The sequence below is a fragment of the Carassius carassius genome, chromosome 15, assembly GCF_963082965.1.
Source record: "Carassius carassius chromosome 15, fCarCar2.1, whole genome shotgun sequence".
NCBI classification, from domain to species: domain Eukaryota; kingdom Metazoa; phylum Chordata; class Actinopteri; order Cypriniformes; family Cyprinidae; genus Carassius; species Carassius carassius.
In genome coordinates this window covers 11816893-11933961 of record NC_081769.1, presented here as the reverse complement: position 1 = coordinate 11933961, position 117069 = coordinate 11816893, and the positions used below count along the sequence as shown (strand labels likewise).

Here is a 117069-nt window from a genome sequence, read left to right as displayed (position 1 = left end):
CTCACATATACCATTTTTCTCTAAGAAGGAATATAATTGTGTGGATACCACCTTTTCTAGTATCTTGGACAGAAAAGGGAGATTCGAGATTGGTCTATAATTAACTAGTTCTTTGGGGTCAAGTTGTGGTTTTTTGATGAGAGGCTTAATAACAGCCAGTTTGAAGGTTTTGGGGACATGTCCTAATGACAATGAGGAATTAATAATAGTCAGAAGAGGATCTATGACTTCTGGAAGTACCTCTTTCAGGAGCTTAGATGGTATAGGGTCTAACATACATGTTGTTGGTTTAGATGATTTAACAAGTTTATACAATTCTTCCTCTCCTATGGTAGAGAATGAGTGGAACTGTTCCTCAGGGGGTCTATAGTGCACTGTCTGATGTGATACTGTAGCTGACGGCTGAATGGTTGCAATTTTATCTCTAATAGTATCGATTTTAGAAGTAAAGTCGTTCATAAAGTCATTACTGCTGTGGTGTTGGGAAATGTCAACACTTGTTGAGGCTTTATTTTTCGTTAATTTAGCCACTGTATTGAATAAATACCTGGGGTTATGTTTGTTTTCTTCTAAAAGAGAAGAAAAGTAATCGGATCTAGCAGTTTTTAATGCTTTTCTGTAGGATATGTTACTTTCCCGCCAAGCAATACGAAATACCTCTAGTTTTGTTTTCCTCCAGCTGCGCTCCATTTTTCGGGCTGCTCTCTTTAGGGTGCGAGTATGCTCATTATACCATGGTGTCAAACTGTTTTCCTTAACCTTCCTTAAGCGTAAAGGAGCAACTTTATTTAAAGTGCTAGAAAAGAGAGAGTCCATAGTTTCTGTTACATCATCAAGTTGTTCTGAGGTTTTGGATATGCTAAGGAATTTGGATACATCAGGAAGATAACTTAAAAAGCAGTCTTTTGTGTTAGAAGTGATGGTTCTTCCATACTTGTAACAAGAAGTAGAATTTACAATTTTGGCTATATGAATTTTGCAAAGAACTAAATAATGATCTGAGATATCATCACTTGGCCGAATAATTTCAACACCATCAACATCAATTCCATGTGACAGTATTAAATCTAGAGTATGATTTCGACAATGAGTAGGTCCTGAAACGTGTTGTCTAACACCAATAGAGTTCAGAATGTCTACAAATGCTGATCCCAATGCATCGTTTTCATTATCAACATGGATATTAAAATCACCAACTATTAAAACTTTATCTGCAGCCAGAACTAACTCGGATGTAAAATCACCAAACTCTTTAATAAAGTCTGTATGGTGCCCTGGTGGCCTGTATACAGTAGCCAGTACAAACATAACAGGGGATTTATCATTAACATTTGTTTCTTTGGATAATGTTATATGAAGTACCATTACTTCAAACGAGTTATACTTGTAGCCTGCCCTCTGAGAAATCCTGAAAACGTTGTTATAAATTGAAGCAACACCTCCACCTTTGCCTTTTAGACGTGACTCATGTTTATAACAGTAATCTTGGGGGGTGGACTCAATTAAAATAATGTAATCATCAGGTTTTAGCCAGGTTTCTGTCAAACAGAGTACATCTATATTATGATCAGTGATCATATTATTTACAAAAAGTGTTTTCGTAGAAAGGGATCTGATATTCAATAAGCCAAGCTTTATCATTTGTTTATCCATATTGCTTCTGTTTTTTATTTGTTGAACCTCAATTAAATTGTTAATCTTAACTTGGTTTGGACGTTTTTTGTATTTTCTAGTTCGGGGAACAGACACAGTCTCTATAGTGTGATATCTAGGTGAAAGAGTCTCTATGTGCTGAGAATTAACTGACCTCTGTGACGGGAGGCAGCTAGCAGACGGTCGGTTTAGCCAGTCTGTCTGCTTCCTGACCTGGGCCCCAGTTAGTCAAGTATAAACACTAAGACTATTTGCCATATTTCTAGAGAGAAGAGTGGCGCCACCCCAGGAGGGATGAAGACCATCTCTTTTAAACAGGTCAGGTCTGCCCCAAAAGCTCGTCCAATTGTCTATGAAACCTATGTTATTCTGTGGGCACCACTTAGACATCCAGCCATTGAGTGATGACAATCTGCTATGCATCTCATCACCACGGTAAGCAGGGAGGGGACCAGAGCATATTACAGTGTCTGACATCGTGCTTGCAAGTTCACACACCTCTTTAATGTTATTTTTAGTGATCTCCGACTGGCGAAGTCGAACATCATTAGCGCCGGCATGAATAACAATCTTACTGTATTTACGTTTAGCATTAGCCAGCACTTTTAAATTTGCCAAGATGTCAGGCGCTCTGGCTCCCGGTAAACATTTGACTATGGTGGCTGGTGTCTCTATATTCACGTTCCGTACAATAGAATCACCAATAACTAGAGCACTTTCATCAGGTTTCTCAGTGGGTGCATCACTGAGTGGGGAGAACCTGTTTAATGTTTTGATCGGAACAGAAGAGCGGTGTTTTGACCCACGACTACGCTGCCTCACCGTCACCCAGTTGCCCTGCTGCTGGGGCTCTGTTTCCGGAACCGAACAATGTACAGGAATCCCTGAGCTAGACGCATCCAAAGCCGTATCTAGAGCCCTAACATTTTTACTGTCCTCAATTAAAGTTTGGATGCGTGTCTCTAATTCTGAAATCTTCTCTGTCAGCCTAACTATTTCCCTGCATTTATCACATGTGAATCCCTCATCAGCGACAGAGATAGATAAACTGTACATGTGGCAAGAGGTGCAAGAAACAATGATAGGAGAAGCCATTACTCACCGTGCTTGATGAAAATTCTTACTGCGGTTGTTTGATGAACTTGTGAAAAACTGGAGCGAGGGAGAGGAGAAAAGAAAACAGCGATAGGTTCGAATGAAAACGCTAATGAGAAGCTGACACACACACATATATATATATATATATTAGTGCTGGGCAATGGTTAAAAAAAAATTGTCGCAAGTAATAACTAGAGTTTCTTCGATTAATTGTGATTAATCTCATTGTTATGCACACAATTAAATAATTAATTCTAAAGTAGTGTATTGTACTTTTTAACGTACTGCAATATGTACAAAAGTGTAAATACATATTGTTTGCAAACACTTTTTTTTTACCAAAGTATTCCTTTACATAGCCTAGCAGTTAATCTCAACTTAAACATTAATGTAATTAAATTAAATATAAAACCAAAGTTATTCGTCACTGCCAGGGCATTTTTATAGAAAATATTTTATAGTTTGTTATATAAAAACAAGCTATTCTCAGAGTCCATAGCCTCGATCATAACATTATAACAGGCACCTTTCGAGTAGAGACCTGCATTATCGCAGGACCCAACACAACAGAGTGCAGCACGGGACAACACTTGATGGGCGAGTGCGGGAGCGGGCAAGTAGAGACTCGTTTGTGAGTGATAAAGGCGTATTACACTAGGCAATCTTAACCGTGCCAGAGCGCGTTTGACCCCCAAATCCCTGTTTGTTTGAATAGTGTGATCACTCGTTTAACTGTCCCTCACTTGGTTGGAAGAGGTGGGCCAGAGCAACTGATCAACATCCCATCCCTCCTGTGACCCATGGTTTGTCCATGTGTATTCAGAGCCAGTGAACAACTGTCATGATCTGGTCTTTGAACTGCTGTTAATTCACCAGACAGACTTTCACACTACACTGTACATCCTGGACTATATTTCCCATGATCCATTGCACCAATCACAAGTTCACCTGATAACAATCACACCATGCACCTGAGAACAACACACACACACAGCACAATCATCAAACACGCTTTATAAGCAGTGGACTTCTCACACACTGCCGAGTATTGTTCTGCACATATCCCTCCCCTAGCGATAGCTGCGATACCAAGCCAATAGGTGTTTTTTTTCATAGTCTCGTTTCAGTTTATAGTTTTCATAGTCTTGTTTCAGTTTATAGTTTTCATAGTCTTGTTTCAGTTTATAGTTTTCATAGTCTTGTTCCAGTTTATAGTTTTCATAATCCTGTTCAAGTTTATAGTTTTCATAGTCTTGTTTCAGTTTATAGTTTTCATAGTTTAGTCTTTTTCTTGCTTTACCGTTACTCGTGTTTTGACCCTTTGCTCTGGATTCTGGATTACCCCTCTTGCTTAGCCCTCTGGATATTGTTCGTTCATCATAGACCCACGCTTGCCCTAGGATTATTCTTGTGCCTTGCCCTCTATATACCTGTTTGCCATTGTTTGACCCAGGCCTGTTATGACCACGTCTCCATCCAATAAAAGCTTGCACATGGATCCATACGTCTCATGTCTCGTCAGCCCCATTACAACAAAAGACTTTCAAAATAATAATAATAATAATAATAAAACACTGCGTTAATGTAGGATAAAATAATTGTCAGCATTAATGCGTTAATGCGATAATAACACGTTAACTTGCGCACCCCTAACATATATATATATATATACAACTCGAATTCCGGAAAAGTTGGGACGTTTTTTAAATTTTAATAAAATGAAAACTAAAAGAATTTCAAATCACATGAGCCAATATTTTATTCACAATAGAACATAGATAACGTAGCATGTTTAAACTGAGAAATTTTACACTTTTATCCACTTAATTAGCTCATTTAAAATTTAATGCCTGCTACAGGTCTCAAAAAAGTTGGCACGGAGGCAACAAATGGCTAGAAAAACAAACAGTTTTGAAAAGATTCAGCTGGGAGAACATCTAGTGATTAATTAAGTTAATTGATATCAGGTCTGTAACATGATTAGCTATAAAAGCTTTGTCTTAGAGAAGCAGAGTCTCTCAGAAGTAAGAGATTGGAGAGGCTCTCCAATCTGTGAAAGACTGTGGAAAAAAATTGTGGAAAACTTTAAAAACAATGTTCCTCAACGTCAAATTGCAAAGGCTTTGCAAATCTCATCATCTACAGTGCATAACATCATCAAAAGATTCAGAGAAACTGGAGAAATCTCTGTGCGTAAGGGACAAGGCCTGAGACCTTTATTGGATGCCCGTGGTCTTCGGGCTCTCAGACGACACTGCATCACTCATCGGCATGATTGTGTCAATGATATTACTAAATGGGCCCAGGAATACTTTCAGAAACCACTGTCGGTAAACACAATCCGCCGTGCCATCAGCAGATGCCAACTAAAGATCTATCATGCAAAAAGGAAGCCATATGTGAACATGGTCCAGAAACGCCGTCGTGTCCTGTGGGCCAAGGCTCATTTAAAATGGACTATTTCAAAGTGGAATAGTGTTTTATGGTCAGACGAGTCCAAATTTGACATTCTTGTTGGAAATCACGGACGCCGTGTCTTCCGGGCTAAAGAGGAGGGAGACCTTCCAGCATGTTATCAGCGTTCAGTTCAAAAGCCAGCATCTCTGATGGTATGGGGGTGCATAAGTTCATACGGTATGGGCAGCTTGCATGTTTTGGAAGGCTCTGTGAATGCTGAAAGGTATATAAAGGTTTTAGAGCAACATATGCTTCCCTCCAAACAACGTCTATTTCAGGGAAGGCCTTGTTTATTTCAGCAGGACAATGCAAAACCACATACTGCAGCTATAACAACAGCATGGCTTCGTCGTAGAAGAGTCCGGGTGCTAACCTGGCCTGCCTGCAGTCCAGATCTTTCACCTATAGAGAACATTTGGCGCATCATTAAACGAAAAATACGTCAAAGATGACCACGAACTCTTCAGCAGCTGGAAATCTATATAAGGCAAGAATGGGACCAAATTCCAACAGCAAAACTCCAGCAACTCATAGCCTCAATGCCCAGACGTCTTCAAACTGTTTTGAAAAGAAAAGGAGATGCTACACCATGGTAAACATGCCCCATCCCAACTATTTTGAGACCTGTAGCAGAAATCAAAATTGAAATGAGCTCATTTTGTGCATAAAATTGTAAACTTTCTCAGTTTAAACATTTGCTATGTTATCTATGTTCTATTGTGAATAAAATATTGGCTCATGTGATTTGAAAGTCTTTTAGTTTTCATTTTATTAAAATTTAAAAAACGTCCCAACTTTTCCGGAATTCGGGTTGTAGATGTGACGGGACAGATTATCCTCCTTCACGGCAGACATTTCTGCCAATGGACAATGAATCATTATACTCATGAATTAAAACATTTTATTGTACTCGGACATTTATCTTTACTTTGTAGGGACAGTTGTTATTTGAAACGCATGTATACACAATGTATTTCGTAATGCTCATGTAGTTATGCCTTTGTTTGATTGAGTGCACCGATTAAATAGAGTGAGCGGCATGGAGAACAAAATGTAAAAAACTATCTACGAATTACTTGTGCTAATCAGTAGAAGTGTAAAGTTTCATCTGTCCATATAACCACTCTTCAAACCTTTTTCTATTTTGTAAAGTTTCATTTATTTAATATGCATTTGTTAACATGATTATATCGTCTTACCATGATCTCTTCTTCGCGGTTGGCTGTTCTTGGGTCTCACTGCGGAAGCGCGCCCCTAGTGAGCTCCTATATACGCTGCCTGAAAAGAGTATTTGTGTTATGAATTCACTGATTGCTGTTGTTTGTTCTTTGCTTATATTATTTGCTTATTGAAAAGGGTAAAAAAGTCTTACTATGTGTGGTTTAAACCCTCAGATGGTGGTAATTTACTATCTTTAGTATTTTTTCAGATTTTATTAATTTGTATAACCCCCTGATGATGATGTAATGTTTTAGGCCAATTTGAGTGGCGGGAATTGATGCTATTTAAGCATTCTGTTCAGTATTAAATGGGGATGGTATGTAAACGGACGTCTGTAATTTTTCTTTGTCACCTGAGTGACTTGTACCGGCTAGAAAGAAGCCAACTTTGTATATCATATTTTTGAAAGATTTTTTTTGTTATTTTGATTTTATTTTATTTTTTGACTCACATGTTAGTTTGTTTTCGGTTTATCCAGTTTAGTCATTTATGATGTCTTATTACGGATTTTTGCCTTGCTTTTGGCCTTATTTGGGAAAATAAAGATCCCATCATCTTTGAATTTGAATTCTTCTCGTTCTTGAATGTGCTGAAACATCTACCTCTTGACTCCTAAATTCGACCATCCTACAACAGTAGACAAATCAGATGTTTCACATTTTCTTAAAATTGTTATTTCTATATTCTGCCTTGGTGTACCAAGAGGAAATATTAATTAATGATTTCCACACATTCCAGTAATAATCCAATGAGATTTTTGTATGAACACAAAGTCCTACAACAGATGATATAGCCTCCACAGAACTCTGATATCAACCTCATTCAGTCAGTGTGGGATAACGAGAATAGACAGAAGCAACTGAGATGGTCTAAATCCAAAGAACAACTGTAGCAAGATCTCCAATAACAACCTACCTACTCTTACTAGCTTAAAAACTGCAAAAGTGTTTCTAGGTGAACCTAACAAGCCTGCCACTCAACTCACACACAGACACACACACAGCACGCCCACTCAACTCTTTGCTAAAAGACATACAGTCACTGAGAAACACACTTTAACATGATCTTGTCATTTCCAACACTGAACTTAGCATGAACCTTCTGACAGAGAAAGATTTTTAACATTGATAAGAAAACATCAGGAAAAACAAACGTTTTCTCTTTAACTCCCTCCAACGAACCTAAACAAGCTCTGTTGTGCATTTAATATGCAAGCAGTTTCCTAGTTTCCCCACTTCAAAGGCTGACATGGAACAGTACACCCAAGTCCTTGTAATTACCAACTGAATTAACATGCCTATTAGCATATTAGTATAACAGATTCTCAGATGGGGTCTTAAGGGAGACTCCAATGTTCCTTACACTCATGCACTCAAGTGCACGACCTGCCATTCTGTTAAGAGGACAGGATGAGAGGATGTGGAGAAGAACCCAATCAATCCACAACCAACAAATCACGTCACACAAAAAAACACACACACTTTCATCGGTGGCTGCATAATCATGAACAGATGAGCTTTAATACAATTATGCACATCGTCTTCAGATAAAACCTCTCTTCAGACCTGACAGGGAAAAAAATAATGGTGACTATGAGCAGCTAAACAGTTTGAGGCAGTTTGAATAATGCGTGGGTAAGCAGAATGGGTATCATCTGCTAAAAGCGCATTCTGAATGTATGGATGTGCTGTGAGACAGGAAGCAAATGTTGCTTGAAACAGTTTGAAAGAAAAAAGCATGCTGAATATAAATCAAACTATGTTTTCTTCAGGTTTGTAATGTGCACAGGGTTTTTCCACCTCTGCCAAATGTTGTGCCGCCTGTGGTTGTCGACAAAACTCATGCAGTTAGTGCAAGCATCACTGAACAGCGTCCATTAGAGCTTTTAGTTCATATTTGGAAAAATTCAAGTTTACTTGATATCTCTTTACACATACTCATAATTTCTATAAATTGTCCACTGATTTACGTGATCTGATGAGCATTAATGCAAATTACAAGATTATCTTGTACACCTGTTATGTTTATGTTCACCTATACTACAAAAGGGCTTTTAGCTGGTATGTTGTATTTAATTTAATTTGTTTTTATAAAATGTAACTTTATCATTGTCTTTTTTTTCAATCATATAATTATTACAACACCTAAAATACATAAAAAGTGTTTGTTTCAGCCAGTTAAAGCATGGGTACATTATTTGCACATGATCAGGATGGTCTAATTTTGAGACAGGAAAAACCCTGGTGCAGGTTCAGAATTCCCTTAAAAATGTACGGCTGTAAAGCTACGATAATGTGTGCTTCACTATGCACTGCAATACTGAATGATTTCCATATTCATGCACCATATTACTTGCCCTACAAGGTAATCCAAGGTACTTCAATGAAAACTGTCTGTCATGGTACTTTTCGCGTATATTCTCTAGCTTTTCCCAATACACTTACATTTATTTATCTAGAAGAACATAAACTGAGAACAAGTGTCAAAGTACAAGTTTCAAAATTGCTCAGAAAAGCACAAGCCATAACAGAGTTGCATTTGCTACTGTGTTTTTCTACTGACTAAACATGGATTGGTTCAGCACAAAGAGTTCAACAATCTTGCACTTATTTTTCCAAACCTTTCCTTTCACAGCCTCTTTTTCTTTCTGACATCAGAAATTATTATGTGGACTACAGAGGAGAACAGTAGAATAAATCATGATGACTCAGAGGCTACATTAAATTACATAGTAAGTTGTTTATTTTCTTCAGTCAGACAACCCAGGTATACCCTCAACCCTCAGGTCTAACAACCCAGCAGGTGAGAGAGAGAGAGAGAGAGAGAGAGAGAGAGGGAGATAGATAGATAGATAGATAGATAGAGAGAGAGAGAGAGAGAGAAAGAGAGAGAGAGAGAGAGCACTCTTACAACACTTCAGAATCAGTCAGACACTGCATGTGCAATTATTGACTTGGATAAGTATTCACCACTTAGATAAGTATTAGCTGTCCTGAAAAAGTCAAACATTTAAAAATATCATTAGCAAAAATGGTATAGGAAGAGTTTTAGTGTTTTAATTACCATTAGTTGTAAAAGAGCATTAAATACTGTAGCATTGAGGTCTGTATCTCTGATTCTATTAGCTTCATGACATTTAATAAACTTGATGATATTTCTAGACCTGCTGATGTCTGAGACTGAATGCTGTGCTTGAACAGAATCACGGGGAATGGCAAAGCTTAATGTGATTTCAGTGTTAACCTGCATGTTTCAAGATCCTTATAGCGAAACCTTGTAGAAAATGGCAGAAATGCAAGTAAGAAGCTTTTAAGAAGCAAGTTGACCTCGCTTGAAATAATTTCATTTTCAGTCCTGAGCTAACATCTTTAAAACTAAACAGGTTTTGCTTGCTTGCAGAGATTACATTTTTAAATGTGAACGTGTTTGAATGGTCAATTTTGACTCGAAAACAAGTCACAAAGCTCTAATTTTGATGAGTTTTTGAACCTATTGCAATCTATTGGCCTTAACTCTTGTTCATTAATTTTCTCTAACATTACCCATTCATGTAATATGCTGATCACTCATAGTCTCTGCTGTTTCATAAACAGCATGCACTGCACTCTGGTCATTTAGAACATACTGTTCCCATTCTGAACCAATGTTTTTTGTGGCCTGGGCATGAAATGGAGCCCTCTTCCTCTTTAGCCTTTGTACTGTTCTTTGAAAACCCCTTCATCGTGTCCTGGATCTATTTCTGATATTATAGAGGCAATTAGTGAGGTCTTTGATGGCTTGATAAATTTTTTTACAGCACTGCAATTAATGAATACTAATTAAAAGGCCTTTGTTGATGGCCAGGGTGAGAGATGGATGAGTGAGCTTGATTTTTTTTGCTTTAATTGAAAGCCTTTGTCACTTGCCCACTCGCGTGTGAATAAGTGCTCTCTGTCACTCTCAAAATAAAGGAGAACAATGTAAATTAATTTGCATAATTTGCATAAATATAAAGCTTTTTTGCATAGGTGGTGAAAGCAGTCGGATTCATAAAACAACCAACTGTCACTCACAAGTTTGTCTGATTGAATAATCCATGCTTGTACTGGTCTACGTAAAACCGGCTTCAGTTCATCGCTCTTTCATCCTTTTGGATGTTCTGAAGTCAGGAGAGCGCCAACCTGTCTTGCTGTATGGTGCGGGAAGCGGAAGGAAAGAGTGATGATTAAAAGGATGTGTGTAGAATGTGTCATTCATTTGGAGTCTTGTACCTCTTAATGTAACTAGTGTGTTAGAGCCTTATAAATAAGAATGCTCAGAATCTAGGTCAATACATTATCAATTTGACAAATTCAAAGAGAAACTTTTTGTTGAGAATACTGTTTGTAAAGTTTTTAGTAGAGTATATAAGCTTCATTTACTCAATTTTACAGGTAGTCTCAGTCTTGATCAATCAGATGGCACATTCACACATCATCCACATTCCTTTCACTGACTGCCAAATGCACTTTGTACAAGATACCAAGGTGATATTATGAGCACTTTTGATGAATTTACCAAATTTTGATTTACCAAAGTTAGTGGAATCAATTCACTGGCATCAGATAAGTTTTGTTTTGAGAAGCTAAGTACTCATGCATTTGTCTTTCCAGTGTTCTTTCTGATACTTCTAACCCATAGTTTGCATACATTCAATGCAATATTTGACTTGTACTGTAATATTTTTACCACAACAAAACACTCTCAGTATGGAAAAGACAACCTCAAACTCCACAAAAAAAGACACACCTAAACTGGCACTGAGCAAAACCTTAGGCATTGAAAACTTTTTATGCAACTGTGCAGCATGCAGCGTGCCAAAACTCAAATCCCAATGCGTGAGCTGTTTCTGGAGCTGATAATTGTGTGAGATAATGCAGATCTATACTGATAATAGGAAGCTGGAGAGCATTGTTTTTTTCTTTTTTTGCTGCAGACACCATGCAGAGCAGATAGTACAGATGGGATAGAGGACAGATAAAAATGGATAGAGAGAGGGGGAGAGATAGAGAAAGAATACAGTTTGTCTTGGCTTTGCTGGTGTGGTCGAAATGGAACATGACATTGCCAATGCTCTACCCTACATTGCCAAAGTAGGACAAGGTCAGCAAAGAACAATAATACAATTGTTGTCATCCATGGTAACACATTATTATTATACTAGAGGAAGATCTGGGACTTCTCTGTAACAGCATTGGCATTATATTGATTTAGTAGGCACTTTTATCCAAAGTTTACCAGAATAGGACAAAGTTCAGTCATAAACTCTAGTCATGAATTTAATGTAGGTAGCTTGATGTCGATAGCCAGTGGTGTCTGACATGGACAGTCTTTGAATGACTGAAGACTTAACATGTTGCCATGATCTTTTGAGATTATCTGATTAGCTAACCATTGTTTTGTTCAGCCTAGGAGCTTTCAATTATATTCAGACAAGTCTGATTGCCCCTATATTGTAAACCACAGGCAAAAGTGATAGGAGAAACGGATTGATTGAATAATCTGGCTAAGTGAAGCAGTGCATTTCAAGAAAAGGAGGGGGCCCAACACTGAACCCTGAGGCACCCCGGTGGTTAGGTGATGTACCTTAGACACCCTTCACCTTCAGGAAACCTTGAATGATCTGCCTGTGGGCTAGGGCAGGTTTAACATAAACATGAAGAGCATAACAACCCCACTAGAAATATATAAAGCATAGCAGGAATTAACCAATAATTGCAAAGTAGAATTCTGTCAATCACATAAAAGACACTCCTCCTTCCTGTTCCCAACCTCATTGACGATTCAGCACACACCTTCATCTGTGACCAGTAATGTGGTACCTAGCCCTGATGGTTCATCCTTCGAAAACAAGTTTTGCCCATGGAGGAGTGTGCAAATGTGTGTTTGTGAGCACAGGCCGGTGGCCCGAGGCACCATACCTGGGTCAATACTCTTTCATGCTGCAGCTGGGCTGAGCTATGAGGCCATTGTTGCTACTGTCACGCTGTGAGGGGTTCCAGTCTGCAGGGGTGGCCACAGCAGAGCTAATGAGCATGCCTCTAAGTCCCAGGAGTGGGAGCTTGCAGTGCAAAAAGTGTGTGCATGTGTTTGTGTGTGAGCGAGCGTCTGCTAGCCCCACTGTCCTGCTCCTTCTTCTGCATTATTCATGCACTCAATACACACTGCCACATTCTGCTATCCTGAGAGCATTGTGTGATGTGTATCTCAGGGAATGTCTTACTACCTCCGTCCCTTCTCTGTCTCTTGCTGTCTCCTAGTTTGCCCCTTTCGTTGTCACCGACGACTCTGTGAACTGATTGAGAATGTAGAACAGCAGTCACACTTGTGTCCTTGTGGTCCAGGACTCGTCACAACGGGAAAGGCGAGAATCATAATGATGAGAATCATGTTTTTTTGGGGGCTTTTTGCCATTTTATATGGACAGGATAGTGGAGAGACGACACGAAACGGAATCTGCAAATGATGCAGATTCAAATGTGTGCTGGCCACAGGAGAACCATAGTCCAATATGATGGAGCATGCAACCTTACTGCAAGGTCACGGCTCAGGGGAGAATCCTTTTTAAAAGGGAACATATTTTTGGTCCATAAACCTGGCTCAGGGTACTTCTTCAGTGCAAGTCTATGGTATTTTTTCACTCATTTTATTGTCTTCCTGGAAATCTCTTCTCAACAACTGAGTTAACACTTATAGTAATAATGATGCTTCCCTTTCCATCCACTGCTAATCAGGACTTTGTGCTTAATGAAACTAATTGGCTATAATGCAGGAAGTCAGGGAAAGTCTAAATAAAAAGACTATAACTCCTACAGATTCACAAATAAGGCAGCAATATAAAAAAGCAGGAGGTTATGGAGGAACAAACAGTGTCGTTTGCCTGTGAGAAGGAAGCTAATTACTCATGCTCAATGTTGATCAGAGCAGAACAGTATTCTCTAGAGACTAAATCATTAGGTAGAATCAGACATGACAATAAAATACCACGGATAAAGCAACACATCACAGGGATGCCAGAAGAGAGTACATGTCTGTATGTGTGTGTGTGTGTGTGTGTGTACGTCTGCGTGTGCAAGTGTGTAAGAAACGCCCGACGGGTGATTTATCTCCAGTAGTCTCGGAAGGCTGACAGCGGATGAGGGCAGTAATGTGACCAGGTCATTTCATTCCATTAGCACTTCGGTTACAGAGCCCGTGTGTAATTAGGACAGGGACAGCAAGTCATGAATCAAAGAGGGCGATTAAAAACACGCAAACAACAGATATGCTTCAGTGCATAAAAACACACACACACGTAAATCCCCAGGATTGCAACCCTCCCCCCACCCACAGTGATGCATGTCTCATAAGTGTCTTTAGAAAATTTGTTACAAGCCTTTTAGTTGCCAATGGACTTGAGATAGACAAGCATCATTGCAAAGCCTTAGTTTGGATGGGGTTAGTTTTCCCTGAGGATATTAAATACATTTGTTTTTGGAAGTGTACATTTTTGATTTCACTCTTGATGAGTTACAAAAAAAAAAAACATTCCTGAATGTTTTCCAAAATCATGGTCCTCTGAGAAAACTAATCCCATATGAACAGAAATGGCTGATTACAACATTGTTTTTTTCTCTCTTAAATCTTCTCCGCACAGAGATTGACCTTTGTTGAACAATGTAACTAAAGTTAATTTCTTGTTGTGATGCCTGGTGTACTTTTATTACAGATACAGACCGTTATATTGCTTTCTGGGTAAAATCTAAATTTAAGTACAGTTTAAAGTACTGCTTTCTGATGCAAGAAAAATTATATAAATAAAGAGGGTCTAAGAATGTACCATCAGGTAGGAACTTTATATATACTGAAATTTCCTTTAGAAAAGTAAATAACCAGTTAATGCTATAACTAGAGATGGACATGAGTACTCTGAAGTGCAATCAAATGATTGATCATAGCAACCCAGTTATTGTGTGACTTTATTTCAATGTAATTTAAACTTCCCATTTTCAAAGAGCTTGATTGACAGGCAGTCTGACCAATCATTACTCCAAATCCGTCATTTTGCCCGACAAACATATCAGACAGTAGAGTAGATTAACTTGGCTGGACTTAAACTTGAAAAATTGTGTGCATTGAAGTTTTTTCGCTGTTGAAATAAAATTAGTTATGATGTTCATTCATGTTTATCTTGTGATTTAAGTAAATATGAAAATACTTTTGGTTCACGTGTGCCACTTGAACTGAGGCAATACAGTGATGTCATGACACATTAAAGAGAAACAAAACAGTATTCATTGCTTGAAATTATATATAACAAAGGCAAAATTTTAAAGCTGAGACCTTGTTTATATATACAGTGACTTTCAGTTTGGGACAGCAATGGACCTGTTTTTGCTATCAAAAAACAGCTAGATGAAGCACAACTGCTGTAATGGATTGCAACAGAATGTATCTTGAGATACAATTATATGTAGAATTTATATGTAGAACTATTTTTCCAGTTATAAATGTGACTCAGATGGTGAGTGAATAAACATGAAGATGCAATACGATAGTCAAAGATGTTCATACACTCTGTGTTCATACACAGTCCAGCAATAAGAAAATTGGTTTGGATATAACTTGCTCCATCAACCTTCATCTTCAATTCCACAAAATTAGCAACTTGAGTACTCAAGCAATCAAACTTACCAAAACACACATTCAAAGCTACGTGTTCTGTTAACAATGGGAATGATGAAGCAGTCAGCATAATTTCTGAGTGTACTCTATGATCAACAGAGAAGCACCAGTGAATCTCATGCTTTGTTAAACATATACAAGTTTATATATACATATAGGTGCTTACAAAAAAACAGTTCTCTTTACCACAAAAAAAAAAAAAAATCATTATTTACATCTCCCTCTAAATCCAGGATGAGAGATACAGAGGCAGGTGGAGACAGTAAGAAACAGACAGATAAAAAGAGAGACAGTGTTAAAACAACCAAAGTGTTGTGATCTGGCTCGATGACACTAATGAGGCCTATAATAGCTCTTGATGGAGGGAGAAGATCCTGGGGGGAAGAAATGGGGGTGGATGATCAACGAAGAGACAGAGAGAGGGAGAGAAAGTGAGGCTTCCACACAAGCATATAAAACGCTGAAACACACATTACACATTGCGGATGATGAAATAAGAAAAAAAAAAAGTTTGGTGATTACACAAAGAGAGAAAGTGAGAGAAAGATGGGAAAAAGTAGATGGGTGTGACAGATCAGTAGAACACTTAAGGTTGTTCAGAATAAAAAGTAATCTGTTCAGACAACCTTCTGGGAGATGGCAGCATCAAATTTACATAATGATAATGAAGTGGGAAAGCACTTTCTAGATGTAGTCTGATAATGCTAAATACATTTTCTGCTAAAGTTGTGATTGAAACCTGTTATTATTATTATTATTTGGTTGTCAAAAAGGTCTATTGTCTGTCGTCAATAGTATGACATGTATGAAACACAGCTCACAAGGAAGTCACTTGCAAATAATGCAGCTTTCTGTTGATCAGATGCAGTAAATTCATGTGACTAGTTTTAACCAGTTGTGCATCTGCATGGGGGAATCATTGACCCTCAAGCAATATTTCCAATAGTATCGACTCCCAATGAAACGAATGGATTCTAATTTTAAAAATGATGATGCACCTTTACACAGAAAAATACCTTTCGGGATGTCCAAGCTGCTCTTTTAAAGCGAATGGATAGGGGCATGGTGCTTCAAGACACTCAGGTTGACACTAAACGTCTCCTGACATAAAACTATTTTCAGGAGCTTTTTGTATTGTTTGGAGCTTGACAGCCGTTGATCCATTCTTTTTTTGTTGTATGGAAAAGATAAAGTTTTTGACATTTTATAAAACATTTTAAAAAAGTGCTTGATATACTCTGCATGCATAAATGTTGTTAAAAAGTTACTATAAAGCTCAACAGTGTTGAAATGTTTCTTGAGTACTTAGCATATTAGAATGTTTTCTGAAGGATCCTGAGTAGTTGCTGAAAATTCAGTTTTAACATCACATGAATAAGTTACATTTTAAAATATATTTAAATCTAAAACAGTTATTCTAAATTGTAATAATATAACAAAATTACTTTTACTGATTTTGCCGTGGTGACCATAAGAAACATAAGAGATGTTCCCTTTCTGTCGTTTCCTCCGACGTTGTGTCGAGTTCATGACACTAGACGTCCCTATACTAAATGCAACAAATGCCGAACTGCATTACGAGTCCACGGGGGCGCAGATGTTGACAATATAACATTTCACAACCAAATGCACCTCTCTTCTTTATAACCCAATGCCCAAGACTTAAGAACTCACTCTACCATATCCAGGAAAGTCGCCACAGAGGCAGAGATCCCCTTAGCCAGAGCCTTTTCCCATAGTAATACTCACCATAATATAACAGCTGAAAAGTCTTAGTAGTAGCAATGGTAGCAAGCTCTACACCCTGCCAGTCTCTTAAGTCAAAGAACTGTCGTTTAGAACTCTAGAAGAAACTCGTTCCAATTGTAGATTATAAAATCTAGCAAATGTATTAGTTGTAGCCCAACCTGCAGCTCTACAGATATCTGCTAGAGAGGTCCCGTTCACCAGGGCTGTTGATGCAGTGGACATTAGGATCGCATCCACAATCCAGCGTGAGATCTTTTGTCTGGAGACAGCATTGCCCTTCTACTGTGAGAAGCTGCGGTCCGCCATTACTGTTCTATTGCTATAGCTGCTGGAGATACAATGTCAGCGCCGAAGAGCCATCAAAAAAGTGTTTTGTGTTGGGATGCACCAACTAACATAGGAGTCTCCATAGACCACTGAGGAATTTTCAAATGAAATGTCCAGAAAAAAAAACAAAAAAACGGAAGAGTCCTTTGTGCTAACATTTTACAACAGACTCAACTATCTCACAAACGAGGGCCGGTTCATCGCTGGAGTTATGCAAAGATTGCTTCTGAAAGAGGGATCGATGCCAACGCTTCGTGCGCAAACGTCCAGACTCTAGACAAAGTAAGCATCACGTATCATATTTTGTTTTCCAAAAGAGTCTCTTGGCTCTCTGTAAGTCTATTGTTGCTAAAGCTATCATTACCTATTTTCTCTAATGCTGCCTTCATGTGCTACCAGAATGATCATGAATAGGAATGTGGTAGTTAAAAATTGCATTTGGAAGCAATGTGTGAGGTCAGTAACAGTCACATAACACCGTTATGCCTGCGAGCATGAGCTATTGAAGCTCCGCACTCTTCTAAGAAGGGAACAGGGTTGCCAGGTTTGCGCATAAAAACCCTCCCGCGGACATGAAAAGCAACCTGCGGCAACAGTGTTAAAGTAGCCAAATTCCACGGGAAAACCGCAGACCACTGGAAGGTAGGCAGGAGCAGCGGCTCATTTTCATTTAAAGGGGACATACACATAAACAGAGCATTTTGGCTCATATCCTAAAAGTGGCAATTTTAAGATTTCATCTGTGGGATATTTTGAGATAAAACTTCGCATTCACACTCTGGGGACCTCAGAGAAAAATTACAAATATTGTATCAATGTATTCTATGGCACCTTTAAGATCTATGTAATCGTCCTCATCCATAAACAAAAGTATACTGGAAGCAGATGGAATGCAAGCAGAAATCGGGTATTTTAATTGCTGTCATGGAGTTCATCCTCCTGTAGAACTGTGTAACTGTGTAAGAGCGAAATGCTGTGCTGATGTGTCTCTGACATTGTCATTCCAACAGAGACCAGTAACACGAGCTTAACTAAAGAACATTTCTCTCTCTGTCTAGACTGTATTGCACATCTGAAGCTCAGAGCAGCTTGAGGTTTGTTTGCATTCTGAGAAACACATCAAGTTCTTAGGACGGGTAAAAACTGATGCAATCAATGAAGGATGATACCAACATGACAGACGAATGTTTTACGTTTTTTTATGTTTGTCTTTTGTTTGCGATTACTGAATATAGATTTTATTAGAAATATAGAAAGCCTTTATGATGTTATTTTGGTTCCACTTTATATTAGGTGGCCTTAACTACTGTGTACTTACATAAAAAAAAAATGAGTACAATGTACTTATTGTGTTCATACTGTATTGCAAAACACTTCTGCTGCTATTGTGGTGGGATACGGGTAAGGTTAGGGACAGGTTTGGTGGTATGGATAGGTTTAAAGGTGTAAGGAATGGGTCAACAGTGTAATTATAAATGTAATTACAGAAATACAAGTACAATTTTTAAATACAAGTACAATGTAAAAACATGTATGTACACAATACATATATTGCATTAAATTATTAATTTAAATATAATTACATAGAAGTTAAAACCACTTAATATAAAATGGGACCTTTTTTTCCCTTTCCCTTTTTATTGATCCTTACTGATTACTGATTTTATTTACATAAAGAAATAGCTAGACTAATTTTATTCATTATTAAGTAGCATTGTTTTTAATGGAAACTTTTTTTTACCATTAGTTACATGAGGCAAAAGAAGTTAGAATGAAGGATAAACTGAAAATCACAGCATTTAAACAAGTTCTGCTCACATATTTGAAGGTTTCTACTGGATCATTTAGGGTAAACGTCATATTATGTGACTACGCATTACGAAGAGCTTACGAACCAGCTACTAGCTACATTCTGCCTTATGAACAACTGGTGCATCATAACATTTTATAGATTTAGTTACAAACTAGGGCTGTGCAAAAAATCGAATGCGATTTTCATGCACATATCATCAGTAAAGACGCTCCTGTAATTAGAAGTATATCTCCAGCACGTGCGTTCGGATCAGGGTTGTCAGGTTTTCACAACAAATCCTGCCCAGTTGCTTCTCAAAACTAGTCCAAAACTAGTCCAATTGCGCTTCCAGGAGGTTCCCCGATAGAAATTGCTTCCCAGGGTTACAATATAAGTTTTTTAGCAGGGTTGCCTTGGTAATATTCCCATTTTAGGTGCTAAATATCACGTTATTTGTATTGAGGTCGCTTCGACCAGCGGACATGAAAAACAACCACAGACATGGCAACACTGGTTGGCATTTACTACACCGAGCCGTAATTCACTGACAATCTACACAAAATCGATGTTAAAATCGCAGGCGATTCTTTGTCGATTTTGAAAACGATTTTGTGTTAGTTGTTGGTAGACTACGGCTGTGTGTAGTAACTGCCGCTCCACCTGAACAGTGTTGCCAAGTCTGCGATTGTTTTTCATGTCCGCGGTTTGAAGCAACCCCAATACAAATAATGTGATATTTAGCCCCTAAAATGCGAATTTTACCAAGGCAACCCTTCCAAAAAATGTATATTTTAACCCCGGGAAGCAATTTTTATCGGGGAACCTCCTTGGAAACGCGATTGGGCTAGTTTTGGACTAGTTTTAGGAAGCAACTGGGCAGGATTTGTTGTGAAATCCTGGCAACCCTGATCTGAACGCACGTGCTGGAGATATACTTCTAATCACAGGAGCATCTTTACTGATGAGATGCGCATGAAAATAGCATTCGATTTTTTGCACAGCCCTATTACAAACTAGCTAGTAGTTAATAAGCCTCTAGTGTGGACTTAACGTTTATATACCAAAAACGTACCTTTTCTAATTACTCCTAGACCATTGCTCTGATTTTCATGAAAATTAAATAGTAGATCTTCAGACCATGGTGACAAAAGTTTATGTAATTCAAGTTGAGTAGTCAAACTTGCGAATGAAGTAGATGAAGAACACGCCAAAATTCTTCACAACACTTTGGCTTATTCAAACCAAATTTGGTGCATGCTATGAAAACAATGACTTGAGGGTATATGAGTTTTGGCAGTGAGCCACCTATTGGTCAATGTACAGTATATGAAAAATTTACATTTTTGCTACATTTTGTCACCTACTGGTCAATAATTGATAAGCAATTATATCACATTAAAGAATTATTGTATTTGAAGGGTTTTTAACCATTTTGCCCAAAGACAAATGTCTTTAATTACTCATTTTTGCAGGTGGTCTGATGTTCCCTGCCATGCTGGCTTAGCTCCTCATTTTGCAGACAATTGCTGCTTGCAGCTTTATATATATTATTATAATGCTATTGTTTTTGTTGTTCGGTGCCATTTCTAAGAACTAATTAGAACCAGTAGAAGTAGCTGAAGTCGTTCTTTATAGATAATTCTGAAATAAATCAAACTCAGAAGGGAAAAGTCAATTGCATTCTTTTTATGGTGAAATTGAATTATGAATGAAGCTCAACAAGCAAATTCACACATAAATGAAACACTGCAATTAATAGAAATGTTCCTAGATACTCATAATAATGCTCCTTATAAAATAATAAATAAAAATAAGGGAGAGCCATTTTAACCACAGAAGCTCATAGGAATCTGTGTTTATTTTTCATATGAGTGCTTGAGTGTCCCTGAAGTGTCAGTTTGAGTTTGTGGTTGAGCAGTGTGTGAGTGATTTGCTTGGATGAGATCACTCTCTTCTCTCTGGAGTCTGTCAAAGCCAACAGCTCCTCTCCAAATACCTGCAGTATTTGAGCACAGATGAAGTCATCAGAACGGGTGGCACAGTGGCTCTCACAGCAAGAAGGTCCCCGGTTCAAGCCCTGGCAAGGACAGGACAGGAGACCTTTCTGTGAGTTTTCATGTTTCTCTGTTTCTGCGTGGGTTTACTCCGGGTGCTCCAGTTTCCTCCCACAAGAAAAGACTTGTGAATGGATCAACTTGTGTGCGGATTAACTGGTTGTCAGTATGAATATAGCCATAGATGTTGGATAGGGGTTAAGAAAGAAATAAACAAACAAAGTCATCAGAACACTGATGACTGAACCACAGGCTGGAGAAGGGGCACATATTATAAGCACACACATATTCCCAGTATGCAGGGGGTACCTATATATTTGCACACAATACCAAATCCACAAGTTTTATAACAACATATTTTTCAAACCTGCCCACAAACATGTTTATCCACAGAGTATGCCACAATAAGAAAGAAGAGCCTTTTGAGGACCTCGGAGAGTGACCGCAACACTCAATACTCATGCATGGTCATGATAAGAATGAATATAAATAAATCTGATATGAAATTATATTTTATAAACAATGTTAGGTCTGGGTTAAAAGTCTTTATTTTATCCACTTGGGAATTGGATATGACAAGAAATTGGGTGGAAAAATAAACTAATATCAGCCGAAATGGAAAGAAAAAGGCAGAGTAAATGAATAGATTTTTATGAGTTCATGTGCAAAGTTTTCTTTGGAATAACATGCACTGATGAATCATTCATGATAAAATCAGGAAAGTATAAAGACATCAGGAAGTATTTATAAAGAAAGTAAATAGAGACGATTTTGGTTTCATGTTGACTTTGTACAGTGCAAATGAAATAATCACATCTTGACATGATTATGGAAATCTCTGCCTTGCAAATTATAAAATAAATGTTATTCGTTAATAGATGCAAATTGCTGAAAACCCGGATAACGACAGGGATTAATCCTGATTGAGAAATCAGTCATTCTCATGGTCTCGCCCATCATAAATGAATTGAATGATCAATGACACGCTGACTTTCATACAGTCAGTGCTAGTGTGATGAATTTAAACATCCCTGCTGTGTTATTTTCATCCAGACTGATGATTTATTTTTTGTCCTTGATGATGTTGGACAGTCCCTCTAATCAACAAACACATGCAGATGAGAGGATCAGGACAGGGTTAGTACTGAATTAAACAGCCTGTTTTTGCTACATTATCTTTAAGGAGTCATAATGTATATGACCTTAGTAATAATTAGATATATCTAATATTAATATCTAATATCGCATAAAAATTAAAAGAGAGAGGAAATCAACAGTCATGAGGGTCTAGATGCTGTCCTCCTTATTCCACATTGCTGTAGCCAACCATTCATGACCCAGAAGGCCACAATGCACAGGAAACACATTTCATGCCCTCCTACCACACCGACTATCCAATATTAAAGAGAGGGTTCGACTTGCCACACACAGGCACATCACATATTGAGCAGACACTCTGGCTCTGACAGCACCAGAATTTAAAATAAATAAATAAAATAATAAAAAAATCCCAACCTGTTCTTCCTACAGAGTCACACACAAAATGTTCAGCTAAGAAATAGTTTCCTTTCATATATGCTATCCTATTACTCTTTGATATTATTCCTTTTGCTCTTTTTAGCTGAATCGGTACACTAATAAAAAATAATAAATAATAATGATATAATTAAAATGAATTACAAAAAATAGATATGGTTCATTAATAAATAATAACATTAATGAATAAAATCATAATAAAAATAAAACACTAAATAGGGCATTTAATAATTAATTAACTTTTATTTTGTGTTAGTAATTTAAAGGGTTAATTATCTGTTTACGTTCAGTGGATACTCTCCAAAAGGGCGTCAGGGTGATACAGAGACGAATTGTTGTATAAAGCCGTTATTTTTTTTCTTTTGCACACAAAAATTATTCTCGTAGCTTTGTAAAATTACAGTTGAATCCCTGATGTCACCACCCTTTAAATTTTACGGATCTCCTTTGTTTCTGGACCTTGATTGTATAAGGATCCTTGCTGTCTATGGGAGGATCAGAGAGCTCATGGGATGCATTAAAAATATCTTAATTAGAGTTCTGAAGATGAACGGAGGTCTTATGGGTTTGGAACAATATGAGGGTGAATATTTAATGACAGAATTTATATTTTGAACTAGCCACTTAAATAACTTTGTACTTTGTATAGTGCAAACATATAACTACTTAAAATATGATTAGAAATGATTAAGCAATTTATAATCAAATTTAAAATCAGATCAGATCAGAAACAGCAAGAATCTTCTTTTACTGCAGTGTATTATGAATAGTTCATACTGTATCCATAATACAGAGTTCAGTGCTGATCAGTATTTGTATGCACTTACCAAGCGCTTTAGCACACAGAGCAGTTTCTGCTGCCTGGGTTCAGTTTGCGTCTGCAGTGCGTGTGCCAGGCTGAGCAGCTCCTCCGGCTGCAGGCAGTCCGCACCCTCTCCTCCGTACAGCTGAGCCAGCAGAGACACACAGTGACTGGCCTCCTCATACACCTCACTGTTATTACACGCCAGCTGCGGCAGAACAACACAGAGATCTGAATATTTACCCAGCAACACCTAAAATAAATCAATAACCATATTACATACAAAGTATACAAAACAAATAATTATTCACAGTGGATTTAGTAAGAAAATCTTTGTCAATCTTAGTAAAATTGTCAATAATCCTGCATCTATATAATAGTCTGAATGAACAGGCTGAATTATTAAAAAGCTGAGCAGCAGCCAAACTCTCCCTTCATAGGACTTTTATATTGCTCTTCTATTGCTTTTGGGAAATATGAAACTACATCCTTCATAAGTCTCAGCACTACAAATCTGTCTATATACTGTCAATAGCAGTGGTCTGGAGAATCGATATTATATGTTTATTTTAAAACTATTCATTAAGTGCCATATATTTTACTCAGACTTGAGATAAGGTGTTATTTTGTCAAAATCAGATTGTAAGGGGTTTTAAGGAGAACACATCAGGGATTTATCTAGCTTTTTGGAGCATTTACATTTGCATTTGTCAGAGACTTTTATGCAAAGTCACATATTATCAGTTTATCAGCTTTCCCTGGGAATCAAACTCAAGAACCAAGAGTTTGATGTACTATGTAGAGGCAAGATTCAAAGATACAAAGTCATCTTAGAACATGTAAAGGACAACTCAGCTGTAAAGCTGTTCTGATATCATCATGGCTTTGACATTTGGATCAACAACTTGGTTCAGGTTAGTTGCATACGGAGGTCCTGAAGGTACAGCATTAAAGTGAATCCTAAATTCCAAAATCAAGAAATCTGTCTGTCCACACTGAAAATGGTGTGTGATGCCACAAATATAAACATTTTTAAAACTTAAAGGGATAGTTCACCCAAAAATATATTTTAGGCAGAACTTTATGAATTCACAGTCTCAGTCATTATTTTCTTTTACTGCATACTGTTTTCTATACAGTGACAGTTAATGCTGACATTCTGCCTAACATCTCCTTTTTTTGTCCCAGAGAAGAAAGGAATTCATACAGTTTTGGATCAACTTCTGATAGGTAGAAGACGAATAATGACAGAATTTTCATTCTTTGAACATTGAACTACCCCTTTGTAAACCTGAATTGTATACATTTCCAAGTGGTGAGAGTCCACTTTTTAAACACAAAAACTGAAGCCTTCTGCTTGCTGTCCATGATAATTGTGGCTGGTTAAGACTAGTGGTTGTCTAATGTGGATTTTTTTTGATGCACAATGCTGATACCTTAGAGAGCAAAGGGGCCAATATAAAGCTGATCTAGGCCTATATGATATCACACTAAATAACACACGCATAACAACTGACCCTTTGCAAAGACCATGTAGGTATTAAAAAGTCTCTGCTTAAGCTAAATACCATTTTGTGGCTCTTTAATGAATTGTGACAGATAATTGCAGTGCCTTAATTCAATTGTCACATGAACCAATCATCTCTTTCTCTTTACTAGTTATAGCATGAAGTAAAAATGAATGAAAATCAGAAGGTATCTTGTTTCAACTGCAGAAAGATGTCAGTACAAAAAATAAATTTCAGGTTCAAGTCTACCAACATTAATCTCCTGTCTGGTATGTTTGTCAGACAACAATGGCAGACTCAACATTACGATTGGTCAGATCGCCTGTCAATCAAATTCCCTGAGATTACATTTATATTTATTTAACATAATATTTAAATACAATTTAAACAAGACAGTAAACTAAAGAAGGTGGGAGGGGGGCTAAGGCACTGGGTTTGCACATTAAACCTCTGCCTGACATATCAAACAAACAGAGAATCCTTTCAGCCAATAATGGAAAAGTGCAAAATATGAGCTGATAATTTCAGCCATTAAGATAAATATGGCTTACCACTAGTTAGGACATGTAAGAGTGAGGTGGAGGGTGGGAAATGTTCATCTAAATTCTGACTAATATTATGTGGGGTTCTACAAGCACAAATATGCTCCTTAAAGAAAAGAGTGCAGTGGTTCTCAGCCTTTCTGATTCAAAGCCCACCCCCCAATAAATATATATATATATATATATATATATATATATATATAGGGCTGGGCAAGTTAATGCATTATTATCGCATTAATGCATTAATTGATTAATGCCGACAATTACTTTATCGCGTGTTAACGCAGTTTTTATTATTAAGTCTGTTGGTCACTGGCTCTGAATACACATACAGACAAATCATGGGTCACAGAAGGGGATGCTCCCCATCAAATTATTTAGGATAAGCATCAACATTCATAAACCACTGTCCACTGTTATTTTTAAAAGAAAACAACGCAACAAGCTCGTAATCATGACTTTATAAGCTGGAAATAGGAAGTTTCTGATAGCACGCGAAGACAGCAGAGAAGCGCTCTCGTTCAACGCAGCGAAGTGAATCGTTTTGTTAACTTTGTGGTTTATTATTTTGAGTCGTATGGGACGTGGTAATACATGTCCCTCTCACAATATATTGCTTTACAGATCTATCGCTTTTGCCGCTCAGAAATATTCACGCAATCATGCAGTACGTATCAGAAGATCTGTGCTCCAGTGCGGATGGCGCTCACACTCACTGATCTACATATAACTGAACCGCGCTCTTGCCCACCTCTTCCAAACGAGCCAGGGACTGCTAAATGGAACAATCAAACGAACCAGGCTTTGGGGGTCAAATGTGTTCCAGCATGGTTAAGATAGTGTGAGCACACCCTAATTATTCTCCCGCATCTCTACTCGCACATCAAGTGTTGTCCCGCGCCGCACTCTTCTGCGATGGGTCCCGTGTTAGCTTGGTTTATATTTTAATTACATTAATGTTATAAGTTGAGAATTAGGCTACAATAAATATTTTAACTGCTAATAAAGGAAAAGTGCTGTAAAAAGCACCTCATTTGTTTAAATTTTCACACGATTTCCATATTCTACTGGAAGTTACGGTGACCTCTCAGGCTAAATGTGGACATGATCAAGCATAGAGTCCATCAGAGTCATAATTGATGATCAATGATCTTTACTGTTCTCATCCATAACCAAACCCAAATTAGCTGAAATTGCGATAAACTGAATCCTGCACAGGAAATTCTAATATAGGCAATGATATAATCGTAAAGGAGAGCTGAAAAGTTAAAACAGGAACAGTTATGTTTTCATAACTGCAGTTACAGGCTTAACATGTCCATCAGGGGAGCAGCATGGAGTGCGAGTCCTCAACCCAAACTGCAACAATCCCCGCTCAGCTTAAACTGAGATAAAGACAAAAAGTGACACACAAGGGGCGAGGGGATTTTCTCTGCCACTCATTTCGGCCCTCAAAGCCCTGTGTGGCCAGCTCAGGGATTCCAGCTTCTTTTCGGCACTGATCTGTTTCTGCCCTCTGCCATAAAGGCATAATCCCAAGAGACTGGGGCAAGGGCCAGCCGCCCCTAATCCCGCCCCTCTTTGTGATGTTGCCGGCCACTCCAGAATGGAGTACGGGGCTTTAGGAGGCCACACAATACCACCAAAGAGCGCCGCCCCTTCCCTGACCCAAAGAGAGGCTGACCGGAGGGAGATCCCCGGCGCTGAAAGGCCTTTGGTGTGCGTCCGTAGCTTCGGTATTGTTCACATGCCAACGTGGAGTCAGAGCAGAACAGAAGAGTTAACACCTGCTTAGACGGCCTCCCAAATCCACCCTGTTTACTTAGCAGGACTTGTAGATGCAACAGGGAAATCAGACTGAGGAGTCTAATGGGACTGTGGGCTGAAAAGCACACGGGAATCAGGGAGATTAGGGAGTGTTAATGCCACTGTGGGCTGTGAAAGGATGATTGGAAGAGAGAAAGAAAGAATGAGAAGAGGAGGAGAAACGAAGCCTATGGGGACGTGTAACGCGTAGGCCTCTCATGACCTCCAAATGTTCTCGGGCACAAAACTGGGCTTGTGTATTAGAGGCAATCAATATTTCCCACTGCCTCATGTGCCACTGCCTTTAGAACAAACAACACTGCAAATTACATTTTTCAAACCATGTGTTGCTTCAAACTGTGAACTCAGTCGCCATGTAAACAGACTGCAGGGAAGATCATGTGTGATAGTTTGCGGGGAAACTCTCAATGCTTATCACCAAAAATTAAAAGTGTGTAAAGTAAACGCATGAAAAGGCTTTTATATTGAGCGGAGACTTTGAGGTGACATATTTCCCTTTCGGATGAACTATTGAAAATGCAGTGTGTCCCTAGCACACATAGACAATCTGTTCTCCTGATCCTTGGGCAGCATTCGCCCTTGACAACATAATCGCATTCTGTCCCATCCTGGTGACCTGCTTCCACATATATGCATATGCACGCACACACACACACACACAAGTCAACCAATGCTGTGTGTCCCACTTCTATGACTGTGGTTTTTGGCATTAAATAAGTATAAAGTTTTATTTTAAATAGCAGTGGCCTATCTTGGATTAAAGACCCAAGGTCAATGGGAGATTGAAGCCATTTATTTGGTAACCTTTGGGAGTAAATTTAACCAAACACTATATCAAGTCAAGTCAAATCTGCTTTATTGTCAACATGTACAGTGCATACGTACAGATAATTGAAATTGCGTTACTCTTCTAGGTGCATACAGATAACTCTAACAGTAGAATATTAAATACAGATCAAATATAAAGTACAACTATACAAACAGGTCATGTAAAAAGAAAGATAAGTAAAGCAGCACAAGGCACATTGCAGATAGAGTGCAAACCAGTGAAGTAAACAAACAGTGCAGATATAATGATTGTAGTGCAATATATGTATCACTTGTGCAGTGGTTTAAATATTTTGCCTAAATGAGATATATTGGTAGGATGTCCTGTTTAAACTGCTTGCTTTGATGATACAACTTCATTATGACATATACAAGAAGCATATATAGGAGCACTATTCATCAATTCAAATGATGAATTGCCAAACTGCAAGAACTGATGGCTTTTTAGTTTTAGATTACAGGTGAGGTATTCTGTGACAGAACTAGTATTTCTGTTCAGTCTGCCATGTTGAATGTGTATGGAAAAAAAAAACCCAGCAAAATTTGTCAGAATGCATTTAAATATTGTGAAATGTGTTTTTAGGAATAAGAAATCTCATTGAAAGCATTGTTAATTTAGCATAAATATTTAATAGACTAAATGCATAGGCCAGTGGATATGCACCATGGTGAATAACGTTCTGCTGAATGATGAAATTCTGTGGAAGTCTTTCTGCACAATTCTGCAGGCGAGTAATTAAACTTTTAAGCAGTGACAGCAGTGTCCTGCAAAGTGACATTTACTTCACTTGAAACTATTAAAAATAACTTTTATTCTTTAAATAATAGTAATGGTAAATAAATATAATTAGTCACAATGCAGCATTACTTGAACTGTATAAAAGCTAAAATCTATTACTCCGTATCTAATACAGCACCTTACATTTATATTTTATATATGCATATGAATTTTCTTCTAAAATCCTGATCTGCAAAACAGTGGGACACTGATGATTCAATTGTCTGCGACACAGTTATATCGTTGTTCATTAAAAACGCAGCTGGCATTTATTAACCAAAGCTGTTGTATGATAAGATGACTGAAATTCTGCTGGCATCGTCTGTTTTGTTTATCATGCTTTATCATTATGAGGGATCATAATGAAAAATGTACTCAGTTGCTTCTGACGACTTGATAGAGAAGAATTGATGAGATGTCCAGTAAGTAATATAGTGAGCAGCCAATGTGTGCTGTTTTGTACTGTCCACTATGTAATTTATAGGGTGTGAGGCACAGTTTGGAAAATGTCTGACTAGGGAGCAGATGGAAACACTACCATGGTTTTTTGGCTATTCCAAAAGTATAAGACACTGTAACGTGTTTATTTTTACATATTTTCCCAAAAATGTTCACCATAGACCACTGGTCAAACAACACAGCACTTGTTGAGCTAATGTTGGTTTTGGGCTCAAACAAAGCTTTCATAATGTCACAGAGCAACAGGCCACATTTATTCACAAAACATTATGTGTTCCGTATCCAAATATTATGCAGATTTCTTTAGACTAACTGCACTGACTTCCTTTCAGTTCGTTTCTAGTGTGATTAAACAGAGATCACACCACACTTACCTATGTAAAATGTCAATAGCCACTTATTACAAGAGGTTGCATTAACTGAAACATTTCTGTCATTCCACTAATATTCCATAATAATCCAGAATTTCGACCATTTCAGGAGTTTCCTGTCAGTGTAAAATGACAATAGGGATTGAAACATAAGAAAAAGGTAGAACAAGTCTTAAAGTGCTCTCTTTGGACAATTGAGTGATAGAAAAAAGATTTTTAGTGACATTTTTAATTTATTTTAGATATTGTTGATTAAATCAGGAGAGCAAATTGCAAAAGTGGATTTTTTACTACTTAATTGTAAGAAAATATTGTATGAATACTACCATTACATATTTATTACATAATTACAGTTTGTTAAGTGGAACCTGAACAATGAAAACGCATTTGCATTTGTATCTTCAATAAATTCATTTTAGACCATATTGAGATCATCTTGGGTGAATTTACTTTTTAATGTGGCTTTTTAATGTGGCCAGTTGTGATCTCAAGACACAAAACACATTAAGAAGTGTGTCATGACTGATTTGTAAGAGAATAATAAAATCTAACATTTTAGATAATGCATAAACATCAAGGTTTAAAACCTTTTTCACAGCAAAATTGTATGCTAGTTTTAGTGTGTCACAATACGTCTGTCAGTTTATCCTGGCACAGTGGGCAGAATCAGCTTGGATTCTGCCTTAAGGGTCATGTGGGCACAGCTTGCCACTCAAACACCCAAACACACACACAGAGAGAGAGAGAGAGAGAGAGAGAGAGAGAGAGAGAGAGAGAGAGAGAGAGAGAGAGAGAGAGAGAGAGAGAGAGAGAGAGCAAGAGAACCTGGATGCATGTCTGAGGGTTACTGAGTTGAGTGGAGTGTGTGGGGAGCTGGTCTCTGGTCTTTCTGCCATCTGTGAGAATTTTATGCCACAGTGCATCACTATGCCAACCACTTTCATTTTGCTCGCATTCGCTATCTTCAGTAGAAGGATTGTCAGTGTAGTCTCATCTAGACGTGTCAGCTGAAAGCCTCTATCAGACATGAGAATCATATACAGTGTGCAATATATGAAACTACATCAATTGAATATAAAATACAACAAAGCCTTCCCCACAACCTAATACTGAACTGCATTTCTGTTTATTGCATCTCCCACAAACACCCAGATCCTCTTATTAAAGGCAGTACAGAGTCTTCATCTATGGCTGGCTGTCCTAATATGCTTTCATGAGTGAAATATATAAAACCTTGGCAAACACACAACATTCAATGGCGATGAAATTCAATCTATCTCTTTGTCAATTTGCGGCTTGCATGAAATGAATGAGAGGTAAATCTCTCTTTTCAGTTATGAATGTCTCACTCATCTGAATTGATTATTTTTGAAATGGATGCTCCATTATTCATTATGGGGATCGGTTAAAAACACGTAAATATGCGATGGAGAGCAGAGGGTAAAAACGGTCCTTATGCACTTACTATAGTCTAATAATGGATTTCACATCACATATTCTTTATTATATATCATGAAATTACTGTTGGACACAATGGAATCAATCTAATGCAAATTACATTATTACTTGTAGGATGGACATCACTGATTACATTTGTGCCATCAGGTATGATTTGATATCTTTGTATTTCTTTACTATAGAGGACTGTACTGTCCGCAAATTATCTGCACTCTAAAAATAAAAGTTCCAATTAAAGCCAAGAATGGTTTTTCAGTCTGACATTGTGTCAAACCTGGAACCTTTGAGACTACACATGGAGCAGTCTGCTGTAAGTGTAAGACTAGAGCTCATCAACAGTGAAATGGGAGAATAATGTATCCCACTTACAAATGATGTATATCTGAAATGTACAGTATGTACAGTACACACTATAGCTAAATTTGGTTGTCAGATCTCTTGCAGTGCTTAATGCTGTTATGTACACACACCGTTCAGTAACTTACAGGAGTAACCAACTCCTAAGTCTCTACAGTCCTACTTTTTCACTACAGATAGTGAAAAACGAATTTGCTGAAATTCTAAACAGCATTTTTATGAAACAACTAGTTGTTAATGTTGTATTTAAAAACACGCATTAGAGTTGTAATGCAAGAAATTACACGAAAGGAGGTATGGCTTGACTCAATGTTGCCAGACCATGCCTTAACAAAAACAGCAAATCAGAGCAAACATGTAATAAACTTAAATCCAAAAACATTATTTTGGAAATAAGCCACATTTAAAAATTTTGCCACCTACAATCGGTCTTCTTTATTATTTCCATAAAATGGATTGCTTTATGCAAGCCCAAAAATAAGCCTAGACGCTTGATAAGCATTGTTTATAGTAAGTGGACATAGGAACACTTAAAACATGATGGCTCTGTCAATGGTGATTTAATTAATCCTCTGGTACTCCTGATTTCAGAGTCACACTTGTGATCTTCACAGTCAAAAGTTAGCGGTCACCTAAAATGTGACTTATTTTCCCCCCAGTAAAATCAATGTAATACATTTTTGCTCTATAATATTTTTTTTTTCTTTTGTATTTTGAGATAATTTCATGGTACTAATTGATATTTATGCAACAATTATGATACATATGATATATATTTTATATTACTTTTCAATTAATGCCGTATTTCATGTTAGAGTCAATGCCTTTAAAATCCAATTTGTAAAGCTTGATGACTGCTAACTAGTGGAAGTTATAAATACTTATTTTTATTATGTTGTGGGTCTATAGAGAGAGAGAGAGAGAGAGGGAGAGAGAGATTCTCAAAGACAGCTCTTTGTAAAGGTTTAGATTTTTTTTATTTTGATTAAAAGTGTCAGTTTTTAATTATTACTACAGTTAAAGCCGAATACAAAAAAAGCATTTTGTAACACAAAACTTTAAAATTCTATAAAAATGTTACAAAATTGAACAGGAATGTTTTATTAGAGCTTAATACTTCTGGGTCTGATTTGATTTCAGTTTTCTGACTTGTTTTGGCTATATGGTTATGACCATACCAATTAATTTGAGTGTGTGAAATTGTGTATGTGTGTGTGTGTCTGTGAGTGTGTGCATTTGTGTGCGTGAATATGTCTCTTGATGTTGACTCTTGATGTTTTAAAGTGTAACCCCTTGCAGTCCACTTCTTTACTGCACTGTAGTTTAATTATTGCTTTTATTTTACATATTTGCTATGTTACAGTCACACCAGTTCATATATGTGTGTGTGTTTGTATAAGTGTGTGTAGGCATGTTTTTTTTTTTTTTTTTGATTTCCCATTCATTTCCTATGGTTGGTAATTTTTGACCAAAGACCATAAGTGTGACCATTTTTTTTATGACCTCTTAGCTTGCTTGAATCATGCCCTCAATTTGTTTGTGTATTCACATTCCAAAAGCCATAAAAGTCACCAGGTTTTGTACCATTCCAATGAGGCTATGATTTTCAAAAATTCAAAACAGATCAAAAGTGACCGAAGAGCAACAGAATCACTGAACATACGTTTTTAGTTGCTGTAATATTACTTTGGTCAAAAATAGGGGATACCAAATGTGCAAGATGGTAAAATGGTCTGTTCCGTATACACAAAATACTGTAATGATGGGGATTTACTCCTGTGGCATGCACAAAAAAAACTGTTAACCCTTGTTATACAGCTTAAGAGTGAATCAGCATAGTGGAGACTTAAAAGACAGGTTAGGCAGGTGTGACTTCCACTGGTACAATGTAGCAAAGTTTAAGTCAATTGTTCTGGTCTGCCTCAATGTGGTTTCCTAAATTTATTGGAAATGTTGTGTTTTTTACATTTTTGTTAAGACTGTGCCTTAAGAACTAGTTTGATTAACTAGCAGTTGCCAAGGGGTAATCGGTTTTACTTTTCCAATACAAATAAGACCAATGTACTTTTTCATAACTGAATTAAAAAAGGTATGACCATCTTAAAGAAAAAAAAAAATTAGATGACTTACTTTTTAGTCTAATCAGTTTATGCAACCGGCCCCTGGATCACAAAACATTTTAGACTCCAGGCATCTTGGGCCTATGGGTTCTTTACAAGAGAAAATTAATGCTGAAGACAAAGTCTAATTTTTAAAAGTGAATATGTTCTGGTGATGGATGGATGATGATGAATCCAATCAATATTTCAATGTAGCACCTCCAGATTGCTCTGTGAACTGTAGGTGAAGGTAGATTGTAGGTCAGATAATGGAGAAAAGAAATATAGTCCCTAAGTTTCATAAATGTTTAACGCTATAGACTTATTATGTTCCATAGTGGAGGACAAGAACATTGAGAACCAGATTTATTTGACAGATTTAAGTTAGGGATTTGAAAAACAACATATTTTCAAAACAGAATTGGTAGACTGTCTGAATGAGAAGTCAGACTAGTCTGGGTTTGAATTTGGTCTGACTCATGCCCCTGATGTGTTACCCCTTTGTCTCCCAATACTTTCCTTCCAGTTCTAGTGTCCAATTTAATAATTTAAGATTTAATTTAATTGATAAGTAGCTTCTGATGTGTTTCTGAGCAACATCTGTATGTTATTCAAAGTCCTTCAATAGTGATATTCAAATTAATTTACTGCACAAATAAATATTATAGACCAGTGTATTATGCATTATAATGGGAAAAAAACATCACAGTTAGCATTCTAAAACATTTCCTGAGAACTACATTTAATCCCTTAACTTTTTTGGTACTCTGTTCCCACAAGGGACCATATAATTTTGCTTCATGTTATGTAGTTATTTATTAATATTAGTTTTCATGGTGATGAATATATATACAGTACAGACCAAAAGTTTGGAAACATTACTATTTTTAATGTTTTTGAAAGAAGTTTCTTCTGCTCATCAAGCCTGCATTTATTTGATCAAAAATACAGAAAAAACGGTAATATTGTGAAATATTATTACAACTTAAAATAATAGTTTTCTATTTGAATATACTTTAAAAAATAATTTATTCCTGTGATGCAAAGCTGAATTTTCAGCATAATTTCTCCAGCCTTCAGTGTCACATCCAGTCTATCACATGATCATTTAGAAATCATTCTAATATTCTGATTTATTATGAGTGTTGGAAACAGTTCTGCTGTCTAATATATTTGATGAATAAAAGGTTAAAAAGAACTGCATTTATTCCAAATAAAAATAAAAATTCTAATAATATATATTCTAATATATTTTCTTTTAATATATTTCTCTATCACTTTTTATCAATTTAACACATCCTTGCTGAATAAAAGTATTGATTTTATAAAAAAAAAGAAAAAAGAAAATACTGACCCCAAATTACTGACCAGTAGTGTATATTGTTATTGCAAATTATTTATATTTTAAAAACATAGCTTCTTTTTTTCTTTTTTTTTTCTTTTTATTCATCAAAGTATTCTAAAAAAGTGTCACATGTTCTGAAAAAATATTAAGCAGCAGAACTGTTTCCAACTTTGATAATGAATCATAATATAAGAATAATTTCTAAAGGATCATGTGATAATGATCCTAAAAATTCAGCTTTGCATAACATAAATAAATGATAATTTAAAGTATAATAAATTTAAAAACAATTATTTTAAATTGTAATAATATATCACAATATTAAATTTTTTTCAGTATTTTTGATCAAATAAATGCAGGCTTAATGAGCAGAAGAAACTTATTTCAAAAACATTAAAAATAGTAATGTTTCCAAACTTTCGGTCTGTACTGTATATATATATATTTATTTTCTATCCATTCAGAAGACCAAGAACAGTGCATACTTAAGTTATTTTAAGTTATTTTAACTGTAGGTGGGTGTCCATGTATGTACTATCCATATGTAAATTAACTGCTTGAATGGAACTTGTGAGGATGAGCTTGTTTTTTAAGAACAATATTAAAAGACAAATGATAATGATTTACTCAATTTGAGCTTCCAAGAATTTAATTCCAAATGGATAAATACATGACCCTGGACCACAAAACCAGGCATAAGGGTAAGGGCATTTTTTTTTAAAGTTGTAGTTTTGCATTTATGCACGGTTAGGATAGGACAATATTTGGACAACTTTTCACTCCACAACTTTTTCCATCCCACTCACAACTTATTTGGACAGCAGTTGTGAATGGGTTGGCCAACACTAGCCCCACCCCTGCATTAAAAAATGTAGCATGTTAAACTGAAAAAAATTAATCGCCTGCATTAACGCACTTTAACTTTTTTTTGAAAGTTGAATAAATACGTTTTGCATTAATACATGGTTAGGATAGGACAATATTTGGCTGAGATTTGAAAACTGAATCTGGAATCCGTCAAAATAAACAAAATATTGAGAAAATATTAAATGAATTAAAATAAAAAAAAAGTTGTCAGAATGAAGTTCTTAGCAATCCATATTACTAATCAAGAATAAGTTTTGATATATTTACATTAGAAAATCTACAAAATATATTCATGGAGCATAATATTTACTTAACCCTCTGAAGTCTAAGGGTATTTTTGGGGCCTGGAGAAGTTTTGTCATTCCCTGACATATGTGCTTTTTTCAGTTTCTTATACACATCTAAATGGCTAAAGTCTAATCTCACTGTAATCAGCACAAACTGGGCTATAATAATATGTGAGCAGCATGTATGTACATGATTGTTTTTGAGAAAAAAAATGTTATGCGTGGTTAGTGAAAAACTAAAAATGTTAAATCACTTGAACAAGGCCATAAAACACATAAAGAACATTGGTTTCCGGGACTTTTGAGAACTGGAGCTTGTAGCCTAGAATTTTTCTTTCTAAATTATGTGAAAATCATCTTGTTTACTCACTTACAGAAAACGATATATTGATTTTATAAGACACTTTTAGTTGGTAAAAGTCATATGTGAGTAGGCGTCAACTATCATGAATATCATTGTGATTTACACCTGAGAAGACAAAGACCCGCATAATGAGCTGCATAATGAGCCTCTCAGTCAGCTGTGTCACTGAGAGGGAGGAGTTACAAGAAAGAATGTGAGGACAAAATAAATGTGTGTAGTTTATTTAGAATATATTTAATAATCCCACAACATAATTAAATATGCACTTACGAGTGCAGTTAAACAGTTTATTAGGAACAATCAAAACTGACTTTCAAACTGAATTTTTTGCATCATTACTCCAGTCACACAATCCTTCAGAAATCTTATGCTAACATCATGTGCAATCAATTTTTTACCTTTTTTATCCAATTACATATTATCCATTTATAGCTACTATTATCCTAAAATTCCATTAAATATATACTTTTAATGTGCAACAACTATTTCAGCAAAATCCATACTTTTAGGCTAAAATAAATTGCTGCCCTTTCTGCTGAGCTCTGCTAGGGATGAGCGATACCACATATTTTGTTTTCGATACCATACCGATACTTTTATTGGCCAGTATCGTCGATATCGATACTTCTAAACTGGACTTTTAGATTATGAAATTTATTTAATTATTATGAGTACAATGGGTAATAATACCTACTTAACTTTATATTTGAAATCCATTTTAACATTCAATACATCATAATTGCAATATAGGTTTACACATGGTTAAAATATGTTTACTGTGGTGGTAACCAAGGAAATCTACAAATACTATATTTAAACTATGTTCACTTTACCATGGTTCACTGCCATAAGGGACTGCCAGTAATAGGCTGTTGCATGCATAAAATGCAACCTTTTCATTCGGAGAGTGTATGATTTATATTAACAATACATAATAGCACATGAGCAATATGAACTTTTAACATTCAAATTTAAATAAATGTACTGCACAAACTAGGGTACAATTTCAATAGGTTTATTGTAAAATAACTCAAACATATAGCCTATGTTTTTTCTGCATTGTTCTGGGCTGCCTTTTCCAAAAACATAAATGCTTTCTTATTATAAGCTACTCTTGGGAAACGCAGCTCTATTTAAATGCACTGTCAGAAGTGAGTGAACGCTCTCTGTAACTGATTGATTCTGCCTTGCAACATTTGTGTGTGTTCAGATGAGCAGGAAAATCCCTTCCACACAATTATTTGCTAACATAGGTTATTCGTCCAATTTAAGGCATATTGTAGGCATTGTTTTTTGTTTAATAAACAAAATCACCGTTAAATAAAAACAACTTAGTATCGATATTTTTTATTTGAGTATCGATACTTTCGATACTCACCTCAGTATCAATATATTCGCCCCTCCCTAAGCTCTGCCAGTTTAATAAAAAATTTGTTGTTAATCATTTCAATTATTTTGGGATTATTTTGTCCAGCCCTCAAGAAAAAAAATAAAATAAAAATAAATCACAAGCTGACCTCTAAAGTATCTGACTGGTCAGTAGCTGGATGACTAGTAAACCATCCTGGCCCACCTGTAATTTGTGTAAAAGGATTGGCTAAACACACACACACACACACACACACACACACACACACACACACACACACACACACACACACACACACACACACACACACACACACACACACATCAGACTGACTGACCAGCTGAATGAGGAGGTTGTTTAGGTTTGTCAGTGGCTTATTGATAAGCAGTAGTTCCTCTGCAGCCTCAGTGTCTTCATTACTGTCTGATCTCTACAAAAAAGAGAAAGAGAGAGAGAGCATTGTTAGCTAGAGACGAAAAAACAAGAGGGAGAAAGCAGGGGAAAAAAATGGAAAAAAATTAGGACAGTCAGTCATTGGGGGGATGCTTAGTGAAGAGAACTCAAGACCCAACGCAGCAGAGGATTGAGTGTCTGAGAGATTCCTGTTCATGTAATCATCACAGGAAGTACAGTAGCTTGAAGCTGGTGCTATTTTTAACAGAGAAACTCCTCAGAGGTGTGCTGGGGTCTCTGCACACTGCCCAGTCCTGCTGCTGGAATGGAACAATGTGTACAGCTCGCTGTCTACCAACAGCCACAACATCTTACTCCTTAGTAACAGCTGTCAGAGAGAGACAGACAAAAAAATAGACAACAACAGCAAAAATGCATACGAAATGCAAACTTTGTTACCCATCAGCCATCAGCGAGAGCAGCTGTGCAGAGAGTCTGGTTCAAAAGTTCACGCCTCTGTCTCCAGTTGTCTTATTCTGGCTAATATTTCTGTGAATGTGAGTGTCTGGGATCCTCGCGCAGATTGACAGACCGGGGCAATGAGATTACAGCAAGCCTTCGTTAATAGGACTGCAGCTTTTCACAATTAAACTCCCTTCACTCATTTCAAATATTAATGATGGAGCTCGGGCTGACATCATGAGAGAAACCGTGAACGCGAGAGGGAAGGACAGTCAGCACAGTGGGAAAAGTGCTCGGGAACGTCTCGCTCATCATTATCACCCAAATGAATTTGGGTTGCACGGACACTTTTTAATAAGCTTTGCATTTCTCTCTTTCTGTCGATGTCTTTTTTTTTTTCTCTCTGAGAACTGAATTCCATTACAAGCTCTTTTTCAGCAATGTCCGTGCATAAATATGTATGGAAGGACACTGAGTGAAAGACAAAGGCCTTGGGTGGATAATGAGGGTTGAGGAGGAACTGACAGGGGAATTACTTCCTGTGAGTCCTGTGTGCCACATATCTGACTTTAAAGCGCTGTTTACTACGGGTCTGCTGAAGCACAACGGTAAAAATAGCACTGGGAACTATTAGACGTCAAAGTGCTGGAAATTGAACACGAACGCTTGCACGCACGAGTGCGCTCGGTAACTCTGACAAGGATGTCCACAGTGAGTAATTATGGGTAAAAGGTGTGGTGGATCCACTCGGAGTGAGTGGCTGGATGTATGCTGCTGGTATCTGCATAGCAGTTGTCATTGCATAACAATCTAATCATCAGTGAGGAGAGGATCCAGACATGAACCCCCTAAAAGCATGCCTACGGCGACAGTAGCAGGCAAGCACTCCCTGAGGCCGGGGGGACTGGGGGTGTAGGGAAAGAACGAAAGAGAGAGAGAAACGAGGAGAACAGCTCAAGAAATGATGGCGACAGAGTGAGAAATGTTGACAAACAAGAGGAAAGGACGGCGAGGGTGAGAGAGGGGAAATTAAATATGAATGTATAACTACCGGAACGAGAAAAATAGGATGAGAGGATTAAGCTGACTCTGACATGACAACCGAGAAAGACCAAGAAAAATTAAGATAGGACATCCGGATAAAAAAATAAATAAATAAAAATATTTTTAACTTTTTATTTTTATTAGTATTTTTATTTTATTGATTTTTTGAAATGACTGAAATATATTTTCTGAAAACTTTGTATCACACTCCAACACTGGACAAAATGGGGATATAAATGGGGATGTGATTAGTTTTTGGGGTTTTTTTTTTTTACTGAAGATGTAAAGATTTTTTGAAAAACGTGAAAATGTGATATGTGCAACAAACATCTTCCCAAATTCATAATGAGAATCATTTGTAAATCTGCTGTTTTTCTTCAACAAAAACAAGCACTGAGATCTTCCTGTGGGTTTCTGCCAAAATAAAAGCTAAGAAAAAGCAACAACTCCATCATTTAACAACTTCCAACATTAATACAGTGCCTTGCGAAATTATTCATACCCCTTCATTTGTTAGGTTGCTGACTTATGCTAAACTGCTTTAAGTATATTTTTTCCCACATCAATCTACACTCCATACACCACAATGATAAAGCAAAAAACTAGTTTTAACATCTTTGCAAATTTATATATGTATATATAAAAAACAAAAACAAACCTCTGCATAAGTATTGTCTGGAACAGTTGAAATATAGCTCCGGAGCATTCAATTCAATTGAATGGGCATGCTTGGGAAAGGCACACGTCTTAATAAAAGGTCTAACAGCTGATAATCCATATCAGAGCAAAAATCAAGCACTGAGGTCAAAATAACTGATTGTATAGCTCAGAAACAGGTTTGTGTCAAGCCACAAATCGGGGATAGTGTTCATAAAACTGAGCCAAACTGAGCAACTGATGGAGAAGGGCTTTGGTTAGTGTGGTGATCAAGAACCTGATGGTCACTCTAGTTGAACTCCATTATCATATGTGGAGATAGGAGAAATCTACAGAAGGACAAATATCAATGCAGCACTCCACCGAACTGAGCTTCATGGCAGTGTGGCAAGACTCAGTCCTCTCTTCAGTTAAGACACATGAAAACACACTTGGTATTTAAAATAAAAAGCACCTAAAGGACCCTCAGACTCTGAGAAACAAGATTCTCTAAACTGATGAACCTCAATTCTAAGCATCATGTTTGAAGGAAACCAGCTCTGCTCATCACCTGCATATTTCCATCCCAAAAGTAAAGTGTGCTGGTAGCAGCCTCATGCTGTGGGGCTATCTTTCAGCGGCAGGGACTGAGGGACTCGTTAGAGTAGAAGGAACGCTCAGTTCAGCAAAATATTAAGGGGGTCATATGATGCGATTTCAGTTTTCCTTCCTCTTTGAAGTGTCACAAGCTCTTGGCGCATAAAGAAGATCTATAAAGTTTCAAAGACTAAAGTCTCAAATCCAAAGAGATATTCTTTATAAAAGTTAGGACTCGTACACACCCACCTAAAACAGCTCATTCTAACTCGCCCCCACCTCTCTACGTCACTATTTGGGAATATTTGCATAACGCCATCCAGATGTTCATGCAAAGAAAGCAAGCATACTTTTTTTTTCTCGTTGTAGTATTATTGTTGTTGCTGCCACTGCCATGTCGTATAGGCGCTGTGTGTTTGGTTGTGAAAGCGAAACTACTTTGTTTGGCTTTCCAAAAGAGGATGATATCTGCTTCGTCATGCCTGGAGCTGATCCATGCTGGTCGCTGAGAAAATACATCAACTTTGCCCTGTGGATCGCTGGATCGGCTTTCACCGTGGACGAAGTGGAGTCCAGCCCGGGGTTGCCACATGTGGTTGCCACAAGCTCCTTCATAGAATGCGTCGGCTCACTGTGAGTGATGCCGTTTTGTTGATAAAGCGAAACTACTTAGTTTGGCCTTCCAAAAGAGGACACGACTAGAAATCATGTTTATATCACATTTATAATAGGGTTTAATGCCTCGTCACTCCGGACGGACAAGGCATCACAATATGTTAAGGGGTGTAACATTTCCGTCACACGCTTGAGGTATTCGGCCAATCACAACGCACTGGATAGTTGGCTAATCACAGCACACCTCGCTTTTTTAGACCAACGAGCCTTGTAAAAATGTACGTTTTTCAGAAGGCGGGGCATAGTGGTGAAACAATAATGTACAGTATGTGGAAAATAATGTGTTTTTGAACTTTAAACCACATAAACACATTTCATTACATAAAATACAAAAAAATAATAAAATAAATAATAATAATAATCTTTTTAGAAGCATCATTTTTAATGAAAACCTAGTCCAGAGCAGTCAAATGCTCAGATTGGGCAGAAGGTTTACCTTCCAACAGGACAATAAACCTAAACACACAGCAAGTTTAGCTTATAGACAACTCTGTAAATGTACTTGAGTGGCCCAGCCAGAACCTGGGATTGAACCCTGTCAAATATTTCTGGAGAAACCTGAAAATGTGTGTCTGACCCAATCCAACCTGACAGAGCTTGAGAGGTGAAGAGGCGAGGAGAAGAATGAAAGATAATTGCCAAATGCTGATGTGCAAAGCTTGTCGCATCATACCCAAGAAGACTTGAGGCATAAGGTTCTTCAGCTCCATATTTAGTTAAGGCTATGAATACTTATGCAATGTACTTATTTTATTTTTAATAAGTTAACAATTTATTTGTGACAATTCTGTTATTGCTTTGTCATTTTTGGTGAATGGAGTGTAGACTGATGTGGAAAAAGTAATTAAAAGCAGTTAAACATAAGGCTGCTTCATAACAAAATGTTAAAAAAAAGAAAAAAAAAGGGGGTATGAATACTTTCGCAAGGCACTGTAAATGTTAGTATTGTAATTTTACTGTTGTTCTGTTAATAAAAAAGACCAAAACAGTAATGATGATAACCCTACAACAGTAAAAAAAAATACTTCAGTAAAAAAACTTATTCCTTTTAAGTTAAATTGTGCTTTGCTGGTATAATGTCTGATAGAATAGAAATAAATATTTTTTTAAATAATTTTTAATTGCTGTTTTGCAATTATTATATATATATTTTTTAATTATTATCATTATTTGAAAAGCAGGACAAAACAGTAAAAAGCACAATGTGGCTATTTATTTAATGCAATGGTGAAACAAATGACAAAATAGGCCTACATGTTTCATTTTGTTTGGCTTAGGCCAAGAATCCCTACATTCAACATTTCTCAAGATATTTACTAGAGTATTTAGTGGATTTTTATTATTTTTTATTATTATTATGTTTTTCTTTTTTTTTTCTTTTTTTTTTTTTACATTTTTTTCTTTTCTTTTTGACATTTTTTTTATTATTGCAAAAAGCTAAATCCTTTGACAATTTTCTATAGTATAGACTTGTCATATGTTGATACCTCAAAAAATCTACAAATCTACTTTTCAAGAAGATAGATAGATAGATAGATAGATAGATAGATAGATAGATAGATAGATAGATAGATAGATAGATAGATAGATAGATAGATAGATCCTGACCCATCTATTTAAAGGAATAATCTGAATTTAAAACTAGTTGAGTATATTATTACTCTATATTATTTTCCCTGTGGTACAAAGTTAAAAGGGTAATTCACCTTCCGTTGGTCCCCGTTGACTTCCATTGTATGGGGGGAAAAACACTATGCAAGCCAATGTGGACCAGCTGGAGGTGAGCTATACCTTTAACTATAACAGACAAAAACAGTCTATGAAAAAAAAAAAAAAGAAAAAACTAAAACCTCCTGACTTTGCAACGGTCCCAGTTCAGTTCCTGTAAGGCTTACATTTGTTACATCACTTATATCAGTAGTTACATTTGTAGAACATATGGGGCCAGACAGTAATCACTGAGAAATATTAAATATATTAATACAGTCATAAAGGTTTTTGGAAGGTGACCATATAATGACAGCATCAACAGAATCACTGACCATGCAAAGTTATATCCAATCTTACAACTTATTTGTCTCCATGACATAATGGCAGTAGACCTAGTAACTTTTGCACAATATGCACAATGCTATTAGAAAGCTACATGAGGCTAGAACTGTTTAGCTATATATGAATACGCATTGCATTATCAACATCATTCCTGTTGGTGGAGTGATATGTAATAACTAGGTTTTACTGAATAATTCATACATAAAAAAATACATACTCCATAATTTTAACCTAGTATACCCTCAATTTACGTCCTTTGTAAGTGCTGCAGTAAGGAGTGACAGCCCCATATTCATTTCTGTGACTGCACAGTTTATCAGACTTTTAAATATCAGCATGAAGTTATTGAGCTTAAATATACAGTAGCTTCCCAGGGTTCTCATTGTTAAACAACAGTTAAGCTGTACTTTTGAAATAACTACATTAAAAATATTTTAGGGGACATTATTTTGGTAACACTTTAGTGTAGGGATCAATTTTCACTATTAACTAGTTCAGGGATCAGCAACCTTTTCGGCATGACGTGCCATTTTTTATTTTTATGGTTAACCACTGTGCCAACACAGCCCCCCCCCCCCACACACACACCCCGATATAATTCTGTATTTAAACGGTACATACACAATTTTTTATTATACGATAAAAAAAAACTTTTTTTTAACGTTTAATCAACGTTAATGCACTGCTTTAATTGATGAACGTGCACACACAGACACACACACACACACACAACACACACCACTCGCACACAGAGATCTGAGATCGTGCTGTGCAAAAAGTAGCATTCAGAGTGTTGTCACGCTACTTTTATTAATCGATACTGAATCGCTACATTATATTTCTCAACAACAAAGGGGCAAAATCGCTTCATTGTCTGCAGAGAGAGACAATTTACCCCCCCCCCACTTTCTTTCTCTCAAAATGGCCATATTTCAGAAAATTTTTCATCACTGGATATAGCTTTAGGTCATTTAACATTTCTATGGTGAAACGTATTATTAAAAGTTGACTAATGTTAATTGATTTGCAGCTTCATCTTACCTCACTCTCTTTAACGTTAAACTGACGCTTCGCGCTCTGCTTCTGTGAACAGTAAACCCCGCCTACTTTGATCTGATTGGCCATCTCAGTCATTTTGACATTGACGAGTGCTGTTAGACCGAGGCTTTGATCTGAAGCACCTAGTATGTGCAGTGTTTGCACGTGCATCCATGCAAGTTAATTCTCACACTTTAATAGTATTTGTAGCTCCTAACAGGCTGTGTGACTATGAGAAGTTATTACATCAAACTGTACGTCATTATACAGTTTTCCTTATTGCTTGCGTGCCAGCGATTATCCCTCTGTGTGCCACTGTTGGCACGCGTGCCGTAGGTTGCCAACCCCTGAACTAGTTGCTTATTTGCATGTGTATTAATAAAATATTGGCTTTTTTAAGTACTTATAAAGAGCATATTCCGCATGACCATATTCTACATCCGTAAACCTATCCAATACGTAAACTTAACAGTCAAATCAGGAGTTTGAGACAAAAGTCATTGTGAATGGTTTGTTAATAGCGAGAAATGGACCTTAAAATAAAGTGTGACCATTATCTGTAACATATACACAACTATTATATATATATATATATATATATATATATATATATATATATATATATATATATATATATATATATTCTAACTATATATTAAATTTAAGGTCGGTAAAATATTTTTTAATTATTTGAAAGCAGTGTTGGGGTAGTTACTCAAAAAATGCAATTAGTTACTACATACTAGTTACTTCTGTAAATTGAAATGAGATAACTTTACTAATTACTGCATTTGAAAAGTAACTTCACTACTTATTACTTTACTTTTTAAAAAAAAATTTAGGGAATTTTTTCCAAATTCCGTTTTCCATTTAAATTTTTCTGTATTCCATTTTCCAACTCGTTTTTAATGGTTACATTTAATTGTATTAATCAAAAAGCATGTCTAATTAATTTAAATTAAATTAAATTAAATTACTTTTTTTAAAGTTTTTTAAAAATTGTTTAGGGCCCTATGAAATGTTTGATGTTTTCTTCACCATTTGTTTGATTTTTTTTTTAGCATGTGTAATTATTTAAATGCATAAAAACAACTTCATTTATTCAATTATTCTTAAAATAGCCTAATGAAATGTTTTTTTTTTCCCCTCAGAAATTCTGTTGTGTATTTAAATTTTTCTGGTTATCAAATGAAGGCATAAAACATTCATTTAGATTTTTTTTTTAAATATTGAAAATTAAGCAAACTTAATTTTTTGGTAAACAAAGGGGATTTACTATTAAAAATAAAACATGGAAGAAATGTTAAGCAGGAGATGCTTTAAAGCGTGAGAAACTGAGGTTTCCCCAATAACAGCTGGAAACAAACGCTGCTTTATCAGGCATATAAAATGCAAGTCTTCCTTCAGAAATACAGTGATATAAAACACCTGTGTCTCGTTTTGATATTTAAACATATAAATTTAAGGAATTATTATTATTATTAAACATGCAGTACGTGCTCATGTTTATTCAACAAAGCCTTTTTGGAAAATTGTTTAGTTTTAAAATCGTGGCGAGTCTCCAAAAATAAATAAATATATATATTCCCACATCTCACATCACAACCACCTGAGCCCAACTTCAGTTTACTCATCACCTTAACTTTAACTGTGTTTGTAGAAGGCACCGCAGCCAGACCAATATACACAACACAGACCGGAAGTTAACTTAGGGCCAGGAGTGTGCGCCCAAAGAAACTGTCTAGAAGATGACATTTCAGCACTTGACAAGGAACCTAGGTGTGCTATTTGATCGCAATCTTTCCTTAGAAAGCCACGTTTCTAGCATTTGTAAAACTGCATTTTTCCATCTCAAAAATATATCTAAATTACGGCCTATGCTCTCAATGTCAAATGATGAAATGTTAATCCATGCATTTATGACCTCAAGGTTAGATTATTGTAATGCTTTATTGGGTGGTTGTTCTGCACGCTTAGTAAACAAACTACAGCTAGTCCAAAATGCAGCAGCAAGAGTTCTTACTAGAACCAGGAAGTATGACCATATTAGCCCGGTCCTGTCAACACTGCACTGGTATTGTCAACAATATATCGCGGAACAGAGAGGGCACTGACAACATGCTGACAGACAGGACATTAACATTACCAGCTTACTTTTAATATGAAACAAAGTCTCATTTGGTTATTTCACCTTTCAAATGTGGTCATTTTTTAAAGAAATGTAAACAATAAATACCGTTTTGTGGCTCTTGAATGTGTCGAACAGATCGCTGTAAGTTAGATAATCAGTTAAAACTAACTGATCGTCTCTTGCTTCTAGTTAATTTATAGCATCAAAATCAAATAAACCACATAAATGAACATAACAAAGAATGTTGTTTGACTACAAAAAGATGTCTGTACACTCCGTTTTTCAAGTTCAAATCCTCCATGTTAATCTACTATGAGATCGCCTGTCAAACTCCCGCGAAGGCTTTTTGTGTGTGTGTGTGCGTTTTGCGTGTCTATGGCAACAACAGACTTTAAACGGGAATAAAGAATCACTGTCGTAAAAGTACCGGTACACACATTTAAAATCAGCGCGCGTGTGTGTGTAAAACTGCCACTGGAGAAAAAAAATAAATAAATTAAAAAAATAAATAAATCCCTACCGACCAATGACCTCAACTGACAACCAACCGGAACCAAACTTTTTTTTTTTTTAGGCCTCATTAGAAGAATGGCATCTACGCTAATATTTGTCTGTCTCTCTCTTGTTCCGAGGTCACCGTAGCCACCAGATCCAGTCTGTGTCCAGATCAGAGGGTCACTGCAGTCACCCGGATCCAGTACGTATCCAGACCAGATGCTGGATCAGCACCTAGAAAGGACCTCTACATCCCTGAAAGACAGCGGAGACCAGGACAACTAGAGCCCCAGATACAGATCCCCTGTAAAGACCTTGTCTCAGAGGAGCACCAGGACAAGACCACAGGAAACAGATGATTCTTCTGCACAATCTGACTTTGCTGCAGCCTGGAATTGAACTACTGGTTTCGTCTGGTCAGAGGAGAACTGGCCCCCCAACTGAGCCTGGTTTCTCCCAAGGTTTTTTTCTCCATTCTGTCACCGATGGAGCTTCGGTTCCTTGCCGCTGTCGCCTCTGGCTTGCTTAGTTGGGGTCACTTCATCTACAGCGATATCTTTGACTTGATTGCAAATTAATGCACAGACACTATTTAACTGAACAGAGATGACATCACTGAATTCAATGATGAACTGCCTTTAACTATCATTTTTGCATTATTGACACTGTTTTCCTAATGAATGTTGTTCAGTTGCTTTGACACAATGTATTTTGTTTAAAGCGCTATATAAATAAAGGTGACTTTGACTTTGACAAACGAAGAGCGACTCCTACGTGGCACTTGAAGCACAGCTGTGCGATTGCTTTACATGCAATGTTGGGAAACGCACGTCAAACAATAATGAACGATCGTAAAATTACTCGTAGAAAACACTCTTAAGCGCTAAGATCAATCGTTATCGGGAAACCCGGCCCAGAACTTTACACACAGGCAAACACGGCATGTGTAATGCGGGAAAGCACGTTCCTATAGTCTAGTAAAGTAGTGTAGTTACCAATATTATTAGAGTAATGCGTTACTTTACTTCATTACCCAAATAAGTAATATAGTTACTGTAATCCGTTACTTTGCAACTCGTTACCCCCAACACAGTTTGAAAGTATTCTCAGTAACTTTACAACAAGGTTGCATTTGTTACAGCATGTATTAATATTTGTTAACGTTAGATAATAAAAATACATCTGTTCATTGTTCCTCTTCTTCCCCATTAAAGAACACTGATAGATAAAACCTTTGATTTTAGTTATGTATTGAATGTTGGAATCAACATATAATAAGATTAATAAATTCTTTAGGATTACTGGTTACAATTTATTGATCTTGTTAAGAGTAATAATACATTTACATACTGAGCAATATTAATTAACTATATTTGTACTTACTATATGGTTAGGGTTAGGATGAGGGTTGGGTTTAGGGTTACTTGCATATAATTATGCATAATTTATTGTTATTATAATAGTAAGTATATGTAATGTGTAACAAGGACACCTTAAAATAAAGTGTTAAAAATATTTTTTCATAGTTAGTTCATGTGGTTAACTAATATTAACAAACAGGACCTTATCGTAAAGTGTTACTTTAATACAGTTTAAATAAATTGTTTTCTATTTTAATATATGTCACCCAGACCACAAAACCAGTCTTAATTCACTGGGGTATATTTTTAGCATTAGCCAAAAAAACTTTGTATGGGTCAAAATTATCGATTTTTCTTTTATACCAGAAATCATTAGGGTATTGAGTAAAGATCATGTTCCATCAAGATGTTTGGAAATTTCCTACCGTAAATTTATCAAAACTTAATTTTTGATTAGTAACATGCATTGCAAAGGCGATTTTCTCAGTATTACATTTTTTTTTGCACCCTCAGATTCCAGATTTTCAAATAGTTGTATCTCTGCCAAATATTGCCAGAACCTAATAAACCATACATCAATTGACAGATTATTTATTCAGCTTTCAGATGATGTATAAATCTCAATTTCCTCACTTTAGACTGGTTTTGTGGTCCAACAATATTTATTGATGTGATAGCAAAACTGAATATTCACCAATCATTAATAATCCTAATATGCTAAATTGGTGCTCAAGAAATATTACTATCATTAGTGTTAAAAACAGTTGTGCTGTTTAATACTTTGTGGAAACAGTTTATTTTATAGGATTCTTCAGTGAAAAAAAAATCTAAAATTTGGAACACTATGAATTAAATGAATACAGGCATATGAATTAAAATCTTTACAATTTCATTAAAATGTATTTTTCTTCCAAATGCCATATGATATAGTGAACAGTTTAGGAGAGTATGTCTGGTTTTTGCTCATTAGAGAGGCTAAATAACAGCAACACCAATGTAGACTTTTGTCATGCTATAGGCCTATTGCTATATTTTGGGAAAAAAAGAGTTGGTAACTGGTAAAAGCTACAGTGCTTTCTACCAAACAAAAGTCTATTTTTCTTCTCTCTTAAAATACATTTCACAGATTCAATAACACAAACCCTGTGATCTTTGCCAAGTGTCTTTTTTGTGTGTGTGTGTGTGTGTGTGTGTGTGTGTGTGTGTGTGTGTGTGTGTGTGTGCAATATGCATCAGATAGGCAGTAAAAGTCCATGGATGGCACATCAGAGGCTTAGTCTACAGTTTGATAGCCTTTTTCACAAACAGCCTTATTCATAAATTTAAACACAATTGAAATTGGAGACAGAACTACAGAGTAAGAAGGACAGAGGCCAATAAAGAATATGACAGAGAAAGTCTGTCCTCCCAATTAAAGATAATTAATTTTAAACAAAATATATGCTAAGGCAGACAAAAATTCTACATTACACTGACACAATAAAAATCTGGCTAAAACTCCATAAAGAACTTTTCCTGTCACAACAAGACACCTTCCTATGTAGCATATACTGTATATTGCACCATCAGAGCCCCCCACTACAGTGAAGACATGTTTTATGCACTTTAAAAAGAGACATGCCATTTCCAGGCTCAGGGAAATGTGCTTGTTTTTGGGGATCTTAATGCAAGAATGGGATTATGGCTTAACTTCACAGACACACGGGGAAGAAAATATATGAATAAATTAGATGTCCTTTATAAATGACAACATTTCGCCTTTCCAAAGAAATAAGCATGACTACACCGTCAATAAGAATGAGGAAAGTCTGTGTCTGTACTTGTCAGCTGTCATATGGGACACCTTCAGGTGAATAATGCAGTATTTATAACAAAGATTCCACATTTTTCAGAGCATTTACTATGTTTTAGAAAAAAATAAACAATACTGTATAGATCAAAAGGAGAAACTAACATTAGCAAACAGTTCAGTAAATTGTACCAGACACTACCAACAGAAACCAATAAATTAATCAATAACAGCAAAGATGCATAATTCTCTGGATACCTATACTTACATTCAAGGGGCCCTATTTTAACGATCTAAATGCAAAGTGTAAAGCACACGGCACAGGAGCACTCAGGCAAATCCACTTTTGCGATTTTAACGATGGAAAAACGGTCCGTGCACCGGGGCACATTTTTGCAATGGGTTGTCCTTATTCTCTTAATGAGTAATGGGCGTAACGTTCAATACACCAACCAGAGTGTCATCTCCCTTTCCCTTTAAGAGCGAGATGCGCTCGCACCATGGTGGATCGCTATTTACATGGCAGAATTTGTTGGCGGAAAAGCTGAACGATTCTCAAGCGAAGAAACTGATCTGCTCATGTGCGAAGTTAAAGCGTGCGAGCAGATCATCTACGGGACAAGCAGGAATTCACCAAAGCTTCAAAGCTGAAGTAGGCATGGGATGATGTAGAATTATAAGTAGTATTCATTATTATAAGTAGTAATAGGCTGAACTGCAAATAGGTAGCCTAATTCTAATACATGCAATGACTATCCATCATTACATTTATGTAGCCTGAACAATAATATTCTTTTACACTGTAATCCTTTTGTTTTTAATATTTGGCATGTTTGTGTGATGCGCATCCCTTTGTGTAATAAAGAAATACAAGGCGCGCTGTGGACCCGCCCAGAGGCGGATTTTCTAACAGCGCGCTCTTTAAATAACAAAAAAATATTGCTCCATTGACTTTAGACTTTAGATCAGGTTTGAGGTGGTCAAACCAGATAGCAATGCCATCTGGTAAAATAGCAATGCGCCAGAACAGACCTCTTTTTTAGACCAGCACGCCCATGGGCACACAAATGGGCGCAAATGCATTTGCTAATTAAATGACGTGGTGCCGGACGGGAAAATGCGAACGGCGCTGGGCTGAAACTAGCAAACACACTTGAGCTGCGCCTTGAGTCACCTTGCGGCGCATTGCGTCGGGTGTATGATTGGGTCCAGGTGTTAATCTGTGAAAAATATTAAGTATTTGAAGGAACTTAAAAAGTCAGAAAACAACCAAATAAACATTGAAATAGAAATGGATTTATCTGGCACCAAGAACTCTTCTCCAAAATTATTGAAAGTGATGGTGTGAAGGGGGAAAACCACTGCCTTATTAAATCAATCCACACTGAAAGTGAACGTGGAATAAATAAATAGCAACAAAAGAACAAAACACTTTTCTCAGGATAGTGGAATGATTGTTACAGCTGAAGCCCAACATTATTCAATATGTACATCAACATGAACAAGGTGGAACCACTATGGAGCAACCTGCAGCCCATGCACTCACTTCACACAACACGAAATCAAACAGATGTTCTGTACAGATACATCTGCTGTCTTACACTGAACAGGATTTACAGTAGAGCACCACCAGTCAACTTCAATAAAACCACAACCATGACCTTCTAGAAAAGATCCACATCCAAGAAAACTCTACACATATTCACATTAGGAACTTAACTCACTCATCACACTACTATAATCTAGTACTATAAATCAATTCCAAAGAAAAAATGTAACTCTATAAATAAAACTCCTGTTCGAATTTGGCGAGAAATATTAGAATCAGCAGTCTCGCCCACTGCCCTTTTTGCCAGTGGGATGAGGAGTCCAGTAACTGAAAAATCAGAAAAATGAGACAAATGTCTAATTGTAAGGCAAATTCTATAAAATATCCAATGAAAACACCAACACTGACCTTAACTAATTGACATGGAAAGCTGTGATTTTTTTAATATTTTAATAATATAAATATTTATTCATTTGATATTCCATCCAATCCATTCCATGAAAAAATAAAAAAAATAAAAATAAAATATCCTTCATCATAGGATAGGCAAACTAACTCAATAATGCATAAATGGGCTCAAACTGACCCATATTCATTTCCTAAGGAGTTTGGACTTACTATAGAATCTATTTATATGATTTATTTTTTTTGCTCTGAGCCAAGAATTTGCTTTAGACACTGAATTCACAATATTCTTAAAACAGTCGACAAAACACATACCTGGATGATCTACTATTTTTGCTACTAGTTCAAATCCAATGGACACTTGACGATGCGCCTAGAGCTGTGAATAGTGATGAAATGACACAACTCACTCTATATCTATAGACAATGTACATTCAAATTGCATTCATACTACACATGCTTGATAATAATTTATTCATGCAAAGGAATACTTCTTTAACAGTCACAATGTTCTTCATCCACTGCAGAAGCTACTCAGACAGTGAGCGATTTCAGATGGCAGCAGAGAAAATCCACAGGAAAGTACAGCTGAGGCTCCAGAAAAAGAAAGAGGTGCAAACTCTGCCCAAAAGTTATTCTTAGAAAAGTGCAAATTGCATGTGAAATGTTTTGTATCTGTCTGCAAAGATCATTTTCACATGATCTAAGGGAAATGTGGGGAGTAAAGATTCAGAGTAGAATGTACTTTACAGTAGATTTGTGTAGAAAATATATCAGTGTACTAATGAAATACATTTTAAAATTATACATTCTGTAGAATTTATAGTATAAATTGCATATATAGATCACACTATGGTAATGCAAATTTGTGAAAATGATGACATTATGCATTACGTATGTATACTGGTGTATAGTATATATATATATTTTTTTTTACAAACGGACATTGCCAACTGCCAGGGCAAGCATTGTAGATCCATGTGAACAGGGATTTTTGTCTTTTCTTTTCACTATAATTAGACCAAAATGAGACTGAGCAGCCCTTTAACATAATACACAGACATCAGGCATTCTTATACAAAATTATTAAGCTTGGCTTATTGAATATCAGATCCCTTTCTACGAAAACCCTTTTTGTAAATAATTTGATCACTGATCATAATATATATGTACTCTGTTTGACAGAAACCTGGCTAAAACCTGATGATTACATTATTTTAAATGAGTCCACCCCCCAAGATTACTGTTATAAACATGAGCCGCGTCTAAAAGGCAAAGGGGGAGGTGTTGCTTCAATTTATAACAACGTTTTCAGGATTTCTCAGAGGGCAGGCTTCAAGTATAACTCGTTTGAAGTAATGGTGCTTCATATAACATTATCCAGAGAAACAAATGTTAATGATAAATCCCCTGTTATGTTTGTACTGGCTACTGTATACAGGCCACCAGGGCACCATACAGACTTTATTAAAGAGTTTGGTGATTTTACGTCCGAGTTAGTTCTGGCTGCAGACAAAGTTTTAATAGTTGGTGATTTTAATATCCATGTTGAAAATGAAAAAGATGCATTTGGATCAGCATTTATAGACATTCTGAACTCTATTGGGGTTAGACAACACGTTTCAGGACCTACTCATTGTCGAAATCATACTCTAGATTTAATACTGTCACATGGAATTGATGTTGATAGTGTTGAAATTATTCAGCCAAGTGATGATATCTCAGATCATTATTTAGTTCTGTGCAAACTTCATATAGCCAAAATTGTAAATTCTACTTCTTGTTACAAGTATGGAAGAACCATCACTTCTACCACAAAAGACTGCTTTTTAAGTTATCTTCCTGATGTATCTAAATTCCTTAGCATATCAGAACAGAACAGAAACTATGGACTCTCTCTATTCTAGCACTTTAAATACAGTTGCTCCTTTACGCTTAAGGAAGGTTAAGGAAAACAGTTTGACACCATGGTATAATGAGCATACTCGCACCCTAAAGAGAGCAGCCCGAAAAATGGAGCGCAGCTGGAGGAAAACAAAACTAGAGGTATTTCGTATTGCTAGGTATTGTATTATCTAGTAAAGTAATCTATCCTACAGAAAAGCATTAAAAACTGCTAGATCTGATTACTTTTCTTCTCTTTTAGAAGAAAATAAACATAACCCCAGGTATTTATTCAATACAGTGGCTAAATTAACGAAAAATAAAGCCTCAACAAGTGTTGACATTTCCCAACACCACAGCAGTAATGACTTTATGAACAACTTTACTTCTAAAATCGATACTATTATAGATAAAATTGCAACCATTCAGCCGTCAGCTACAGTATCGCATCAGACAGTGCACTATAGACCCCCTGAGGAACAGTTCCACTCATTCTCTACTATAGGAGAGGAAGAATTGTATAAACTTGTTAAATCATCTAAACCAACAACATGTATGTTAGACCCTATACCATCTAAGTTCCTAAAATAGGTGCTTCCAGAAGTCATAGATCCTCTTCTGACTATTATTAATTCCTCATTGTCATTAGGATATGTCCCCAAAACCTTCAAACTGGCTGTTATTAAGCCTCTCATCAAAAAACCACAACTTGACCCCAAAGAACTAGTTAATTATAGACCAATATCGAATCTACCTTTTCTGTCCAAGATACTAGAAAAGGTGGTATCCTCACAATTATATTCCTTCTTAGAGAAAAATGGTATATGTGAGGATTTCTAGTCAGGATTTAGACCGTATCATAGTACTGAGACTGCTCTCCTTAGAGTTATAAATGATCTGCTCTTATTATCTGATCATGGGTGTATCTGTCTATTAGTTTTATTGGATCTTAGTGTTGCGTTTGACACAATTGACCACAACATTCTTTTGCATAGACTTGAACACTTTGTTGGCATCAATGGAAGTGGAATTAATCAATCAATTCCATCAATGGAATGGTTTAAATCGTACTTATATGACCGCCATCAGTTCGTAGCAGTGGATGAAGATGTATCATATCGATCACAAGTGCAGTATGGAGTACCTCAAGGCTCCGTTCTAGGGCCGCTACTCTTCACGCTTTATATGTTACCCTTGGGAGATATCATCAGGAAACATGGTGTTAGCTTTCACTGTTATGCTGATGATACTCAGCTCTATATTTCTTTGCGGCCCGGTGAAACACACCAATTTGTAAAACTAATGGAATGCATAGTCGATATAAAAAACTGGATGACGAGTAATTTCTTGCTGCTAAATTCTGAAAAAACAGAGGTGTTAATTATAGGACCTAAAAACTCTGCTTGTAATAACCTAGAACACTGTCTAAGACTTGATGGTTGCTCTGTCAATTCTTCGTCATCAGTTAGGAATCTAGGTGTGCTATTTGATCGCAATCTTTCCTTAGAAAGCCACGTTTCTAGCATTTGTAAAACTGCATTTTTCCATCTCAAAAATATATCTAAATTACGGCCTATGCTCTCAGTGTCAAATGCAGAAAGGTTAATCCATGCATTTATGACCTCAAGGTTAGATTATTGTAATGCTTTATTTGGTGGTTGTTCTGCATGCTTAGTAAACAAACTACAGCTAGTCCAAAATGCAGCAGCAAGAGTTCTTACTAGAACCAGGAAGTGTGACCATATTAGCCCCGGTCCTGTCAACACTGCACTGGCTCCCTATCAAACATCGTATAGATTTTAAAATATTGCTTATTACTTATAAAGCCCTGAATGGTTTTGCAACTCAGTATTTGAATGATCTCCTTTTACATTATAATCCTCTATGTCCGCTACGTTCTCAGAACTCAGGCAATTTGATAATACCTAGAATATCCAAATCAACTGCGGGCGGCAGATCCTTTTCCTATTTGGCGCCTAAACTCTGGAATAAACTACCTAACATTGTTCGGGAGGCAGAAACATTCTTGCAGTTTAAATCTGGATTAAAGACCCATCTCTTTAACCTGGCTTATACATAACATACTAATATGCTTTTAATATCCACATCCGTTAAAGGATTTTTAGGCTGCATTAATTAGGTAAACCGGAACTGGAAACACTTCCCATAACACCCTATGTACTTGCTACATCATTAGAAGAATGGCATCTATGCTAATATTTGTCTGTTTCTCTCTTATTCCGAGGTCACCGTAGCCACCAGATCCAGTCTGTATCCAGATCAGAGGGTCACTGCAGTCACCCGGATCCAGTACGTATCCAGACCAGATGGTGGATCAGCACCTAGAAAGGACCTCTACTGCCCTGAAAGACAGCCAAGACCAGGACAACTAGAGCCCCAGATACAGATCCCCTGTAAAGACCTTGTCTCAGAGGACCACCAGGACTAGACCACAGGAAACAGATGATTCTTCTGCACAATCTGACTTTGCTGCAGCCTGGAATTGAACTACTGGTTTCGTCTGATCAGAGGAGAACTGGCCCCCCAACTGAGCCTGGTTTCTCCCAAGGTTTTTTTCTCCATTCTGTCACCGATGGAGTTTCGGTTCCTTGCCGCTGTCACCTCTGGCTTGCTTAGTTGGGGTCACTTCATCTACAGTACAGCGATATCGTTGACTTGATTGCAAATAAATGCACAGACACTATTAACTGAACAGAGATGACATCACTGAATTCATTTTGCATTATTGACACTGTTTTCCTATTGAATGTTGTTCAGTTGCTTTGACGCAATGTATTTTGTTTAAAGCGCTATATAAATAAAGGTGACTTGACTTTGTAGTAAATGCTGCTCCACGTGAAATCACACACATGTAGAGTATTACCGCTGATTACAGAACAGGCTTTACTGACAAGACGTGCATTAAATATCAGCCGATATTTATCGTTCATCCCTAATTGTAACAAATCACACATGATTCTGCCAATCAGAGGCATTCAGATTAGTCATCACTGAAACCCCAGAGATTTGTTCAGACTGAAACTCACGAATTCCCTCATTATAAAAAACTAAGTGCAGATGTGCGTATGATGTAAGTTAGAGATTAATTTATAATACACTGCTTTATTGCTTATAAGAGGAGTTATGAGTGCTTCAATACTAGCTAGACTGACTGTTTTCATTTAGAATGTGTTCATTCACTGCATGACTCAGTATAATAAAATGCATTTAGAATGCTCCCAAAATTCAAGATATGGGGGCAGTAAATATATTTATATTATTTTATATAGTTGATAAATATCACACGAAGAGTGCCATTTTTCAAATGTGATTTTGATTTTATACAACAGTTCAATAAACAAGAAGTTAATATTAAAGACTTACGGACCCTTTGACACATTTCGAACACTGCCTAAGAGAAATACTGAAGTATTCTCATTTAAACCCTTAACCATTATTTAACTTCAAGGATGCAGAAAAAGGGAATGAGAAATCATTTTATTTTTTACACTTAACTCCACTGTACTTACTAGGTAATATTTGTTTTTATTAATTCAGGGGAGCAGAATGAATGGCAGACCTTGGGTTTCTACATTAAGTACACTATACAATAAAAATAACCACAAATCTGTACTTGTTCCTATATAGTAATTTCTGAGCATTCTTTTACAATATAAGTCTGAGATACAAAACATGAAAAGTCCTTAAAAAAAGACACATGAAATAGATGATTTTCCACAAAAGATGAAAGCACCCTTACCTTCACCTTATCATGGCCTTCTTTCTCAGTATTGTTGAAATATTAAGATTAAATATGCTCATCTCTCCATTCTTTACAATGTGTCTATGTGGCATGATCTGTCACCTACATCACTAGAAGCATGCAGTTATAGACTGCAATGGTGGGTGCACACAGTTTTTAATATTAGTATTTTTCTATTAAAAAATAGCATTGCTACTACAGGTGGAGCTAAGTTCAGCATTTTCCTGTTATTAAGATAAACTATGCATTCAAAGTGAGCTGAATTGCAGTTTTAGAGGAATGCAGAATGAAGATGTAACTGAAAGGCCTCATAAATTAACACAATCAGAACAGTTTCCCTTAATGTCTCGGTGCATTTCCTATTGAAAACAGGAAGTAGGGTGAAAAGGTCTGTGCCATTTTTTTTTTAACATAACTAATATAGTTTACATCCAGGGGCGGACTGGGACCAAAAAGCGGCCCTGGACTTTCTGGCCCACAGCAGCCCACCACATAACGCATTGGCTCATTAATGTGCAGAATAATTTTTAACACCACTTATAGCATAAAAATATAACAAAATACAAGAAATGAGAAATTACCAGAAATGCTATTTAAACATTTATTTTAATTAACGCAGGTAATATTTGTAAAACAAAGGGAAACAAACAAAAGAACATACAAGACATACAACATCATTAATATAAAACTATTAAGACAATATATCAGCTAGTCATCAAGATTCAGGGCACCTTCTGGGAGCAGGTCAGCAGTTTTATGAGGAGGAGGAGATGGCTTGTGTATGTGCACATTTGAAAGAGAGATTTGAGGATTCCTGTGAAGGAGACAAAACAGATTAGGGATTATTCAGCATTATCTGTTATAAATATTTGTTAGTGTAACGTAAAGTGTAAAGCAAGTAGCCAAGACAACATAGAAATATGGTTAAACAGGGCTTATTGTACACACATCTGAAAATGACTACCTTCTTTTCCTTTTAATTAGGTGAGCAATTTCCGTAGTTGCTCACTTCTCTCAGCAATGCCATCTATGATCTGATCACTATCCAAGGCCATTAAAACATCTCTTTCTGAAGCCATGAGCATGAAAGCTTCTAGATGCTGTTGTGTGAGAGAGCTCCTGAGCCTACTCTTTATGAATTTTAGAGTGGAGAAGCTTCGTTCGCAAGCTACCTGGGTGACTGACAGTGCAAGTAAGAACTTGTAAGCAATTCCCAAAATGGGGTATGCATTGGTCAATAGGTTGAATTGACTAAGAATACGGTAACAACACACTGGACAGCTCTTGCAAGATGAACAGCTCTTGTTCACAATCTCCACCCCATCGTCTCCTTCAGGTACATCCTCTGTTGTCCTGATTGTGTATTCATCAAATGTTGATCTTTTCAATCTAGGCCACTGTTCAGCCAGACTTGAGAGCTCACTTTGTAAATTGGTCACTGTTGCTGTACTGTCAAACTTAAGCAAGCATTTGCTTAGTTCTTGAAGTGCGGTCTGCGGAAGATCGCTGGTGCTGCCCAAAATCTGGTCAAAGTTCTTAGGGTCCAGAAGAGCTCATAAAACCTGCCCAGAAAGCAACACGGACAAAAAGGTGCAAAATACTTGTGTTTACTTGTGTTCATCAAAAATTTTACAATTTAATCAACTTATTTTAGCTACATTTTAATAGACAAATTCAGCTGACTAATAAAAAAATAATAATAAGATAAAAAAAAAATAATAATAATAAACTAAGGGCCTACTTCTCTATACGGAGGGAAGCACACACTCCAAGCACACACTCCACACTAAATATAGAAGATACTATCAATTCACTGCATTGTTGCCCCCTGGGGACTACAAACTCAACACAAACAACACTAAAAGGTGAAGTGCCCACTAGAAACACAATTTCCAGTTTCACTGTATTGGGAAAGGTATGAGAAAGCAAGTGTGTGTGTGTGAGTCTTCCAGTCCCAGCAGTAATAATCAAGAGGAGTTGAGTAAGACCTGAGGCTATCACACTGTTTATTTGAGATTAGTACCGCAGTTATCAGAGGTGAAGGACCCATGCATGTAATTCGCCGCTTGACAAATTATGCAGGATGAATACAACAGCAATGCCATCAACAATACAAATCCACTGCCAAACGAAGAAAACACAGCCAAGGCTGTCACCTTTAATACAGGGGAAATACAGATGAAACCGGAACTGCAGCCTGGAACGTTCACAATTTAGGTGAATTATCATAAATGCACACAGTGCAAAAATTACTTCTGAAATTTGTATGTAAATATATTGAACTGAAATGCATACGCAGGTCCTAAAAGAGCTGTGAGCAGTATTTCAGTGCTGTCTCAAACACAGAGAACTTCTTGCCAGACACTGAATATTTATGCTTACAGCTGTACAGTTAAATTTATGTAACTTACTTTCTTTTGCTACCAAATTTACTGCTATTACTTCCAGTAAAATGAGTCATGCAAATACAACTTCAGGATATGGATGTTTTTCCACCTCCATGAGCAAAGAGAAAACAAACAAGTCAGCAGTTCACGTTTTACGAGGAAATTCCTCTTTCTTTCCCTCGTACGGCAGTCAGAAAGCAGATATGTGTCACAAAAGTCAGGGTACATACCTGAATGTTTATAATAAGTCACATGTTTGTGTGTTAAAATACCTCAGTGCCAACAAGTAATGACATTTAAATTCCTTAAGAAATTTACTACACTGTCAGCCAAAATGTATAAGTCCCAATTAGGTCACATTTGTTAACATTAACTAACAAAGAACATTACATCTGTGTTAACATTAGTCTTTGTTATGAATGCTATTTAATACAAATACAATTGTTCATTGTTATTTACAACTGTGATTGTAATACTGTATAAATAAACCTTGAAATGAACATTAAGATTAAGAGTTAAGTATTTTTGATAACACTTTAGATTACAAAAACACTATTCACTTTTAACTAGTTGCTCATTAGCATGCATATTATTCGTTTATTGAAGGAAAACTATTCCGTAATCTAAAGTGCTACCGTATTTTTAATTGTTAGTTCATGTTAACAAATTTTCACAAAACAACCTAATTTGTAAAGTGTTACCTGACACACTACATTACATTTTATTGAAGAACCATTCAGCATCCGTTAATTTTAATTGAAGGACAAAACTGAATAATCTATATTTTTTGCACTGCTTTTTGTTTTCCAGGTTTAACAGTCATCACATAAACGTCAGAGTACAATAACACATCTCTAATGAGACATTATGTCCTTATCAATTGAGAAAACACTTCACTTAATTATTTACAACAGCATACCTATGACATTTCAAGCTTTGAAAAAGTACAGCAGAGAGATGCATTCATGGATGGCGAGTGAATGTTTGTGTCGGCTTTGTAAGAGTTTCTATAGACACACAGTCTCCAACACAAATACAGTCCATTCATGCTTTGAGTGTACATGGACTTAGAGCTCCTTAATGTAACCGATTAAATCTGCAGCTTTTTCGGCTAAAAATTAACCCGAAATCAATATCTTAGCAAGTACATAAGCAGCCAGTGTTCAAAACTATCTCCTTCCTTTAGTCTGATTCACAACAGTTATCTTATAATAATGTTTTCTAATTTGAGTGTTACGGGTAGGTTTTTGCGAGAAATTCGAACATGATGTTGAATCATTACGTCACGTCCGTAAACATAAAGAAGTTGTTACAGCTAGTAGACTATCGCATGTGAGGATCCTGCAGGTGGCGGATCATTTTTAGCTTTTTGTCACAGCAGCCAGAATAATTAAATGCATCATTTTGATAGTGGATTGTAATCCATAAAGGATTATGTGTTTATGAAACAAGTGAATGAAATAAAATTACATTCCAATTATAAATGTGCTTCTGATTACAGATAGCCTGGGATTACAAAGATTTGTATTTGAAAGAAAACCAGTTTGAAGGGAGCATAATTTGATTTTTGGGTTAAAATAATTTCTTTATATTAAATTCGAAGAGTATGACAATTAGAGGTTAGACTGTGCAGAAGCTGAAATCTACACGCTAATATGGACTTGGTGGTGTATTTGGGATAATTGTCCTGCTGCATAACCCAAGTGTTCTTGAGCTTGAGGTCGCAAACTGATGGCCGGACATTCTCCTTCAGGATTTTCTGATAGAGTTCAGAATTCATGGTTCCATCAATTATGGCAAGTCATCCAGGTTCTGAAGCCTCAAAGCAGCCCCAGACCACCACACTACCACCAATATGTTTGAATGTTGGTATGATGTTCTTTTTATGAAATGCTGTGTTTGTTTTACGCCAGATGCTTACGACCTCCTGTGTGAATCGTCTTTGCGCTCTTGGGAGTAATTTTGGTAATTTTTCACGGCACTGTACGCCACTGGAACTGATGTTTGAAGAGCGTTTTTTTTTTAGTGTTGACTATCCTGGAGTTGGACTGGCTGTTTTAATTTAGTTTATATAGACACTCCTATTGGTCATTATTTACTCCCCCTTTTGTCATTCCGAAGCCTATATGACTTCATTCCATCTGTAGAAATATATATATATATATATATATATATATTTTTGCAAACTAAACAGTTTTGGTTGCCATTTACATCTATTGTATGGACAAAAAATACAATGGAAGTCAATGTGAACTTCTTCTTCAAAATATATCTTATGTTCAGCAGATGAAAACAATTGCTACCCCTTTAAATAGCAGTATGGTCTACAACTTTGTAGTAGTTTATAATATAACTACTTTTTCAAAAGGTTAGGTTGACTAGTTTAACTACTTGCAATTATGACTAACTTGACAAGCTAGATTTTCAAGGTAGTTTCTAAACATTGAGCACTGCTATTTTTCACAGCCTTTCTGTCTGGATTTCTTCCTCTTGCTTATTCCTTCTCCTTCGTCTGTTATCTTTCACTCCAACAAATGGTACCAATTATAAAATTCAACTAGCTTTTCTCACTATTTCCTCTTCTCAATCAACCCTCAACTCCACCGCAACTCACATTTTCTAATTTTTTTCTTTGACTCTCTCTTACTCCCTCCTTGCATCTGCGTCCCATACCCATGCTCTTTTGCTAGCACCTTAAAGAACCAATTACAGCAGAGCAGGGCCGAGGTGACTGGCATTAGCAAGATAGTGCTAATTGTAGAGGTTATATTTAGTGCTGGGTCAGAGCTCTCCAAGAGGAGGAGTGCTGATAACGATGCTGGCTGTATGAGATTGCTCGTAGATGACCATGTGCTGAAAAAAAAAAAAAAACAGGTGCGGAGGGCAGGGTTTGTTGCGTCTGATCCCAGCCTGCAGCAGCCTGGACCGCTTAGACAGAAGAAGAGGTCCATGAGGGGTTGTTGTGATATGGGGAAGCGTGCTGTGCACAGATCTACCAGAAAACAAGCATTTACAGGCCTCTACTTATCTGTGTGGCTTGGGATATGTGTGTGAGTAAGCTTCACTACAGTGGATAGACAGGAAGTGAATTGCAAAAACACATCTTTATGTGAAAAATACAAATGAAATATCCAGTATAAGTAAATGAACTAACAAAAAACAAATAAATACAAAAAACTTGAATGAATGAATAAATATAATTTTTTTTTTTTTTGGCTGTATTAGTATAAATTGCTTAATCAGATATGCTAAATACGGCTTGATTACAAATTTGAACGTTGCTCAATATTTTCGAAAAATGCCATTTTTTACAACTACTGTACATATTATTTAGTCTTGATTTAAGAACAAATGTTTCAACCAAATGATGTGCAGAGTTAGTTACAAACCTGATTAGTAGTCACTAAGAAAATTCAGTGCGATAAACATTTTATTTTTAATGAACAGCTGTTAATACATCTGTTCAGACCAACATGAACATTCACATGCTGTCCGTGTGACAGATTTATTTTTTTTTATGATTTATTTATTTTTTTACGAGTTTTTTGGTGTTTCTCCATTGCACTGTGAAAAAGGCAAACCAATAAGATCCATGCATTTGGTAACATGCCCTGAGCTGCTGCTGTTATACAAAAATATGACTTTGTGACACTAAGAAACAGACAATTTTGTAAAGCTACAATAGACAGAATCTAAAACGGCTATTCTGTCTCTGTACTCTTGTATTTGCTGTTGTTTGATAAAAAACCTCAGCAAATACCAACATCTGAATAGCTTTTGAAAGCATGTAAATACCATTTGCTTTCCTTTTCTTCACAATGACAATGTGGTGTCAGAAATGGAAAGTTACACACCGCTGCCTTTGTGTAGCACTCTATTTCTGCTCTTCCATAAGTGATAACCTTAACCTACTATCAGAGAGTGAATTTGCACTTAAGCTCTGCCCATATGCCATTTTTTACATTGGAATGAACAGACAAATCACATACGAAAACTGAATTTTCATGCCGAACATTTGTGCTGGAGTGAACAGGCTTTAAGACCATACGGAGCAACCGTAAATGTGATATTAATTGGATGGAAAACAAACGTGATGTCCGCACACTAATATAACGTGTTATTACATTTATTTAACGTGTTAGTTAATGCAGTCAACATAAATCTCAGCCTCTCTAGGACTGCATGTGTACGTAAGTGCGAACCGACACTCTTTTTTCCATGGTTCCCTCTCCTCCCAGGTGTTGAATGTGGAGAGTGTGTGTGAATCTGACTCATCTCCTTTGGTAAAAAACAAACACACACAAACGTACACCCACACACACCTCAGTGTCCATCTCGCCCTATGTTGTGGCGAAGACAGGCATGTGGGTCCAAAACTGTCAACATGAGTAAGGCTATTGGAATCCATTACTCAATAATTCAGCACAGAGAGCTGAAAGCGTCAGGGTGCGACTGGGCATTCACACGGCAGGCTGGGGGGAAAAAACAGCCTTGCACGGGCATGAACAGAGAGGCAACAGACAGCAACTTCTGCAGATGAGAGAATGAGTGAGAGGCTGCCCAGTAGCTGGGTAGATAGTGACAGATAAAAACAGGAGGCGATGGGAGGCTTTTATTGATGCCCAAGCATGGAGAGTGGGTGATGTGAGGGCTAGATGGGTGGGATACTAAGTAGATGTGGGCTACAGGGCCGCCACACATGAGTCCATGCTGATAAAAGCAGCAGTATCTGGTGGAAGCCCTTAAAAAGGCAGCTGAACACCCTCCCCCTCCATCAGAGTCACACACAAAGTCAGACGGCGAGATGAGAGCAATAAGGGTCTGGTAATGGAATGAAAACACTCCAAAACAAAACAAGGGCAGCTCTCTGAATGCAGGCCCTTTTCATGTGTGTGGCAGTGTCTGGGTGAAAAGACTATGTGGGTTTGTGTGTTCTGGTTCAGAGATAGGCTAGAAACCGGAGGGCCGATATATATATCAAAGCGAATGACGTTCAGATATACTGCACCTTGCTGGTAGAATGGTCGGAGTTCTGTGCCCTTCTGTCCAGTCAGATTGCAGAGGAGAGCCATGGCATTCTGCATCATGCTGCCGACTGTGTTATTCTTGTGCTCCTAAAAAAGAAAAGAAAAGAAAAGAAAAAAGAAAAAGTCTTCAATTAAAATCTCAAAACATCTAAAATCAATAAAAAAATTAATAAAATAAAAACTCTGAAAGCACCACATTCAAAGCTGTGTGTAAATTAGCTGATATTGCTGTGACTAAGCATAATTAGAATTCTGCACAGTCGGAATTGTTTATTAGTGGATCATACTGATGAGAGGTGTGTTTCATGTTTATAAACAAGTGGTTCACAACCCTCCCCACTAGGGAGCCTCGGCAATCTTCCAGGCGGGCACGAGTAAGTCTTAATATTATTTAAATTTAGTTATATTATCATAATCATATTTAAAATGATAAAAGAACACTGAAAATAAAGATGTACCACATTAAAAAGATATCATTTTTACATCATGTTTATTTCATTACAACAGAGAGGTAGATCAGCTTAGATAGGAGGGCTTTTGAATCTAGTCTCAGACAAACAGGGACCTGAAGTCAAAAAAGTTGAGAACCACTGTTCTAAATGAACAGGCCGGGTTAATGACAAATCAAGCAAAACATTTCTCACGGGATGCATTAAAAATATCTTAATTTGTGTCCCGAAGATGAACGGAGGTCTTACGTGTTTGGAACGACATGAGGGTTGACATGAGTAATTAATGACAAAATGTGCCAAATAACTCCCCTTAACCACGGTATTATCACTGAAACACAAGACTTTTTGTTGCTTATACCTGTAATCCAACGCAGTAAAACACTTCCAGTAAGGAAAAAAAAAACTGCCTGCTATAAAACTCACAACAGCAAAAAGTGTAGATCATCAATTCCACTTTTGTGTAACGTCTACTATTTTCAAGAGTAGAGAGTGAACCTAACCAAAGAGGGCAGAGGTGCTGTCAGATAGAGAGAGCCAAGCCTCTGCCCTTCTCATCTCTACCCCAGGGCAGACACCCGAGGCTGGGTGAGGCCAAGAGGGGGAGCTGGGTAAGACCGGAGGTGTCGGGACGGTGTTGTCTGGCTCTTTTGACTCTAGGGTCAAAGACACTGTCTAATCCTGGAGCGAGCTCAGGTCCAGGGGCCGATTAAAAACATGAAAAACAGACAAAGAAGAGCAGAAAGAAGGAGGGGAAAAAAATCGATGGGGGTTTTAATTAGAGGTCTGAGTGAGGCTTGGGAGAGAAAGAGAGATAAAGATGGAGAGAGAGGGGTCTGGCCAACTCTGCTGGCTGACAGACAGATAGAGAAGGGTATGTCTGTCTCAGGGGAATCTCTTAGCCCATCCACAGGCTGTGCAAGAATTTTCAAGGCCTGGAATCATTACTTTTTCCGCTTTATTTCCGCACGGAGCCTCGGGAGAGGTGGAGTGGAGGGGTCGTGCATTCATCAGGAACCTTCAGTCCATACATAAATATAGCACACACTCACACATACAAACTGCAGGAGAGACAATGAGGAAGCATTTAATATTGGGTCAGTGCTGAAAATAGCTTGCTTAACAAAACAATATTGATGTCACAGAGTGAAACAATCATCCTTAACATCTAACTACACAAGGTAGAATCGGATGTTTTACCCCTGATTTTACACACCATCATTGTAAAGAAGTCTATAATAATTGCAGAAAAATAACCATTAAGGCCCCTATACACTAAGCGAATTTTAAGCAAGAATTTATGTGACCTCTTTTTGAACAAAAAAAAGTCAAAACAAGGGAGGAACTTTTGTAGTTTGGAAAAACTTTTAGAGAAATTTCAATTTTGCATGCTGGTAAGCAACTTTAAACTAAAATTAGTCTGGGGCGGTCGGCCTATGTTGACATGGAAATCTTCTCAGGTTCATTTCTTCTGTTCAGTCTGTCAAGGTCAGACATCAGTTAAAAAAATTAACGCACTGGAAATCTGCTTTATAGTAGAAAATTAAGTTGTAATTCTAATTGAAAGTGACACTTTTAATGTGTAATACTGCAAAAGCAGTCTATTGTATATAAATAAACATGATGCGACTTGAGTGCCAAATTGGAGAACTGGTGCAAATGTATGCACATTGCTATGATCAGATGCTTCCTTAACTGTTTCATCAACACTGACATGTCTGTTGTGTGTTAAATATTGAATTGGACATTGGGCATTGTTGAGATGTTCTCAAACAGTATATTGCTGCTAGGGTAAAAAAAAAATTGATTGCCATCCTTTCCCTTAAACCAACTTTTCTCCTAATGACGTGTACTGGCATGAGGGCAGGACAACAAGCCCTATAGAAAATGGAAAATGCCAACAATCCAATAAATTCCCAATGGACAAAATCGACTATCACTCTTCATTTTTTTCCTGTGTGGAGATCGCAACTGATCGTGTAGATCATGAAGTTGTAGGGACTTGAAACGTGGAGGGATGGCAGTACTCCCACCGCCTACAACGTGACTAAGACTCACCCCAATCGGCCTGATGGGGACGCTACTGCGATCAACAGTCAAAAACTCCTCAACCATCAGTCGCAGCCTCATGTGTTTTATATCGTTAGGATCCTTGGGTCATGCCGGACAAAAGATATGCCTCAGATTTGCTTGCGAGACTGGTGAAATTTTTAGGTATTTCACATTTTTTGAAAAACATACATTTGCTAAGTAGTACTAGGTTTTTCACCTGATTGGAACCAAAACGGTGCAGAAAGATTCTCTGGAGAGTGAACATCTATAATTATCAAAAACCTGATACTTTCAGGATCAAACGGTTCGAAAGAGACAGGGCCACTTTAAAGTAAAGTAAAATGCCTATAACTACTGAACAGAATGAGATATTTTCGCCAAACTCAGAACACTTATGTACGAGCTCAATCTGAGGTCACAGGAAAAAAAAGAGCTTGGCCACTTGTTGGCACTGTAAGAAGGGGAAAAACATGCCCATAACTGTGCAACCATTTGTCCTATCAACATTAAAATTGGTGTGCACAGTCTCGGTCTAAAGTGTCACAAGGACATTTGCGTATCTCAAAAATCATGGACTTCATTGGCCAACAAAGTTTGAGCACCCATTAGACAAGGTTAATGAAGGCCATTTGGAACTAAACTTGTCAGGCCTGTTCGACTCATGGCCCTAAAGGGCAATATCACATTTTTCAAGGGCGTAAATGATTGTACAGTAGGTGAAAAATCCAAAATGACTACTACCGCTGAGTGTACCGCTGCCGCAGGGCGACGGCGTTAACTTCAAGTCAGTCACTTGTTGAAGTTGTTCACGAAACTATTGCCAGTTGGCACACAGCGAAAGTTTGCAAACTGACTGAAATTATTAAATTTTGTTTTGTAAAATGAGATAAAATAACAAAATGAAACAACAATAACATTATAACTATACATTATAACTGATAAATCATCAGAAAATTTACAGTGAGGCTTAATTCCAAAACGTGGTATAGTCATATATAGGCTGCAAGGGGGGGAATGGGACTCATTTTAAGCCCTGGTGTTTCATGCCTTAGACCGGCCCACTTTAGTTCAAGACTGACTACAGGCCTATTTAAATAATGTAGTGAAAACCTCAGTATATAGTCCTATGTCTGAAATAGTTAACTGTTACCTACACCCTTGTAATTCATTGTATTTTTGATCTCATATCTTCAACAGGTGCCTCTGTCGTAGGAATCAAAAGATATTTAAGTCGTCATTAGAGTTGCCAATTAACTTCAGAAATGGAAAATAAGGGACAATTGTGATTATAAGAAAATAAGGGACAGAACTGTCACGGTTGTTGTGTTCTAAGGAGGCACGCAATGCAGGAGCAGGACAATAACTGTCTTTTATTATAATCTACAAAGCAAACACAAGGCGGAGCTGGCGACTGGAAGTCCTGAGGTGGATCAGAGCGCCCAGATGGTGCTGACTGAGGGACTGACAGGCACCAGCAGAGATAGGGCTGAAGAACTGACTGGTCTTTTAAGAGGAGGTGGGAGGGAGGGAACACCAGAGGACAGGAGCTGGGCGGAACCAGCGGAGACCCAGTAGATTCAGGGGTGGACGGAACCAGTGGAGACACAGGATAACTGGGAATTACCTCCCCAAACTAGTCTTTTAAGTCAGTTTGAAAAATGTCCAATAGTTCCTCATAATATATCCCAGAGACCGGCTGCAGCTCACCCTTCCCTCCAAGTCCTAGATCTTCACCAGTACTCCCTTGGGGACGTGCGATGTTGCCGGATCACACACATGGTCAGATCGTGTTAAGTCTCAGGCTCCGGGGTGATGATCGGCTCAGTGGCAGGTATATGTACGCTGGCTCACATGTCTTAGCAGGCTCAGGTTCGGGAGTGGGGCTGATGGTGAATGGAGACCTGTTGTTCTCCAGCACCCACTCCATGTAAGTGGCGAAACCCTCCTAGGGACAGTTTGCTGGCAGGTGTGCCTTACACCGTTCTCTCAGGCTGGTGTGATAGAATATGTAGAGCGAGCGACCCGGGAATGTGCGTAAGGCACGCCAGATCAAGTCCCTGGTATGGTCCTCCAGTGAACGGTCCTGTTGCTCGAGCCACAGGAACTTAATAGCTGGTAAATCCATTCCGGGAAGGGGAGAAACAAAACAAAAAAGAAAAACGCCACTATATTGTTACTCATTTTGAGGGTCTGCTATTCTGTAACAGTTGCTGTGCTCTAAGGAGGCACAGGAGTAGTCCAATAACAGTCTTTTATTATAATCCACAAAGCAAACACAAGGAATCAAGCTGGGATAGCACAACATGTAGACCGAAATAAAAGCAGACAAAGGACCAGGGTAAAAAAAACACAGAACTTAAGTTCCAAAAATAAACACAATACCATTCCTAATTGAAAGAAAACAAGCTGACAAAAAGATTGATACTAATATTAGGAGATAATATCGCATAACAAGAGTTTTATAAGTTACTTTTTGCAGGCCGGTCATTTTTGACCAAGAACACCACAAGTATAACAAGGTTGAATAAAATAAAAAATGTTTAACGAAAAAAATATATAATAATTCAGTGGAAGTAGTTGTGCCCTGTCTAAACAAAGCGTGTAAAGAGTAAAAAGCACATTTTGGGTGTCCACCTACTGTACGTCGCGCAGTTTTTCACACATAGGGTATTCATATCATATGATAAAACTCCTCATTCCGGACAACTATTGCTGTCAATCAAATCATTTGTTTCTTTTTTTCCTACTATGGAAGTCAATGGCAACCACCAGCTGTTTGATTACCAGCAATCTTCAGTAGGGGTGCACCGATATATAACAGCCGATGATTAATGCGCATCTAGTCAGTAGCCATTGTTAATTGACAAGCTGCGCAAATCCACGTTCATTATCACCATTGATTTGTGCAGCTTTTCAATTAACAATGGCTCAGTCTAGTAACAGCTTCTCTATGTGAAATCACACACCTGATGGAATTGACCACTGATTAGAAAACCAGCTTTACTGTGTAGCCGCACTGGGTTGTACATTATAATTAACTCAAATGATATATAGGGAATTTTAATAATTAGTCAGGAATATGATTAATATATATATATCTCATATGACAGTTACATTCAATTTATTGAAGATGAAAAATAGGTCAATTGTATATATCAATAACTCATTACAGGGCACTGTAATTTACTCATTAATATGTCAATATTCCATTCATCATATCAATTATAGTGATATCCCTTACTGTAAATTACCGCAAATCAAACAGTGGTTTGTCCAGCAAACGGTCGTAAGATTAACTTATCAACTTTCAATAAAGTTATCACTTCTTATAATTCAAGGAAAAATATTCTCTGGCCATGAAAACATTATGCTATCATTATGAAATTTCGGTTACTAAAAAGTTAAGAGCTTGTAGCTAAAGATCAGACATTTCATTGACTCGTGAAGTGAGCGCTTAGAGGCAATCATGAATATATATTGGTCTTTAATAATTGAACTAATAATACATCAAACTACAAATCACACAGAGTAAATACGCGTACGACAATACAGACAGTAAACTTTGTACAAGACATAACGGAATCCAAATGAGGGAGAGAGAGAGAGAGAGAGAGAGAGAGAGAGAGAGAGAGAGAGAGAGAGAGAGAATGAGTGAGAGAGGATGAGAGAGAGAGGTGAGAGAATTAGGCGTGATCACAGAAAAACACATGCTCAGTTATGCAAACTCACAGACAGTAACCCTTGAAAGACAACAACGAATCAAATCACCTTGAAAAGGTAATATACAAACTTTAAGCAGCATTTAAATCTCCATAGAGAATGATACTTGCATGTGGTCACTCGCCAGACCAGCGTGCGTGTGAGCGTGGTCCTTTGTAGCTAGGTGTGTTCTTTCGTGTCTTCCGTAATTCCTGATTAACACATTTTTCATTAATTTCCTTTATATAAGTGAGTCCGTCAAAGCATGACAATTAAATAGATACCAAAAATAACATATATAACTGATAGAAACGCAACGTTATATTCATATGCAGAATTACACACATTTAAAATTTGATTAACACATGATAAAACTGCAGATACGCCAATTTATATGGGGAAACATCTACTGCACAAAAAGGCAATACTCAATACATTTAGAATACATTGAGAAAATAAAAGGGTACTATTCTATTTTCTAAGAGTTAGCTTTCCTGTCCTGTTTGTTAGGTCATAAAGTTTTACGACCTGGTCAGGGGGTAGGGTTACAACTCATGATTCTATTTGAGAACATTAAAATTAGGAGAAACATTTCCAATTGACAAGTCAGCAACTTATAATCCTCCCATAAAAGGATTAACCACTTTATGCAACACACCATATATATTCAAAATACATATTATTAAGGACTTACATAAAGAGCGTAAATTGTGTGTGTGTGCTTATGTGTGTGTGTTTAGGAATGTGGGTGTTTTGTTTCTGCTTTGAGGCTCGCACGGATATCCCTGGACAGTCTCAATAGGTGTAATAACTGTCACCCACGCCAGGATGTTGCCGACATCGCGGCGCCCCACATGGTGAATTATGTTGGAAGATGTTGTAAAACCGAAGGTCCTTGTTTACTCACGTTCTGGTCTTTGAGTGCAGAATGTGTTAGAGAGTCAGGATTCATTAATATGGAACAGATGGCTGAAATACTATCAGCTCATTAGTGTTACATCTGACTAGATGTGCATTAATCATCGGCTGATATATATCGATGCACCCCTAATCTTCAGAATATCTTCTTTTATGTGCAACATAAGAAAACAACTCTTACAGGTTTGGAACGACATGAGGGTGAGTAAATGATGACAGAATTTTCATTTTTGGGTGAACTATCCCTTAAACACAGATAATCGCTGCTTGGAGCTATGTTATTTTAATAATAACTAACATAAAATGTTTTCAAGCTGCAATGCATGCTGGGAACTTGATGCAATATAGTTCAAACTGTTGTTCAGATGACTCAATTTGAAAAGTTAAAAGAACATTTGGAAAAAAAATGTGAAAAAAATAAGTAAGGATATAACATAACTTTTGATAGCGACATGTTTAGAGTATTTCTGTTCGGTTCACACAAAAAACTCAACTGACTCCAACTGAAAAATCTTTGTTCAGGCTACTTTTTATTATTACTATTATTATTATTATTTATTTATTTATTTTTTACAGTGGATGGTAAAACAGCAGTTTCAATATGATATCTGTGATTTGTTGCTAGAACTGATTTATTGATTAATAAGTAATAGATTCAAATATGATTTTTACTGCCAACTGGTACAATTGCAAAACCTATCAGTGGAGGTTAATGGGGCCACGCTAACCAGTAAAACCTTGACCCCCTCATATTGGCCTTGCCTATATCTGACTTTGGAACAGGATCAGCATTCCATCCAGCATTTACATCAAATTATTATTCTTACATCTACGCATTAACATGGTAGTTTGTCCCACTGAACAGTGTCCTAAAACTAGAAAAACCTCACTAATCTGGCTAATCCTTTTTATTGATTAAATCAAATATTAGCATTTTCAGAATTTTATTTCATATTTTATTTAACTTAGCGGTATGACAAATGGTTTAACAATTCTCCTCTTGATACACCATTTTAAAAGGGGAAATATTCAGAACACCATGTCTTTTACTACAGTACATTAAAAACAGCCTCCTCTTTTTATTTCAGCTCCTTAGATTGACAAGAACAGCTAAAAGCTTTCAGTGCACTTTTCTTGCTCAGAAAGTGTGGCTGTGAGTACATCTCGGCTCTCAAGAACATTAATGGTTTCTTTTTCCTGCCCGATCTATACTGGCAGGACACATTCAACAGAAAGCCATTGCAGTAAAACTGAGGTAAGCAGTGTTGGAGTAATTCATTAAAGTTTTCCCTCAGCAATACCATACAATGACACTACCTGAAAGGGTTCTTTCTTTTTTTAAATTGCTCATGGCTGCCTTGATACTTAAGCGACTCGAGTAAAGAGTAAAGACGGTCAAATAAATCACAGGATTTTCATACATTTTTTTAAATAAACTCTGGGTTTTACAGTTTCAAGGAAAAACTGCACATGACTTTCTATTTGACATGCAAGTTTTACAATTGCAAACTGATTCCTAGCATAATCTTGGAAGAGCTGAATGGGCTGGATATACATTAAACAACTCAGCCTTTGTCATCAGTATTATTCATTTTTTTTCTCTTCTTGAAAGTTTCAACCAATAATGCGCTTTGGGATTTGGGCTACACCGGGAAGACTTGCCTCAGCACATTAACACAATTCAAATGTTCAGTAAGCGGTAATCCGTTCACTTGTTATAGCAAACAGGCCCAAACCTCTGTGCGGAGGGCAGATTGTGAACTGGCAGGGCAGCAGTATTGAGGGATTGGGATTAAAAGGGATGTGAGGCGGTAGCTAACGTCTCACTAGCTCGCAGAGATGGCCAAATAAGACAAACAAACCTCTCTCTCTCCATGTTCATTAGTGATCTCTTGTTCATTAGAGTCCTCAGCTTACTTTCATGTCATCTCAGGGCTCATGAAGATGAATGGACCACATCTAAATTACACTGAGACTCACAGACTGGGCTGCTCTCTGATTGGAATGGTTGAAACAAATTCAGTTTGGCCTATCTATGCCATATTTTTGAGTCTCTTATACTCACCAAGGCTGCATTTATTTGATCAAAATACAAAGTGCAAAAAAAAAAAAAAAAAAAAAAAACCTGTAATACTGTGATATATGATTACAATTTAAATTAACAGTTTAGAATTTTAATATATTTTAAAATACAATTATGCAAAGGCAATACCAAATTTTTTGCATTCAAGAAACATATTGAAGTACTGTATGTTAATAGTCTTAACGATGGTGGTGCTATATATATATATATATATATATATATATATAATTTTTTTTTTCTTCTTCCAGGTTCCTGTATAAATAGAATTACTAAAATCTAAATAACTTCAAACCGTTGAATGGTGGTGTATGTAGAAGTAATTTTTTAAGTAACTAAAGGCTGTGCTGTAGCATGAAAATAGTCACAGCTAAAGGATATGCATCCATTCAGCTGTGAATCTTAACTAACATTGACCTTTCGTCATTACTACTCACAAGAAAGCATTGGTATTTATTATAGTATTAAAGTGTAATAGTCTACATTAGTGATGCGCGGGTCGGGGTTTTTTCCAACCCGCGGGTCCCGCTTTTATGAAATTATTTGGCCCGCCCCGCAAATAAAATAAAATTTCTTGACCGCCCCCGACCTGCCCCGCGCATCGGGACACACAGAAGTTACGTTGCTACTTATACCTTCGTATCGTAACCTATTCCAGATATTTAATATAGGCTATAGGTAATTGCACTATGATGGTTCGTTCGTGAACAAATCTTTTAGATGAACGAATCGTTCTTGTTTACGTAATCCACTGACCATAGACAGTAAAAGACTCATTTCTCGTTCAATGAAGTTCTTCCCACAGCAGCGCGCGAGCGCTGCGCTGTTAGAAGCGCATACGCAGCTCTAGACCAGCTCTGTGAACTGTTTCATCCTGTCAAGATGTGACGGAGCATGTGACTTGTTGAATGTAGTGAACGAATACGATCTTCTCGTAGGTGAAAGAGTTGAATGAACTGATACATCTCGTTCGTGAATTAAATTAATGAGAGTATACAGGGTCAGTCGGCCAATTGTAAATCTCGATCAGCAATCAGCAGATACAAAGCGCAGTTATTGGTGCACATATGCTTGTTTTCATATTTGGAATACAGAACATAACTCCAAGTTTAATCCCCGATAAAACCTCGTGCTTTGATAATCTGAACAATTTATTTAGACTATTTATTTAATGCGATCATGCACACACTTTAATAAAGCCAAATCAGTTTTTGTCACAAGTAAATACGTTCGTTGACACTCTTTTTCGCCAACTGCTGGCGTATTTGTGTAATATGAAGAAATGGTCACTGAACGAATCAGTGAATGAATCATTTTGGTGAACGAACTGAAAATCAACGAATCTCTGGAAAGAATCAAAATCTCCACCACTAAATTCCATGCAACATAAATGGATTTTTAAAAAATTTGTTTTTAGTGACCCGCCCCAACCCAGCCCGCGGGTTATGAGACGACCCGCGCATCACTAGTCTACATCTCATTTATCACAAGACTTGTTCATATCATAACATCCTAGTTAAAAAAAATAATAATAATCACACACACACAACAACAACAACAAAAACCTTATCCCAGGTATGGGAACTAGTAACACTAATGCCTGATTTAATAATCAACTAATGTTCTTGTAGAACAGTGGTCTCAAACTCAATTCCTGGAGGGCCACAGCTCTGCAGAGTTTAGCTCCAACCAGCTCCAAATCACACCTGCTTGGAAGTTTCTAGTTACCGTGAAGACCTTGATTAGCTGGATCAGGTGTGTTTGATTAGGGTTGGAGCTAAACTGTGCAGAGCTGTGGCCCACCAGGAATTGAGTTTGAGACCAGTGTTGTAGAAGATAATGGCCAGAATTTTATGTCAGCACACCCTTATAAAATAGTTAATAGATTAAATTATCTCCTGAGGCGGAGCTAAAACTGAATGAATTTATTAATATGAAAATATCTCACTTTGAAATTTTGATGATTTTCGTGCCATATTAAAACTGAATTATCTTTTCTTGCTGTTTGATTAAATCTCCTACCAGACATCAGCAATGGACCAAATAAAACAGGATTAACTGCCACACTACTGCTGAGGGAATTATTCCAAAGCAAACACTGTAACTGTGAGAAAAAAGACAAGCACAGATGAATGTCTATCTGAATGAATGTCAGGTCTGAGATGAGCCCACCTCATTGCCACAGAAAACTAAAGCAAATGTGAAACACACCACAGGTCAGTACATAAGAGAAAGAAAATGTGCATAAGAAAAAATGGGTAGATTAAGATAACTAAGATAATTAAGATCACTGCAGAGCATTATGTGAAAATAAGCTGTAGAGTGTGGATACTGAATATTCTGACCAACAAGCTTATGGTAAAGAGGTGAACCACTGTTTTTGACTTTCAGATGTAATGTTGTATTTACATATTTCCCCATAACGTTTGACTTTAATGTTTACGTGCTAATAATATTGGTAACTTTTTACAATAATGTTCCATTTGTTTACATTAGTTTACTTTATTAACAAAAACTAACAATGAAACATTTCTTAATCTTTGTTAATGTTAATTTCAGCATTTACTAATACATTAAAATAAAAATGTCTATCTGTTAATATTTTTAATGCATCTGAGCTAAAATAAGAATAGCTGCATTTTTATTAATAAGTTGCCAGAGTGACATCATGAGAGAAAGAATGCCATTCTAGAGTGGAAGACATTTTTCAGAATTTAATAAAATTTTTCAGGCGTAATAACTTTGGCACAAGATGTGTGCTAACAAAGTAAATAGTGTCAATTTTAACTATTTGGGGCCTTATTGTAAAATGTTGTGTTCACGGTTTCACATTAATTGTCTATAATTTTTGCATATAAAATGCCCTATATTTAAATACTTAGACTGTGAGTTTTATTTGGTTAGCTTGGCTGATGGAAAAGTATATCCTTTGGAAAATTTAATTACAGTCCATGAGACACTCTGGGATTATAGCTTACATTAACCTTGAAAAGTGGTTTTAATGTAATGGTAATTTTTCACTTCAGGTAATGGGAACGTCAAAGTTTCAATCATGGGATACTTCTTGAAAATCTGTTGGCTCTGGATTGCTGCTGGGCAGCTCAACAATGACCATTTACCCGAAAGCATATTTTTTGCTCAGCTCTGCTGTTCACTTTGGCCTGCTGGAAACAAGTATGTATGTGTGATTGTGAGTTTTTCGAGGAGGTGGGGTGTGTTGACTATTAACAGTCAATGTAGGGTCCACTCTAATGAGAATGTAACCTGCTGTTGAAAAGGCCTCACATCCACACTCCATTAACTCTGCAACCCAATTACACATTACACTCTGATAGGTCAAACCCCCACTACCTCATTTACATAATAACTCAATGGATACTGGGATGGGAACATGCTCAAAGGGAAAAGTCTGGCTGTTACACAAAAACATACGCACACACCAGGTCTAAGGCTAAATTACCAGTATATATATATATATATATATATATATATATATATATATATATATATATATATATTTATATTTATTTATTTATTTTCCTTTGACAATCAAAGCTCAGAATGGTTCCAAGGACATTGTTAAAATAATCCATGTGACATCAGTGGTTCAACCGTAATTTTACAAAGCTACAATTTGTTGCCATGTTTTTTTTTTTGTGCACAAAAAGTATTCTCATAGCTTTGCAAAATTACAGTTGAACCACTGATGTCATAGATTAATATAGCAATCTCCTTGCTACGTTTCTGAGCCTTGATTGTGTTAGGATCCTTGCTCTCTATGGGAGGCTCAGAGAGCTCTCGGAATTAATAAAAAATATTGTAATTTTTTTTTTTCCAAGATGAACGAAGGCCTTACAAGTTTGGATCGACATTAGGGTGAGTAATTAATGACATAATTTAAAATTTTGTGTGAACTATCCCTTTAATGACCCCAAAACTTTTGATCGACAGTTTTATTCATGAGTTTGGAAAGTAATTAATTTATTTGAATTTTTATTGTAACATATACATACATATAAATACATTTACAACAACAACAACAAAATTAATTAAACTGTTTCAGAAATGTCTATTTATTAGTCAATTTTAATAGTTTAAATTTTTTTCTGGAATTAATACATTATTAATTAATTTGTTTGTTTAATTTTTTATATAAACTCCGATTCATCCATTTTGTGATAGATGGAAATAAAGCCATTACTTCTAAAAATGGACCCTTCCATTGAAACGAAAATGACACGTAAAAAGCCATTTCTGGTTTCTGTGAAAGGGGATGCAGTGAAGTTTTTCAAGCAAATAATGATATAATGTTTTTTCTGTTTCTCATAAAAAGCTATCTTTTGGGTTTTAGAAGGCTGCAGCGCACAAGCCACAATAAATATACTATGAACAGTGATAATAAGGAAAAAAACTATGTGAATATGCTTCAGAGCGAAAGAACGAATGAATGATTGATTTATTGATCGAACGATGAAAGAACGAACAAACAAATGAATGAATGATTGATTGATTGAATAAATGAATAAATACATACATATACAGCATAAGGGTTTAGAATGGGAAATGGTAATCAGTAAATAATGACAGAAGTTCATTTTTGAGTGAATTATGCCTTTAAATTACTAAAATAGTGAAGGTCCATCTAGGGCTGATAATATTGTATTCCTTTTTAAATACTTTGACGCATTTCTGCAACATGGCCAATTTCTCCAATATAGTGTTTTCTGATTTCCATGAAGCTCGTTTTCTGGTAATTCCATTACTTAGTGAAGTCAGAGCAGAATACCCAAGCCAATAAATGAATCAAGCAAACAGAGAGTGAGGAAACCAGAAGGCTCAGAAGCACACTTACTCTATGACTTGAAAGATATCAGGCAGGAGACTGCTCTCTCTAACAAGCCTGTTGGAAACACACACAGATACACACATTTAGCTTGTGACACACATTTACTTCATGGCACCAGGCCCACGTTCCATCTTCATTAGTGTGACACTTGTGCATGCATTTAGGTTTTGGCACTGTATGGAACCGCTGAGGTGTGAACGCTCCATCGTGCCAAGATCAGTCAGCTGAGAAAATGACCTTTGACTAATCCAGTGACGAGTGAAAAAGAAAGAGAATGCATGCCACTAAAAGGATGAAAGAGTGAAAAAATGATGGAGGGAGAAAGTCGGATGGAAAACACACAACAATGTATTAAGAATGAGAAATAGAGGGCCCATGTATGCAAACCTAGTGAGCTGCCTCGCTAAAATGCATTTTTTTGGAAAACACAGAACAAGATTATTAGATTATAATTCTCAGAAATGCTGTCAAGAGGGAGGATTCATCAGGCTCAAATGTTTAAACATGCTAATGATGGCCAAAAAGCTGTTGTTGCCAGAAATTCAGTGTAACCATACAGTGATACTGTTTCAGGTATTATGGGATGTCATATGTATGCCTGTATGTTTAACACATTTTATTAAGCGATATAATGTTAATATACCATGCTACCTTTTTTGTTTGTTTGATTGTTTGTTTTTTAAATGGAATGATATCAACCAGAATAATAAAAGATGGTTGTACAATAGAAAGTCACATGATGTTTCAAGGTGACTGTAAATGGTCCTTCCACACACACACACACACACACACACACGCACACACACACACACACACACACACACAAACAACAACAAGGTAACCAATAAAGTAATACAATAAACATTAACTAAATAGCAGAACATGTAACACAAAAGACCTATGTTTATGTTTATAAAGGCAGTTCATACTTTGAAAAAGACTATGACTGCCCAAAGTAACTTTACAGATAGGTAGCTCACACGGTTCAGAACATTTGAATAGATTTTTTGATGTGTCTACTTTGTCTAAAAAGACTGTCTAGGTACACCATTTACTAGGTCTGAATAATTTAATATATCTCAAACAATGCTATGTAGGCAGTTTAAGTTCCAATTTTAGGAAAAGAAAAAACATTTGAACGGTACTATAATGGACAAAATGTTGTCTAGGTAGGCAACTAATTTGAAGCAAATATTTGAAAGTGTGTGTTTACTAAAATGCAGTTTAGTAAATGAAATATTAAAATACGCTTACAGCTGCAAAATGCTGACTAGGTAGGGAGTTCACTCAAGTTTAAATCATTTAAATAGATTGTACATACATGTCTATATGATGCATGAAACTGCTGACATGGTAGACAGCTCACTAGGTTTGTATGTAATTATGATGTCCAAAACAGCTGACTATGCTGGCTACTCACTAGACTCACATCGTATGAATGGAACATTCAAAACTGTCTTGGTAGACAGTCCATTTGGTATAAATGGAATGTCTGAAATGCCCAACATTTTGTCAAGGTAGGCAGCTCACAAGGTGTTGAAACAGACAGAAAATGCTCCAGACAGCCTTGCTCAGAGGAATAATCGAGGCCTTTATTGAAAATGACTCACCATGCTCTCTTATTGATTAAGGTCTTTGATTCACAGCCAATTACCGTATGATAAAGGTGTGTAGAGAAGAATGCCACAGTAATTTGAGAAAAGGACAGACTGATAAAATTAAATTAGCTAAAGGATTACATTTGGAATACTTACTGTGCCCTTCCCAGTCAATACAGTGATATATAAAAATTGTGCTTAGAGTTATTTGGCCATTCTCCCCTGAGTGTGTCCTCTATAGAGGTTTTGGCTTCTTTGAGTGAGAAAGAGTGAGAACTGCCCAGAACCTGAGATAAGGTGTATGCAGAGGTCTATATGAGCAAATCTCAGTTATATGAACCCAAAGCCACAGCTAGAGAAAGAATTATCCTCTTTGTGCCTGAAAGTCAGCATAGCTCAAAACCTGGGATTTAGGGATTTTTTTTTTTAGGTTAAAACAGGGTTTACTGTGCCAAAATAATTGTGTATTGTGAAGGAATTGTGCAAAAATAGTCAACACAACCAGAAACAGGAACAGCAATGATCTTTTGGTAGTCAGAGAACTACTGAAGTTAGCTTTTTATTTATATAATAATAATAAAAAAAGAAAATATGTTTGTTGTTGTAGCATAAACTCAAGGATATTGCTTATTAACTAAGTTAACTAGAAATTTAAATATTTTGTCTCAACCTCCTGTAAAAACTAAATTTGTCAAGCCATTTGATGTGCTCTTGAAAACATTATAAAACATTTGTTATTTTTGATGTTATTACTTATACAGAATGTAGTAAATATAGAAAACCTGAACTAGAACTTACATATTTCATATACACAACAAGAGCTGAACATGTTTATCGGTTTATCAATGGTTTATCAAAAACCATTAAGCCTCGGCTCAGAGACAATGAATATGTACAAAATAATTTATTCAACATACCAGGAATAGATTACCTGCTGCAAACATCATTAATTAAATGACAATAACATCATGAAATATACATTCACTCATGGTACACTGAATTCATTGACAGAACAGTGACGCACATCGAGCAATCATTACACGCAAGTGAGCACCTTTCTGCTTGTTCTGTTTATTCAGAACAGTCAATAATCTCTCATCTGTCTGCGCTCTCCTTCCTAACAAACATCATTACCCCTACAATTACCAGCAAACACAAGAGCCAATATAAAACACACACTCTCTGGGTACAACGGAGTAAGCAGGCATAATGAACAGGAACATTTTATCATGACACAACAGAGAGAGGGAGAGAGATGGTGGCATTTTCTCACTGAAGGTTTATTCGTGTCCGGTATGTGCTCCGGCAAGCAGCCCGGTGACTAGGATCACTCATACATCTTTCTAAATGACGGGCATTTGCAGAGGTAAATGGAGTCAACTGGGCAGGTGAGAAAATACAGAGACTTTCACTTAGACAGCTTTCAGGCCAACCAGGTTATTGGCCGACTTACACAGTCCTCAGGCAAAGTAGCCAGTGTCCAGAGGCACAGTTTTTCACCACTTGGATAAAGTGGTCGTGGTCCACATAGTAATAGACTGTGTAAGACTAACATGCTGGAAAAAATTTTCGCCCCTAAAATCTAAATGTCTATAAAAAAATGTAATACAAAAAAAAGAAAAAAACCTCAGTTTACAATTGTGTCAGTTTTGTCTTTTTATAATATTTTTTAAACCAATGCAAATTCTATTTCCACTGCGTTTCAAATGATATATTGGCTTGGACAGCATTCTGAGTAATAATGGTGATAAAAATGTCTAATCAATTGTTTCTAATCATCAACATAACATGATCAACATTTTTCTAGTAAAATGTTAAAATGAAAACTCTTGCTAAGGTTAATTTTATGGCTAGCATTTAATGCATTAAATCAAATAAATATTACTGACACATTTTACATAAATTGAAAAACAATAAAAAAGTGGTTAATTTGATTAGATATTTACCTTGATTTAAATACATTTTCTTCACACATAATGTCTCATATTTCATCTCAAGCATGCTTTACACTTTACACCTTTATATTTTTGCCTCCACAGTATACAAATACAATAACAGAATGTTGTAGGAAAAGATGTCGCAGCCGAGGGGCAGGGTACTCTAGCAATTATTTTCACACAAAAATGTCAGAATAGTTAGGTCATTATATTTAGTTATTGTTATTAAATTATTTTTCACCACTGTTTATTTAACCATAGTTTTACTCATGGAATAATTTATATTTTCATGAGGCATTTGTATAAAATAAGATTCAAAGTCAAAAAACAATATAAGGATAAAACTAAATCTATACATACTGGGCATTTGAACATAGAAAAATAAATTAAGAAAGAATTAAATCCCTTTGGTAAAAAAAATTGAATAAATCTTTATTTTTCTTCAGATTTGGGGGTGAAATGTTACATGAGGATATTTCGTCCCTACAGTAATCTGGTCTGCAGAGAGTTAACCAGCCAGCCTGGTCATCCATACTAAAAATGAAGCCGATGTAATTGGCGATGTTGACAAATTTGTCACAAAAATCAACATCCTATCAGCAGAGATAAGGTTTGGTCCAGCCATTACAGGCATCTCAATCCTACATCTTGTCTAAAAAAAAACAAGGCATGTGGGTCTTAACTCACAAAACAATGAATGCCTCAACTTTTCGTTGACAACTAAGAGTGATTTTAGCGGTTCTAAGCAGCATTTTCACGGAAACGGGAAGTGGCGAGATTGGCATTTACACAGGTAAATGTCAGCCAAAGACACTAAAGCATCTAATAAGAGAACGTATGCACATAATCTTTATGGTTGCAGGCAACCTTTGCATCTGATCTCCAATCAGTCAGTATGGAGAACTGCTGCTATGCAGTCCTTATTCACCCCTCACTCTTTCAGAAAGGCACGCAACAGCCCTGACATTTACTGGTGCCATCGGCACTCTAGGGCCGAGACACTATCAGAGCCATCGTAGGGTGCAATTTCTCCCAGGTCCACCTCTTGAGATTTCTGTTGTTCTGGTGTACTAACAAATAGATCCATTACATAGATTCCAGACACTGCAGCCATCCATCTGTCCATCTTTGTCTCGTCTGTTCAGTGGATGTACAATGTTGTCAGGGGCCAGTGTTTGTAGCCCGAGCAACTGCTAAACCCACACATGCTTTCAGTCCTGAGCCACCCACATAAACAGTGCTGAAAGAATAATAGCCAGTCACACATACAAACAAATCGTGACACTTCCACATGCCTGAGCACCATGGACACAGACAGCTCCCACACATCGCATGTCCTGTCCAATATCCCGCTAGCAGAGGGTGTCACCCTTCACAGCAGAAGCAGCAGCAGCAGCAGCAAAGACACCTCCTCTAGTGCAGAAAGACACCACCTCATCTACACTAGCAAAGGACATAATGCTGGGATGAAAATAATAATGATAATAAAAAACAAAAGTCTGCAACCATTTGACTTCTATTTAATTAATATTAAATTTAAAGCAGGCTTGTGAAGTCACATTATGGTGACTTCACAAAATGATTAGATAATAAGTACATCAGAATACTTCTGTACCAATGTATTTACATTGTAATAAAGACATTATTGTAAAATGAAGATTTTTTTAAGGCTTCAAGTGCTGGCAAATGTAAATTATTTTCACTTTCAAATCAAGCATTCTGTTAGTTAATGGGCAGACATTGCGTGAAAAACTGACACAAAATCTGTTTGGCCCTGTTTGACACAAAATTTTAGATCATGTGGATCCCTACTGAAATTACTGAACTTTGCCTGTGAAATTTGCTGATAAGTGATAAGTGATAAGACAAAATATAAATATATTCACTATAGCAATTTTTAAGACTTAATTTTTTTCCACATCTTTTCCAGTCTTGGGTAAATGTCATGGTTGGTAAACCGTGATCTCTGGGTTTTGCACTTTGTGGGTGAAGTCTGTGTGTTACGGGTCAGCACTGATTAGTTTGTGGGCGTCTCCGTTAATTGTCATCAGCAACAGCTGTCACTCATTACTCATCCCTATATATTGGCTTGTCTAGCGTCTTGTGTTCGTGAGAGTGTTGTTTCATGTTTGTGACCTATGCTTTGCTTTCTTGTGTGTTTCTGCGTTGGATGTCTGTGTCTCCCCGGAACCCCATCCACTCTACGCAACCCACCACCAAGCAACACCACTTACCTTCGGCTCGCTTCCCCGCAGTTCCTGTGTCACCCTCTCCTGCTGCCAACTCACCTCGGCCTTCCGGATTCGTCACTCATCACCACCATCTTGGACTGTGCATTCCTCCCAGCGTTATTTGTGTCTCAGTGTTGTATTGTATCATTGTCTTCATTAAATATCATTAATCTTGCACTTGCTTCCTGCCACTCCTTCACCCAGTCGTTACAGTAAATCATTTTAAAATGTTGAACTACTATCACAAACACTATTTATAATTAAAGACACTACTACTGTTGATGTCCTTTATTTGCAATATCATGTTACAAGGGACTATGGAAGCCTGTTTCTGCCACTAAATAAATAAACAAACAAATAAATAAATAAAGGTAAATCCAACTTTAAAGAGTCATATGATGCTAGTTCAAATTTTCCTTTCTCTTTGGAGTGTTACAAGCTCTTGGTGCATAAAGAAGATCTTTAAAGTTGCAAAGACTAAAGTCTCAAATCCAAAGAGATGTTCTTTATAAAAGTTAAGAGTCAACCACACCCCCCAAAACGGCTGATTCTAACACTTCCCCACATGTCTACGTCACAATGTGGGAAGATTTGCATAACATCGCCCAAATGTTCACGCAAAAAAAGACGGCGTAACTTTGATTCTCGCTGTTGCAACCGGCCCCATGTTGTGGAGGAGATGCAGTGTTTTGTTGTGAAAGCAAAATTACTTTGTTTGGCCTTCCAAAAGAGGACACAACTAGAAATCAGTGGTTAAGTTGTTTTTACAACACTGTTCCAGAACAGTTCAGCCCAAATATTCAGATGTGTGCTGAGCATGTTATGGAGGAAGAGGACTGTTTTCTGAAACAATAGCCTACAATGCGTCTGTGCACAATGGCTGTTTCTATAAAGAGAGACAGTTCCAACTTTGCAAGGACAGTCTGGCACTTCTGACTCACAGCCTGTAAGTAACTTAAATTTTTTTATATTTAAATAATTTGCCACTAATGTTTCGAACATGAGTTTTGAGCAGTGTAGAGAAGGCTTGCTGTCTCTCTGATCACAAATGCAGACATGGTATTATGTTTACACAGCGCGATACACAACGCAACGTGTAAAAAGACAGTATAAGTCATTATAATCCGCAATTCTGTCCACACTGGATGCAACAAAAGCCTCGTTTGTAATAGGTTTTATTGGTTTTGTCTCATCTAGTGATGTCCTGATTGCAAACGAATCTATTTAACCGGATCTTCTGAGTAAACCAGTTCAACCAGTTCACCAAATTGAATTGAATCGTTTGAAACAGTTCACGTCTACAGTACGCACTAAACCACAAATTAAGTTATTCAGTTTATAAACGTGCCTGACACTGCCTTTGACACTAAATAAAACAATATCCCAGGTTATTCTGTTACTCCTAACAGTACACTGACTGAACTGCTAAAGAGAACCGATGATGGGATGCGCACGGGCAGAGCAGCTGGAATGAGTCTCATCCTGCTGGGAGACGGCATGACAGTTTGTTAAGGCGTAACAATTCCATCATACACTTGAGGCATTCGGCCAATCACAACGCACTGGATAGCTGGCCAATGAGAGCACACCTCGCTTTTTTAGAAAGATGAGCTTTGTAAAAATCAATGCATTTCAGAAAGGCAGGGCGCATAGAGGAGAAACAGCAATGTACATTATGTGGAAAATAATGTGTTTTTTTTATCTTAAACCGCATAAACACGTTGAATTACACCAAATACACAAAATATTGTTATTTTTAGAAACATCATATGACACCTTTACATTTAAATTTTTTTATCTTCTCAGAAGGGAGATATAAACTCGCAGTTCTAACTTTTTTTCTCAGAATCACATGATATCAACATTGCAAGAAATAAAGTCAGAATTAAACTACTAATTCTGAGAACATATCAGTCTTTCCGCCCCTAAGAATCAGACTTTAAAACTCACAATTGTGAGTTTATATCTCACATTTCTGAGAAAATAAATAAAAGTCAGAACTGCAAGATATAAACTCATGTTTGCCAGAAAAAAAGTCAGAACGGTAAGTTTTTATCTCACAATTCTGACTTTATTTCTAAGAATTGTGAGTTTATATCTTACAATTCAGATTTTATAACTCCCGTTTTTCTGACTTCGTAACTCACAATTGCAATTTTTTCATGCAATTCTGAAGAAAATACAGAATTGAAAAAAAAGAAAAAAGAAAAAAAAAACTTTATAAAGTGCTAGCAAATCAAAGCAGCATGCTTTTAATCAGTGTGTGAAACACTTAATTCTCGTGCAATTCTGATAGCGTGGATTCCTTTTGAAATTACAGGATTTTTCCTGTGAAATTTCATCAAACGATTTATGTTTTTGTTTTGGATTTATGTTTCTAATGATCTTAACAACCTTCCGTTATAATGGTTTACACTTCAATACTTGAAATAATTATTGTGTTATTATTACTAACATTTGGAAAACATTCAAGAAAAAGAAAATTCCTGATAGTGTGGGTTCCTTTTGAAATTACAGGATTTTTCCTGTGAAATTTCATCAAAAGTACCCACACACACACACACAAGTCAAAGGGAACAAAAACTGTTTGCTATGAACATTCTTCAAAATATGTTCTGTGTTTCACAAAATAAGAGATTTTTGGGTAAAGCTAGCTCTTGTACAATGTTCAAGTGCTAAAAAATGTACATTCACTGTATATATTCCTATGACTTTTGAAGATCTCATTTATTTCCAACGATTTTTCTTGCCCTGGAAAGCACATCAATCCATTCACATTAAACTGGTCGGAGGTTAGGCCTGGCAAGTAATGCACAGGCTCCAACATGAGGTGGGAATCTGAGTAATGAACATCCCTTCCTCCCAATTTTGCCAATTGTTTCCTCTCAGCTCTTTACTTACGATAAAATAAAGAATAGCGTAAGCTAATTCTGTGTAGTTTCGACTCAATCTGTTGCAGCCAATCACATGCTCCCTCACCCATTGAAAGGACTAAATAGTCAATTTAATTTTAGTCAATCAGACCATCAGTGAGACACATTTCCTCCTTCAGCTGAGACAGAGCCCATTAAGAGTTTTAACTAAACATACTGGTAAGAAACGAGTTCATTATCAACTGCCTGAGCAATAGCCAATGTACTCTAGATATAAATTCTTAATATTGATAAAATTAACACTTTAGAGAAGCCGTTCAGCACCACTCTCTTAACAGCACATACATTTGCTTTCGTCTGCACAAAGCCAAGAGTGGCCAAAGGTTCTCAATAATTGGAAAGTTTGAACTACTATCACAACCGATAATAAAAGAACGCCAATGCTTGCACGGAACCTGCTAATGTCCCTCATTTGCAATCTCATTTCGCCTGGAACCCATCAAGAGAAGGTCTGCGTTTTTTAGGACTTTATCAAGCACTTGCAAATGCAATTTAATTTCACTATTGTGAGTGGAAATAGCTCTTTGCAGGCAGGGGGGGTTGCCTCGGCGACTGACGAACGTTTTCCGATTGGTGACATCAATTTGAATAGTTCAACCATGTGGCTGCAGCTCTATCAGCACCAAGAAAGACAATGTGCAGGAGGCCAGCAGGAGCCATTAGAGAAACGGCGGGGGGATGAGGATGAGATAAGAAACACACACGCTCACACACACTCCCTCACCTGTGCACCCAGACACTCATTACAGCCCACAGAGAGAAGTGGTAAGAACAGGGCAGGTAATGAAAGACAAAAGAGACAGACATTTTGAGAAAATCAGAGGAGGATTGTGTATGTATCAATCATTATGTAAGCTTCTATTCCAAACAAAGGTAAGACCCACAATAGAGACACATTTAGAGCCTTCAAATCATGTTCACAAATTATCTCAGACTTATTTACCATATTTATATATAGAATATGAGAGAGAGAGAGAGAGAGAGAGAGAGAGAGAGAGAAAGAGAGAAAGTAGCATAAAGCATAGTCTGTGGATGTAGTAAGAAACTATGTGCGGCATCTTTGAAGTTCATTACTGCTCGGCATGACCTACTTTAACAATTTCAGGATCAATAAACTAATAAGGTTGAGTTCAGAAACACATTCCCCTCAAGTCTTCTGTCTTGTATCAGTGGTAATTTTAGAAGTTTATCTGTATATTTTTCCTGCAAAAATTCTTAGTATACTGTTCTGTAAGAATACATTATTAGTTCGTATTATTAATCAAAGGACAAGCTGTTGTCCTGTGGTTAGTGTACCACTCGTACCACTGCCCACTGGAAAGAGAGAGAGAGAGAGAGAGAGAGAGAGAGACAAAGTGTACTGTGAGTAACAGCATGATGCCTATCATTCTATATTGCATCACCCGCTTACAGAATGAGATGTGTGAAGGGCTCATCTTGAGGGTTACACAAAAAGGAGGGTGATTTTTGGCATAAAAATGGCAAAATCTCCCACAGCATGTAGGAATAGCTGTGTATTTGGAGAGTGTTATTGGTTACCTGCTGATGGGTGAGCTGCACTCAGTGAGGGACACCAGCAGTTTGAGAGCATACACCGGTACAGGATCTGACTCCAGAAGCAGAGTCTTATACCTGCAGAGAAAAGCCAAATTAAAGGAAAGCCATGCAAAACAGTAGGATACAAGTCAATTAATGACAACAGTCATTGAAAAGTTTATCAACCATTGTAACTTTTATACGTTGTGAATGTATTCTCTATTAACTGAATACTCCTTAGGATTTCAGGAACGAACTTCAGGAACGTGGCTTTTCATAAAAATGTATACAACATAAAATATTTCTTGTTGTTGCTGTATAGTGAAAACACACTCAACAAAAACAAACCATCATTGTGTATTATAAAGGTTAAATATTTTTAATCAATTAGTGTTTTGACAATTTAACACATACAGTATAGTTTAGTTGATCATTCAAAATATCAATTGCATAGCCAGTAAAATACAGTGATACAATTATTTAAATACTCTTATGAAAGTAAATACTTTTAAGTCTACAAACTTTAATTTAATCAAATGTGAAAGAATCGCTCACGTAGCTGCATCTTTCTTGTCTGGATTGGCAAACAGGTTATAAAAAAAAATATATATATATTTGTTGTTATAATGAATGGATGATTTGGAAAGATCACTTTTCAACAAAAATGCCACAAAAACTGCAGGGTTTAGTTGAACTTCCATTAATTAAACCCTGATACCATGAGCTACAGAAACACTACACCTTTAAGACTCATCTATGATTGGTTATTATTTTTTTTTTTTTAAGTGAAATGAGTAAAAACTGATTCATGATGATTTTGGATTTTTGCAACATTATTCAGAATTAGTTTTCATTCGAAACATTATCCAGAATAGAATCCAGTTTAGAAAAGTAAGTACATTATCGTTGTTTTCTACCCTAAAATGGTATTATAACACATGCCTGTGCCATATGAATTTGGAATTAGCTATGAATTGTTTCATTAACCAATGCATTGTTTCTAGTTCTGCATCTACGTTTTTATCCTAACCACTTGCAACCATGACACACAATGAGTGACAAGACATTTTGTCAATGACTTGGTTTCTATTTGTGTCACACTCAATAAATACTCCTGGTTCAAAACCACGCTGTATATTAAGCATGAAATATCTCCTGATTGCCAGCTATTGTGTGCATTCAGTGTGCACAGACAAATTGCTTCTAGCTGGAAGCTTCGCATCACCTCATGCCTGGTTAGGACACAATCATAGTTTTAATAAACAGAGAGGATGGAGGAGTAAACTGAGAGAGCAGAATATAGGTAAGTGAGGGGTGAGTCTTACTGTGGCAGCAGGGCCTCAGAGATGAGCGTCAGCAAGCGAGTGTTGGATGAGATGCCTTCACCTTCCCACTCTGCCTCTCTTTCTCTCCCTCCATCTCTCTCGCTCTCCTCCACCTCGTCTTGGCTCAGCAGCAGCAGCAGCGTGATCTCTGACAGCACACGCAAACTCACAACACGCCATTCCACTGGGACACACACAGCAGAAGGTTTAGATATATACTTACATGCATACATGCATATATTCACAAATAAATAAATTTATATACACAGATAAATTCACAAATATGAATAAAATCAACATATTTATAGCTCTTATTTCAAGATAAAATGCATTTATGTTTCGAATGATCTTAACAAGATCTTCAACTTCTGTTCTAATGGTTTATGCTTTAATACTTGACATAAATAGGCAAATGCAAAATGTGCCTATCAATGAATTTATTTACATAAATAAATTACCAAATAATTATTGTGTTATTATTACTAACTTTTGGGAAACATTCAGGAAAAGAAAATAAAAGAAAAGAAAAGACAAAGAAAAGAAAAAAAGACATAACATTGTTTGTGGTCACTCCATAATTGGAACCTTTTGTTTTATTTTCCTCCAATTTGTGCACATTTATGCCCTGGGGGTTAGTATTTATAAAAATATATTTTAGATTTTTTTGATTGTTATATATATATATATATATATATATATATATATATATATATATATATATAGTATATATGATTTATAATTGAGCTCCTCCAACCGTTTCACAATTTTCATCAATCTGCTTGCCATGTGTAACGATATCAACCTTCATATTCATCCGGAAGAAGGAGGCGGGAACCGGCGGACAATCAAAAACATTTTAATAACAAAATAAACACAAAACAGCGCACCAGCCCCTCACGGACGACTGGTGCGCATAAAATAAAAACCAAAACACAACTAAAAGCCCAGGCCTGGTCCTCTCTCGTCCTTCACTGTCGTCGCTCCAGTTTTATATCCTTCCATCCCCTCCATGGGCCTCGAGACCGGTGGGACGAACAGGTGTAGTTCATCTCCAATCACTCCCCCGGCCTCGCTCCCATGTCCCTCGGCCCCGCCCCACTCGTCACATACCCCCATCGCCCCTCGCAGGCCGGGGGGTACTCCCGAGACTGCGCTCTACTCCCCCCCCCCCCCTCCCTCCGGGGGGGCCGCTCCCGGGGACCTGCGGGAACCTGGGGGTAGGACAGGCGAGGCGAGAGAAAAGGAGATGGAAGGAGGAGCGACAGAGACGAGAGAGGGGAGAGAGGAAAAAAAAAAAAATTCCGATTCCCAGACGCACCGCTGCTCGGCCCTCCACCAGCTGGGTGATCTCCTCCGCGGTGCCTGGCGGTGGCACTGGACGGCCCTCGGCGGACGGCACGACACTCCTCCGCCGCCCGGTGGACGGCGACGGCTCCTCCGGTTTTGGGCAGCCGGCAGGAGACCCCCGTTCCCTGCTCCTCCCCGTTCCGGCGGAGGCAGCAGGCTCCGGCCACCTGGCGAACGGCGCCGACTCCTCCGCTCCCTCACGGACGGCAGCCGTCTCTCCACATCGTGGGCGGCCGGTAGCGAGCTCGCCCGTCCCCGGCAACTCGCTCCAGTCCACCGCCTCGAGCGTCCATGGCGGCACACTCCTCGCCAGCTCGATGGCACCGCGGATTCACCACAGCGGCGAGGGATCTTCAGCAGCGCGTCCCTCCTTCTCCCGGGCTTCGGCACCACTGTAACGATATCAACCTTCATATTCATCCTGGTAGAAGGAGGCGGGAACCGGCGGACAATCAAAAACATTTTAATAACAAAATAAACACAAAACAGCGCACCAGCCCCTCACGGACGACTGGTGCGCATAAAATAAAAACCAAAACACAACTAAAAGCCCAGGCCTGGTCCTCTCTCGTCCTTCACTGTCGTCGCTCCAGTTTTATATCCTTCCATCCCCTCCATGGGCCTCGAGACCGGTGGGACGAACAGGTGTAGTTCATCTCCAATCACTCCCCCGGCCTCGCTCCCATGTCCCTCGGCCCCGCCCCACTCGTCACACCATGTTTCTCATAGCATTTTTTCTGGAAATAATGTACTTATTTAAACTTAAAACTCTACCTTAAAATTAAATGAAGAAGAAAAAAAAACTGAGATAGAAACACATTTACCAAAGGAACCAAGCCTTAGCTTCCTTCTATGAGGCTTTGAGCTCATTTGTGAACACCAGGTGAGCTATTGTTCAAGCTTACTATTGCATGTTTTACAAGCCTACGTTACTGTAAAGTCACATATTTCCAATGAGACTGCGTTTTATATACAACTATATTCAATGTTAGACATTGTTAGTTGACAAAATAGCGAGAATATGAAATGGGTTCTATGAGCGTCAAAGAAACATCAAGTTTGTTTGCTTCTATTCGTCCCATTTCATAGTTTTGATTACTTAACTATTATTAAAAAATGTAGTCAATAGTTATAAAAAAAGAATGAATAATGTGTCAAACCTTGACTGGTAGTGTATAATTGTCTTTGCTTATTTGCAGCTGAAGTGTGTTCTCACCACCAGAGACCAGAGATGCCAGCGGTGGTACAATCAAATCCACAACCTTGGGGAAACAAAGAGAGAAGTCTGCATTACTCTACAAGTGAGAAATCTCACCTATATGTGCTTAGTCTCACCAGCCACACACACGGCGTGAGTAAAAGTGAAACAGCTGGAAGCGGAAGACTGAGAGAGTGCTCTGAACAGCTCCAATTTGCATGGAAATGTGATGTCAGCTCTGCCCTTTGATCATAGAAAGTGTGTTCCAACAAAAGGCCTTACGCCAGCTCTTTTGAAAATTAGAATCAGGTTTTACGATTATTACCAACTACAATCAGCCACACGGCAGCAAATGTTGCGCACAGGTGTCTTAATGTTGATGGCTGTGGGATCTCTCAAACAAAGGATTTCACTCTCTCTGACTCTAAGTGAAAAGAACACCAAAGAAACATTGTAAAGGTTATCTATGAATTTTTCTCTTCTTCTGTCTCTATTGTAAGACAACACGTTTTTTCACTGAGCTGCAAGTATTGTACAGTTGCTATGCTAAACCCGCGGCACATCTTTGATCTCTTGCCCACACCTTATGAGACGTTTGTCGTGAATGTCAATATAATGGTAATTCTTTCTCTGTAGCTTCGTTGAGGTATGTCTGAACACTTAGAATCAAACTTTGTGAGCTTTCTACCCAGCCATTATATGGGTCAATGATGAATAAAAGTGTCCTTGAAAAAGTAAAGGAAAACTTTTAAAAAAATCTTGTTAAACATACAATTGTGAGTTCTTAGAAATGCACTTTTTTTCTATTCATGTTTTGAAAAAAACTTTACATTCAAAAAGTTAAAAATGTATTGAAAATGTCAAATACATTTTTGATTTTGACCACAACTTTGATTCTTCTGATTTTTTTTAAATAATAATAATAAGCAATGAAAAAAAGGCATTGTTTTAAATGAGGCTTTTTTGTTTTTCATTATGTGATAGTAAAGATACTAGTATCTTCCAGACAAGTGTGCCCCACCCAAACACACACACACACACACACACACACACACACACACACACACACACACACACACACACACACACACACACACCACACACACATTAATTTCTGTGAATTGTGGGGACTTTCCATAGACTTCTATTACTTTTATACTGACTAAATCATATTTTCTATCCCCTACTCCTAAACCTACCCCTTACAGAAAACCTGTTTGCACTGTTACACTTTCAGATAAACAGGCTAGTCCCCAGAATGTCAAAAATTTCAGGTTTTACTATCCACATGTCCCCACAATGTAACATAAACAAGTACACACACACACACACACACACACACACACTGCATATTCAAGTTGTTGTTTGTACAAACTGCATTTTTACCCACTGACGTTTTAGCACACACCTGCCCCGAGTGAGCTGTAAACAGCCTGCCATTGTTTCGAAGGGTTTGAGGTGTTCTGTTGTTGGATGTAATAATGAACATAGTTGTCAATTACTCCCGACATCTGAACTGTGAAGACTCAGTGGATTACTTTTGTTTTCGAAGGGAATGTGCCCCGATAAATGCAGATATGTTTGTGCAAATAACTTTACACCAGACTTTGTAAATGAGGCTCTGTAAAAAGCGGGTTTTGCTAAAAAGTTGTTCCTGAAGGATGATTTGGTAAGTTCCACGATGAATGTGGCTAAAGTTAACAGTCTCAGAGAACACTGTTGTCGTCATTTCTACTTAGAAGCTTCTAAGTATAATTCATAACCACACATTTATAATGAACAATGTATTATGGTGACTGTCTTATTACAAAAAGGTTACGTTTTCTTTAAAGATAACATGGTAACACTACATTAAGTTTTACCTTTGTACCTTTGTACCTTTGAGGGTTTACAAAGATGTTTGTTAATGAGTAATAAGTCATTCACAAATGTATTATAACTGCATGAATAAGAAAGGTGACTTTAAAGCAAGAACGGAAGAGAGGGGTGGGGTGAGCAGAGCTCATTAGCATTTAAAGGTACATCCACCGAAATGGGTCGCTGTAAACAGAGCTGTTTTTGACAAGGTAAAGAGGGTGTTATTTTACACTAAAACCTCGCTGAAGACCCTATTTAGACCTTAAAGTATTACACCATCCGATGTCTTCTTTAAGAACAGTTTACTGAAAGGTTCTTTGGGGTATCCAAAACTGTTCTTCTATGACATTACCCTATTTAAGAAAACTTTTGTGTCTATAACCCCCAAGAATATCAGTTTCAATAAACTATAATCATTCACATGCTATATGGAGTCACAGTGTGTGTGTGTGTGTGTGTGTGTGTGTGTTTTAGAGCGAATAATGGGATTTAACGACTCCTGGTGAACTGTAATTAAGATGCCTTCTTCTATTATAGAGTATCAGAGAGTCTGTGTCCTCTCAACGCTTCCTGATGCATCAGTCCTACAGAACGCATGTCGATACTCATTACAAAAGCCTCACACGCAGACAGATATACACACATACACACTCCCTTCACTCCTGAGTGATTTCCTGTTGCCAAGAGGTTTGTGAGAATAATAATGCTGGGCAGAGGGGAGCCGTGATCTCAGGTGTAGTTCCGTCAGGCGTGAGAATGTGAGATCTCAGGTTAGATGTGAATGTGGCCCTTGCTGCTCTGAAACACAGCTTGATATGTTGTGTTTGTGAGCATGTCCTTATGGAGGGGAAGTTTTACCTTCTGCATGGGGTTAAATAGATAATTTAGAGACTAACTTTTCCAGAACATTTTTATCGACACCTTGCACACACTTTTCTTGGGAGATAAAATGTCCATAATGTAATAATTTTCGCAAAATGTAATACAATCTTTAGCTCATAGTGTAAAAACTATTTATTATATTATGAGAAATGTATGACATTATAAACTGACCAAAAATATAGTTTTTGTAACACACAGTCTTTAAAAGTTTCTTCTGCACACTGGCTCCTCCTTAGAAACTTTGTATTTTGTAATCAGTAAAAAACTTTTTTATTTTATTGATCATCAGTAGGTCCAGCAGCTGGTATATTTGTATTATTATTACTTGATTTTATGATTATTTTTTGTTTTATTATTATATGTTAGGTTCATTTTATTTGAAAGTCGTAATATTTGCCAAGTATGGTAACCCATATTCGGAATTGGAGCTCTGCATTTAACCCATCCAAGTGCACACACACATCAGTGAGAAGTGAACACACACCCGGAGCAGTGGGCAGCCATATCCAGTACCAGGGGAGCAACTGGGGGCTCAGTGCCTTGCTCAAGGGCACTTCAGCCATGAGTATTGAGGGTGGAAGAGAGCGCTGTTCATTCACTCACTCTTGCCAGCACAGATACTCGAACCGACAACCTTCGGGTTACAGGTCCAACTCTCTAAACATTAGGCCACAGCTGTGAACTGTATTTGCACGTTTGTGTGTTTTGATATTAATATGAATTGACACATTTGTACGTCTTGAAAATGACAGTTGTATTTTTACACATTCTTGTACATTTAAATAAAATATTTTAAAATATATTTTTAAATGTGTTATTTGCATATTAAAATAAAATCTGTAATTTACAACAAAGTAGTTTCAAAATATGGTTGTATTAAGTCATTTTTAATAAAAATACTGATGTTAATTAATATTAAATAATTAACTCAACTGTTGGGTAACTTTTAACCCAACAGGATTTTAACCCAATGGGTTGGGTTGAAATAACCCATACATGGGAAGGTGCTATACCAACCCATAGTTGGGTTACAGGTTGGGTTATTTTTAACCCAACATTTTTTAGTGTGTAGTTTTATTTTAATAAAACTATGAATAATTTTTGTTCACATATGTATTATACTGAAAGATAAATATGATATTGTAAACATAATAATTGTTTTAAATCATGTGTTCGTATTACCTTATGAATGGTGATTACATTATCACAGTGTGTTCATAATGTAATACATTTCTCATACAATAACCCAATAAATTATGTGAATTTGTTTTATTAGATTCTGAGCTCAGGATTTGATCACGTTTTGAGTACATTAAGAACATTTTATTACAATAACAATGTAATATTTATTACATTATGTGCAGTTTTTACATTATGAATAGCTAAATGCTGTTGGAAAGCTTAAATGCATAAATAATTTATAAATAATTGGGAGAGACTATATTAAAATCAGAACATCAAAGAATAGCATATACTCACAGTGCAGTGAAAGAGGCTGAGAAGAGCAGGATGTTGGGAAATGGCCTCCACTGCAGATAGTGTGTTTCTGATCAGCTCCTCGGATGCTGCTGGACCTGTTAATTGTGGAAGAAATGCTCATAGAAAGCATAAAGGTAGGTATCTCAATTTTGAACAATTAATTTTCAGTTAATGGCTGAAAAACAAATATTACACTGAAAAACATCAATCATTTAACTTCATTTGATCTCCTGAAAAACAACATGTCTGGAAATTGGAGCTAAATTACATTAGAGTCGTATATCAAAGTGTATTGAACATTAAACAATGTAGTTCATGCAAGACTGGTTTAAAATAAAATGCTCAGAAAGAGTTGAAGAGTTTGTGAAAACCTTAGAACAATAAAACTGCAATCAATAAAAACTTCCTATAGTACTTCCAAAATTTGTCTCATTAGAGTCAATGGAGTTTTGAAGAAAAACTACTAACACTTTTTGGACATGTAATTAAATGCCCAATGTCAAAACAGATTCTAATATTTATAGACAGAATGATTGATACGTCTATAATAAAATGTAATTAAAGATAGACACAAAATTGCTAAATTTAAAGAAAACCTTTAACAATAACAGAAGAAAAAAACAGTAAAGTAGACAATATATGCAGACATTTGGAATCAGAAAGAGCCATCACAAGAAAAAACTGCATTTTAATACATTATATTGCCAAAAGTATTGGCACTAGGGCCGATACTGAGCTCCTGTACTCGTATTTGTTAAAATGCACCGATACCAAATGCCGATACACAGTATTTGATAAGTGCTGTATTCAAAGAAAAACCGGCAACAGAACAACAGATAGCAGAATGGAGTTATTACAAAGTATATGCAATTAATATAATGTTAAACATTCAGTATTAACGCCTGCATAGCTGATATACCATAGAGCAAAAATGGGCCTAATTAAGTGTGGAAATAACTGAAGGATATATCTATTTGATAAATGAATATAACCAACTAACATTATACATATTCTTTTGATATTTCTGTGTCCAATATAAAAAAATTTACAAATACAATGAAAATATTGGTATTGGTACTCGGTACTGGCAAGTACTAAAAAAATAAAAGTATCGGTATCAGTCGAGTACTGGAAAAAGTGTATAGGAGCATCCCTAATCAGGACACCCAATTCTAATGAACAGGTTTGACTACTTTAATAATTAATTTCCATGAGTACAAATCTGAATGATTAAGCATCTAATTATATTATATGGTAAAAATTAATCAATCAGCATCAGTGAGTACACCAATCGATAAACAAACACCAATGACTTAAATATATTGGTACAGTCACTGTTCAGACACTTCCGAAACTGTTGCAACAGAGATGGAAATACAATTTAAAAAAAAAAAAATGAGTTATGTTTCCATCTTTGTTGCCATAGATTTGGAAGTGCCTTTTTATGCTCTAAAGAAGGAGGTGTCCCAATACTTATGTCCATATAGTGTATGCACAAGTCATTGATATTTGGTGATGAGTTTTTAGCTCAAGGTCTGCATTTAATTTTACACCAGAGAGGTTCAGTTGGGATTACGACTGGGCTTTCTGAAGACCAGGCAAGTTCTTTCACACTGACTGAATCAATCATTCCTTTTTGAACCTTGCCTTATATACAAAGGCAGTATCATGTTAGAATAGAAAAGGCTCCTGTCCAAATTGTTGCTATAAAATTAGAAGCACACAATTCCTTATGATATCATTAAATGCTTAAACATTACAATTTATACTCATGGAAATGACTTAAATAGTCAAATTTTAAAGAACAAATCTCATCGACCCCAAAGTTTTGAACAGCAGTGCATGTGTGTATAGCAAAAAAAAAAAACTTTACAAGACATTTTAACAATAATCAATAAAAACTGAGACTCACCAGCAGTTTTCAAAATTTGATGAGAATGACCTCAGTCACCACCTGCTTTGACCACCTGTCAAAGCAAACAGGCACAGTCATGAAGGGATCTACCCTAAAAGACACTTCACCAACCTACAACACTGTACAACATTGCTATTCACTACCCTTGAGTCTTATTCCGTTTGAGTTTCCACCAAAAACTGTCAGTCTTCACTTGAGCTTTAGCAGCTATGAAGTCTTACAGTTGTCTTGAACACAGCCGAATGTACACTGCAGATTTCTTTCATCGTACTGCAAAATCGGCAGTCTTGGATCTATTAATGCATCATGCTCTCCGACGGACGATAAATTGCCTTTGCAATGAATCTTCTGGCAGGTTCAGAATTTTTAGGCCGCATTGCTGCACTCTAGATGCTCAATACTGTCACTCGTGACTAAAATCCCAGCTACGATGCGCATCGTATATTCTGACATAAGAACGCTAATGTCACTGAGGAATGTCGATGTTAAAATCTGCCGTGGGCTCTACCCAAGATCTTATCCAGGACGCGCCGTACCGTACAATCTGACAAGCAGCGATTGTAGAGGACAGCAAAAAACGCAAAATGTTCAGTCAGTTTAAGAGAAAATGTTATGAAACCCTGCTGTTCTGTCAGAGGACATTTTCCCCCATTATACACCATTTCGACTAAATGTGGAAGATGTGGTATTCGAGTGCGTTTCATTTACAGTGTCATCCTGGGATGTGGTCCTCCTCTCTGGAGGACTTCAGCGCTGGTGTGAGAATGAGGGGGTTCATGTTTGTGCTGTAGGACTGTAATGATGTGAGGTTAAAGGTCATAGTCCTGGACAGTGATGTATTGAGCTCTTATCCACTCTCGCCTCTGAGAAACACATTAGAACTGACCTCTGCGACTGATGATTGCTGTGAGTGTCAGTGCAGGGTGTTGGTTGTCAGAGAAGCAACAGGCCAGAGAGACAGATGAGACCACAGAGAGGGCTCATCACATGAATGTATGTATGGATGCACAAACACACAGGCATGCTCTCACATTACAAGAGCACGACGCCTCTCAGAACCATACAGCAGCTGAAGAGATCAGGCACACGGGGCTTAAGGGCATAAGAGGCCAGTGAAGTCTCAAAGATGCAGACCAACCTGCTACTGGGAAGACAACCAGCTATGCCCTGCAGCATTTTTCTTAATATCAAAACACATACACACTGGATTTGTGTAGCCAGACTTTTGACTATAGGCATAAAGTCTAGCCCACACTGCAGCTTTTTCTAGCCAAGAACTGCCCACTTAGGCAGGAAGGGGTCGACCGAAGTTATTTTTTACTTATTTTAAGAAACATTTCAAATGCAGCCACCACAACTGTGAAATAACAAAAATGTAAGCATGTGCATTATTCAGTGACAAAAAATGTCAATTCAAATTAGTGGTGTGCGACATCAGGATTTTTGTTCACGAACGATTCAAATGTCACGTCAATCTGCTTTTGAAGAAATATCAAAGTATCGTGCTACAGTGTGCATTCTGTCAGTTGTAGTTGTGGCGCCTCCGTCTTAATATACTGTAAAATACAACATACATTCATATCAAATGCTCGCATAAAATTCAAGACATTGATCTTTGCCTACAAAACCACCACTGGCTCTGCACCCATTTACTTAAATGTCTGCCATTCTTTTGTATTTTGTTACTTTGTAAGGCTTAAAACAGGGACACAGTTTTGCTGTAATGCTCAGACAACTTGCAAAATAGTTGAACCAACATGACAAAGAATCAGTACAAAACCGTGAATTAAAAAAGATTAAAAAAAAAAAAAAAATCATATGATATTTTTGCCATATCACCCACTCATAATTCAAATAAAACTTTTATCTATGTCACATTGTACCTTCTTCAAATCAGACACCCTGAAATGATCCTTCAATAATCATTAAAAAAAAAAAAATTCTTCAGACTTTTCAATTTCATTCAAAAATGTTACTGTCTCTAAAATTTTGATCTGTAAAGAAATTAATCATATTAAATATAAAGGTAGGACCAAAAGTTTTCTAAAATCATGAGAAAATGAATAGCCACAGTTCATTTTAGAGGAGGGCAATTAGATTTGAGTGTATAGTTCTTCCTCGGAAGCTCATACTGAAGCAGCCTGGCTACCTCGTCTCCTAGAAATTTAATCAGCCATTAAGATTGAATATTTGGACAATTATTTGCCATATTTGAGAATAATATGAATCAGGTGGCCAGTGAATGCTTGTGGTTGATCTGTGGATGTGCTGTCTGAGGCTGGCACTACACCAACACAACTCACTGTGAGGACCATTAAAACAGACAGACACAAACAATCAAAAGAACTGCCTATTACCACTCTAAGGCTTCCACTGCAGCTCTGTGTTAATGGACATCAGTGTATCCTCCTTAGATGAGTTAATGACAGTGGAACTATCAGACAGACAGCTCTATCAGCACCGACCCCTTCAAATGAGACGACTCAATCTGCCACTGAGTCTCCATGGCAAATCCTGGCCGAATGTAAAAGTGTATTTAATCAGCAGAGAGATTCATCAACTCAGTGCACTGACAAACATCTTTCTCTGAGAAAACTAGATCCCTTCATATTAATTTTGGCGTGACTGAGTGTGTCAGAAGTAAATCCAATTTTGCACAGTTTGGCAACTGGTAATAATCTGTGTGTGTGCATTGAAGCTGCACCGGAAAGCTCCCTAATAGATCATTTCATTCTGACACAGACGGTGATTACACTCAGCGCATGACAGGCAGGTACAGCACATTCATTCTTTTTTTTTCTTTTTTTCTTTTTTTTCAGTTTAGATTAAGACATTAAATAAAATGAGAGGTGGAGGGAGTCTGGGAAGTTTATTTTTTAGTTAGTTTAAAAGGCACATCATGATTTACACATTTACTCTTTTCAAACATTATCTACCACAATACATCTCTATACTTCAAAATGAACTTTCCCTATTACAAGGGCTGCATCTGAATATGCATTATTCTCTAATATATAGGCAAAAAACACTAAGTGAAAGAGTATTATGACTGAATTCAGTTTTTATAAAACAGAGGGCAAAAGCAACACGTATAACCTACTTTTTAGGTAAGATTCTGAAGTGAACATCCTATGGCCACTTTATTATCCCATGAGGCCACAGGAGAGGCAAGGCAAGGCAAGTTTATTCATATAGCACATTTCATACACAATGGTAATTCAAAGTGCTTTACATAAAAGAAAGTAAAATAATAATGAAGAAAAATAATAACAAGAATAAAACAAGCAATTTTAAAACTTTTAAAATTATTAAAAATGTACTTATTTAAAATGAATTTAAAACAGTTAGAAAATGATTTTACATAAAATAAAAAATAAAAAACCGTGAAAATATATATTGCAATCAGTTCGGACATTGCACAGTGCTCATTCAATAAATGCACAGCTAAACAGATGAGTTTTAAGTCTAGATTTAAATGTGACTAGTGTTTTAGCACATCTGATCTCTTCTAGAAGCTGATTCCAACTGCGGGCGGCATAGTAACTAAAGGAGGACTCACCTTGTGTGGCGGAGGGGAATATGCCACCGCCTTGTGGGGGAAATATTCAGCACTATACTAAGGATGACTGAGTGAGCAACAGGATCCTAGTCCCCCCACCCAATGCTTTTAGTCTTTGTACAACTGTTAGACTAGTTGTATGTTGTGTCTATCATGTTGCAATGCGTAATGCTCAAGAATCAGCGAGGTGGGCTTCAGGATTTACTCAATACACGGCAGCCACCTGAAGTGTGTGTATGTAGAAAACTCAGGAAGTAAACCTAGTTAACTGCAAAACCCGCCCTCCCCTGAATCTAACAAGATAGGCAAGACACCCCCACTCCTTAGTATAAGGGACTCAACATTTGCATAAACAGTTTTCACTTAAACAAATTTTACATTTATTTCTTCTGCAAGGATTATAGATTTTAAATTATTCTGTTTTGCTTGTTTTCACAGGAAGTATACAAAAACAATTTCAAGTACAGTCAAATCAAAGTGAAATAAAAATGTTGAAAATAATAAAAAGAGAAAATAAACAAATTTGTGTCGTTTCAGTTCAATCTGAGCAAAATAAGGATCAGTATCACTTATTGTAAGTAACGTTTCAGTTTACAGTAAACTCAACATTTCAAACAAAGTTCACTTGGAAGTTCACTTCAATCCGGCTCAAAAATCCAAGATCCAATTCAAAAATCCAGGAAAAGAAAGGTAAAAAGTTATACTCTGTCCATATATGGATTTCACAGTCCCAAAAAGTTCAGTTATGTACACGAAAGAAAGGCTAGGAATCCCTTTTCAGGAAAATTCACTGATCACAGTTCCATCAAAAATAACTGTACGATTTAACAGTTCAGTTCAGATGACTCACTGACAGAAAATGGTAGTTTGCTTACCAGTGTTCAGAAGGAAAAGAGGAAAATAATTTACATCACCACTATTGGTTCGTGAATGAGGCGCTGAAGGATGTCCAATGGATGGCAGGGTACTGTTTCTTCACTCACTAACCCTCAGCGATTGTCCTCGCGATCCTGACGACGGCAGCTTGATTCAACGAGGCCGCAATCCCAGCTGATGGGAGGCACAATGAGAAGACAAACAACGCACGACCCTATCCAACGACTCCACGAACCTTTTAATTCACATGATCAGTAACAGCACTCACTGTTTCAAGTTCGTTTGAACAAATGAAACAAAAACTGTTTGAAACAAAGAAAACACGAGACTATTTAACTCCTACGTGACTGAGACTTAATGAAACTAACAGGCCTTTTGCCCAGCTTCATGCATGAACACGGCAGAAAACTCGTTTTAACGCTTACTTCGTTAAACTTGTTCACATACACGAAGACTCAGAGGCAACGTCATTCAGCTCTTATGTATGTCGCGGGTCTAAACGGGACTTTTTTCCGCGATTGACTACCCGAGATCAACATTCAACTTCAGCTCACTACTGCTCTTCTCTGCTCTCTCCGCGCAACTCGTCAAAACCTAAAATGGCGGCGCCCGTGACAAACATCAAAATAAAAGTCTCCACATCCCCTACATTCCCCCCTGCTAAACCCTGCCATGCCACCGGACCTCCATTCAGCAACTCAGTCCTGAAAAATAAATGACAGAGAATAGCAGGTAAATATTCTTTCCACAAAAGAAAACATCAAGCACAGCAATGAAACACTTTCAATTAGCAAGATTGAAAAACCTTCACATTAAAAGAAACATACAAACCTTTAGGTTGGCATAAGCTTATTTCAAGACATAGTCAGTCCTATACCTAACGGGTAAAGTACCTCTGTTCAAACGCTGTGAACGTCTAGGTTCAGTAATACTTTCATTTTCACTTTCAGCTTCGGAATCACCTGAATTTATAGACTCGAGTACAGACTGATCTACTGAATCATCAGCTGACATTTCATCGACATGGTCCCTGATACCGGTCTCTGATTCATCCCCACCTGCCCTTCTACATTGTGTGTCTGTGAGTGTAGCGGGTGCAAATGTAACAACAGGGACTGCAAGAACATCAGAATCTTCTGAATCAGTGTGTGCCTGACCTATGTGTGCGCTAGATTCACGTCTAGATGTGCAAGGTGGTAGTGATGACTGAAAAGTGCAATGCTTGAGTTGATCCCTATGTACAACTTTACATGGGCCCCCTTTCTCTGGGCGAATGGTGTAAACTGGAGTGTCTGCGTGATTCTGTTTCACTACAGTGTAAGGCAAGGGTTCCCAATGGTCTTGTATCTTATTCCTTCCCCTATGCGAATGGTTCCGTAACAGAACACGGTCACCAGGTCTCATAAGTGCGGCACGCGATTTCCGATCATAGGCTCTTTTTCTTCGCCTTGAAGCCTCCCGTGCTGCCGAGTTGGCTACTTCAACAGCAGTCTTCAATCTGTCATGATGGTTTTTCACCCAATCATCAAGATTGTCAGCTCTACTGTCCTCCAAGTCTCTCCCATTAAGGATATCCATCGGCATTCTGGCATCCCTTTCAAACATTAAATAGAATGGCGAATAGCCAGTTGAAGTGTGTATTCGGCTATTGTATGCCATCGCCAACTCGGGCAGATACTGTTTCCAATTCCTTTTCTTTTCCGGGGGTAACGTCCTTAACATATCATGCATGGTTCTGTTAAATCTTTCGCATTGGGAGTTACCCTGCGGGTGATACGGAGTTGTGCGACTCTTTCCGATTCCATAGACTTTACACAGTTCTTTGATGACCTTCGCTTCAAAACATCGACCTTGGTCGGAATGTAGTCGTGCAGGACATCCGTAGTGGACAAACCAATGCTGCACAAGGGCTTTTGCAGTGGTATGAGCGGTCTGATTTCTGGTTGGCACTGCTACCGTGAAACGAGTGAACATGTCAGTTAAGACGAGGACATTTTCATATCCTCCCACAGATTCCTCCAAGACTGTATAATCCATAGCAAGGACTTCCAGCGGGGCAGATACATTAGTACATGTCATTGGGGCTCGTATTTTAGGAAAAACGTCTTTAGCAAGGGCACATCTCTTGCATTCCTGAATCCAGTTTTGAATATCCTTACTCATTGTCGGCCAGTAATAACTCCGCCTCATGCGTTCCAGCGTGCTTCTTTCTCCAAAATGGCCACAATGATCATGCTGACTCTCGTACACTTTGTACCGCAAGGGTTCTGGAACCACTAATTGACAAATTTCTTCTCCGTCCCGGGGATCAAAGATAGAACGGAACATCACTCCTTTTTTAAGCTTGAGTCGTGCGAATTGTCTAGAAAGCTTTTTTAACTCAACATCCATATTGCGTTGATCTGCTGGACTCAGGTTCTTGTTGGTTAGTACAGCACGGTATATAGGAGCTATATGAGGGTCAATCTTTTGTTGCTCTTCTATATCACTCCAGCTATATCCAGGGACTTTCCTCGTCACTGACACCTGAATTGATGCTTGTACTATCTGATGCTTGTTGGCAACTGGCCATAAACATGCACGCACTTCATCTGAATTCATCCTAATGAAGTCTTTAGCAGCGTCCTCTTGCTCAGGCTCCTCACTGGATGGAATCCTTGATAACACATCGGCATTTGTGTTTTGCCGTCCTGGTTTGTAGTAGACTTCAAAATCAAACTCAGACAACTGAGCTATCCACCGTTGTTCAACAGCTCCTAAATTAGCAGTTGCCAAGTAGCGCAAAGGGTTGTGATCAGTTATCACAGAGAACTTGGAGTAGATCAGGTATTCTTTGAACTTTTCAGTTACAGCCCATTTCAAGGCAAGTAGCTCTAGCTTGAAAGCACTGTAGTTTCTATCATTCTTTTCTGATCCACGAAGACCCCGGCTTGCATACGCTATCACACGCTCAACCCCTCCTTGTCGTTGACTTAACACCGCCCCAAGACCATGCAGGCTTCCATCAGTGGTGAGTGTGAAAGACTGACTGAAATCCGGGTACGCGAGAACTGGCGGAGACATTAAACACTGCTTGAGTTTGTCAAATGCAGTTTGACATTCTGTTGTCCAGTTAAGATGTTTAACGATTTTCTCTTTCCCTCCTTTACCAACCAGGGCATGAAGGGGCCGGGCTAACTGAGCAAAACCAGGAACAAACCTCCTGTAGTAACTCATGAATCCAAGGACCTGTCTTAATTCCTTGACATTCGTGGGTGCAGGCCAGGATTCCAACACCTGAGTTTTCTCTCCATCCACCTTTATTCCCTGGGAGGAAATTAGGTGACCCAAGAATTTCACTTCGGGTTTCAAAAGGAAACACTTGCTGGGTTTCAGTTTCAAACCATGCTGTCTTAACCGGTTGAATACTATTTCCAGTCTTTGACAATGGGTTTCGAAGTCTTTTGAAAAAACAATAATGTCATCCAGGTAGATGAGCAGTATGTCAAACGTTAGATCACCGAGCACCACCCCCATCAGACGCTGGAATGTTGCAGGTGCATTGCAAAGTCCAAATGGCATCCTGGTCCATTCAAACAGTCCAAAGGGAGTGGTGACCGCCGTCTTTGTTCTATCCTCCTCACTCATCGCTACTTGGAAATACCCGGAGGTAAGATCAAGGGTGGAGAACAGCTGTGCATTTGCCAAGGCATCCAGTGATTCCTCCACACGAGGGAGAGGATAAGCATCTTTGCAGGTCACTTTATTCAAGCTTCTGTAATCACAGCAAAAGCGTACGCTGCCATCCTTCTTGATCACGATCACAGCTGGAGATGCCCATGGACTACAGCTTTCTCTGAGAATACCTTGAGATACTAAATCTTGAACATGTTTTTTCACTTCCTGAAAAACCTGAGGTGGGATTCTGCGATGTCTTTGCTTAATGGGAGGAGCATCTCCTGTTGGTACACTATGTGTGACAGCAGTTGTAAAACCGAAGTCACAATCATTCTTTGAAAACACATCACTGTGCTTAGCCAGTAAGTTTTGGAGTTCACAACGTTGTGTTTCTGTGAGGTTCTCTAGATTAATTTGCACTGGAACTGGCAGAGGTTCTGTGGTGCTTATCTCTGCCTTCACCTGATGCTGTTGCACAGCCTTAACATGCAAAGCATCCTCTTTCTCCTCAAACTCGACAAGCACTTTAGGCACAACTTCCTGTGGCTTGGACAGCGCTGCGATCCTACATCGTGGTGGGAGCTTTACAGGCTTTTCACTAGAATTTAACACTCTGACTGGAACTTTACCATCGGCTGTCTTAGCGAGCACATTAGCAATCAGAACACTCTTAGGCAAGCTGACATTTGACGAGGCCTCCACCAACACTTGGCAGCTCACTTTTGGTGGTATCCTGCAGCGGCCTTCCAAAACACGTTCACTGAATGGTGGAATAGTTATTGATTGCTTCCCAGCAACCTTCACAAAGCCAATCTTGTCACCACAGCTCAGTGCCTCAGTCTGCATCTTAATGTTAGCCAAAACTCGCTGGACCTTTGTCTCCTTGAAAGCATGGCTATACCTGTCCATCTTCATGTCTTTATTGGTCATGAATAGATCCTTAACTTCACTCAACACATTCATCCCAATAATGCCAGACAATCCTTTCAACTCTGTCCCAATCGCTCTCTTTGATCACAAACACGCACTTTTCATGCAACGTCTTCCCAAAACACTCTATGTCTGCTTCCAGACATCCAATGATGGGAATGTCTAGGCCATTTGCTGCTGTAAGTCGGACCCAGTTGGCAGACGACAGAACAACTTCTCCAAAGTGATTCTTAAAATGTGACTCGGTGATAGTAGTCACTTCTGACCCTGTGTCCAAGAGGCAGATAGTTCTGATTCCTGCAATTTTCACTTCTATGGTTATGCAATCACCAAAAGCACTTTCACAAAGTGACTTGGAAACATTCTCTGTATCACAGTCTGCAGTATGACTTCTTATAACGGATGGCCCTGGGCTCTCTAAAACTGAAGTATCTCGATCAGCTGTCTTTTCTATCTCGGCTGTGTGAGGTTGCACTCTACTAGAGTTTTCTCTGCTCTGAAGACAACGTCGGCTTGTGTGCCCTGGCTTACCACACGTATAGCAGATGTACCTTCCTTCACTATCTTTTAAAGGTGCACTTTTTGCCTTGTTTTCCTTCACTACAGGTTTCAATTTTTCTTTGCTGTTTACCATCTGAAACAGTTCTTCTTGTCGGGCAGCTATCTGTTGAATAGCTTCATGGAGTGACTCCAGGGTGAGAGGGGCTGAAGAGCTCTCCGTTGCAGTGGTAGCATGAACGACACCACGTGGACGAGTACTGGTTCTCGGATTGCTTGGAACTTGCACCTCCTCTTCTTCAGACCAAGTAATAGCTTCCTGCATAAGCTGGATGAATGTCAGGTCCTTCTCAGCTTTAACTCTCCTCTTCATTTCACGCCGTAGCGAATCGTCTTTGAGGCCTAACACAAGCTGTTCCTTCAAAACTCCATCAGCATCAGGAACTCTAGATGGCTCTCAACTCTGGATGATACTCAGCTTTTCCTGCAAGTCATAAGCATAAGAACGGATTGTTTCTCCAGGCATTTGTTTGCGGTCATAAAACTCTTTCAGCCTGCTGCCAATGGGAAGTTTGTCCCCATAAGTCTGATCCAAAGCATCGAAAATCTCATCCACTGACTTCTCCTTTCCGTTGAGAGTGATCTTGACTGTCATCTTAGCCTCATCTTTTAAATACTGCTTAACAAACTCAATTCTGTCTTCTTCAGGAATTTTCATCACCTTGAAGGCGGACTTCATCGAACTTATCCATTCTTCTATACTCAACTCACCAGGCTTGGAACGACATCCGGTGAACTCTGGAAGCTTACGATCCCTAGGGATGTAAACAGTAGATGGTGCTCTCTGAGCGGCAGCCTGCTGTTCAATAACAGTTTTAGCGAGGGAAAGCGCCTCTCTCTGTTCGGCTCTGGCTTGCTCTAACATGCATGACTGCTCACCAAACCGCCTTTGCATCTCTTCAAACTGTTTCTTTAATTCTTCCAGTTCAGCCATAGCGTCGGCTCTAGGACCAGGAACTTACACTGAATCAGAAACCAGGAATTGATCCTGTTCGTGACGCCAATATGTGGCGGAGGGGAATATGCCACCGCCTTGTGGGGGATATATTCAGCACTATACTAAGGATGACTGAGTGAGCAACAGGATCCTAGTCCCCCCACCCAATGCTTTTAGTATTTGTACAACTGTTAGACTAGTTGTATGTTGTGTCTATCATGTTGCAATGCGTAATGCTCAAGAATCAGCGAGGTGGGCTTCAGGATTTACTCAATACACGGCAGCCACCTGAAGTGTGTGTATGTAGAAAACTCAGGAAGTAAACCTAGTTAACTGCAAAACCCGCCCTCCCCTGAATCTAACAAGATAGGCAAGACGCCCCCACTCCTTAGTATAAGGGACTCAAAATTTGCATAAACAGTTTTCACTTAAACAAATTTTACATTTATTTCTTCTGCAAGGATTATAGATTTTAAATTATTCTGTTTTGCTTGTTTTCACAGGAAGTATACAAAAACAATTTCAAGTACAGTCAAATCAAAGTGAAATAAAAATGTTGAAAATAATAAAAAGAGAAAATAAACAAATTTGTGTCGTTTCAGTTCAATCTGAGCAAAATAAGGATCAGTATCACTTATTGTAAGTAACGTTTCAGTTTACAGTAAACTCAACATTTCAAACAAAGTTCACTTGGAAGTTCACTTCAATCCGGCTCAAAAATCCAAGATCCAATTCAAAAATCCAGGAAAAGAAAGGTAAAAAGTTATACTCTGTCCATATATGGATTTCACAGTCCCAAAAAGTTCAGTTATGTACACGAAAGAAAGGCTAGGAATCCCTTTTCAGGAAAATTCACTGATCACAGTTCCATCAAAAATAACTGTACGATTTAACAGTTCAGTTCAGATGACTCACTGACAGAAAATGGTAGTTTGCTTACCAGTGTTCAGAAGGAAAAGAGGAAAATAATTTACATCACCACTATTGGTTCGTGAATGAGGCGCTGAAGGATGTCCAATGGATGGCAGGGTACTGTTTCTTCACTCACTAACCCTCAGCGATTGTCCTCGCGATCCTGACGACGGCAGCTTGATTCAACGAGGCCGCAATCCTAGCTGATGGGAGGCACAATGAGAAGACAAACAACACACGACCCTATCCAACGACTCCACGAACCTTTTAATTCACATGATCAGTAACAGCACTCACTGTTTCAAGTTCGTTTGAACAAATGAAACAAAAACTGTTTGAAACAAAGAAAACACGAGACTGTTTAACTCCTATGTGACTGAGACTTAATGAAACTAACAGGCCTTTTGCCCAGCTTCATGCATGAACACGGCAGAAAACTCGTTTTAACGCTTACTTCGTTAAACTTGTTCACATACACGAAGACTCAGAGGCAACGTCATGCAGCTCTTATGTATGTCGCGGGTCTAAACGGGACTTTTTTCCGCGATTGACTACCCGAGATCAACATTCAACTTCAGCTCACCACTGCTCTTCTCTGCTCTCTCCGCGCAACTCGTCAAAACCTAAAATGGCGGCGCCCGTGACAAACATCAAAATAAAAGTCTCCACATCCCCTACACTTGTTTTGTGTGAACCCTTGGTATTTCTAACTGACTCGATCCTAATGATCTGAGTGGTCTGTTAGGCTTATATTCAGTGAGCATATCTGAAATATATTTCGGTCCTAGGTCATTTAGTGACTTATATACGAGTAAAAGTACTTTAAAATCAATCCTAAATGTAACTGGAAGCCAGTGTAAGAACCTAATGACTTCAGTTTTTTCCTTGTTTAACTGAAGAAAGTTCTGGCACATCCAACTATTAATTTCATCAATGCATTGGCAGAGGGAGTCAATTGGGCTGTAGTCATTTGGAGATAAGGCTAGGTAAATCTGGGTATCATCAGCATAGCTGTGATAGGCAATTTGGTTCTTTCTCATTATTTGACTTAGTGGGAGCATATACAGGCTAAACAAGAGTGTTGCAAGAATTGACCCTTGTGGGACTCCGCATGTCATGGACGTCCACTTAGACTTATGCTCTCCTAGACTCACATAATAGCCTCTCCCTTCTAAGTATGACCTGAACCATTTGTGTACCATCCCAGAAAGCCCGACCCAGTTTTCCAGTCTCTCTAGTAGTATGTTATGATCGACAGTGTCAAACGCTACACTGAGATCTAGCAATACCAGCACCGATATTTTGCCAGAGTCACAATTTAAGCGAATATCATTTATTATCTTAATGAGTGCTGTCTCTGTGCTGTGATGCGGTCGAAAACCAGATTGAAAATTGTCCAGGTATCCATCTGAGTTTAAGTATTTGTTCAGCTGATTAAAAACGACATTTTCTATGATTTTACCTATAAAAAGAAGATTAGATATTGGTCTAAAATTGCTCAAAATGGTGTTATCAAGATTGCTCTTTTTCAGGAGGGGCTTAACAACTCTATTTTTTAAGGAGTTTGTCCCAGAAAGAAGTGAGGCGTTCACCACTTCTAAAAGATCTGCTTCTAAGCAGTTAAGCACATTTTTGAAAAAAGATGTGGGAAGTGTGTCAAGATAGCAGGTTGACGATTTTAGGTGCTGCACTATGTCTTCCAGAATCTTGCTATCAATTGCTTCAAAAATCGACATAGTATCTTTTTGATATTGTGGCCTAATCTGTCTGACCTCTGCATTACTTGAGAACGTGCTAATCGCCTTCCTGATATTGATGATCTTCTCAGAAAAGAAGGATGCAAACTCATTGCATTCGCTGTCTGATAGCATTTCACTGGGAATCTGACTTGGGGGGTTTGTCAGTCTCTCAACAGTGGCAAAAAGAGTATGAGTGTTATTTAAGTTACTGTTTATAAGGTTTGAGAAGAAATTCTGTCTAGCTGTGGCTAGTTTCACATTAAAAGCATGAAGGCTGTCTTTATAGGTGCTATAGTGAATTTCAAGTTTTGTCTTCCGCCACATCCGCTCTGCTTTTCTGCATTGTCTTTTCATAGTCTGAACTGCTGTTGAAAGCCGCTGTCTGCTCGTCCTTGAGCGCCTGTTAGTAGCGATGTTAGCTGCTGGCTGATCAGATCCATGTTTAAATACATTTGGGGATTCCTCACCCACATTCATTAGGACCTAAGACAGTTGAGCAACTAGAAACCTGTATTAGACAAGAATGGGACAACATTCCTATTCCTAAACTCGAGCAACTTGTCTCCTCAGTCACCAGACGTTTGCAGACAGTTATAAAAAGAAGAGGGGATGCCACAAAGTGGTAAACATGTCCTTATCCCAACTGTTTTGAGATGTGTTGATGCCATGAATTTTAAAATCAACTATTTTTTTCCCTTAAAATTATACATTTTCTCAGTTTAAACATTTGATATGTCATCTATGTTATATTCTGAGTAAAATATTGAAATTTGAAACTTCCACATCATTGCAATCTGTTTTTATTGACAATTTGTACAGTGTCCCAAATTTTTTGGAATGCAGTTTGTATATAGAACAGACTTTTTAATGGTTGCAAAATGATTACTTGTTCATATGAAGTAGTTAGAGAGTATGTGATTTTTGAGCAATATTAAATATATAATATATAATAATAAATATTTGAAACAGCATATTCCTTATATATTATTTAAAATTGATTTCTGGGGCAATATTATGGTATTGATTTCCAGGGGCATTATTAATTGTATGTGTTGACTTTAATGTCAAATACTTAAATTTAACCAATTACTTCAATCAATAGGATACTTTCAACTGTTACCAATAACAATAAACTGTTTAAAATTAAATATAAATTATACATTTAACTCAGGAACTCATTACAGGCTAGGTCTGCAATATTATGACAAAAATCATTATTGTCGACAATTGCTCCTGACATTGTAATAATTACTATTAATGTGTTTGGGGAAACACTTTATTATATTCTGGCTACACAGACAAATGTGTCTGTCCATGGCATTAGTCTAGTCTAGCACAAGTTATGCAAAAACGTCTCAGGTTACGAATGTAACCATGGTTTCCTGAGTAGGGAACGAGACACTGCGTCCTCTAGGGGGCGCTATGGGGAACACCTCGTCGTGACCCGTATTCTGAAGAATACATTGAAAAAAAAACAACTTGTTGGCCAGCTACAGCCTCTGACGTCACTACCGGCGCAACTATAAACAGGCACTGGGAGAACACGTCATTCATTTCTTCGTCTGAAGCTTGCGTCTGAAGCATGGCAGGGACCTAGAGGACGCAGTGTCTCGTTCCCTACTTAGGGAACCATGGTGTTACCCACGTCTCGCGTACGCCCCGGCCCAGAGTCCTCAAATAATTAGTAGTGCTCATTTCTTAATTCTTTTTTTGTTTTCAGATTCTGATGGAACTGGGGAAACGAGGCTATAAAATGGAAGGAGGCAGACCCTTTCATTCTCTCTCTGCCAGCCACAGAATTCTCAGCCCGTTCTCTTCCCAAGGCGTCATATACTGACACTCTTGACATTTCGTCAACATCCTACGCACATGGCACCCTCTAGCGTCAATATTAGAAGCAGATAAAAATGGGCCAGAAGGCGCCTCCTAGCGGTCTAACCCTAACCCTAACCTTAACCCATAATCTGTGTCTCATATTGACGCTAGAGGGTGCCATATGCGTAGGATGTTGACGAAATGTCAAGAGTGTCAGTATATGACGCCTTGGGATGAGAATGCGTTAGAATTCTCCACTGCCACATCATCTCCTACTCTTATCTTGTTGTTATTTTGGAGTAGGGAGTAGAGCTGTAATCAGGCCTTAAAAGTTAGGCCTGTCAGGATCCGAGCCCGACAGGTTTCGGTCCGAGATTATCAAGAATGAGTCATTTATTCATGTTTTAACATAATTTATTAATAACTAAAGTAGACTACACCACTTGGAATAAAGAAATAAAATAAGTCCTTATCTTAACATCTCAGCACTCTTAATAGACATAAGCTCCTTTAGCCTATAATTAGACCAACGCACCAATAAAAATGAGTCTTTTTTGACAAATTAAATTAGGATAAATTTTAAATTAAGATGGGTATTTGGCAATAACGAAAATAAGATAAAGGCTCCGGATTTGCTTCGCCACTAGCAGCTGTCATTTAATAAAAGAATAATGCCAACATTAGCGTATAAACTCTGTCCACATTATGCATTTAAGACTCAATGAATATTTAGTTTTCATTTTAAAAAACTTTATTACTCACAGCGATTAGGCAAACCTACATGTTTTTGGAAAATTATTGAATCCACTGTAGATGGCTTTAGCACGTTCCTGCGCTCACTGATGGTGTGTCATTATTCTCGTTATAAACATGGTCAAAACTTTTCCACACCTCAGACTTTGCTTTAGTTGCTGGTGCAACCAAAACGTAATCGCCAGAGGCAATCCTGCGTTACACCTACTCAGCATCCATTTTCGCATCTTTCTCACGCTAATCGAAACGCATCACATGACCACTCGTTTACCTCGCAAACCGGAGCGCAAGCCCGAGCCCGACCCGAGCCCGTGTAAGATGATATAAATTAAGCCCGAACCCGACCGGGCAAAGATCTTAAGCTCTGGTAGGGAGCCCCTGCTTGTTTCTGTTAGTTTAGTTATTTCTTTATTGTGTTGCTGGTCTCCCTATCTCATAATTTTGGTTACTTTTGTGAGTATTTTGTGTTAAAATAAAGGATTATTTTGGGATACTCCAGTCGTGTCCATCTATTATGTTATGCGTCCCTTTAAACTACTAGACCTTTGTAGGGACCGTAACATAATTAGGGGCTCATCAAAACTTTTTTTAATTAAATGAGTTAACGTTTTTTTTCCAAACAAAATTATATGGTTGGAAAAATTTTGTTTTGGATGTGGTTTAATCCGATTTACTACAATTTAATTGCAAGCCGACTCACTTCATGCTATATTGTACCAAAAAGCTGTAGTTGAAGTCATTCTTTACATGGAATAGTCAAAACGCTTTTTTATTGCGCTTAAAGGGATTGTTGGTGTACTTTTTCGTCACTTTCTTTGTTCCCAGTTCGCGGCAAGCTTTTTAAACTATTTTTTAATGAGTAACCGTAATGACGCCATTGCCCAAGGGGTTTTCCAGTCATTGGGAATTCCGTGCGGAACATTATAAGCAGAAGCGTGCGCGCTTTGATGGACATGTTTATTTGTTGTGTTAAGGAGAATTTTTCTTAATTTTTTGAGACCCTTTACATGGTATTGTCGTGGGAAATACAGGTGAGTGAAGTGTTTTTTCTCTCGTGCACTGTTTTTTTTAATTCATAGCAGCCTTTTCTCCCCTGTTAAGCTGAAGAGGTGTTGTCCTTTGGGCTTCACCTATTTTTTTTTTTTGTGTTGATAGTGTCGCGGGGGAGCGGTTAGTGTTAGCTGCGAAAGCAGTTATCTCGGGAGCACGTTCGTAGGCTATTGGGTGGTTGTCTATTTGGCCTCACAAACCTACTGGTTTTCAGTGCATTAAAAAAGACGAGGGTTTTAGTGAGTCAGGTGTTGTTGAGTAAGACAGGTACAGGTAGAGGGGTGCATTGGTTTGCTTTGTGTTTATGCTGTGCACTATTTTGAATCACCACTTCACTTCACTTCACAGTGAATTTCCCAAATAACAGTAGCTATTTATTGTGTATTTTGGCTTCTGTTGTTGTTTTGCTGTTGGCTGGATGAGGCTTGATGCAGTCTTTTTGTCCTCTCTATAAGTATTACGTGAGACGTGCATAACACCATG

At 37.5% G+C, this 117069-nt stretch overlaps 1 long non-coding RNA gene across 1 annotated transcript; it reads right to left on the bottom strand.

The window, feature by feature from the left end:
* Positions 1–23431: 23431 nt before the first annotated feature.
* On the bottom strand, positions 23432–91301 carry LOC132158098 (uncharacterized). Its single transcript, XR_009437663.1, has 6 exons — positions 91123–91301; positions 89801–89893; positions 79565–79616; positions 65500–65602; positions 38168–38260; positions 23432–23579 (listed from the first exon to the last, which is right to left on the bottom strand). It is a non-coding gene; the product is annotated as an uncharacterized LOC132158098 (long non-coding RNA).
* Positions 91302–117069: the final 25768 nt, after the last annotated feature.